Source organism: Monodelphis domestica, chromosome 7 (assembly GCF_027887165.1).
Source record: "Monodelphis domestica isolate mMonDom1 chromosome 7, mMonDom1.pri, whole genome shotgun sequence".
Taxonomy (NCBI): domain Eukaryota; kingdom Metazoa; phylum Chordata; class Mammalia; order Didelphimorphia; family Didelphidae; genus Monodelphis; species Monodelphis domestica.
In genome coordinates, this window is record NC_077233.1 from 168413546 (window position 1) to 168533530 (window position 119985).

General features: G+C 38.1%; 2 protein-coding genes and 1 pseudogene across 3 annotated transcripts; 1 reads left to right on the top strand and 2 right to left on the bottom strand.

Moving 5' to 3' along the window:
- Window positions 1-56829: 56829 nt before the first annotated feature.
- On the bottom strand, window positions 56830-112303 carry LOC103106213 (uncharacterized). 2 transcript variants are annotated; one of them, XM_056805984.1, is made up of 5 exons: window positions 112113-112303; window positions 80952-81101; window positions 65723-65883; window positions 58407-58923; window positions 56830-57088 (listed from the first exon to the last, which is right to left on the bottom strand). In XM_056805984.1, exons 3-5 carry the CDS (start codon window positions 65855-65857, stop codon window positions 56889-56891), a joined length of 852 nt encoding a protein of 283 aa, XP_056661962.1. In that variant the 5' UTR covers window positions 65858-65883; window positions 80952-81101; window positions 112113-112303; the 3' UTR covers window positions 56830-56888. The 2 variants fall into 2 exon arrangements, with proteins under 2 accessions (XP_056661962.1, XP_056661963.1); XM_056805985.1 differs by lacking the exon at window positions 80952-81101.
- Window positions 88926-90452, bottom strand: LOC100029112 (LRP chaperone MESD-like). Its single transcript, XM_056805986.1, has one exon. It carries the CDS (start codon window positions 90065-90067, stop codon window positions 89393-89395), a length of 675 nt encoding a protein of 224 aa, XP_056661964.1. The 5' UTR covers window positions 90068-90452; the 3' UTR covers window positions 88926-89392.
- A 2235-nt stretch (window positions 112304-114538) lies between the features above and the next one.
- LOC100618899 (E3 ubiquitin-protein ligase RNF19A-like) lies at window positions 114539-116461 on the top strand (annotated as a pseudogene).
- Window positions 116462-119985: the final 3524 nt, after the last annotated feature.

Genomic DNA, 119985 nt, shown 5'->3' on the forward strand with positions numbered 1-119985 from the left:
CAGATTTAGAATTGCTAGAGAGACGTTTCAGTGAGGCTCTCTTTTGTCCCAAGGTTGCATATAGACTTAGATTCTTACTGTGCTACTCTAATAGCTTCTCTCATAAGGAAAATTAACTAGGGGTTGCTAGAAAGGAAACTCCCCGTTTTCTGCACCTACATTATCTGAAATATTCCTAGTGGTACAGGGGGATAAAGTTCACATTTTCTGCCTCATGTTACAGCTTTACTATGCACAGCCAGCGTCTGAGGTCACATTTGAACTCAGGAAGGTGAGGCTCACTCCAAACCCTACACTCTCCACAGAGCCACTTAAGCTTAATCTTAATCTTTTTCATGGGTATAATGACCCATTTTTGTAGGCTAGTGAAGCCTCTGAACTCCATAGCAGAATAAAATTTTGAAAGAATTGAAAGAAATATTATATTTCAGTGAGAGGTGAGTAAAAATAAAATTGTAATTTTTTATGACCAAATTCAATGATTTCCTGAAATATAACACAGACAATGATAATAATAATAATATTTACATAGTGCTTTTAGGTTTGCAAAGTACTCACATATGGTGTTGCATCTGATCTCCACAACAATTCAGAAAGTTAGGTGATGTTATCCCCATTTTACAGATGAATAAACTGGGGCACAGAAAAGGTAAATGATTTTCCCAGGGTTACCTGTCCGGCCCACGGGTCCCCTGGTTGGGGGTCACAAGGAATAAGAATGCAGATGGCCTAAGGAGGACTGGGTGGTGACTTAGTTTATTGATTTGAGGTGCGCAATTCAGAGGGGAAATGACATAGGCTAAGAAATTAGGTACGACTTTTGAGGGAAAAATAGTTGGCCATGATTTACAAGATGGAAACAATGGATGTAGATGGCCCTAGTGGCTCTAAGCAGTGCTTTCTATAGGATAATAAATCACAGGTAATGTATGAGCCAGTTCTATATGGGATACTGTATGTTCTTTGCACAGAGCTCCTGGATTATCACTTTCTTGGCTGGACTCCAGTGTTTGGGGAGGGGGAAAGTTTGCTTTTCTCACGCTGAGGAGCTTTGTGATTTCTAGCTGATGGCTCTGACTCTGTTGGGGCCTGCTCCCACTCCTGGGGACCACCTCTGCTCCTTCTCATTTAAACTAAACAAATGAAGGCAAAGTAAGTGACCACTCGAGTTTTACTAGTTCAAAATCCAACAAACAGCCTATGCCATGCCATGCCCAGCCAGCTGCCTAGTAAATCTATCCCTTGGGGATCCATGGATGTCTTTAATATGATATTGTGTAAAGTATTTCTCATGTTTCTTATCTGTAAAAAGATGGATTATTTTAAAGGTTTCTTCTGGTTAAATTTAATTTAAAAATTAACATAATATATGCCATTCTACTACAAATATATAAGATGCACTAAGCATGAATGAAATAATCTTAAATTATCAATATTCAATAAGGATGATTAATAAAAATAAATAAATAAAAAGAAGTCTTGCTTTAGGGGCACTTCAGTAGCATGGTGAATAAAGAACCAGGCTTGAAGTCAGGAGGATCTGGGTTCAAATTTGACCTCAGACATTTTCTAGCTGTGTGACCCTGGGCAAGTCACTTAACCCTAGTTGCCTAGCCTTTGCTGCTCTTTTGTCTTAGACTTGATACTAAGACAGAAGGTAAGGATTTAAACAAAAAAAGAAATTCTGGTTTTAGTCTCTTGAATCCTCAAACTATAGAAAACCAGGATCTCCCCCTTTTCTTACTAGAAAGTTTGATTATAGAGGGAATAAGGGGTTCATTGTCTATTGGGGAAGTCCTTAGATGTCCATGAGGTCTACAGATGGGAGAAGGAAGAAGAAAGGGAAAGAGATGAAATTCACATGGAATGCCAGTGGAGGGACCATTCTTTTTTTTTTAAACCCTTACCTTATGTCTTGGAATCAATTTCCAAGGCAGAAGAGTGGTAAGGGCTAGGCAATGGGGCTCAAGTGACTTGCCCAGGGTCACACAACTAGGAAATGTCTAAGGCCAGATTTGAACCTAGGACCCCTGGCTCTAGACCTGACTCTCAATCCACTGAGCTACCCAGCTACCCAGCTGCCCCTTGGAGGGACCATTCATGAGTGATCATTTATATTTAAGAGATATAGAGGGGCATGTAGGTGGCTTAGTGGACAGAGAACCAGGCCAGGAGATGGGAGATCCTGGGTTCAAATGTGACTTCAGATACTTCCTAGCTGTGTGACCCTGGGCAAGTCATTTGATTCCAATTGCCTAGCCTTTACCACTCTTCTGTCTTGCAACTGACACTTAATATTGATTCTAAGACAAAAGATAAAGGTTTAAAAAAAAAAGACAGAGGGGGCAGCTGGGTAACTCAGTGGATTAAGAGCCATGCCTAGAGACGGGAGGTCCTGGGTTCAAATCTGGCATCAGATACTTCCCAGCTGTGTGACCCTGGGCAAGTCACTTGACCCCCATTGCCTAGCCCTTACCACTCTTCTGCCTTGGAGCCAATACACAGTACTGATTCCAAGATGGAAGGTAAGAGTTTAATGGAAAAAAAAAGACAGAAAGTTAGACTTAATAAAATAAAGTAAATTAGGGGTTGCCTGTATAAACTTTACTGATTCCACCAATAAACTACATGCTTGTAGTTCAGATATCTCCCAGGGCGTCAGCATCAAGAGAGCTCCCATTTCTCCCAGTGGAAGTGTCAGAAAGTAGACTGGCAGAAATAATGCATGGAATGAAAACCTTCTGGGGTGATGATACATCTCAGTTAATCTCAGCTTAGCCACGTGGGCCACTATCAGGTTTTTGATATATGGCAACAGGGGGAGATAGCACCAAAAAAATCCCTGTAATAGGAATCTCAATTCCTGTGACTAAATTTCAAACTATCAGATAATCAGATAAAAAGGAAAGCGAGATGAGAAAGAAAAAAGAGTTCTCATGGGGCCCTTCTTGCTACTTGCCTCAGATTTAATTAAATTCCACACCCATGAACAACATAAACAGATAAGGAACTAGACATTATCTCCTACCACCATGTCATAATAGGCAAAGTGATTTCTTTGGCCTTATTACAAAAATGAAGCAATTTTCTTCCAAACAAACAAAAAAGGAGCACCAAATGTAGCTTAAGGAAATGGGGGATCTCAGTGTGTATTTTACCCTGGACTCAGGCTGTTTGCTACAAGCCAAACATTTTTAATTATTCTTTTGCAGCTTTTACCCGCCTCTCACTCAATACATCTTCAAATAAAGCTTTCTTCCCCAAGGAATCACTTATAACAAAAACCAATCTATTCATATTCAGCACACTGTAGTTCCACTGCAGGAAATCTGACAAAATGTGCACTTAAATAATTCATGGTGAAGAGGCTATGCCTACCACTGGTGGGAAGGCATAAGGAACGGAGAGAAAAACTTTCTAGACTACCAACCCCCCAATTATTTTCTTTTTTAAAAATCTAAATCCATTATTTATTTTTTGTTATTAGTTGTTTAAACGTTGTTATTTACTTCAATAAGATTTATTATTATTTATTTTTAATAACCATTCATCTTTTTTTGAGCTCTAAATTGTCTTTTCCTTCTTCCACCACCCCCAACTCATTGAGAAGGCTAGCAATACAATATCAAGCATACATGTAAAATCTTGCAAACTATTTCCATATCAGTCATTACAAAAAAAAATAGGCAAGAAAAAGAAAGTGAAAACATTATATTTCAATTTGTAATCAGAGTACATTAGTTCTCCCTCTAAAAATGGATAGCATTTTTCTTCCTGAGTCTTTAAGAACTTGATTCCTTTTCTACTAAAGAGTCCTTAAATGGAAGAGGTAGAAGGGAATCTAGTTAGCCATGTTCTTCTTTTTAAATTCTGCCTTAGAATCAATACTATGTTCCAAGGCTGAAGAATTGTAAGGGCTAGATAATGGGGGTTAAGTGATTTGCCTAGGCTCAAGTGTCTAAAGTCAAATTTGAACCCAGGATCTCCCATCTCTAGGCCTGGCTCTCAATCCACTGAGCTACCCAGCTGCCCCCTGGAGGGACCATTCTTGGGTGATCATTTATATTTAAGAGATATAGAGGGACATCCAGCTGCCCCCTCGTCATGTTCTTCTTGAACTCATGTTGCATGAGAACTTGAAAGCCAGCCCATGCTAATGATAGGGATAGGGATAGGGACTAGAGCTCTAATTGTATTGATAAAAGCGAGGATGTGCTGATTAATATTTAACTGGCTCTTTATGGAAAAAATGTACACGCAACACTTTTAAATTTAACCTGCATAATTAATATTTTCTTCTTCACTTTCTCAAGTCTAGAAATTGACAGAATTTGAGCCCAGTTCTTCCTGACTGGCTGTCTAGTGTGTGGTACTGTCCATCAGTAATAACATTTATTTAGTGCTTTAATGTTTGAAGATTGCTCTTCATAAGTTTTCCCATTTTATCCGATGAACCATCCTATGATACAGATGCTCTTGTTATTTCCATAAATGAATGTTCCAACTCTAAATCCAATGTTCTGTCAAGGGATTGGATCTCCTTTTCCACATTGATTAAATGAAGAGTTTGTATCCTATAAAGGCTCTTCTTTTTCTTTTTCTTTTAAATGAAATGATTGGATTTTGTTATTGTGGTTCAGTCATTTCAGTCCTCTGTGACTCTCTGATCCCATCTGGGGTCTTCTTGGCAGAGATAATAAATTGGGTTGCCATGTCCTTCATTTGACAGATGAGGAAAGTGAGGCAACCAGGGTTAAGTGACTTTCCCAGGGTCACACACCTTGTAAGCATCTGAAGCTGGATTTGAACTCATGAAGAGAAATCTATCAAGCTCTATCAACTATGTCACCTAGTGGCTTGCATGTCCCTTCTATTTCTAAGCCTCTGTTCCTATGATGGAGCTCATCATCAGGACCATCTACAGCATAAGGGCTGAGGAGTTAGCAGGCATCTGTGCTTAGAGCTGTTTGAATGAGGAGAGAGAGTGGGGTGGGGAGGGCAAGAGCAATGAATGAATGAACAGTGATTTCCAGAGGTGACGGCATTGTTCAGAATTTTGTTTCTTACAGAATCGTCAGCCAGCTGTTGCCCACTCAAAGCGGCAAATGTGCCAAGAATTCAATTAGCTTCTATAGGGAATCTCACAGAGCTTAGAGTCTTGTTGAGAAAATAAGACTAATATATGAAGCAATTAAAAACCAATAGATCTGGGACTGCTGGGAGGTAAAGTCAGCCTCTGCCTTGGATCTAATATATAGTGAGCACAAAGAAGGGAGCTTTTAAAAAGGCAGCTCAGTGGTGTGGTGGATGGAGTGCTGGGCTTGAAAGTCAGGAATTTCTGAGCTCAAGTCTGGCTTCAGACACTTCCTACCTTTGTGACCCTGGGCAAGTCATTTAACTTCTGTCTGCCTCAGCTTCTTCAGCAATAAAATGGGGATAATAAGAGCACTTCTCTCCTGGGGGGAGGGGGGGGAATCGTGAGAATCAAATGAGAGTGTAAAACACAGCACAAAAGAATTGGAAACTGAAGGGATGCCCAGCGATTGGGAAACAGCTGAACCTGTTGTGGGATATAATTGCAATCAAATACTACAGTTTTATAAGAAATGATGAGCAGGAGGATTTCAGAAAAACGTGGAAAGACTTACACTGACTAATGCACAGTGAAGTATGCAGAACCAGGAGAACAGTGTATATAGTAATGGCAATCGTGTATAACGAACTGTGAAAGACTTCGTTATTCTCAACAATTACAATGATCTAAGATAATCCCAAAGGGTTCATGATGAAAAATGCTATCCCTCTCCAGAGCAAGAATGGATAAAGCCTGAATTCAGATCAGAGCACACCATTTTTACTTTGTTTTCTTCATTTTTTAATATCTATGTTCTCTGCCATATGAAAAAATGAAAATATTTTTTACAATAGCACATGTATAACCAATATCAAATTGTTTATTCTCTCTGAGACAAAATAAATATGAAAGATTGTTTTCACATGCAATTGGGAAAAAATAAAACTGAAGGAAAAAATAACATTTAGCACAGTGTCTGCCACATAGGAAGTGTTAAAAAATATTTGTTCTTTCCCTAAATATTTCTTTGCAATGGATTCACATATTTTGGATACCAGAAAAATCCACTTGCCATGACACACAGTAATTTATTTGGTGGTGATACCATGTGTCGTAGTCAAGGCTAAAAGCCTCAGGTGGACAGCAGTCACATGGGGGGAATATGATTGTCAAGTGTTAGAAGGCACAATTTTCTTACCTTGCCTGAGGGATGCAAACACTTTTATTCCAGCTCTGCCAGGCAGGATATAATAAAAAACAGATTTATATAGTTACCATCGAAGGTGAAAGAAGGGAAAGATTCTGCTCAGATGGTGAGGAGCAATAAAACCTAAAAACTTATCAAACATCTGTAGGAGATGTCGGGCATGACTCAAGTGTAACACATGAATCAGCCAGTCAATTAACTGTATTGGGCACCCACTGTGTACATGGCACTAGAGGAAAAAAGCACGGGATTTATAGCAGTGATTGGAGGTAGGATTAAATGACAAAACAGAAAGCCGGTTGTGAGAAAATCTTTTTTTTCCCCACTAACCCCAAGATCATGAATCTACGGTATGCTCCCAGAATTTCTCCCTAAATGGCACTGCCCTTTAACATAAAATTGTATTCTTAAAGGCAATGTGTATTGGGTCTCGGGTTCAGTGTGGAAAATTGACTGTACCTGATTATTTGGGAACAATGCTGTGGGATAGGAGAAGAGGGATGGAGTATTTGTAAAAGTAAGTAGTCCTTGTTAGCCTACCTTGGGAAAGGAGTTCAACCACAAGAAGACCACCCATTATCATGCGGTAGAAAGTAACTGGATCCCTCAATGAGAACAAAGAAAGGTTTCCAGTTTCTATTGGCCCTTGGGTCTTTTTGGCTGAATTTGGTTCAGCAAGTCACTGGTAACAAAAATGGGACCAAAAGGGCATATAGGTTCAGGATGAGAGGACAAATTATTGTGGGAACTGACACCATGCTATGAACTTCATGAAGTCTAGAGCCTAGGGGAACCATATAGTCCAGAAAATGGCACCCTAGGCATGGATAAGGTATCAGAGGGAAAGTATTTCATTATCAACCATTGAATCCTCTAGTATTTATTAAGCCAACCTCTCTGCTAGAGTAAGGGGCTTGTAATGGTGAAAATTTCACCTTTTAGGATTGTTGTAATATTGAACAATGGCCACCAAGGAATTTACTTATGAAATTCCTAAAATGAAACACTCAAGTCAGAATGGAGTTTATGGGGGTTTAATCACACTGGGAGTAGGGAAAGGAGAGGGAGAGAAGGAGAGAAGAGAAAAGGGAAAGGGGCTACTCAACCTCTGACCAAGGCAGAGGGAGTTCTAGGCCCAAAGGGCCCAGGTGGAAAGAATCAGTCCTTAACTCACGTGACCGCTCTGAAGGAAAGCTGTCTGCGGGTGTCCTCCCTGTCCAAGCTCCTAACACCAACTGGCGTCTAGCTCTCTCCACAGGAAGTGAGCGAATTCCAGAGGCTGTTCCCTACCTCACTTCCTGTGTCTCACAAGTGCCAATGGTTGGCTCTAGCTTGGCTTAGGACAGCCCAGGTGGGCAGTTAGTTATTTCTGATTTGTCATTGACTAGCACATGCCCGTGTAGTGTGGGTGTGCACAATTTTTGGGTGCTATACCAAGATGGAGACTTTTAAAATTCACAGGCTTACCCTTTCAGTATGCCCAGACTGCCTAACATGAAGGCACCCAATTTCCCAAAATTCCCCTACTACAATTATGAAAGGGAATTCTTTATTCTCTTTGTCTATTTTGAATTAATCAACCAAAAACTTAAACACTCCTACTTAACACTAAGTAAGGGAGTTCACAAATCACTTACATAGTAAAGATTAAAATTTAGGGGAGACTGAGGCAGGTAGAAATTAGTTTCTCTCTGCAAGGAGTATTATATTTTTTAGAGGCTTATTGAAGATTAAAGATTAAAGAAAATACAGGATAAGAAGCACGTGGTGCCTAGGCCACAGAGGTCTAGACAAGACCTCACCTACATTATGGAAAGAGCCGCGTCTGCTCCAAAACAGAAGTCCAAAAGAGAGAGAGAGAGAGAGAGAAAGAGAGAGAGAGAGAGAGAGAGAGAGAGAGAGAGAGAGAAGAGAGAGCCCCGCCTACGGGGAAGACCCTTTAAATAAAATTTTGTTCTCGTCCCAGGTGAGAATTCAGTGAGATTAGAGGGCATTCTGGGAGCTAGCAAGGATTCCTGGGGAACGGAGTCTAGAATTCAAATCTCAATTTTACATACCCCCCATTTGATCCTCTGGGAAGAAGTCTTTCCCCAAAGGATCATAAAAGCATAACCAATTTAAAGATTACAATAATTTAAGGATAAGAGAAAAAAAGAACAAAACCAATAATTGCTGGACATATTGACAGAAAGCCAGTTAGGGGGCAGTCCCCTTTGGCATGAAAATATACATACAAATAAATGTTCAATCAACCATACCCAAAGTTCAATTTTTGTGCAGCTGGCTGGTTTGGAGGCTTCTTCATGATATCTTCTCCAACAGTTCAGTTCTGGATTCAGAGAGGTAGCATCTTCTTTACCTAAAATTCTTCTCAAAAGGAATTTAAACTTTGCAATTTAAATAATGATATTTTTTACATTCCCTCCGTTAAGAGGGTGATTGATAAATACAGGATCACTTAAGGATGCATGGCTGAGGTATGAGGTATATGAATCAATTGGCAAGAGATATTAAAAATATATCAGAAAAATCCAAAAGAAAAGAAAAAATTTCTGGATGAAAATAGACTATCAAAGTCTTATGTGTAAAAATTCCAAGTAAAAGAAAAATAAATCTATAACAGGTCCTTGAATCAGGGCCCAATCAAAATGATCGAAGCAGTGATGCATTTACCCAGTCAATAGCTAGGACTACAGAAAGTTACCACACTATGAAAGGCAGAAAAGGGGACCAGATTATAGAAGCCAAGGTTTGGGGATACTCGTCTGTGAGTATCTTCAGAGTGAGTGTGGACACAAGGAAATCCTATGTCTTAACAACATGTTAAACACAGTAACCTCTAGTCTTCACACTAGGTTCAAGACCTTTGTATTGGCCTAGAAGTGCATCAATCCATCCTGGATTGGCTTTTCTTTGGCTCTGTGCAATGGCTCTTGTGTGTATCTTGTCCTGGAATCAGACAGAATCATTAAGCAAAGTCCCATAATTTTAAAATAATTAGTGGCATAGTTTTTATAGTCTCTAGCTTTTTAGGGCATGCATTAGCAAATGTATTTCAAACTTATAGTACTGAAAAGTCAAAAAGTTAAAGAAAATCTTAATGCTGGTGACATGTGCTTGAAATATAAAAAAGAGAGAAAAAAACAAATAGTATATTGCACATGCAAGAAAAATATAATAATAAAAGAGCTTTAAAATTCAAAAATATAGCTTATAATCATTGACACACTGTATCAGCTAAGAAAATAAAGATAACAAGACTTTCTCACCAAAAATGAGATCCATTTCTCTTAATATCTGGCCATAATCACTGTGAGTAGAAGGCAAATGAATTGGACAAGGTTAACAATTTTTCATTTTTAAAAATACAGTAGTACAAATATGTAGATATCCGTATCCCCAAAATTATCAATAGCCCAATTAATTACAATAGCAAACAAACACACTATCATATTTCACATAAGTTGTTGTATGGCATTTTTTTTAAAACCTATGAATTGATGGACATTTGTCACAAGTTTTTACAATCATAGCAAATCTTTCAACCTTGGTATTTAAACATATATTTTTAAACAAAGTAAAACTCATCTTGGGTTAAGAACATAATCAAGAAATCTAGAGATCATTCTGGTGGAAGTTAAGTAGTGAGCTGAAGAGTATAAATAAAAGATGCTCCTTTTTTGGAGGCTTATAGGGATACAAATGCCCTGAGATTAACTGCCCAACTTCCATTCACATATTTAGAAATGCGATAAGGTTGGGGGTTATAAATAAATTTCACTTCAGCTACTGTAATAGGCCTTACCTCGTGGTAGGGCAGGCAAAAATGACCAGAGATTGTTAAAAAAAAATTACAAAAATCATATTTAAAAAACCCTTAAAATCATTTTAGATATTTAGCACATTAAATTTTCCAAAGGTTTTATAGAATTGTAACCAGTTCTAAAGTCCATCTATCCTCTATGTGACAGAGGCAAAAATAGAAAAAAGCTGTTTTGTTTTGTTTTATTTTTCATATGTGGGCTTATTCAATAATATTTGTTCAGCACAGTTATAGGGGAAAAACAACAGAATTTCAAAAACTCAGTACATTCAAAATAAATTCAATCACCCTTAAGTGTAACAGAATATTGAATCCAGTAATATATGAACTTAAAATCACAAAGTTAAACCTTAAACAAAAAATGCAATCGAATACAGAGATTTTTATAAACTATTGGAGTCTGAAATGTCTCAAAATATAGCCTCTAGTCTTTAAAGTTCCTTAGGTGTGTTTATCCATTTAAATGTCTATTGTCCGAAGGCAGAATGGTAAGGGCTAAGCAATGGGGTCTAAGGGGTCTGCTCAGGGCCCCACATCTGGGAAGTATCTGAGGCCAGATTTTAACCCAGGACCGCATGTCTTTAGGCCTGGCTATCAGTTCGCTGAGCCACCCATTTGCTTCCCCAAAGATGAATCTTTGGGCTGAATCTTTCTTCTGGCACACAGGTGAAATCAATGAAATTACCAGAACAGTCAAAAGGTATCCTTTTAAACAGCCCATTGCTTTTTAAGTTTCTGTTTGAAAAGTCTGTTTCTTCTCCTCTCCCTTTTCTCTCTCCCCTGCTCTGATACCTCCTCCTGCCCCAGTCCACATGGAGCCCAGGCCGCCCACATGGAGCCAATACCGCCCCCCCTCCCCTGTTTTGTTACCAGCTGATAGAAATGAGTCCTGAGCGATCTGCTCCAAGGAACTGGGTTTGTTGGGCAGGCAGGTCACCAGATGATTGCAATCTTGGTTGAATCAGGTGGGCTCGGTGAGCAAGAGAAAGACTACGGGGTGGGCAGGGCCGGGAGCCGGAGCCCAGACAAACAGGGTCGGGAGCTCGGGCACCAGGTGAGAGGCCAGGAGCAGAAGCAGGAGCCAGAGAGGGCCACAGGCAGGAGCTGATCAAGATGGTTTTCTAAAAAGCATCTTGGAGAAACTTGGCTTAAAAAAAATCATTATCTAGTCTAAAAAATTTGAGAAGTTCTCATCCAATCTAGTGGTCGCCAACTGTAAAGATTAAAATTTAGGGGAGACTGAGGCAGGTAGAAATTAGTTTCTCTCTGCAAGGAGTATTATATTTTTTAGAGGTTTATTGAAGATTAAAGATTAAAGAAAATACAGGATAAGAAACATGTGGTGCCTAGGCCACAGAGGTCTAGACAAGACCTCACCTACATTATGGAAAGAGCCACATCTGCTCCAAAACGGAAGTCCAAAAGAGAGAGAGAGAGAGAGAGCCCCACCTACGGGGAAGACCCTTTAAATAAAATTTTGTTCTCGTCCCAGGTGAGAATTCAGTGAGATTAGAGGGCATTCTGGGAGCTAGCAAGGACTCCTGGGGAATGGAGTCCAGAGTTCAAATCTCAATTTTACAATAGAGAGCTTCACCCTTTTAACTCAATCAAGAAGAAACTTGTGAATCCTTTGATAAGAGTTTACACCCTCAGAGGATGAGAGGTGGATCCCATTGACACTTACACTCCTACCCCCTTTCCCTTCCCCCCCACCTCCGGCAGTGCTAGGCAATTTGGAAACTGTGATTGGCCATTGTGAAGAGGGGAAGGGACATGAAGATATGTAAAAAAGGACAAAAAAGTGCTGAACTTCCTGTCCAAAGGGTCTTCACTTGAATCTTTGGCTTGAAGCTTTGACTGGTGACTTGCCTCTTGGAGGTGGCTTTGGCTTTTGACCTCAGCTTCAACTTGGGACCTTGGCTTCTTGGACAACTCTTGGATCTTTTCCTTTGGACTTCATCTTGGGTGAATAGCTGGCCTTCCCTTCCTGGCTTCTGGAGAGATTAATTCTGGAGAGTCCTCCTTCTCCTTGCTGGAACCTTTGTATAAGACATCACCAGGTCCTCTGGCTGAGGGTTAACAAGCCCTGCTGGGGCTGAGCCAGACACTGGAGCAACATTTAGTGTGATAGGTTAGACATTTTCTCTACCCGCTTCCTATATTTCTCTATTGTCACACTTTCCTCCTCTTTGTAAGTAAAAGTTATTAAAAGTCATTTTGTCTTGACCTATAATATTTTTAATAGGCAATGACAATATTACTTTAGAATTCTCATATTTTAGTCAAACCACCAAGTTTAATTCCTTACACAAGGGTGTGAATAGCTTCCTTTGGTCAGCTACTTGGCCAGAACAAGCTATATTTTTTAAATTGGGAACCCTAAGAAAGTCCCTCTTTCCTGCTCAAGTGAAGGTGAAGATGAAGATCTAGGGTACAGATGCCATGAACTGGAGTTGGGAATGGGGTGGGGTGAGGAAAGGTACCTTCCCACTCTCTTTGCCTTATTGATTTGAAAAAACGGGCTCAGGGGCATTTGATTTTGTTCTGTTTCATTGTCCTCAGTTTTAAGGGCAAGTGTAATGGGAAAGCCATAGTGATCTTGAATCCAACCAGCCAGTTTGGCAGGGAAGCCCCGAGAAGCCAAGGTCCCTGAGACTGGGGCTTGAAGAGAGTTTTAGACTTGAAAATTTGGTCTGTGCTCTAGAAGAATCGAGCTAAGTAAAGAACCTAAAGCCTTTCCCCTCTCCAGAATATGATGTGGTATGGGAAGGAAGAGTAGGGGGCCTTATGTCTCCCATATGTTGTGGGAGTAAGTTTGCATATTTGTGATCATACCTTTTGAAGTAAATATTTCTTTGTAAAAACAAATCCAACTATAAGGGATAAATAGAATGAGGTACAGGGAACCAGCTCTATAATTGGGGGAGCACCAGTGGTGGAGATATTAGGCACCCCTTCACATCCCTAAAGAGCCCTGGGAGAGAGATAAAATATAACATACTTGGCCTTCCAGGAAGTGAGGGACAGGATGGTCAGTGTGCTAGGAATACAAATACAAAGAATCAGATGAGTACTATTCCCAAGGGTTATTTTTTTTAATGGAGAAGACAATAAATATGTATTTAAATACAAAATGGACAAAAAGACAACAAATATGTATATAAATACAAAATACCTCACAAGGTGGTATGGAAGGGTAGGCACTAGACTTGGAGGAGAAAAGCTTTATGAAGAAGGTGTTTGGTCTATGTTGGAAAAGAACTTCATGGACTGTGGGTAAAGAGGGCAATTAGAAGGCTTGAAGTCAGGAATACCTGAGTTCAAATCCAGCCTCAGACACTTACTAGCTATGTGACCCTAGATAAATTATTTAGCCCTATTGGCCTCAGTTTCCTCATCTATAAAATCAGCTTGAGAAGGAAATAGCAAACTACTCCAATATCTTTGCTAAGTGTGTAATTAAAATTTTGTACCCCAGGACTTCATTTCCCAGAATCCCACTTTGGTCCTCACATTACTTCCTTATGTTTTGTAGATAAAGTTTCTGTAACCTCACCCTCTCATGCTCTTCTCCCTCTAATGTGGTTGGGAAAAACTGCTCTTTACTCAGCTTTACTTTTGTCTTTTTATTTCCTCTACTTCAAGTGATTATTAATAAATCTTATAAAACATAATACTTGGAGTTATTGGATATTAATTTTAATATTACAGAAGAAAACCCCAAACAGGGTCATAAAGAGTCTGAAACAATGTGGATAGAGAACCAGCCCTAGAGATAGAAAGTCCTGGGTTCAAACCTGATCTTAGATACTTCCTAACTGTGTGACTCTGGATAAGTCACTTAATCCTGATTGCTTTACCCCTTACTAATATTCTGCCTTGGAACCAATACTAGTATCAATTCTAAGACTAAAGGTAAGAGTTTAAAAAGAAAAAAGGAAGGAATGCATTCAAGGCAAGTATGACACAAAAATAGATTAAATGTGAGGAGAAAGGCCAATTTAATTTAACTGAAGAATGTGGGAGGGAGGCTAATGGACAGTTAAGCTAGAAAGGTAGCCAAGTTGGGAAGGATTTTAAAAGTTAATTAGCTCCCAGCCCTGCCTGCCTGCCTGCCGCCTCCATCCGCTTCGGACGGCCGCTTCTCCCTGCCTGCAGACCTGTTTGCAGTTTGCGGCTCACCTGCCCACCACTGCTGCCCGTTCTGCTCGGCCCTGCTTGTCGGCGCTCCGGCTCTGGCCCCGGCCCTACCCACCCTGGTGGCCCACTCCAGCTCTGGCTCCTGATCCTGGCCTCTCACCTGGTGCCCGATCTCCCAGCCTTGACTGCCTGTTTCTGCACCCCAGACCCACGAGCCTGACCCCAGCTGGCTCATCATCCAGATCCTTGGAGCAGATCGCTCAGGACTCATTTCTATCAGCTGGTAACTATTGGCCACGTGGGTGGATCATAGCAGGGGAGAGAGAAAAGGGAGAGGAGAAGAAACAGGCTTTTCAAACAGACTTTTAAGCAATGGGCTGTTTAAAAGGATACCTTTTGGCTGTTCTGGTAATTTCACTGATTTCACCTGTGTGCCAGAAGAAAGATTCAGCCCAAAAATTCAACTTTGGGGAGACAAATGGGTGGCTCAGGGAACTGAGAGCCAGGCCTAAAGACATGCGGTCCTGGGTTAAAAATCTGGCCTCAGATACTTCCCAGCTGTGGGGTCCTAAGCGGATCCCTTAACCCCCATTGCCTAGCCCTTACCGCTCTGCCTTTGGACAATAGAAATTTAAATGGATAATTAAAAACAAAGAAACAAAAAAAAAACAAAGAACTTTAAAGACTGGAGGTTATAAATTTTGAGGCATTTCAGACTCCAATGGTTTATACAAATCTCTGTATTTTATTGCATTTTTCCTGATTGTTTTGTTTAAGGTTTAACTTTGTGATTTTAAGTTCATATATTACTGGATTCAATATTATTCTGTTACACTGTTCATTTAATGTACTGAGTTTTAAAAATTCTGTTCTTTTTCCCCTATAACTGTGCTGAAAAAATATTAGTGATTAAGCCCATATATGAAAAAACAGTTTTTCTATTTTGCCTTTGTAAAATTGTCACAGAGGATAGATGGACTTCAGAACTGGTTATAATTGTATAACAACTTTTGGAAAATTTAATATGCTAAATATCTCAAATGATTTTAAGGATTTTTTAAATATGATTTTGTAATTTTTTTTAACAATCTCTGGTTATTTTTGCCTGCCCCTACCACGAGGTAAGGCCCATTCTAGTAGCTGAAGTGAAATACATTTTATAACCCCCAACCTTCCCGCATTTCTAAATGTGTGAATGGAAGTTGGGGCAGTTAATCTCAGGGCATTTGCTCTTCAGCTCACTACTTAAATTCCACCAGAATGATCTCTAGATTTCTTGATTATGTTCTTAACCCAAGATGAGTTTTATTTTGTTTAAAAATATGTTTAAATACCAAGGTTGAAAGATTGCTACGTTTGTAAAAACTTGTGACAAATGTCCATCAATTCATGGGTTTTTAAAAAAAAATGCCATACAGCAACTTATGTGAAATATGATAGTGTGTTTGTTTGCTATTGTAATTAATTGGGCTATTGAGAATTTTGGGGATATTGATATCTACATATTTGTACTACTGTATTTTTAAAAATGAAAAATTGTTAACCTTGTTCAATTCATTTGCCTTTTACTCACAGTGATCATGGCCAGATATTAAGAGGAAATGGATCTCATTTTTGGTGAGAAAGTCTTGTAATCTTTATTTTCTTAGCTGACACAGTGTGTCAATGATTATAAGCTATATTTTTGAATTTTTAAAGCTCTTTTATTATTATATTTTTCTTGCATGTGCAATATACTTTTTCAGTTTTTTTATTTTTTCTCTCTTTTTATATTTGAAGCACATCACAAACATTAAGATTTTCTTTACCTTTTTGACTTTTCAGTACTATAAGTTTAAGATACATTTGCTAATGCATGCCCTAAAAAGCTTGTGAGTATAAAAACGATGCCACTAATTATTTAAATAAATTATGGGACTTTGCTTAATGATTCTGTCTGATTCCAGGACAAGATATACACAATAGAGCCATTGCACAGAGCCAAAGCAAAGCCAATCCAGGATGGATTGATGCACTTCTAGGCCAATACAAAGGTTTTGAACCTAGTGTGAGACTTGGGGTTGCAACACTTGACTTATGTTAAGACATAGGCTTTCCTTGTGTCCACACTCACTCTGAAGATACTCAAAGACATGTATCTCCAAACTTGGCTCCTACTTGGCTTCTATAATCTGGTCCCTTTTCTGCCTCTCATAGTGTGGTACCTTTCTGTAGTCCTGGCTACTGACTGGGTAAATGCATCATTGCTTAGATCATTTTGATTGGGCCTTGATTCAAGGACCTGTTATAGATTTATTTTTCTTTTACTTAGAATTTTTTTCACCTAAGATTTTGATAGTCTATATTTTCATTCAGAGTTTTTTCTTTTTTTATTTGGATTTTTCTGATATCTTTTTAATATCTCTTGCCAATTGATTCATATACCTCAGCCATGCATCCCTAAGTGATCCTGTTTTTTTAATCACCCTCTTAACAGGGGCAATGTAAAAAATATCATTATTTAAATTGCAAAGTTTAAATTCCTTTTGAGAAGAATTTAAGGTAAAAAAGAAGCTACCTCTCTGAATCCAGAACTGAACTGTTGGAGAAGCCACCATGAAGAAGCCTCCAGACCACAAGTGCACAAAAATGAACTTTGGGTGTGGTTGATTGAACATTTATTTGTATGTATACTTTCATGCCAAAGGGGATTGCCCCCTAACTGGCTTTCTGTCAATGCATCCAGTAATTATTTGGTTTTGTTCTTTTTTTTCTTATCCTCAAATTATTGTAATCTTTAAATTGATTATGTTTTCATGATCCTTTGGAAAAAAAATTAATTTTTTTCAAACAATCAAATGGGGGGAATGTAAAAATGGACTGGAATCCAGGACTTCAATCCCCACAAGCCTTTGCTCCACTTCCCCAGAATGCTTTGTAATCTCACCTGGGCCAAGATTGAGAAGGGGTTTAAGCTGATTGCAAAGGCTTTTGGCTCCTCTTTTGGACTTCTGTTTTGGAGCAGACATGTCTCTTCCATGATGTGAGATTATCTTGTCTAGGCCTCTCTGGCCTAGGCACATTTTTCTTATCCTATATTCTCTTTAATCCTTAACTTTTTTTTTTAATATATTTTATTTGATTATTTCCAAGCATTATTCGTTAAAGACATAGATCATTTTCTTTTCCTCCCCTCCACCCCCCATAGCCGACGCGTAAGTCCACTGGGCATTAGATGTTTTCTTTAATCCTTAACTTTTAATAAACCTCTAAAAATATAATACTCCTTACAGAGAGAAACTAATTTCTACCTGCCTCAGTCTCCCCTAAATTTTAATCTTTACAGTAGTGACCATAGGAAGCCACTGGAGTTGATTGAGTATAGGAGTCATATGGTCAGAATCTGCCCTGAAGGAACATTACTCAAAGAAAAACATCAAAAAACAAAACAAAACCAACAGTTAAACTAAACTTTCATCCAGTTAGTAGAATTGATTGCTGGCAGACTAGTTAGAAAGGAAAGGATGGACTGAAAGAGGGAAATATCCAGGGGTCAGAACATCATGATCTCCAGAGAAGTGAGAGGGAGATAAGAGTGTCCAAATGTCAAGGCAAAGAACAACAGTTGGTGGCTCTGTGAGTAGAGAGCCAGGCCAGGAATCTGGAAGGAATTGGGTTCAAATTGGGTCTCAGACACTTCCTAGATAGATGACCCTGGGCAAGTCACTTACCCCTATTTTTCTGAGCCTTTGCCCTTCTGTTTTAGAGTTGTTACTAGGACAGAAAGTAAGGTGGTTTTTGTTTTTGTGTTTGTTTTGTTTAAATCAAGGCAAAAGTAATTTAGGATCCTTTTAAGGGAGGGTTTCTCTCAGTGATTCAGTGAAAAACAAAATTGTAGACCAACATACCTGGTCTTTTTTGACATTTTATTTAATACCTAATTATTTAATGAAAAGATAAGGGGCAGATTTTCTCCAACATCTTCCCTAATACAAATGGGGGCTGAGAGCTGTTAGGGCAAAATGGGAGGATGATAAAGAATCTAGAACCCAGATAGCTCCATATGTAATCAGGAGCTGGAAGCAAGTACCCCAGGCTGCAAAGGGAGTAAACTTCAGGCATTTTTAATTTACTTTGCAATGATGGGGGCTGTTTTACTAGCCAGGCTTCCCAGTAATGGGAAAGGTATTGGCTTACTGGAAAAGAGAAAGTCATACCCTCCCAGGGAAGTAGGCAGTTTAGAAAGGTCACTCCACAGGAAGGGAGGGCAAGTCAGCAAAGCCACTGACTCAGTGGGTAATTAACACCACTTCGATCTGCCTAGCTCCCCGGCGCCACCTGCTGTTTCTTTAGGGACAAAGTTGACAACGAGGCTAGAATTTAAATTTACGCCTCTCCTAAATAGACAGGCAGTGATAATGACTTTGTGCTACAAGAGAGAGGAACTCGCTTTATTCTGCTCCTGTGACCAATTGCTTTCGTTAGGGCCATCACCGACAGGATGGGAAAGAATAGAAGGTTTTAATAGGCTTCTGGCAACAGCAAAAATCTCAGGAGAACCAAGGAGAGAGAAAGAAAAAGAGGATTAACATTTGTCTAGCTCCTACTATGTGCCACACACTGGGCTAAGTCCTAGGAATACAACTTTGAGAAGAAATATGGTCCCTGACCTCAAGGTGCTTACATTCTTTTTTTTTTTTAACCCTTACCTTCCCTCTTGGAATCAGTACTGTGTATTGGTTCCAAGGCAGAAGAGCAGTAAGGGCTAGGCAATGGGGGTCAAGTGACTTGCCCAGGGTCACATAGCTGGGAAGTGCCTGAGGTCAGATTTGAACCTAGGACCTCCCATCTCTAGGCCTGGTTCTCAATCCAATGAGCTACCCAGCTGCCCCCAAGATGCTTACATTCTAATGGGGGGAAAGAAATTAAAAATATATATATATAGAAGCTAATAATAAATAACATCTTTATATATTATTTACATGTAAATAATATATAAATAAAATAATAAAATAAAAGGAAGCTATTAATAAGTAACATAGTTATATATTACTTGTGTGTAAATCATATATAAATAAAATAATATATTAAAGGAAGCTAATATTTATAGATGAACATATAATAATAAAAGGAAGCTAATAATAATATATTTACTTATATATTTATAAATATGTAATACATAATATTATATGCCGGAGGCCATCATACCCCTGATCATTTGACAAGGTCACGGTCCGAGGAAGGAAGGTCAGCAAAGCAGACCCTAGAATGAAGGCCCCCTGATGATCCCTCTTTGTGACTTCTTTCCCCAAATTTTCACCACTAGTGGGCTTGTTTTGATTATTATTCTCTCTGCAATACAGGAAAAATAACCTGAGGGCAAATACTTATAGGATCAATAAATAAATACCCTACTTTAGGCCCCCTAGGTTACTACCCCAAAAAGATTGCAGTTACAGAGTAAAAGCCCAAAGACTACTGCCCATGACCCCTCCTTGCTCAAGCACAAGATATGCTCCAAGGCCCTACAATATAATGAATCTTGTCCTACAGTTACCACACTCAAATGAATTTGTTGGAACAGAAGCCAAGCTGCATTGCTAGACATCTCAAAGTAACACAAGAAAAACAGAACGTGTAAATTGAGGAAAACCCTAAAATTGGTCTGCCTAAAGTCCTTGCATCTAGATACAAATGTTTATTGTTCATCTCCCAAGCAATTATGGTGGACAGTGAAAGCTGACCAAAAGCCCAATGATCCTCTCAGCAGCTCAAGGGGTTCTAACCTACAAATGGCTTTATTCACATTAATCATGTCTATCACAGAGTGTTGTAGAAACCTAGTAAATGACCACAGAATTCTTTGTTGTAGTAACATCACAAGAGGGTTGTTTAGCTGATTTGATAATATCCAATCCAACTGCAGAATGTCACATACGTAGAGAATTGATTATGTGTGTGTACCAAAAACCTATATAATAAACACACCATGATACCATGGCAGAGCACTGCGTGTGATGCCTGTGTATGTGGGCTGAATGCATGGTGTATCTCACCTCATTTATCCAACCATGACGCTATACCTGAGCGGGCAACCCTGGTCCTCAGAGAGGCCGCTGGACAGACCTCTGGAATGATATATTATGCCATAATATATAAATAAAAAGTTATATATTATTTATATATAAATAAATATATAAAATAATATATAAAGGAAGCTAATAAATAATATATTTGCTTATATGGTTATATCTGTATACATTATAAATATATAATATGCAATATTATATACTATGTTAAAATATATAAATTTAAAAGTTATAGATTATTATGTATAAATAAATCTTTAAATTATATATATAAAGGCAACTAATAATAAATAAAAGTTTATATATAAATAATGTATATATAAATTAGACATAATTTATATATAAAATAATAAAAATACATATAAAAGTAATTTTATAATAAATAATACACTTTTATAGATTTATGTATAAATAAAATAATACAAATAATATATAGAAGGGGCCCTCCTGGGAATTCAGTAAAGAGAGTCTGGAGAATCAGAGTTTGAGCCCAGGAAAGAATGAGGACATAGAAGACATGGGACATTTTTCTAACCTCTCATCTTCAGGCCTGGCTCTCAATCCACTAAGGAAAGAAAGCCATCACAAACTGTCCTAATCATAGCCAATTGTGAGAGGATGGGGGTAGGGATTTGGTTCTCCATTGACCCACATTTGAAATAGTCACAGAAAGCCTAAGATCTAATCAAACCAGCTGTCACTTGAAGAACCCCAACAGATGAAATTACTCTGGGTAGGGGTGGTGATATCTAGCCACAAAATTCTTATTGTTAAGTTATGTTCAAATCTTTGTGATTCCCTTTGGGGGTTTATTGGCAATGACACTGGTGGTTTGTCATTTCCTTCTCTAGCTCATTTAAAGATGAGGATATTGAGACAAACAGGGTAAAGTGACTTGACCAGGGTCACATGGTAAGTTTCTGAGACCAGATTTGAATTCAGAAAGGTGAGTCTTCCTGACTCTGGCACTCTATCCACTTAGCCACCTAGTTGCTTCCCCCCCTCCCCACCAATTTTTTTTTTAGGCAAACAGGATCAAGTGACTTGTCCAGGATCACACAGCTAAGAAGGGTCTGAGATCAAATTTGAACCCAGGACCTCCCATCTCTAGGTCTGGCTCTCAATCCACTGAGCCACCTAGTTGCCTAAACCAATTAATCTTTATGACAAGTCAAGTCAAGATGAAGAAGCTAAAACCCAAAGAGATTGAGTGATTTGCCCAAGTCACAGAGAAAGTCAACAGCAGGCCTGGAATTCCACCCCAGATCCTCTGACTCCAAATTTATTCTTCTCTTCACTACAAAAAGCTGCTGTTACTAAAAGGATTAATGTAAAGGTTTTTTTTTTTAAACGTTAATTGGCAATTTAGTAGAAGACAGACTGTGAAAGCAGAGAATTTTGCTAGCATCAAGTAAAATAATTCCTTTAAAACTGAATAAATATTCCCTTTAATTTCATTTTCTCCTTCTACCCATTCACAGAACCTGGTGCTTTGAGCCTTCATATCTGGGTAATTTAATTCTTAAAGAGTATTTGATGCACAAATACACAGAGCAAATGATAGTGTCTAAGGTTTAGATTGCAAGAAACTCTAAACTGGCTTTTCTAAACAAAGAAACTTGACCTGGCACAAAGCTGTGGAAGTTCCTTGATGAATCAACCCACATGGAGTCACCAGTTTGTCAGGGAGTAGAGAAGCAATTAGCAAATTAAGAAGATGATATCATTTGGGAGACAGATTTCCTGTGGAGGCACGAGGTGTCTCCTGCTAAAATGAAGGTAGAAGGGCAGCTAGATTATTCATTGGAAAGAGACCTTGGCAAGTCACTTAACCCCAATTACCTAGCCCTTACCACTCTTCTGCCTTGGAACCAATACTAGTATTGATTCTTTTTTTAAAGTTTTATCTTATTTTATTTTAATGACTAGTATTGATTCTAAGACAGAAGGTAAGGGTTTAAAAAAATAAAAATAAAATGTAAGCCTCCCCAAGGTTATATTCCAATTACATTTGGTATAGTCAAAAATGTCAGGTTGTGTTTCAGGACAAAGATTCCTTCCCCGTGATGCCTCTAGAAAGCAATGCCTTCATGTAGACTCTAAATGTTCACCTTAGGGCAAATATCAATAATATGGAAATGATCAATGACACAAGTAAAACCCAATGGAATTGCAGGTCGGCTGGGGGGGAGGGGAAGGAAAGAACATGAATCATGTAACCATGGAAAAATATTCTAAATTAATTAAATAAAATTTTCAATTAAAAAAAGAAGTAGAAGGAAAAATAAGAAAGCAATACCTTCTTCCCTTTAATCCAATGCAACAAAAATTTCTCAAATGTCTATTCTGTTCAAGGAACCACTAGTTATTGGGGATACAAAGAAAAAGATGAATAAGAAATCGTCTCTCTCTGTTTCCCTTAAGGAAACCGACTAGAAATCCTGGCATTTATTTAGTATTTCAAAGTTTATGATTATATACATAATCTCATTTGTTTCTTCTTTTTTAAACCCTTACCTTCAGTCTTGGAGTCAATACTGTGTTGGCTCCAAGGCAGAAGAGTGGTAAGGGCTAGGCAATGGGGGTCAAGTGACTTGCCCAGGGTCACACAGCTGGGAAGTGTCTGAGGCCAGATTTGAACCTAGGACCTCCTGTCTCTAGGCCTGGCTCTCAATCCACTGAGCTACCCAGCTGCCCCTCATTTGCTTCTTTTAATAGCCCTGTGAGGTAGTTGGCATTACTGGCATTACTATAACCATTTTACAGATTAGGATACTGAGTCCAATGTGGTTAAAAGACCAGATCACCCGAATTCAGAATTTTCTTTGGCTGTTGGAGCTTTCTCCTCTTCAAATGGAATGTTTCCTCTCAGAGGGACAAAAGGGGAAGGAAGGGATTTTTCTGGAGGAGCATCACTGCCATGGTAGGCAAATGTGTCACTATCGGCAACGATGTATACCAGCTCCAAAGAAAAACTACTGGCTTAGCAATACAACAAGCTACCCTCAGATGAAAGGTTTTAGGTTACTCAGACTTGAATTTATATAGAGTTAGACAAAGAATTGATGGGGAGGGGCAACTAGGTGGTTCAGTGGATAGAGAGGCAAGCCTGGAGACAGAAGATCTTGTGTTCAAATTTGGCCTCAGACCTTCCCTAGGTGTATGAGCATGGGTACGTCCTTTAACCACAATAATCTAACCCTTCCTGCCCTTCTACCCTGGAACCAATACTTGATATTGATTCTAAGATGGAAAGATTTTAAAAAATAATAAGAGTCACTTATGGGAGTCCCAAGTCACTTACGGGGCAAGGCAGTGGGGTCGTCTGGACCACTGAATGTAAGGTATTCTTTGAGTTGTCTAATTAGGGTGTGAGAGGCCAGGACCCAGGAAACTTTGATCAAACTGTGCCCCAGCAAGGAAACAGCAGTTGATGGAGGACAATCTCAAAGTCATTTGAGCCTTACTTACTTACTTACCTCCTGGGAGCTGGCGCCATACCATGAATGCATCCTTGGGTGTGGCGCCATACCATTCCAACTGGTTTTCCACCAACTCATCTACTCCTTGGTGAAACCAACTGGACCAAAACATGCCTTTGCTTAATCAACACATCTTCAACATTTTTTTTGTTTGTTTTTTTGCTAGCTAAGCCAGACCAGCACAGCAATGGAGTCTTCAAGGTCTCTTTTACCTTTTTGATCATCTTTCTTCCTCTCAGTAAGAACCTCCCCAGGTCCTTTTAGTATTTAGATTGGGTAAATTCTTTTTTTTTTTAATCTCCCATCATACCCCTGACAGCTAGGGAAGGAAAGGCAGTTAGGAAGAAAGAGAGAGTGTGTATCTGGGGGGATTGTTGGTGGGATGGTGCTTGGGAAGAAGGGAGAGAAGATATGAAAGAAAGGGGAAAACTAATTTAGGCCTGCTATAATTTTTTCTTTCTGCAGACAAATTTTGAAGAGAAAAACCTAGATTAATTTAATATGAGTTGTATTTAGAAAAAGGCAAGTGAGATGATGAATAAACACAGCACCAACTGTCACAGCCCAAGTCTTCTCATGCTCTGAAAAAGCCCCCCAAATGTTGGGCATTAAAAGAGAGAAGAAATGGTGGATACATCTGAAAAATTCAGCCGTCTCCCACTAATTAGAGGGAATAACAATTTGAGGTCAGCTGGAAAGCTCTCAACAGAGAGTCTTAAGTCATCCGAGAATGAAAGGCAAGTCTATTAATAATAATTGGCCCTATTCAGGAAGGGCTGACATGTTGATTCAGAATCAACCCCACTCATGAAAGACTGGAATGTTTTACTCAGAATCAGAACCATCTGACCAAAAGCAAGAGAAATTTGATGCATTTGGATGCACAATTCAAGGATTCATTTCTAAGTGAAATTTATAGTTTCTGGATGAAAATTGGCACAGTTTAGAGCCAACATACACTGGTCAAATTGTGGCTTGCTGAGATCTGAATCTCTTGCCCATTAAGGACCTATTTCCTAGGCAATACAATTCAGCTTAGCAGTGCAGTGGATAGACACTGGGCCTGGGGTCAGGGAGACTTGAATTCAAATTTGACTTCAGATACCTACTAGCTGTGTGACCCTGATTAAGTCTCTAAACCTCTTGCCTGCAGTGGTTTCCCCAATTTGTAAAATAAGAATAATAATAGCACTTCCCTCCTAGGGTTGTTGTGAGAATAAGGTGAGAAAATATTTGTAAGCCACTTTGCACACTTTATAAATTTTTGCTTCTTTCCCCTTCCTCCTAATTCAATAAATATTTATTGAGGACTTTTTTTTTTAATTGAGGCCTTTTGAATCCCCTTTTCACTTGGATTCTGCTTCTATCATAGAGATGGATGCTTGGTGAGTCTATATCTCACTTTGCCTTATTTTTAAGCTCAGAGGATTGACTAAAAAGTTGTGTCTATTATTATAGCTTTTAAGGAATCAAATAGGCCTGGAATGCAAGAGTAACACTATAATCTCTGATCATAAGGAGTTTATGTTATACATTCTTTCTGTGCCAATCACTACCTCACCTCCCCAAATCAACTTGTGGAGGCAGCTAGGTCGAAAGCAGATAGGGCACAAGCCTGGAAACAAAGTTCAAATCCAGCCTCAGATTACTACTAGATGTGTGACTCTGGGCAAGTCACTTAACCCTGTTTACCTTATTTTCCTCATCTGTAAAATGAGCTGGAGAAGAAAATGGCAAATCACTCCAGTATCTTTGCCAAGAAAACACCAAATTGGGTTATGAGGAGTCAGACATGACTAATGACTAAACAAACAACCCAACTTGTTCTCCTCCTCTAATTCTGGGTCCAACTATTAATACTCAGATATGTCTCAGGTCCATGCCCTGAAAAAGTCCCCAAAACCCTGGGACATTTTGGGACCTTAGAGAGGGAAGGAGGGAGAGAATTTGGACCACAAAAGGTCAGTAAACAATGTTAAAAAAATTGTTTCTACATATAATTGAAAAAAAAAAAGGAAAAGATAAGAAAAAAGGAAGTATTTTGTCTACTGTGGAATATTACTTGTGAAAACCTATCCATTCCCTTCTAATATCTAATATTCATTAACAATGTTCTTTATATATGTATAAATGATTCTCATTATTTTACTTTATCCTTTGGATCTGTGATTTCATCTAAATAGGAGCCTTCCAGTGAAGAACATCTTCACTTATTACAAATAGTCACTTTCTCTTTAATGGAGAGTCTTAGAGAGCTGCCTTGGGCATTGAGAGAATGAGTGATTTGTCCAACTTCAGAGTCAGTATGTGATGGAGGATGGACTTGAATCCAGGCCTTCCTGACTCCAAAACCAACTAACTCTACAGGAAAGACCTGACCATCATTGTCCCAAAGTAGATGAGATCAACATTCTTGAGCTCAGATTTATATAATAATTTAAGTTTCAAAAAAGTGTTTTCCTCACATCTTTGAGGTGGTAGGACAAGTATTATTGCCCACATTTTATAGATGAAGAAACTAAGGTTTAAAGTGGGTTAATTGACTTGCCCAAGAAGATCACACTGCTTCTTTGGGTTGGAATTGGATAGTCAAACTCAGATCTCCTGATTCTAAGTTCAGAATTCTTTCCACTCTACTGTATCATCTTAATGCATTTTCCAGTCACTGGGTACCTGCTATGCAACTGACAAAACTGAGAAATTGCAATTCTCAAAATAATTATTTAACTCCTAATATGTGATCAAACTGGTTTTTTAAAAAATCTGTCTGGCATATTTCAAGATACAATTATTACCCTAATATTCTGCTGAAGTACAATTGCTGTAGGTTGGATTAGTTAATTAAATTTATCTCACATGAATCAAATTAGATATAAATTCACATTTAAATTCCAGAACGGTGACATCATTTCCAATAATGGTGGTAGCTTCATTACCATTCATCATCATTATCCAGCCTTTACTGCAGTTGAATAAGCTGCAAAGTATACCATTTGGGGATCATTTGAAGACTGCCTAGAAGCGTCAGCAATTGGGCAGAATGTGGGACTCTGTGTGTTACTGGAACTATGTGCTAGCCACTGTTCTAAACAGAGATGCTGGTGGAAAGTAGAATTACCTGGATCCTTGTGAGCTTCTTATAAAGGAGAGCTTAGGGAAGACTTTAATTCTCTACCCTCTAGCTTTCCAAATAGAAAAGAGAAGCAACTGAGGATGAGTCAAACAGGTGTTGAATATCAAAATCAATCAGCTTGATGAGGAGGTTTTTGGTGATCAGCTTATCTTGGGAAGGGGGAAATGGTTTCCATGTAATCAAAATCAAGCACAGCTGCTGATGGAAAATAGTGTCTGCCCCTCACCGGTGTTTTTGTGGATAATATCAAATCAATTGCCCTAAATTTTTGATGACTGTGAATATAACAATGGATACAAAATCAAGATAGAGAATTTAACCAACAAAATCATCTTTATATGAGGCTTTTTACATTCAACCTTTTATGTATCTGTGTGACAATTGGGATGAGTGAGGCACTCTCTTAACTCTAGTATTGAGAAGTGTCGAGCTAGCTGTCAGAGCAAAGGCAGAAGGACTGGGGGTGCCCGAGAGCCCAGTGTCTGGAGTATAGTCAGGGACCACCCATTGTCATGGATGAGATCAGAAGGGGAAGAAGCCAAAGCTTCAGGGAGGAAAATGAACCATGGCATCTTCTGGAAGCATGAAGGCACAATATGAAAAAACCACCAAGACTTGGGGCAACTAGGTGGTTCAGTGGATTGAGACCCAGGCCTAGAAAAGGGAGATCCTGGTTTCAAATCTGGCCTCAGATATTTCCTAGCTATGTGACCTGGGCAAATTACTTAACTCCTATTGCCTAGCCCTTCCCACAATCCACAATATCAATTCTTAGACAGAAGGTAAGGGTTTCAAAAGAAAAAAAAAGGCAATTACATTTCCCAAATGCCAAGGAGACTGGAACTTTGGAATTGATTGAAGTTTTCTAGTAGTGGTTCCAGAAGAATAATCTGTAGATCAATCAAAGTTAAATAGAGATCAAGAACTGGCTTTCTTGATGGTAATCTCTCCTTTATATGTGAATTGTCTGACATGGCAACACTGACATCAAGAAGTTGGTTTTGACAGTCTGGCCCTCAAAATGTATTTATTTTTCTACCCCTTTGGTGGGTTTGCCCTGAGTTCCAGGCTATAATTTTTTCTGACTTTACAATGTAGTTCTCCTAAATTCTCTTTTTTTTTCAGTCATCACTCCATAAAAGAATATATTTTTACTGTAGTACAGTAGAAATCATAATAACTTTCTATCAGAGATTTTGAGTATTTGCTGTTTGACCTTAGGCAAGTTGTTTAACTTCCCTGATCCTCAGTTTCCTAATCTGTAAAATGTGAGTTGGATCAGATGACCCCTGAAGTGTCTTTCTCTTTACCTTTTGCCTCCTTTTCTTCATCTAAGGATAGATATTGATTGAAACAATCAATCCTCCTACCCTACTAAAAGTAAGTAACTATACCAGTGAGAATTCCTCCTTGAAATCAATCAATCAAGAGTAAATTAAGTGTAAAAAGTTGGTCATACCTTGTAGGGTTTGAGTAAAAACAACAAGTTAGTTTGGAATCAGGCACTCCTGAAGAAAGCAACCTTAGCCATACACCTGAAAGAGCATCACTTGAGGGCTTCCGGTCAAGATGGCAGCTTAGAGGCAGCAAAAATTCAGACCTTGGTAAACCCTTCCTCACCGATCAAAAACACAACACTTCCGGGGAACTGAAAACCAAATCAAACAACAGGACAGAGCTAGGGAACCCTCCTCCTGGATCCGACTTAAAAGGTATGCCTCCCAAAAAACCTGAACTCTAGAACACTCGGGTTTAAGGGATAGGAAGAAGGAAGGCCCCAAGACCCCACCCCCACCTACAGCGCTGAGCCTCCAGTGGTGGCTGGAATCTCTGGGCCAAGGGTGCTAGTCTAGAGGGAGAACCTTACTGGCAAAGCTATGCCAGGCTCAGGGCATAGAACATGGGCAGCATAGAGGCAGCTGGAGGAGAAGCATAGAGCAGGCAGCCCAGTCTCAGCTGAAACACTTCATCTTTCCTGCACCCCCCCTTTTCTGGAGGTTTTGGCCTCAGGGCACAGCCAGCTTTGCAGATCAACTTGTCCACCCTAGCTGAATCTCATCCATAAAGGCTGATAAGAAGCCTTCAGAGGGCAGAGAAGCTCAAGCTCCAATACCCCTCCCCTACAGACTCATCTGAGAGCCTCACTGACTGAGCTCCAAGGGGCAAAAGCAGCAATAAACTACAGGCAACAACTTGACCACAGGTCAAGAAGCCCAGCTCCTTCTCAGTTTCTGCTGTCAGCTGGAGAAGATCAGACTACCTGACCAAACAGCAGAATATCCCAAACTCATAGATTCAGCACAAAATGAGAGGAACAAGACTACAGGCAACTACAGAAGGGAAAAGGAGGGGGGGAGGAATATGAGTAAACAATAGAAAAAAGAACACAAAAATTACAATAGACAGCTTCTATCCAGGCAATGAACAAAGAGCAAATGAAACAGAAAAGGATCAAGGAACACTAAGCAAAAACACAGAAACTCCAGCAAATTGGACACAGGCTTTGGAAGAACTCAAAATACAATTAAAAAAACAATTAAGAGAGGCTGAAGGCAACTGGGAAAAGAACTTAAAAAGCAAAATAGATCATCTGGAAATAGAAAATAATGTCTCAAGAGCCAAAATTAATCAGCTTGAAAGCAAAGGAAATGAAAGATGAGGCAAAGAAAATGAAAGATGACCTCCAAAGAAAATCAGATCAAAAGGAGGATGACCAAAAATCCAGGGATGAAATTCAATCTTTAAAAATTAGAATACAACAACTAGAAGCAAGCAACTTCACAAGACAGAAGGAAATTATAAAACAAGATCAAAAGAATGAAAAAATTGAGGAAAATATGAAACACCCCATTCACAAAATAGAAGATTTAGAAAATGGGTCCAGGAGAGACAACTTAAGAATCATTGGTCTATCTGAAGACCATGACAAAAGAGAATCACTTGAGAGGAGATGAAGGATAGGGAGGACTTCTATCTCCTTCCCCCTCACCTCCTTGACTAGAGAATGGCTTGGTGAACCTCAAAAGGTCAGAAAAATGTGGACTTCTTATGGGTGACTGTTTCTGGGAGAGCAGTGGATGCCAGCAGCATCTGCAGTCAGGAGCCTGAGGACACACTAGACACACCAAGTAAAGGAGGCTTCAGGACTCTGAAAAGAACCTACTAGAAATCTAAATAATACCCAAGAAGCACTTCCTTACAAAGGGAAAAGTGGGACTTCTAGCACTCAAGAGCTGTAAGTTACTTCTTAAATACATGTATTCTCTAAGGTTAAGCTCACTTTCTCTTGGACTCCATATGTACTGGAGAAATAATGCCATAGACTTTTAGGGAAATATTTTGTGTCGATTGTTCTTACCATGCCACTGTAGTAAATATTTCTTACTAAAAGTTAACAGTCTCTCAGGCGGCTAATTTATATCTATTGATAATCAGTGGATGAGTTGGGGTTCATAAGTTATAGCTCTAGAAAACCACCCACTAAGGTTAACTTTATTATCCTGAGGGGCTCTAACAGTCACTCTCTGAGAACCAGTACAAGGGAGGACTGTGACAGTATCTCCAGAGCATTCCATCAGACACGATCCACTTTAATGAGGTACTATCTCATATCCACCAAATTGGCAAAGATAATAAAAAAAGGAAAATGAAAAATGTGGGGTAGAGTGATGGAAAGCAGGTACTCTAATGTACTGTGGGTAGAATGGCAAATTGATCCAGATATTCTGGAAAGCAATTTGAAAGTACACCCCAAAAGTCACTGCATGGATATACTTCTTGGCCCAACAATTCCACAACTAGTCATCTCCCCCAAAGAGTTCAAGGAAAGAAGAATAAGGCCCTTATATATAAAAATATTTGTAGTAACAAAGCCCCCAAACTAAGGTGGTGTCCACCTATCAGGGAGTGGCTTGACACATTATGGCATATGAATGTAATGAAATATTACTATATGACATAAGAAATAGTTATATGGATAACTTCAGAGGAAACTGGGAAGACCTGTATAAAATGATGCAATGTGAAGTGAACAGAACTAGGGGAATAATTTACACAATGACAATAACATTATAAAGAAAAGAAACTTTGAAAGTCTTTAAAACCCTGTTCAATGCAATTGCAAACATGGATTCGAGAGAACCAACAATGACATATAGGTCTTCTACAAGAGAGGTGATAGATTTAAGACGCAAAACGAGACATACATTTTTGGACATAGCCAATGGGGGAATTCATTTTGCTAGACAATATATTCTTTTTTTTTTTAACTCTTGCCTTATGTCTTAGAATTGATACTGAGAATCATTTCCAAGGCAGAAGAGTGGTTAGGCAATTAGGATTAAGTAGCATACCCAGGGCACACAGAAGTGTCTGAGGTCAAATTTGAACCCAGGACCTCCCATCTACAAATCTGGCTCTATCCACTGAGCCACTTCGCTACCTCTAGACAATATGTTCTTATGATTTTTTTCTTTCTTTCTTTTTCAGTTGCTTATTTAGAGAAGGTGGTAATGGGAAGACAAGAAAATAAACAAATGCTTATAAAAAGGAAACTGCTTTGTACCACAGGATCATGGATTTAGTCATGAACATTATCTCATAATATGGATTATTCTGTCTCCTTTCAATTCACATGCTACTCAGAGACTTCTGGGTTCCTAAATTTCCCTTGAAGTCGTCCTCGAATCCCAGAGTTTTCACTACCACCATCTTTCTTGCTAAGCCTTCTAGGGTGATAATGGAAATAAAACATGAAATGGGGAGGGCAGTGGAAAAAGAAAATTACTATGTGATGGGCAGGCAGTTCACAATACGAGGCAATCATAGTGGTCACAGGTCTCTTCCACACAATCCTGGTGATCTTGACGAAATTGGTTAACTTTTACCCCAGTGTATCTAACTCCAGTTGCTTTCCCTATCAAAATGATTTCGTATTATCATGTGTAAATTTGCATTTACTTATCTCTGTACATGTTGCATGCCCCCAGACAGAACATAATCTCTTCGATAGTAATTTTTGGTTTTGTATCTCCTACACCTACCACAATAGCTTGCTCATAATGAATGTTTAGGAAATGCTTGTTAATTGGATTGAATTTAGTAGATTGGAATAATGCTAGTTCCATATTCCAGATATCCACCCTTCCATACCCTTGAACTATCCCAGCCCATCCACATAATGCAACCCTATTGTTGTCTTAGCCCTAGAAAGACTTAGTGGTCTTCTGAAGGAAAATCCTGTGAATGAATAAATGGGGGGGGGGGGATTATTAAACACTTAGAACATATAAAACACTGTGCTAATCCCTGGGGATATAAATAGAAAAAAAGAAAAGCATTAAATTATCCAGAGGAAATGACTCCTGATTTGCTGAGAGAGAAAAACAAATAGGAAGGAGGAATGGGGAAAGAAGAATCAAAATAGACTTTAAATTGTAAACAATAATGACAGACATATAAGGGAAAGCTGGTATCTAAACATGGCCCTAGATTTCCAATGTCTACTTCTAAGAATGGCCTCATTAGGTGAGTCCCCCGTTGACCTGAGATTTCATTTCACTTCTAGGTCAGAGCTCTTTTATATTCTATTCCCTAAACTAATTTGTATGGCTTTCCTGATTACAATCTTTACTTGCATGCTCCACTAAATATGCTTGCTTAATATCTGTAATTATCTTTTGTGTAATAAGTATTCTGTGGGTGGGAAAGCTAAACCAGCCAAGATTAACTTAACCATTATCTCTCCAGGTCTAAAAGAAACTGTTGCTCACCCCACCCCCCGAAAGCAGGCGAAGTTGGAATTTATCCTGAATCCCCAAATTAACATATTCTTAGATTTTAAATATCTGATTGTCATAGATGTAATTCAAAGACCAATATCCCAATACCCCAGTAGGAGAGTGATAAAGTGATTGGCCAGCCATGGCCATCTTTTACTCCCTACAAAGCTAGAACTCCAAAGTCCCCAAGATTTGGGGTAAAGAATTCTAGATTTTTCTTTGTTTCCTAGTCATGTTTCTCATTCAGTTGTTTTCAATGAATAACTATGTATATTTAAAATATAACTTAGATATCACTATTCATGTTTTCATTGTAATGATGTAGAGTGTGATGGTTAGGAATATCACACTCCTGCTAATTACAGCAGTACTAGAGCCCATGGGTTCTGTTCCAGAAAAATTCCTGCCAACCCTAATAAGACCAGATAATGTCCAACCAGATATTCTAGAGAAAGAACCCCAAGGTGTCTTGACATCTTTTAATAGTTGGCAGCTTAAATCCTTGGCACAGATATACAAACAAGTCAACCCTAAAGCATAGACCAGGGCCAGATTCTTGCCTCTGTTGGCCATCCTGATTCTGATAAGAATCCCAAACTGGTCCTATTTAAAAAGAAGTTCTCTATAACCCCAAATCAGCCCCTGTTCATTTAATAAGATCTTGCCTTTACCAAGAATCTTGCAGGACCTTTGGCCTGCCCAAAGGTGACTCAGTTTCTCCTCTTCCCCACTATGCTATCTTAAATAAGCATTTGGAACTTGTAAAAAAATATTTATAGCCACATTCTTTGTGGTGGTGTAACAGTTAAATTTAGTTTCTCTGCTAAAAGTATTTTATTTTTATGAGGTTTATTAAAGATTATGAAATAATGAAAATACAAAATAAGAAAGTACGTGCCTAGGCACAGAGCCCATTCACAACCACTTCTCTACATCTTGCCTGCTAGGTAGAGAGCTGTGTGTGCTTAGAAGCAGAAGCAGAGAGAGCAAGTAGGCGGTACAGTCAGTTTAAATACTCATTTTGTCCAGGTGAGAATTCAAGTGATATTTTAGGGAATTATGGGAACTACCAAGGACTTCTGGGAATTGAAGTCTGGGGTTCAAATCTCCATTTTTACATGCCCTCATTTGATTCTTTGGGAAAAGTTTCCCCTAAAGGATCATGAAAACATAATCAACTTAAAGATTACAATAATTTGAGGATAAGAGGAAAAGAACAAAACCAATAATTGCTAGATGCATTGACAAAAAGCCAGTTAGGGGGCAGTCCCCTTTGGCATGAAAGTATACATACAAATAAATGTTCAATCAACCACACCCAAAGTTCATTCTTGATCTTCTTGTGCAGCTTGTGGTCTGGAGGCATCTTCATGGTGTCTTCTCCAAACAGTTCAGTTTCTGGATTCAGAGAGGTAGATGTTTCTTAACCTAAAAATTCCTCTCAAAAGGAATTTAAACTTTGCAATTTAAAATAATAATATTTTTACATTCCCCCTGTGAAGAGGGCGATTGAAAGACAAAAAAAAAAACAGGGATCATTTAGGGATGTATGGCTGAGTTATGAGGTACATGAATTAATTGGCAAGAGAAATTAAAAGACATCAGAAAAATCCAAATAAAAAGATAATTTCTGGATGAAAATATAGACTATCAAAGTCTTATGTGTAAAAATTCCAAGTAAAGGAAAAATAAATCTATAATAGGTCCTTGAATCAGGGCCCAATTAAAATTATCTAAGCAAGTAAGCATTTACCCAGTCAGTAGCCAGGACTACAGAAAATTGCCACATTATGAAAGATAGAAAAGAGTCTAGATTACAGGAGCCAGGTTAGGAGCCAAGTTTGGGATACTTGTCTGTATGTATTTTCAGAGTGAGTGTGGATACAAGGAAGGCCTACATCCTAAAGTATGTTAAGCATCTCAACCTTGAGTCTTCACACTAGGTTCAAGTCTTTTGTATTGGCTTAGAAGTACATTAATTCTTCCTGGATTGGTTTCTCTTTGGCCCTGTGCAATGGCTCTTATGTATATCTTGTTCTGGAATCAGACAGAATCACTAATCAAAGTCTCATAATTTTTTTAAACAATTAGTGGCATCATTTTTATAGTATCAAGCATTTGGGGCATGCATTGACATTATAGCAAATGTATTTTAAACTTATATTACTGCTAAATCAAAAAGTTAAAGAAAATTCTTAATACTGGTGACATGTGCTTCAAATATAAAAAGGAGAGAAAAAAACTGAAATAGTATATTGCACATGCAAGAAAAATATAATAAAAAAGCTTTAAAATTCAAAAATATAGCTTATAATCATTGACACACTGTGTCAGCTAAGGAAATATAGAATACAAGGCTTTCTCATCAAAAATAAGATCCATTTTCTCTTCATATCTGGCCATGATCCACTGTGAGTACAAGCAAATGAATTTTACAAGGTAACAGGTTTTTTTTAAATAAAGAACAGCAGTACAAATATGTAGGTATTAATATCCCCCAAATTGTCAATAGTTCAGTTAATTACAACAACAAACAAACCACTATCATTTTTACATGAGTCTGCTGTATGACATTTAAAGAAAATGGATACTTGTCACAAGTTTTTACAGACATAGCAAATCTTTCAACCTTGGTAAACATATTTTTAAACAAAGTGAAACTTATTTTGGGTTTTGAACATCATCAAGAAATCTAGATATCATTACAAAATTGTGGTAGAGGAATCTAGGAAAAACTCAAACCTCTGTAAAGTGAGCTGAAGAGTATAAATGAGAGATGCTCCCTTTTTGGGGGGTGGAGGCTTCTAGGGGTACAATGCCCTGGGATTAACTTCCCAGCTTCCATTCACATTTTTATAAATGCGGGAGTTGGGATTATAATTATATTTCACTTCAGCTATTAAAATGGGCCTTACCTCTTGTTAGGGGCAGGTAAAATGACCAGAGATTGTTAAAAAAATTTTTTTTAAATCATGTCTAAAGAACCCTTAAAACCAATTTGAGATATTTAGCTCATTAAATTTTCCAAAGGTTGTTCTACAATTATAGGAATTTTCTGATGGAGTCCATCTATCCTCTATGTGACAATTTACAAAGTCAAAAATAGAAAAGCTGTTTTTATATGGGCGTACTCAATAATGTTTGTTCAGTATAGTTATAGGGGGAAAGCAACAGAATTTAACAGTAGTTAAAACCCAGGACATTAAAATGATTCAGTGTAACAGAATAGTATTGAATACATTAATATATGAACTTAAAATCACAAAGTTAAATTTTAAATAAAACAATCAGCAAAATGCAATAGAATACAGAGATTTTTATAAAACATTGGAGTCTGAAGAGCCTTAAAAATATAACCTCCAGACTCTTTAAAGTTCCTTGTTTTTTTTAATTATCCATTTAGATGCTTATTGTCAGAAGGCAGAAAATTGGTAAGGGGTAGGCAATGGGGGTTAAATGACCTGCCCAGGGACACACCACCAGGAAATGTCTGAGACCAGATTTTAACCCAGGACCTCCCGTCTCTAGGCCTGGCTCTCAATTCACCAAGTCACTGAGCTGCTTCTGTAAACCTTAAAATTTCTTAGACTTATGAATGTTGGAAATTTCCCCATTTCCAACATTAGGTAGGGAGGGTCCTTCTCCTCCCTACCTAAGACTACTTTAGGACAGAAACCTTTTGCTAAACAATGGAAAGGGCTTTGACCTATGCTTAAGCATAGAACAGGAAGTTCTTTGAGTCATGATTGATTTTAGAATTGATACAATAGAGATACTTGGAATGACAGAACCAGGTCTTGGAACTTCCAATCTCCACCCTACTCAGGGTAACAGGATTTAGGAAGGGCTGCAGCAAAGGATCAAGATTTAATTATTTGAGAATATGACCTTCAACAGACATGTGCAAAGCCACAGACCTCTGGGCGGTCCTGGGTTAAGCTAGAGCCACCATTGGCATAGGGAAGACATGGACAGTGATTGGTAGATGTGAGAACTGAGGGGAGGGAACTTGGATGGTTTCCTTAAAGATAGCGGTGTCTGAGGACTAGGGAGGTTGGAGAGGTTTTGCTCTGAGAGGTTGTGCTCTGAGAAGCTTGCTCTGAAGGAAGCTGGAGGTGGAGGCCCCTGAGACTGTTTCTCCATTTTGGTCACGTGAGTGATAGGGACTGATCTCTTTTCTTTGCCTCAGCTATCTAAGGGCTTGGGCCTTTTGGCCCAGCCTAAACAGAGGGGGTATTTAAGCCCTATTCCCTTCTCTCTCTCTCTCTCTCTCTCTCTCTCTCTCTCTCTCTCTCTCTCTCTCTCTCTCTCTCTCTCTCTCTCTCTCACCTTTCTTCCTCCTGTTTGTAATTAAACTCCATAAAAGGTTGACTGCTGACTTGAGTTTTCATTAAGGAATTACATAGCTGAATTCCTTGGCGACCTTAAATTAATATATATCAGTCTTTTAAAGTGATTTCCTTGTCACACTTCCCCATAGTGAGGGTGGGTTTTAGGAATCTCAATTTGGGCCAAAGAATTGCAGGAAGTTGAATTTTTTCCCTGACTCTCAGGGGAAATAAATAAAAGTATCAGTGTACTCAAAAGATATCCTCTTAAAGCCATGCTTATAAGTTCCTATTTGGAAAAGTCTCTTCCTTCTTTTCTCCCCCCCCCCCCATGATCTCCTTCCCCCAATCCACATGGAGGCTAATTGTAGCCTAAAGAAAAAATCACCAGCCGGTGGAAGTGAGTCCTGGGCCTGGGGCGATGAGCAATCTGTTCTGAGGCCAGAGTTGCAGGCGGGTTGGGATCAGCTGGGTCAGGTGAGCGAGAGAGAGACCAGGAGCAGGAGATGGGACCGGGGTGGGCAGGGCCTGGACCAGGTGAGAACAATCTGGGTCCAGATTGCAGGCAGTAGCAAGATGAGTCAAGAGGCTTGCTAAAAAGACTTGGAGAAACGTGGCTTAGAAATCATTATGTAGGCTATCTTTTTTTTTTATTGAGAGTTTTTATCCCTTTTGGTCGCCAAACTGTAACAGTTAAATTTAGTTTCTCTGCTAAAAGTATTATATTTTTATTGGGTTTATTAAAGATTATAAAATAAAGAAAATACAAAAATACAAAATAAGAAAGCATGTGCCTGGGCACAGAGCCCATTCACAACCACTTAATCTATATCTTGCCTGCTAGGTAAAGAGCCAAGTGTGCTTAGAAGCAGAAGCAGAGAGAGCAAGTAGGTAGTATAATCAGTTTAAATACCCATTTTGTTCTCAGCCCAGGTGAGGATTCAAGTGAGATTTTAGGGAATTCGGGAACTACCAAGGACTTCTGGGAATTGAAGTCTGGGGTTCAAATGTCCATTTTTACAGTGGCAAAAAATTAGAAAATGAGGGGGTGTCCATCGATTGGGGAATGGCTGAACAAATTGTGGTATCTGTTGATGATGGAATACTATTGTGCTCAAAGGAATAATGAACTGGAGGAATTCCATGTGAACTGGAACAACCTCCAGGAATTGATGCAGAGTGAAAGGAGCAGAACCACGAGAACCTTATACACAGAGACCGATACACCGTGGTACAATTGAATGTAATGGACTTCTCTACTAGCAGGAATATAATGATCCAGGACAGTTTGGAGGGATTTATAAGAAAGAATGCTATCCACATCCAGAGAAAGAACTATGGGAGTAGAAACACAGAAGAAAAACAACTACTTGATCACATGGGTCGATGGTGATATGATTGGGGATGTAGACTCTAAATGATCATCCTAGTGCAAACATCAACAACATGGAAAAAGGTCTGGATCAATGACACATGTAAAATCCAGTGGAATTGAGCGTTGGCTACGGGAGAGGGATCGGAGAAGGGGAGGGAAAGAACATGAATCATGAAAGAACATTACCGGCCAATGGTCTCTCAAAGCCGAGAGTCATTTTCTGTCTAGGTGTGACAGCTTAGGTGAATAATGAGGAGTGGGAAACAGCCAAGTGAGTACTCAGAACCTGATACTAAGGTGTCATAAAGCTGTTCCATCTGGCACAGAATTTGTGTTTATTATATAGTTCAGTGAGTACATACTTTTCTGGCACACAGTCATTTTTCAAGATACATGATTTCTAGCAGGTAATTGGATGTGTCACACATTAATTTCTAACAGATTGTTTAATTAACATTCTATGATCATCTTGCATACCATTCTGCTACAAAAAAGGAATAGTGATAGAGATGAATGATACAGGCAGGGTCAGTTCCCCCTGACCTGTGGGAAGACCAGCTAAGAGAATCGTCTTTCATAATCAATCAGAATTACTTAGGATATGGGTAACAAAACATTTCACAGCTAGGTATGGGGTTAAAGGGCAAATTAAATATAACCCAGATTCAGGTTTCTTTCTGATTTCTAAGTTGCATTTTTCTTTATGTTTCACTCAGGTACTTAGTGATGTTGCTCTGGTATACAAACAGAATCAGTGAAGTGTGTTGCAGCAACTTGTACTTAGATGAGTGATTGATGTGCCTGTGTGTTTGGCTTGCAATGGGTGTGGGGCATCTGAATGTGCCTCTGCTGAGAGAGAAAGGAGAGGGTAGTGGGTAATGATCTTTGGGTTTTAATTCTATGAATATGATCTTTGGGGTATTATTCTAGGGGGATAAAAGTGAGACATATGTGTGTTAATCCTGTAAATATTTGCTCTTATATTATTTTCCAGGAACTAGGGAGAGATCAATAATTCACTAGCAAGGGATGTTAGTGAAAGAAGTCACACAGAGGGGAGTTGAGTGGGTGTCTCCATCTTTCCAGAAAGTCTAACCATGTCAGACAGTGTAGGTATGATGGCTCTCCACATGTAACCATGGAAAATTTTTCTTAATTAATCAATTAAATAAAATTCTTAAAAAATTAAATAAGCATTTGGATTGCTGCGATATTCCTGGTAAGGATTGTGACTTCAATGTAGTCTTATCTAACTCTTTGTGACTCCACTTGGGGTTTCTTGGCAAAGAATACTGGAGTGTTTTGTCATTTCCTTTAGCAGCTCATTTTATAGATGAGGAAACTGAGGCAAAAATAATTAAGTGATTTGGCCAGGGTGACACAGTAATTGCCTGAGGCCACATTTGAACTTGAGAATATGAGACTTCCTGGTTCTGAGCCCATTTCTCTATACATTGTGCCATCTAGCTGTCCACAGTCATGGTATACTTTTACATTTTAAAAACATATTTTTATATTTTAGCAAATGTTATACTACTCTGTCATCAACCAAAAGCACTGCTCACTTGATTCTGATTTCATTTATCTCTATCCCAATTTGATGTCAACTTCTTAATAGGGGGCTCTTTCTAGAATAGGACGGACTTAGGCAAGTCAACCTCTTTAAGTCTGTTTCTTCATCTGTAAAATGGAGATAATAATAGAACCTACATTACAAGATTGCTGTGGTAATTAAATGAAATAATGCGAACCTTAAAATGCTCTATAAACGTGAAATATTGTTATAGTTCTGAGATTATAGTAGGTGCTGAAAGAACATGGAATGATTCTTATCATTCCTGAACCAGCACTTCCCTCACCAAATTGAAATGAACTACTGACATGACTCAAAATGTTTGGGGGAAACTTTCTGACCCTAAGGTCCTTTCATTGTCATAGACATTCCTTTCAGGCACATACAACACAATTTTTCTCTATCTCTCTAAAGGGAACACTCTACCGGTAGAATAGTGTCAGAAGGAGCAATGTTTGAAACTATTGTTCTTGGGTTTTGCAATACTCAAAAAATTGTTCAGGATAATTTGAACAAGTCCACAAACCTCTTTGAAGCTATCACTTTCTGCTGAACAATCAGAGACAATCTTCTCTTTCTCTGGTTGGGTTTTATTGTTGAAAGACTAAACTAGACCACATATTTCTTGGCTAAATAGGGCAGGGTTCTTTCTGATTTTTTTACAGCCAAAAAGAAAAATCTCCTAAATACAATTCTTTGTTGAAGGAACTACCCAAGATCTGTTGATTCAGCAAGGGATGGATTTAGCACAGTGGGATTGTTTTCGTGTTTTGAAATCAATGCCATTATCCTACCTAAAAGTTAAAGTTTTACAAATACAGACCTGTGAAGAGTTGGATCATTTGGTGCTAATCTCTCTGTTTGGACTCTCCCACTACCTACCCTGTGTAGGTTCAGGTTTTTGTTTATTTGTTAAATGTTTGGGACACTTTTTCTTCAAGGTGCTCCATGGACTCAATAAAAAAGAGAAAGTATAGTGTTAGAAAGGCACTAGAAGAAGGACTAAAGAAAAAAATGGAGAAAGGTAGAAAGAAAGAAGAGGAAAAAAGCACCATTTTCTACCATTAGGGTATCAATAAGTTCAGTGAGAGGCAGCTAGGTGGCACAATGGCTAGAGGACTGGGCTTGGAATCAGGAAAACTTATGGTCAGAGTTCAAATCCAGCTTCAGACACTAGCTATGTGACCCTGGACAAGTCATTTAATCTCTGTTTACCTTAATCCACTAAAGAAGAAAATGGCAAACCACTCCAATACCTTTGCCAAGGAAACCCCATATACAGAAAGGCTCATTGGGTCACAAAGATAGGGCTTGCCCATCCTTAAAGTTGACTGTTAACAAGGAGGATCAGGGATACGAAGAAACCAGAAAGTTAGAGCTGAGAGGATGGACAGAACCCCAAACCACAGGCAAAGACAGGGACTTAGATAGCCAAGTATAAGGGATTAGAATTAGGAAGGCTGTTTCAAATCCCAGCTCAGACAATTTATCAGTTGCAAAGCACAGGCCAAGTCATTCAGCCTCTCTGTATGCCTCCATTTCCTCATCTATAAAATGAGGAAATGGCATTTGAGGGACTTCCCCAGGTTGAGTCTATAATTCTATGACAACAAAAATGAAACTAAATCAGAGTTCAGAACAGAGATGTAGATATAATATGAAGGAGCAGATTAATGTACCCCTGAGCAGATTAATTTTTAGAAAGGAATATTTATAGGGAAGCTAGGTGACTCAGTGGATTGAAAGTCAGGACTGGAAACAATGAGGTCTTGGGTTCAAATGTGGCCTCAGACACTTCCTAGCTGTGTGACCCTGGGCAAGTCACTTGATCCCCATTACCTAGCCCTAACCAATCTTCTGCCTTGAAGCCAATGATTTCTATTGATTCTAAGATAGAAGGTAAGAGTTTGAAGAGAAATAAAAAAGAATATTTGCTTTAAAGGTAGATAGCAAGAACAAATATTCCCTTCTACCCACCTGGGAAGGGGCTTAATCACCATCCCACCCCACCCCCGCATTCCCTTAATCTCTGGGCAGATGAAAAAGATTAGGTTCACCGTTCAGCTCAGACATGAAGAATTAGGCTTCACCCTCTTGTGTTGAGTGGTACTTATAACATCCTGGGATTGATGGTTGACTAAACCCAAGCTAGCAGTGTTCCAACAACCACATCACTATTATAATTGTAATAACTTGAATTCATATAGCATTTATATATTTATATATATATAATTATATAGCATTTTAAAGTTTTGAAGAGCATCTCACTTCTTTTTTCTAACCTTCTATAAGAGTTATATATATTAAGCATATATGCTATATATACTAAGTGTATATAAGGATATTAAGTATCAGCTCCAAGACAGAAGAGTGGTAAGGGCTAGATAACTGGGGCTAAGTGACTTGTCCAGGGTCACACAGTTGAAACTACATTTCCCAAGAGCCCACTGATTTCCTGTCATTATGTACTTCCCTGTAGACAGAAGATAAAGTCTGTGGGAGTTGAGGCTCTGCCTCCTCTTTTGGCATGATGCAGCAGTCAGCAGTGATGGTGGTAAGGTGGAGATTTTGAAATGGCTAATCAGCCATAGGCATGTGGTTTTTATTTTGTATTTTCTCTATTCCTTGATTTCTAATGATCTTAAAAAAACCTCCTAAATCATGACATTTTTACTATTAAGATTAATTTTAAATTTTACACTATATATACTAAGTATTTAAGTATACTAAGTATCAATTCCAAGACAGAAGAGTGGTAAGGGCTAAATAATTGGGACTAAGTGACTTGTCCAGGGTCACACAGTTGAAAGCATCTGGGGTCAAATTTGAATCCAGGACCTCCCATTTCTAGGCCTGGCTCTCGATCCATTGTCCTAAGGCATATTATTTTTATTATTTCAATTGATCCTCAACAACTCTGTGAAGTAGATGCTATTATGCCCATTTTATAGGGCATATGAGGAAACTGACAGAGAGAGAGGTTATTGCTTTCCCAGGTACACTCAGCTTTTTAAAAACATTTATTTAGACTCTTTTTCCATGGTTACATGATTTGTGATTTCCCCTGCCCTTCCCTCCCCCGTTCTGGAGCTGAAAAGTAATTCCACTGGGTTATATATGTATCATTGCTCAAAACCCATTTCCATGTTATCAATATTTTTATAGAGTGATCTTTTAATATCAAAACCCTAATTATATACCCATTGAGCCATGTGATTGATCCTATGTTTTTCTTCTGCATTTCTTCTCCAACAGTTCTTTCTCTGGATGTGGATAGCGTTCTTTCTCCTAAGTTCCTCTAGATTGTCCTGGATCATTGCATTGCTGCTAGTAGAGAAGTCCATTACATTCGATTATACCACAGTGTATTAGTCTCTGTGTACAATGTTCTCCTGGTTCTGCTCCTCTCACTCTGCATCACTTCCTGGAGGTTGTTCCAGTCCCCATGGAATTCCTCCACTTTATTGTTCCTTTGAGCACAACAGTATTACATCACCAACATATACTACAATTTATTCAGCCATTCCCCAATTGAAGGGCAAACCCTCATTTTCCAATTTTTGGCCACCACAAAGAGCGCAGCTATGAATATTCTTGTACAAGTCTTTTTCCTTATTATCTCTTTGGGGTACAAACCCAGCAGTGCTATGGCTGGATCAAAGGGCAGACAGTCTTTTATCGCCCTTTGGGCATAGTTCCAAATTGCCTTCCATAATGGTTGGACCAATTCACAACTCCACCAGCAGTGTATTAGGTTCACTCAGTTTTTAACTGTTTGATAAAGAATTTGAACTCGGGTTATTCTTATTCCAAGGTCAACCTTCTAGCCACTATGCCACCTAGCTGCTTGTGTACGTGTATAAATATGTCCTTCAATACCTTTTGGACCCATTATCTTGCCCATGTGAGTACTGCTGGTGACAATACAGATTGAATCTCTTCTATGTCTTAATCAATAGTTCCACTGGTTCATACAAATGTTTCTATATTATTCATTTTTGCAATAGAGTAAACTTTTAAAACCAAAACCCCAAATCAAAAACCCATATAAGCAAGTAATGAGTGATATGATTTTTTTTCTCAGTTTCTACTCCCACAGTTCTTTCTCTCAATGTGGATCATATTCTTTTTGTTAAAACCTTTATCTTCCATCTTGGAATCAATACTGTGTATAGGTTCCAAGTGTAAAAATGGATATTTGAACCCCAGACTTCAATTCCCAGAAGTCCTTGATAGTTTGCCACATCGTCTCCAGCATTTATTATTTTCCTTGACTGTCATATTGGCCAATCTGCTAGGTATGAGGTGGTATCTCAAAGTGCTTTTGATTTGTATTTCTCGAATAAGGAGGGCATGGTAAGAGTTATTATATTATAGTTGTTTGGAGGGCAGTTTGGGAGAGATCAGTGGATAGAGCACCAGGCCTAGAGTCAGGAGGACCTGGGTTAAATCTAACCTTAGACATGTTCCATCTGTGTATCTCTGAGCAAGTCACTTAACCTTTGCTTTGCCTTGCCCTTGCTGCTCTTATGTGTTAGAATTGGTACTAAGACAGAAAGTAAGGTGTTTTTTTTTTTTAATGTTAGAACAACTCATAACAATCAGTGGTGTACTCATGTGCTTCATTTCCCCAAAACTTTCCAATATTGACTATTTCTCTTTTGTCACTCTTTCTACTATTTCTCTGTTGTTTTTATTTTGTTTTGTTTCACATTCTTATTATTAGTGATTTTGTTTTGGTTTACATTCTTATTATTAGTGATATGAAACATCATTTCAAAGGATTGCTAATATTTTGCCTTTATCTTAAGAACTGTTTATTCACAAATTTTTAGACCACTTAATCCAGTAGGAAATAGGTCTTTTGTATTTGTGTTCATTCACTCTTTATCTTCTATTTAAACCTACATCAGAGCTATTTGACCCAAAGTTTTTTCCCCTTGTTAACCACTTCTCTTATAGTTCTTATGTTATTTTTTCATGAAAATTATATTTAATAATAACACATGTAAAGTCTTACAATTATACTTAAAAAATAAAACTCACACATCCAAGATAAAGACCCAAATTAGGTTAGTGACCATTTAAGTGGAGAGGAGAGACATAACAAATGCTATAGTGGTGTACTATAATGGGAAATATAAATGAATTAAAAACAAGATACATAAGTAATAATAATAGCTAGTATCATTTACATGTGCTTCATAGTTTGCAAAATGCTTTATATATAAAAATTATTTATATACATACTTACATGTAGTCAAAGTTTGAATCATCTCAGATTATTCTCTCCAAAGGAAGGAGCTGTTATCCCTGTGCCTGAGAATATGGATTATTTTTTGCCTTTATTTGTATATCTAGAGCTTCACACAATGCTTGGCATGTACATGTGTAATAAACATTTATTTGACTGAGTAATGTACAAGTTCACTGCTTTCCCTTCTTTTTCCTTCCCTTATCTCTCTGTCTTTGTCTCTCTCCTTGTATGTGCCTCTCTCTGAATCTAGTATATTTTCCCAGAAATGCAAGCTCTTCTTTTTGTTTTCAAATGTCCTGCTGCTGTAGCACTACAAAAAATAACTTTAAGCTACTACCTTTCCATTTAAATGCTCCAGGCATTTCAATTATCTATGTTTTCCAGTTCTGTTTTTCTACTAATTTACATTTATTCCTTTTAAACTTAATTTTCATTTAAGAAAACTTTAAAAGATGAAGTAGCTAACTAGGAAAAAAAACCTTTTTGTCAAATATCTTTGATGTAGGTCTAAATCAAAGACATAGAGAGAACAAACACAAGTATGTAAGACCAAAAGCTATTTTTCAATGGATTAAGTGGCCAAAGAATGTGTGAACAAATAGTTCTCAAAATAAGAACTGCAAAAGACCCAGAAAATTGCAGTGAAGCAAATCTAAGCTGTTTCAAGATGTGAGTTACATTTTTAAAAAAAGGTATCTTTACCATTCTTTCATTTGTTTATTCATTTCTAAAATTAAAAACCATTGCTGGAATATTACTGGTAGATCTGTATACCAAAGAGATCAGAGAAAAGGAATTATATAAACAAATGTATTTATAGCATCTTTTTTTGTGGTGACAAAGAATTGGAAATTGAAGGGATGCTGCTCAATTGGGGAATGGCTCAACAAGTTGTGATATATGATTGATTTAATGGAGTACTCTTGGACTATAAAGAAATAATGAGAGGGATAGTTTCATAAAAAACCAAAGGGACCTATGTGAATTACACAGAACAGGAGAACATTTTACATGGTAATAGCGACAGTGTAATGACAATCAACTTTTGAAAAACTTTCATCAATCAAGACAATGATCCAAGATAATTCCAAAAGACACATGGTGAAAGATGCTAATGATCTCCAAAGAGAGAACTAATGAATTCTGAGTATAAATGAAAGCATAATTTTTTTCACTTTCTTCATTTTTCTTGCTTTTTTTCCCAACATGGCTCATATGGAAATGTTTTGCATGACCTCACATGTATAATTGATATCATATTGCTTGCCTTCTTAATGGGTGGGTGATAGATGGGAGGAAGGGAGAAAATTTGGAGCTCGGATAATTTTTTTTTGTTAAAAATTTTTTTAATTTTTTAATTTAGATTATTTTTCCATAGTTACATGATTCATGATTCCCATTCCGCCACCACCCCCCGCTCTTTCCTGCCCCCTCCTGAAGCTGACAAGCAGTTCCACTGGATTATACATGTATCATTGTTCAAAACTTATTTCCATGTTATTCATATTTACAGTAGAGTAATCTTTTAACATCAGATAATTTTTAAATGAATATTAAAAAGAAAGAAAAGATGAAGCATGGTTAAAGAGAAGCATAAAAACATAAACATGAAAGAACAAATATAAGGATTTCAACAAAGTTAAATTGTTTATATTCCTATATGTGAAGATGATACATGTAACTCTTAAGAACTCTATCATTATTAGGGTAATTAAAAGGAGTTCATATAAACAGAGAGCATGGATGTGAAATAGGTCATGTTGGAATGATCTCCCAAAAAAAGCAAAATGAAGGGACGAGAATGCACTTAATGGACAAGAAAGGAAGAGAAAGAACAGGGAAATTTTTCTACATAAAAGAGGCATGTAAGGAAGAATTTTCACAGTAAAAAGACTTAAACTTTGAAATGCTTCTCATTGGAATTGGTTCAAATATATATACACATATGTATTTAAATATTCAGTGTATATATAATACATAACCATATACTTACATATATTTGTATGTATGCATGTACACAAACATTCTCTTGTACATAGAAATGTAATTTACTCAATAGGGAAATAGGAAGGATAATGAATAAGAGAAAGAGAAGGCAGTGATAAAAGGGAGGCCAGATAAAGGGAGGAAGTGGTTAGAAGCAAAATGTGAGGAGTGGCAGGATAAAAAGAGAGAGGGAAGAAACAAGAAAATGGGTTGGAGGGAAATACACAGTAATCATAACTGTCAATGTGAATGGGATGAGCTCACCCATAAAAAGGAAGTGAATTAAAGAATGGAAGACAATCCAGAATTTAATAATATGTTGTTTACAAGATACATACTTGAAACAGAAATATGCTCACAGCTAAAGGGCTGGAACAGAATTTAATATGCTTCATCTGAACTAAAAAAATCAGAGGTAGCAATCAAGAGCTCAGACAAAACAAAAGCAAAAATAGACCTAATTAAAAGAGATAATCAGGGAAACTGCATTTGGCTGAAAGGTACTATAGAAAATGCAGTGATACCAAAGGTTTTTAGATTCTCTAAAAGCCGTATTTCTCCAATATATGCTGAGTATGGAATGGGGTTAAATTTATAAAAGCCAGTTCCACCCAGTGGTCCTTTGGACCTCTCAGATTCACAAGATGGCCTAGTGAGATGGACAAACCTAGACAGAGTCATCTCAAACCTTGAGTCTGATGCTTACTCACCTATTCAGGAAGGAAACACAAAATGGAAGGTCTATGCTCCATGTGGGAATTACCAACTAGTTGAAAGGAAACAGAGACACCCATCCTCCCCCATGAGAAGTCTAGTGACAGGGAACACTACATGCCACCCAGGAGAATCAAAGGAAGAGAGTGAGTCATAAGCTCTCTTTTATTTTTAAGGGATGCAAAACCCTGCCCACTCCCATCAACACAGTCACTGGGCAGGAGTCAAGGATGAGTGTGCTCTTACAACAATGACCAACATGGAAGTGTGTTTTGCATGATAATAAAAATAAAATTTAAAAATTAGTCTGCTTTGTTTAAGCCCTATTCAACTTCTTTTATATATATATAAATTATATATGTACATATATATACACACACATACATATATATATGTAAAACTCAGGCTAGTTTGGGCATGCCCAGTTCAGATAACAGGAAGAAGCCCCAAAGGCTCTTTTAAGCATGCCCAATTTGCTTAACATGAAGTCTGCTTCTATCCCCATCCATATGCCCACATAGTAAGAGATCTAAAAGGCGCTGTTACCTGTCCTCATGTTATCTTCATATATATATGTATATATATATATATACATATATATGTCTATGTATGCTAACCACTGAACTGGGTGATGGAGGACATATTAAGTTTGTAAAAGACTTTGTAAGGATTTAAAAATTGTAAAATTTGTATAATTCTTGCCCTCGTGGAGCTTACAATCTAAAAGGAAGTAAAACATAAAGATGGAGTATTACAGTGCATTAAGGAGGTACAAAAGAATTTGCTGTGGGAGGCATGAGGGAGAAGGTCACACTGACCAGAGGAATCAAGAAAGGTTTCACAGAGGAAGTCAGGGAAGAAGGATAAGGACTCCCAATACAGGGAACCACATGATCAAAAGCAAGGAGGCAGGAGAGCATGAGGTAAATTCAGAGGTCAGAGAGTTCTCCAGTTTAGGTACATTGTAGAGTGTGGAAGGGAATAATAATATGAGACAAGACTAGAAGAGAGTGGTAGAGACTCTGGAGATCTATGAAAGCAAACAAAAGATCTTGGACTTTCCTTTGTAGATCATAGGATGCCTTAAGACTTGAAAAGAGGAACCACATGATGGGATTTATGAATAAATAAAGCTTTTTCTGACAGTAGTATGAAGGATGGATTAGAGGATAAGAAAGTATAAAAATAGAAGGAGCTACTGAAGAGTATTGAAGGCATGTAGGAAGGTCATTATGAGAGCCTGTGCTAGGGTGGTGTCAGGAGTGATAACGAGGAGAGGATGAGTATAAGAGATGTTTACAAATTGCAATCAACAAGACTTGATCATTAATTATATGCAAAAAATGAATGAGGGAGAAAATTTAAAAAAAAACCCCAACACCATAGGATAAATATTATCAATCAATCTAAAATCAATCCTCTCTAACATCAGGACTGTGACATCATGTAGTATCCTCATACTTGAAACATCTTTCTAAAAAAGTCCTGAAAGTCTTCCCTCCAACCAGGTCTTGCCAAGAGGATCACTGGGAATAATACTGACTCATTTAGAACAGCAGCAATAAAAACTTCCTTTTTCATTAGGGATAGAGGGGATGCAGTGTGGTCTAGTGGAAAGTGTTGACTTGAAAGTCAAAAGCCTGGGGTTCCAATCCAATCCAATTGCTTACTAATTCTATGACATTGATTAAGTCCCTTACCTCCTCCCGTGGCTTGTTTCTTTATCTATAGAAGAAAGGAGTTAGAGTAGATGGCCTCTGGAGTCCTTGTAGCTCTGGACCTATGATTCTATGCCTCTCTTCAATGGAGTATCCCACAGCCTAACTACACAATAAGATTATTATTGGAATTTCACTAGGTTCTATTTTCTTCTTGCTTCATTCACCATGCACTGTAGCCATCTTCCTTTAGTGCCTTCCATCTGCTGATTATCTTCAAATTATCTTGTCTGTTAGCTTGTTTGTACAGTTTTTGCATGCTGATTCCCCACAAAAGACAGTAAGTTCCTTGAGAGGATGCCATATCTTTTGCTCTTGTCTGTGTCTGCAACACTTAGAATCTAGCATTTAGCTGAATAAATATTTATTGAATTAAATTAACTCCCATCTTCCCTTGCTTTGACCCCTTCCAAACCACAAACTTTGGAACATTCAGGATGGGGATGGGGAGGAGAGTGTTCTTCCGTAGGTAAAATTAGAGAGATAGTGGGGAGAGAAAGAAGGTAACCACTTTATGAGGTAGATATTATAGGTATTGTTCTTCCCATTCTACAGATGAGGAAACTGTGACACATGGAGTTTAAGTGGCTTGTCCTTAAGCACATAACTGCTGAGTAATATCTAAAGTAGGATTCAAACCTAGGTGTCTAAATCTAGTGCTTCCCCCACTCCCTTATGTTCTCTCTCTCTCTCTCTCTCTTTCTCTCTCTCTCTCTCTCTCTCTCTCTCTCTCTCTCTCTCTCTCTCTCTCTCTCTCTCTCTCTCTCTCTCTCTGTCTTTCTCTGTCTCTGTCTCTGTCTCTGTCTCTCTCTCTCTTTTTCTCTTTCTCTCTCTGTCTTGCCTTCTGTCTTTGAGTTCTAAGGCAGAAGAATGGTAAGGACTAGATGGTGGAGGTTAAGTGACTTGCCCAGGGTCACACAGGTAGGAAGTGTTTGAAGTCACATTTGAATTCAGGACCTCTCTAGGTCTGGCTCTCTGTCCACTGAACCATCTACCTGTCTCTGTTGCCTCCCTTTCAAGAAATATTCCTTTTAGACAAAAGGACCATAGAATCTGAATGCTCAGGTCTAACTCTGAATCAATAAGTGAATAAAAAAAATTTTAAGTCAAAATAATTTGGAAGTCAGATTTAGACTCATCCAGCTTAAAACCAGTGAAATATCAGGGACTAGCATAAGAGGTTAAGAACCCAAATCCCAAAGAATCCCTCCACTGAAAACACAAAGAGAAAGGTGAAAATTAAAAGAAAACAAAGATAAGTTAAATATAGAACTCTAGAGTAATAAATTCCAAATAAATAAAAATTCCAAATTATAAATCTTAATGAATGAGCACATTACTTATAATGGGAGACAGCTTGATGTAGTAGTTTGAATACTATCCTTGGAGTTCATAATAATAATTATTATTATGTAATACCTTGATATTTGTAAAACACTTTATATGACTATTTCATTAGTTCATCACTATAACTCTCAGATAGTTGCTATTATTCCCATTTTTCAGATGAAGAAATTGGAGCTCATAGAGAGAGCTTAAGTGACTGATACAAGGGCCACAGGTTTTGGGGGGTATATGGGATGTTCAGGGAGGACCCTCTGGGGTGAGGGCTTGCTGAGCTCTTTTCAGCTTATCTACCTTTGGTGTCCACCTGTCACCCAACTATCACCTCATGACTCCAAAAAGCTCCAGTAAACCATTGTTGTTGAGTAATTTTGTGACCTCATTTGGGATTGGCAAAGATCCTGGAGTGGTTTGCCATTTCCTTCTCCACTTCATTTACAGATGAGAAAGCTGAGGCAAATAGAGGTAAGTGACTTGCCCGGAGTCACCCAGCTAGTGTCTGAGACTGGGTTTGAACTCAGATCTTCCTGACTACGGGTCAGCACTCTATCCAATGGACCACCTAGTTGCCCATAGGATTAGACTTATTCTGCTTGATTGTGTAGGACAAAATTAAGACTAGGGCAAAAGATCTTTGCTCATATAGGGAAGAATCTCCTAGAGCTATTAAAAATAGAATATATTATTTTAAGAGCTAATGAGCTTCCTGTCAGTTAGTAGTCTTCTCACTCCTTACCCCCACATACTTTACAATCCAATGATAACTGGCCTTCTTGCTGTACCTGGAACAAGACACAAATCCCCTGCATTTTCACTAGCTGTTCCCTGTGCCTGGAATTCTCTCCCTCCTCATCTCTGTTTCCTTTCTTTCCTTGCTTCCTTTAAATCCCAGCTAAAATACCACCTTCTAGAAGAAACTTTTCCCAATCTTCCTTAATGCCAGTTCCTCTTCTCTCTGTATTTCTTCAGTTTAACCTTCAATATCTTGCTTACACATAGTTATTTGTGTGTTGCTCCCCTTTAGACTGGGAACTCCTTGAGGGCAAGTGTGGCCTTTTAAAGTCTTTCTTTGTATTTCCAGAACTTAGCACAGTGCCCGGAAAACAGTAGGTGCTTAATAAATACTTGCTGACTTGATAGGAGAGAGATGTGGAGGAGTGTAAGTATGTAGTAATAGTGATGCAAAAAAAAAAAAAGAAAAAAGGAAAGAATGCCAATGAAGCAGAGAAAAGTTCAGGAAATACAGACAAATAGATTTGGTAGAATTGTGTAACATTTAATATAACTTATATCCATAAAATTGTCTGAAATAGACATTCAAAGTTTCATGCACAATCCTATTTTTTGGTTCTTTGGATACTGAAAGATTCAGTTGCTGGTGTTAGTTAATTTCATAATTTAAAACAACAACAAAAAAGAAACCATGTGTTTCCCAGTGTGGGTTGGAGATGAATTTCCTGAGATATTAAATGACAACATATTTTTGTCACTCCTATTTGAACTCTATCATAAGTGTTAGACTAAAAATAGCTTTCAAGGGTGTCAGGAGGATAAAGACCTTAATCTAGCAGCTTTCGAAATAAAATTCTGTCACCTTGAAAGGAAAGGAGAATACACAGATTCATCAGTAACTCTGAAAACAAACAACTTCATTTATCTCTGCCTTAGTGGACATGTAAAACTAGCTAAGATTTTGGTTTCTGCCTCTATTCATTATAGACTTGGGAGCCCACAGCCAGGAAAAAAATGTACTAATGAATATATAATACAGTTGTGAAATCAATTTCTCTCTGGCTCTGGCTCTCCTTGTCTCCCTCCCCCATCTTTACCTTTTCTCTGCTCATTTGAGTGATGAACAATGTAATAGTTAACCTTAGAAAAAACGGAATTGGAAACAAAGGAGAAACAGAATACAGAGAAAACTCTTAAGAAATAGAGGTTCCCAGGAGAACATTGTACACAATTATCAGCGATCAACTGTGCATAACTTAGCTATTCTCAGCAATACAATGTTCCGAGACAACTTCAAAGGACTCGTGATGAAAAATGCTATGTATGGCCAGAAAAAGAACTGATGGAGTCTACGTGCACATCGAAACGTACCATTTTTCACCTAATTTTCTTTGTGATAATTTTCTTCCACAGCATTATGGATATGTAAAGATACATTGCATGATAGTACATACATAGCCTGCATCAAATTGCTTACCATCTCAGGGGCAGGGAAAGAGAAGGGGGAAAGGAGAGAATTTGGAACTCAGAATCTAGGGAAGGAAATATTCAAATTGCTTCTACATGTAACTAGGAAAAATATAAAAAGTGGAGGTTTAGGGAGCCAGGAAAAAGGTAGAGGAAGGAGAGAAATCACCAGCCATAGTCTCAGGAATTGGAACAATTTCAGCAGCCCGAGATCTGCTCCCTGTCTCTGGTACATGACTCAATCCCAAAGTCCCCATGCTGTACAAAGCATTCCAGGGGCTGCTGGAGATGTTTCCTCTGGGCACACTCTGTGACTTTTGCCCTTCTCCTCCCTTAGGATAGGGGGGCTAGCTTATCAGTAAAGTTTGACCAAGTCAGAACAGGACCAGGCTGACTCCCTAAGGGTTGCAGGAAAGGATGCTGGGACATTTCCATTCCGCCCCAGGTGTCTATCTCAGTTGTCGTCAATTTCTCCTTGGCGACTTCCCAAGTATTTCCAAACTGTTGAGTGTGCTTTCCTCTGTGTGGTAGGATGGGTAAGACTTCTTGTCCATTTTAGAGTATGCAGTGCCATTCAACCTAGAGTAACCTGTGCCTGCCACATATATGCAATAGAGTTGTTCTGGAAAGATCTGTAATGATGAATGTATTGCAACAAAAGATTTCATCAGACTGATGGTTTCCCTGATTGGTGAACTTGCATGAAAGTTGTTTACTGGGGCAGTTAGGTAGCTCAGTGGATTGAGAGCCAGACTGGAGGTCCTAGGTTCAAATCTAGCCTCAGATGCTTCCTAGCTGTGTGACTCAGGACAAGTCACTGAACCCCCATTGCCTAGTCCTTACAGCCCTTCTGCCTTGGAACCATTGCACAGTGTTGATTCTAAGATAGAAGGTAAGGGTTAAAAAAATGTTGCTTACTCTAAGGTATAAAATATAAAAGCCATCTTTGCTGAATGGGTTACTCCAGAGCACACGGCACTTCCCATTTGTGAAAGTTATTCTCTCCCTGATACACAATAACTTCCCAGTACATTCCTGGAGCTGACTTGGGATGCTGAAAACTGCTTTTACCAAGAGAGGACTTTGCTCAAGTCTCTGGGACCTACAACCACTACTTGAATCTTGTTACTTGTTACTTGGACACTGGTTAATTATTCAACCAATTGTTCAAGACCTGCTGTGTGATTTTTTTTTGATCCCTTCTGTAATTCTTTTTTTTTCCTTTTTAATTTAGAATATTTTTGCATGGTTACGTGACTAATGATCACTCCCTACCCCCTCCTGCATGTGCCTCATAAATTTTAAGCTGTCTTGCCTAAATTTCAAGGTCTTTTGTCATCGGAAATCCCCCTGGCTTTCCAATCTGAACTCTTGCAAATGCTTACCCCCAAGAAATTCCCACTAACTCACATCACTGTTAATCTCACCAGCATGTATTTTCTGTCCTTCCTTGCAATGTCCTTTCTTCCCTCTCCTCTTACTTAAATTCTGTGAATTCAAGGCCTACTTCAGTTCAACAAAGATTTAGTAAGTGCCTTCATTTTTGGAGACCCTTTGCTAATATAGCAATAGTATGGTGCATGGCCACACTGCTTAGAGCCGGAGTAAAGCCATGTCATGCTAGATCTTGGATAAAGGTAGGTAGGACATTAAATTTTATGACAAGTGCAAAGGAGAAGTCCAAGAAATATGCTATGAGAAATTTGATAGAGAAATCACTTACCTCTGAAAGGATCAGGGAAGGCTTTTGAACTTGACACTTAATTTTTATTTTATTATTTTTAATTATAAAGATATTTTATTTTACAATTACATATTTATTACATATTTCTGCTCCAGAAACAAAGACAATAGCCTCATGGAGCTAACAAAAACCACATTTACCACATGATCAGAGATTCAAACAGCACTATTATCCTCCATTAGATTTTAAGTTCCTTGAGGCAAGGTGAGGTCTTTTTTTTTTTTTAATCTTTACCTTCTGCCTTAGACTCAATATTAAGTATTGATTCCAAACCAGAAAATTGATAGGGCCAGGTGATTGGATTAAGTGACTTGCCCAGGGTCACACAGCTAGGGAATGTCCACCTGACTGCCCCTTTATGTCTGATTGATTCATCCAGTGGAACTCATTATTTTGCATTACTCACTTTGTTTACCTTCATCTCTAAGTATATTAGTAAATGATATTTTGACTACTATTTCAAAGTAATTCCATACTTTAAAAAATGAAAACTTTCCTTTCTGTCTCAGAATTGATACCACTCAGTATCAGTTCTAGAGCAGAAGAATGGTAAGGGTTAGACAAAGGGAGGTTAAGTAACTTGCCCAGGGTCACTCAGCTAGGAAGTGTCTGAGGTCAGGTTTGAACCCAGAACATCCCATCTTCAGACCTGGCTCTCTATCCACTGGGCCATCTAGCTGCCTCCAGGGACTGTCTTTGTTTTATATTCCCAGTGCCTGGCACACAGTAAGCACTTAATGCTTATTGATTGACTGGCACTATGGAAAAAGGAAAGGCTGAGGCTGATGTTGCATCAGGTCCTCATAGACCCTGTAGGTAGTTGTCTCTTACAATCAATAGCTGTGTAAATTATTATTAAATTAGGGGATAAAAAACAAATAGAAAAGGAAATTCTTTTAACTTAAGGCTCCTGTGTCAAGGCAAGTTAATGAAGGGAATGAGAATGTGTGTGTATGTGTAACTAATAATAACTAATATGTATAGTTACACATATTTATGTCATACCTATTATGTGCCAGATCCTACTAAATATTTTATAAACATTACCTCAATTCGTCCTCACGACAACCCTGAGAACTAAGAGCTATTATGATCCCTATTTTACAGTTGAGGAAACTGAGGCAAACAGGAGTTAAGTGACTCATCTAGGTTCACACAGCTAGGAAGTGTCTGAGGTCAGAGTTGAACTCAGATCCTACTGGCTCAGGTCTAGCACAACCTCCATAGGGCCATCTCACCACTCTAGATGTAGATAAAGTATGAAGTATGAAATGTCCAAGAAACTCAGCCTCCTTCTTCTGCCAAGTTGTGCATTTATTAGAGCATGAGTTATGAGACATACTCACCCCCATCCCTTCTCTCTCCTCTAGAAAAGTATACATTGGAGAGCAAGCAAGGTGGCTCAGTGGATAGAGAGCTAGACCTAGAGGTCCTGGGTTCAAATTTGACTTCAGAGCCTTCCTAGCTGTGTGTCCCTAGGCAAGTCACTTAACCTCAATTGCCTAACCCTTACCACTCTTCTGCCTTGGAACAGATCCTTAGTACAGATTCCAAGACAGAAAGTAAGGGTGAGGGGGGAAAAAAGTATACTCTGGAGAAAATGAGCAATTTCTTCATACCACCTGTTTCTGCTTGAAGAATATGAGTGGCTGATGCTTCTTTGTGTATTTCCCTCAAAGCTTAGAATTATTGGACACAATAAATACAGATGGACCTCAATAAATACTTGAATAAATGATTGACATCCTGAACTCAGATTCAGAGAAGAATCTGGGAAGGAGTATGAAAGAGTTTCTGTTTTCACTTCAGAGATTGGGTGTTTCCCAATGCACAGAGAAAAATTTATTTCATTATCTATTTAACATCAATTATCTAAAAATCATAACCATGGATGCACAGTTTTATTTAATGGAAGGTTCTACTTAATGCAAACAACCCACTCTTTATGGTGTATCAGTTACAATGATTTTTTCATGCGGGAAAATAAAGGTGGGTTGATAATCTGATGAGATCATTTCTGATACAAATCTTTTTTCAAGAATAGGAGGTATCTCCTTGAATATCAATGGTAATTTTTGATTCCACTTCAAAATACCCTTATAATATTTCCATTGAAGGTCTCTTAGATCCATGAATTGTTTTTCTGAAAATAATCAGATTGTGGGAAAATTAAATTTGTTGATAGCAAATTGGCAGTAACTCCAAGATATACATTTCAGAAAAAAAAAAAAGTCCTAGTATTTGATTTTTAACCTTTAGATAATAAGAGCTACTCTTTCCTTCCCCTTTCTTCTCTTTCAACATGGGGAGTTTAATTCCTTTAATCCTTTCTCCTAAAGTATTCTTTTTTTTTTAATAAAAATCAGTTTTTACCCTAATTTCTTTCTTCTTTAAAGAATGTTTTCCTATCATTATCATTAAATTCATGTCTCTTTAGCCTGTTATGACTTTGTCATTATTTTGTTTATATTAAAAAACTACCCTATATCCCAAAGATGATTCTAGAGAAGAATTTCATCATACTTAGAAGGCATATTTATCCAACCCAACTCTATTTTAGGGGTAGCAAGTGCACTCAAAGAACAATTTTTTTCAGTTATCATATTATAGTACCAGCCAATTGGTGAAAAGGTGACCTTTGTTAAAGAGGATCTAAAAGGAATTATATAGCCAACCAAAAGAAAATCCAGTGGAAGCCTCAATGAAGTTCAAGATATGGTGGCTCTTATTTCCTTCCTTTTTTAGAGATATATATTTGTAGAGGAATTCTGAATTTGTAGAGGAATCCATGGAGGAGAGAATGAGAGAAAATTAAATGGTATACATTTAAAAAAATACCTGGAGGTAGAGCAACAGTACCAATGCAGAATTCGTGACCTTAATAGAGTTGATGTAGATAAGGACAAATAATATTTCTCAAAATTACCATATTCATAAGCCAGTCTACTCAAAGTTCTATAGCATTACCAAATTCATTTTTTTAAATGAACCAAGACTTTAAATATTGCCCCTTTTTGAGCAAGCAGGGACAGTTAAAAGAGCTTGAAAATGCCTTCTTAACCAGCATGATAAGGTACAGGATTTGACCCACTTACCACAGTATGTCCCAAAAGTTAGTGCAGCAAATAGTTGCCCTAAGAATATTGGGACAACTTGAATTACTATGTTCTACTCAGTGCCAAATAATGAAGTCTTCCTTAGTCAGAATGGCCATAAGTGAAAACTAACTAACCAAACCCATCCTTGTACCTTTGTTAACATTTTCCAAACATCGTTATTTTAAAAATCTCACATTTTACAGATCTGGAAATTGAGGCCCAGAAAAGTCAAGTGATTTGCCTATGATCACACAACTAGTAAGGCAAGGAGGCAGGATTCATCTCCAAGATTTCCTGACTCCCAGTCCAGCACTCTCCATTATGCTGTGCTTAGGATGATGATGACAAAAGTGATTTACCCACCTGGCTGGAGCAATTTCCGAGAGAATTTTGGCCTCTTTGTTTGTGGTGCAAAGACTTTTGCTTTGGGAGGGGCAACATTAAAAAGAACTAACCTACATAAAATCTTCTCATTAAGAATATTATCTCTTATCACGAATGGTAGCATAAGAGGGAGACATTTCTGGACCAGAAGCTCATAAGGATAAGTGTGCAATGGCTCAGGGATTCTTGAATACTGGGAAAATACTTTGGAAGGTACAACCAACTTCTCTTTTGATGTTATTGATCTGGAGCGTGTTAATAAGCTCTGGTGGAGGATTTTAATCATTCTTTTGGGGTCCTGAATTTTTCTCCTCTCTAAGACAATAGGCTGAGTATACGCTGCTGCTTGACTACCTAGTGTATCTATTGATATGATGTTTAAGATTCGAAGAAGATAGTTCTTTGCTTCTTTAACAGTAATATCATGTATCCTTAAGTTAGAGGATTTTTCATTTTTCTTTATCAAAGTGTCAGCTGATGAAAACAAGTCTGGGAGCTGTAAAAAAATGATAGAACCCTTGTATTAGAATAGCACATACAGAAACAATCTAGTAGGTAAAATGAAATGATTTCATGAGCAGACATGAGACCTTTGGGAAAACTGTCTTGGAAATGGAGTAGCAAGCACAAAGTAGTACCTAAGGCAAATGGCCATGAAACCAGAAGTATTATTCTTTCAGGAGGATATATTTGCAAAATTAAAGCAAACCAAAGCAAAGGAGAATTGTTGAGTGAAAGAAATCCTGAATAAAGAGAAGAACTGGGTTCTAGTACTTGTTTTTACTACCTGCTCAGCTGTGCGACTTTGGTGTCATAGGGCTTACTCTAGAGTGCAGGAATTCATTGGTTTGTTTCATAGATATGAAAAATGGAGAAAAAAACAAGTGAATGTTTACCTTTTTATTGCACCTTTGTTTTAGAGTTTGAAGATTGACTTTAGATTGGCAAATTCAGAACATTAAGAATTTTATGAGACCCTTGACCTTCATTTTGCCATGAAGATCTTTAAAATCTAATGGTCAATCTCTTATAATTAGAGAAATGCAAATCAAAACAACTCTGAGGTATCACCTCGCGCTAGCACATTGGCCAACATGACAGTAAAGGAAAATAATAAATGTTGGAGAGGATGTGGCAAAATCGGGACACTAATGCATTGCTGGTGGAGTTGTGAATTAACCCAGCCATTCTGGAAAGCAATTTGGAACTATGCCAAAAGGGCTTTAAAAGATTGCTTGGCCTTTGAACCAGTCATACCACTGCTGGGTTTGTACCCCAAAGAGATAATAAGGAAAAATGTGTGCAAAAATATTTATAGCCACGCTTTTTGTGGTGGCAAAAAAAAATGGAAAATGGGGGGGGGGTGTACCTTGATTGAGAAATGGCTAAACAAATTGTGGTATAGGATGGTGATGGAATAGGAATACTATTGTACTATAATGAATGATGATCTGGAGGTTTCCATATGAACTGGGAGAACCTCAGTGAATTGATGCAGAGTGAAATGAGCAGAATCAAGAGAACATTGTAAACAGAAAGTGAAACATTGTGGAACTATCCAATGTAATGGACTTTGCTACTAGTAGCAATGCAACAAGCCAGGACACTCCTGAAGGACTTATGGGAAAGAATGCTCTACGCATTGAGAGAAAGAACTTTGGGAATAGAAATGCAAAAACAAAACATATGATATCACTTATCACATGTACATACGGGTGTGTGATTTGGGATTTAGGCCTTAAAAAAAATCACTCTATAGCAAAAATGAATAATATGGAATTAGGTATCAAGTGACAACATTTGTACAACCCAGTGAAATTATTTGTCGATTCTGGGAGGGGAGAGGGAAGAGAGAAGGGAATGAAAATGAATCAGGGAAACATGGAAAAATATTAAAAACACAACACAAAACTAATGGTCAGAGGCAGCTAGGGGGCACCAAGCCTGGAGTTGAGACCTGGGTTAAAATCTGGACTCAAATTCCTTATTCTGTGACCCTGGGTAAGTCACTTAAACGCCCATTGCCTAGTCTTTGCCCTTCTGTCTTAAGAGTTATTGCCAAGACAGGAAGTAAGGGTTTTAAGAAACAAAAACGCTGTCATTTGTGCAGAGGGGTGAGCCTTTAAGTCTCTGGGAAATTTATTGATTAATATTTCTCAGAATGTAGCTAAAACCATGAGAGCGGCTTCCACATCCACCCAACCTGCCCTTGTTTCTATGTGAACAGATCCAATAAATCTGCAACATCAGGAAAGGGGAGAGTTAGACCTTCTCCCTCCTATATTTCTCCCTTCTTAGCACCTTTGCTCAATTATAATGCTCAAAAATCTTTAAGTATGGGATCCTAGAAGGAAGGTAGCAGATAACCTAGAACCCTGGAAAACTGTCAAAACATAGCTTTTGCTCACATTAGTCGTTGCATCCCCAGGAGATGATCTGATATTCTTGGTGGCTTCCAGTATAAATAGAAGAGAGCCACCTCAGAGCCAAAATTTGATCCTCTCGGGTCTCCAGCCCTTCTGAGGATTCAGTCAGCTACATGTAAAATATATCCCTTAATAAATCTCATTAGGACACCTAATTTCATGCTTGAACTGTTCCTTTCCTAGTGTGGATGCTGATTTAACATAAAAATTACTCATTAAGATAAGTATTTCATACTAAAAACTAAGCATAAAATAAATAGAAAAGATTGATCATCTCTTTATCCTGCTGGAGCCAAATAGCACCAATCCACTTGGGCAAGTCATTTCATTGCTCTGGGCATCATTTTCCTCCGATGTAAAATGAAAAGGTTGGATTAGATGAAACACAGGATGCTAGACATGATTTTCATCGATTAAACATACAACCTTCAAGGCTCTTTCAGCTCTAAAAATTCTGCTGTTCTTTCATGGCATCAGGAGCACCCAGACAAGATAAATTCAAATCTAGACCCAAAAAGGTGAGTTTTAAGGGAGACCTACCAAGCCCCAGGCATCAATAATAGGGAATGCAATTTCAGTACTTAGGCAAGGGGTGGCCCTGCAATATACCAACTGCAAAACCCCAAAGGGAAGGGCAGTAAGGTAGCACAATGGATAAAGATAAAAAATGGATAAACAGAAGGTTTGGGTTCAGATTTGGCCTCAGACACTCCCTAGACACATTCTTGTTGATAAAACCATTGACATAAATGGAGGAAAGTATTGCTTTTCATTTGTGTTTTACCCCAAGGCTTCAAGGATGTGTAAGAATAAAAACAAATGGCAGCAGCTTAAATGGACACTGGATCTTTTTGGGTTTTTTGCTATGGGGAAATCTAAGGTGAAGACATTTCCTCTACTGGTGCAGGTAGTTTCCTTCCCTGCAAATGAGAGTCTGGAAGAGATTCCTGAGGTACTTAGAGATTAAGAAGCTTAGCAGGCACTCCACAATTAGAATGTGCCATCAAAGGGAGGGCAAGAACCCAGGTCTTCCTGCAAAGCTATCTTTAGGGGGCAGCTTGAAGGCAGGCCTAGTGTGAATTGAGGGGAGGGCCTAAATGACCTCTCAATATCCCTGCCTGGGGATGGGAAAATTAACCTTGAAAAAGCTAAACACAATTTGGCAGCAAATACCATTATCTCAAAAAGGAATTATGAGTCAGAAGCTTCAGCTCATTTATTCAATAAACATTTTTAAAGCTTAATAAAGATATTTTATTTTACCAATTACATGTAATAATTTTCTACATAAACTTTCTGAAGTTATATGGTCCAGATTGTCTCCCCAAAGATGGCAAGCAATCTGATCAGGTTATACACGTGCCATCGTGCAAAGGATTTATGAGGAGGCAGCTGGGTAGCTCAGTGGATTGAGAGCCAAGTCTAGAGATGGGAGGTCTTTGGGTTCAAATCTGGTCTCAGACACTTCCCAGCTGTGTGACCCTGGGAAATCACTTAACTCCCATTGCCTAGCCCTTACCACTCTTCTGCCTTGAAACCAAAACACAGTATTGATTCTAAGATGGAAGGGTTTTAATTAAAAAAAAAAAAACATTTATGAAATATCAAATATATGCTGGAAATCAGGCTAGGGGTAGGGAAAAGGATGAGCAAAATATAAAGATGAATAATGTCTTGTCCCTGCCTCCAAGGGGTTTATAGTCTAGTTATGTATGAAACATATAGACATAGAATATATTGTTTAATGCAAATTAGAATTTAACAAGAAGAAAAGATGAAGAGAAAGTACAGTTTTGCCTCACTATATCGCAGTTTACTTATTGTGGCTTCACTGTATCATGGGTTTTTTTTTTAATCTACTTGTGTATTGTGGAGTTTTTTTATATCATGGGATTTTGTTAAAAATCATGTAGTTTTGAAGAAGTGTTCTAAATCTCTTATAATCAGAGAGATGCAAATAAAAACAACTCTGAGGTATCACCTCACACCTAGCAGATTGGCTAACATAACAGCAAAGGAAAGTAATGAATGCTGGAGGGGATGTGGCAAAGTAGGGACATTAATTCATTGCTGGTGGAGTTGTGAACTGATCCAACCATTCTGGAGGGCAATTTGGAACTATAGCCAAAGGGCGACAAAAGAATATCTACCCTTTGATCCAGCCATAGCACTGCTGGGTCTGTACCCCAAAGAGATAATGGACAAAAAGACTTGTACAAAAATATTCATAGCTGCGCTCTTTGTGGTGGCCAAAAACTGGAAAACGAGGGGATGCCCATCAATTGGGGAATGGCTGAACAAACTGTGGTATATGTTGGTGATGGAATACTATTGTGCTAAAAGGAATAATAAAGTAGAAGAATTCCATGGAGACTGGAACAACCTCCAGGAAGTGATGCAGAGCGAGAGGAGCAGAACCAGGAAAATATTGTATACAGAGACTAATACACTGTGGTATAATCGAACGTAATGGACTTCTCCATTAGTGGCGGTGTAATGTCCCTGAACAATTTGCAGGGATCTAGGAGAAAAAAACACTATCCATAAGCAAAGGATAAACTATGGGAGTGGAAACACCGAGGAAAAGCAACTGCCTGAATACAGCGGTTGAGGGGACATGACAGAGGAGAGACTCTAAATGAACACTCTAATGCAAATATTATCAACATAGCAATGGGTTCAAATCAAGAAAACATGTAATGCCCAGTGGATTTACGCGTCAGCTATGGGGGGTGGGGGGGAGGAAAAGAAAATGATCTATGTCTTTAATGAATAATGCTTGGAAATGATAAAATAAAATATAATAAAAAAATCATGAAGTTTTAGTAGAACATTATACACAGACACTGACACACTGTGGCACAATCGAATGTAATAGACTTCTCTACTAGCAGCAATGCAATGATCTGGACAATTCTGAGGGACTTATGAGAAAGAAGCTATCCACATACAGAGGAAGAACTGTGGGAGCAGAAATGCAGAAGAAAAACAACTGCTTGATCACATGGTTTGATGAGGATATGATTGGGGATCCAGACTCTAAACAATCACTCTAATGCAAATATCAATAATATGGAAATAGGTCTTGATCTATGTAAAACCCAGTGGAATTGTGCATCGGCTATTGGAGGGGGTTGGGGGAGGGAAGGGAAAGAACATAAATCTTGTAACCATAGAAAAATGTTATTAATTAATTAATTAATTAATTAATTAATTGAAGATTCTAGATATATATATTTTAAATTATGTAGGTTTAAGAGTGTAGAAAAAAGTGTTTAAGAGCATAAGAAGTGTTTATAAGAGTGTGGGAAAGGTTTAGAGGAGAATTGGAAGGGTTTATAAAGCCTTAAAAATATATATAAATAATACAATAAATATAATGCCACTACTTGGAGGATTTTTAGTTATTGTGGGGGTCTCTGGAACTTAACTCCAAGTATAGGTGAGGGATCACTTCGCTATAATGATTGAAAACACTGGCAAATCAAACCAAAGTCTCAGATTTGAGTACTCTTTCAGCCCCCTTTGCTTCATCTTATCACAACAGTTCCCAAAAGCTTCCATGTTTGATTCCAGGGGGTTACCTTGCAAAAGTAAGCTAGGAGACTATTTTTTGTAACTACCATGTCACGTACACTATGAACTAACTAAACTGCCTTTGATTCTATATGTTCCTCATGTTTCCTCTGTTTCTTTCCTTTGTGCCTTTGCATTGACTATCTCCCATGCCTGGTATGCCCTCAGGTCCACCTATAATACCTAATTTTGTTCAAGACTCATCATAAGTGCCTCCTTCTAGATGAAGCTTTTCCTGATTCCCCCCAACTCTTGGTACCTTCCCTCCCTGTTTCATGCCACCAATTGCTTTATATTGATTTTGCCTATATTTTGCAAATATTTACGTTATCTCCATGTTGTTTCTTTAGACCAGGTTGTAAATTCCTAGAGGGGAGGGACTATTTCATTTTGTCTTTGTATCCTCAGTGCCTAAAACAATGCCTGGCACAAAGTAGGTATTTAATAAATGTGTGTTGACTGATTCAAGTATAATTGAAATTACTGACATATGTAGCAGTCCACCCCTAGCTATGGGCAAGGGAAACAGTATGTACAGAGTGGCTTAGAAGAGAGCATGCTCAGTCTTGCACATGGCTAGGAAAGCCTCTGACCCTTTACCCCAGCTTCCCCGAGGTGAGGCGAGAAAACAGGTTTCTTTGTGCTCACCTGGCTAAGAGAAACCACACCTATACCTTGTCATTAACCAATGATAATCATCCCTATGTATTGTGTATATTTGCATATCAAATACATTAAAAGCAAGGGCCACAGCAATCTCTGCCCTCTTCCTCTCTTGGATCTCAGCTCTCACTGATGCCTGTCCTTTGCTGGAGCTTGGGGCCAAGCTCCATCTTTAATTCCTTTCCTTCTCTATCTCTCTCACCTGGGACCTGGCCTTCGGCCACGCACTTTCTTTTCTCTATCATGTCTCCGACCTGTGTGGTATTAATTTTGGATCACTGGACGGGATTAGCCTTTCGGAAAGACGTCCACTGATTGGGGTTCTGCTGTGGCTCCAATATAATCAATAAGGCCTGGTTTCTGACTCATTTCTGCCACCTCATATCTCTAACTTGGCTCCGCCATGCCCCTCGCGGTATCCAAAATTCTATCCTTCCTCTATCTTTCTACCTTGTGGCTTCTTGCAGGTTCGGGAAGCCTCAACCTATATTATGGATGTTTTCTGTAGGCTTTCTGAACTCCAGGAAGACCTAGTCCATGAGCTTTTTTATAGGCTGCATCATAGAAGCTGGGAGGACTCAAGAGTAGGAAGACCCTTTGACATTATATGTTAGAATTTTAAGTACATACCTGAAGGACGAGTGAATCGTCCCAGATTATCTCTCCAGTATCTGGAGTCTTCTTTATTCTATCTGACTCTTCCATCTTTTCTGTAGCTACTAGTTCAGGAAGATCAGATGAGTTTTCTTTATCGGTGGCACTCATTGTTCTGGGAGATGATTTTCTACTTCCTAGGGGGAGAGAAACGAGTCAGTTACACTTATGGACCCATTCACAGAAAACAAGGAAAAATGAAATGAGAAAAGATTCAAGATTCAAGAGGCTTCTGGATGATTAATTCAGTATTCTGAACTTTGTGACTGAGCCATTATTTTGGATTTTGGACTAGATTTTACTTCTCTTTTTACCTCATGATTCCTAGTCGAGTCCTATCTATTTTATAATATCTCAAGCAATAGTTTTCTAATGCTCTAAATTCTTGTAGATGGCTAATTTGTACAAACTAGTCATAGCTTCAAAGGGCTTCCTATAATCATATCTTGTCTTTTTATCCTACCTAAATTATCTGTTTTCTCTCAGGGCTTAGAAATGATCATTTGTCTCTTTGCTCAAGGAAAAGCAGTAATTTCCCAAAAGAGAATAAAATGTTTTAATCTATCTTATCCTCTGTGCAACCTTTGTTGGGAGAGAATAGCTGAGAAAAACATCTTTGTATGTTACAGTATCTTGAATATTATGAGCTCTAGCGTCCCTACTCAATAAAGTCCAATTGCTCTTCATTGCCTTTAGGGTAAAATATAAACTCTATTCGGCTTTCAAAAACTTTACCCTCTGATCCAATCCATAGTTCCACCAACAATACATTTATGTGTCCATTTTTCCAAAGTTCCTCTATTCCTTTATTATCTTTGTCAATTTGCTGGGTATGAGATAAAACCTCAAAGTCATTTTAATTTAGATTTTCATTATTAGTTATTTATGGTACTTTTTCATATGATTGTTAAGAATTTGAAATTTTTGTGCAGAACTATTTGTTCATATTATTTTTTAGGTCTTTTATGTATCCTGGGCATAGGACTCTTAACATGGATATTTAATACAGTCTCCGCACCCCCACCCCCACCCCCAGTTTTCTTTCCTTCTGTGAGAAAACTTCATTGCATTGCTGCATTGTTTCAACCTTCCTGCCTGGCTGAAAGACATATCTGTTGCTTAGAGACAAGATTTGTATAATGCTTAACTCAGGACTCCAGGTTATACTGACCAAAGCTCTTCCAGAAGATCCAGAGATAGAAGCAAGGAATATAAAGAGCTTCACCACCTATTATACATCTCAAACAATTTATAGGTTTTATGTGGAAACCACCTCTATGCTAGCTAATCAGCTGTTGTTCAGTTGTTTGGACTCCATATAAAATTTACAGAGACTTCAGAGGAGTGGGTCATGCCCTTTTCAGCTCTTCTCCCTGCCAGATGACTTAATAAACTTCATTCTAAAATTTTTCAGTTCTATATTTGTCCTCTGTTTATAGTTCTCATCACAGATGCATTAATTCAATTTCATGTGGTCTAAATGATCTGTTTTAAAATTTGTAATCATTTCTAATCTTTGTTTGGTTAGGAATTCCCCACTTATCCATAGCTGTGAAAGTTGCCTGATCTGATGGTACTCTAATTTTGTAATGGCATGACTTTTAATTAATTAAATCAATTACCCATTTTGTGTTTATTGTGGTACATGGTAAAAGATGTTAGATTGAATGGTGGGAACTAAGATGGCAGAGTAAAGGATTCTCCATTTCTCCAATCCGAGAGAGAGAGAGAGAGAAAATAAATCACCTCAAAACAAAGGAAAACTCTGGAAGAACACATCTCATTGGGGTAAGAAGAGAGAGTAGCCTAGACAATACAGGATCCACAAGAACCTGTATTGTGACTCCACCAGAGGCAACAAAGCTGCAGAACAGGTAGGTGCCTAGTCCAAGCTACTCTACACAGATATAGAAGGCAGAGAAGGGAGGAAGTCAGCATCCCTGCATGGTAGCAGAACCCTAAGGCCACAAGGGAGCAGAAAGGGAGACTGGCTGAACCAGAGAAATCTCAACAATACCATAAGGCAGTGGAGGGCCTGAGGCAGCAGAGCCCAGAGCAAGATACCTGCCCAATTCAAGCTACTTGGCAGGGCAGGGAAGTAGCAGAGCAGGGATCTGCCCAGCCCATGAAACAAAAGGGGAATGGCTAATACAGCTGAACGAAACAACTGCAAACCTCCCCAGAGCAAGCCAGTGAGAACACCTCCTTGACAGACAGGCTGTGTGAAACAAAGGCAGTCAGGCTGACCCCCAAGTACCAGAGAAGAGCACTCTGCAAGTTTGGAGCAGCATGCCCTCTACCCCAGGAGTAGAGAAGTAATTCAAAAGATAGATAAGGTATAGATAGATATAGATATAGATATAGATATAGATATAGATATAGACATAGACATAGACATAGACATAGACATAGATATAGATATAGATATAGACATAGACATAGACATAGACATAGACATAGATATAGACATAGATATAGATATAGATATAGACATAGACATAGACATAGACATAGATATAGATATAGATAGAAAGAGAATGAATGGACTATACATGTGTGTACCTACATAGAGAATGAATGGAGTATATGGCATATAATGGTATATGTGGGTTGGCACAGAATGTCCATCACAGTATGCCCATATTAAAGAAGTTACTATGCTCTATGAGCAATGCAGAACTGCAATAGTTCAAAAGAAATGTGAGATACACAAATTTAGAGACTTTCATCCCAAATGTTCATATAGACTATCTGTCTGACCTGTGGTAGAGCCTTCCAACTTCTTATTGCTCTGATCAATCACAATCAGACACATTGTCCATTGATCCCAATGTAATGATGTCATTTTGGTCCTCTTTGAGCAGGAAAGACAACAACCATGGGGTGCGGTATATGCTAGTGTGTGTGTGCATATACTATAGACATAACATATATATGTATATAATGTGTATAGATATAATTCATTCTTCCTCTATAACTATATTCCAAGACCTCTACCTGAACTACAAAGAAGCAGGTAGCCACACTACATGAAGCAGGGAGTGTGGGTGGTGGTTTTGTCCCCACACCCCACCACATAAAAAAAATGATATGATGGGTAAGGCTATGGGGCAACTCAGTTTTCTTCTTGGCAGTGTTCCTAAACCTAATCCTTCCTGCTCTTAAGTCAGGACAACTGAACAATGGGGCCAGCAAGCACTAGCTATTGGCTATATCCCTTGAAGAGCAATCTAGAAACCGTACTTCTCAGTGTGTGGTCTGTGAATTCCTAAGATTCTCCAAGACCTTATTTTTGTAATAAAATATTATTTGCCTATTAAAATACCTCCTTCCTTTTCCAGCTAATATGTCTGTATAAGACTGGATTTTCTTCATATAGTTCAACCAAAAAAACTTGTAGCAATAGATTGAATGCAGAAGTAGAAGGGAGAATTAAGCTGTTTTCTATTAAGTCAAGCATTAAAGAGATTTGCAAAAAATATACAAAACAATGCCACTCTTCTCACTGTTTTTTGTTGTTCTTTTGGAAAAATAAGTCATGGGTTTATTGTTACTCTAAATGAATAAATTCACTTTTATCAGTTTTAATTTCTAATACAGTTTTATCAATAGCTATAATTCACATAAACAAAAACTACTGGGGTCCTCAATAATTTCCAAGAGGATAAAGAGGTTCTAAGAACAGAAAGTTTGAGGACTGCTCCTCCAGAATCTCCCACCCTGCAACTCCTGGTAGATAGCAAATAAATGCCAAGGGCACGCCCAAGGAGAAGAAGAACTCCTGGGCTCTCAATTGTTAGAACTGTTCTACTGTTGTTATAGATCTTTTCATAAAAGACAAGACAGACAGTCAGCTAGGTGAGAGTTCTTTGTGGCAGAACAGTCCAGCTATAGGGTTTTTGTTCCTGGGTTGCTTTCACTCTGATCCTAGCACTGTGTTCCTTCCCATATAAAGCTTGTGCACTGCTGAACTGCCCAGAGTCTGGGAAACAGACAACTCTTGAAGGATTGATGGTGATGAATATACATCCACAGGGTCAGCAATTCATTCGCCAAAGATTTATTAAGCAGAGTATTCTGCTGGGCAATGGGAACAATACAGAATTTAGATAAGAAGTGATGTCTTAACCCCATGGAAGTTGCAGTCAAGTAGCCAGCTGTGTCTTTGACAACACTTTCTGAGCTCTTCCCTGTTCTTTAGGGCACGGTATGTCTGACACTTGCTTCTCCTAATGTGGTTTGTTGAAGCTGCTTGCAGCTTTGCTTTGCACTTTCCCCTCACCTTCTGATTTATTCTAAACTGATAAGCAGTTGGTTCTTTACTGCTTATTCCCAAACCAGCACATGTACCCCAAATGCCTGGCTTCTCTTTATTACTGTTCCACCCATGAGAAAATGGGACATCACAATCTAACCCACTCTAATGGCTTCACTTATTATCTATAGATGTTTAGATCCCAAATCTCTGTCTCTCTGCTTGACCTCTAGTCCAATAGGCTGTCAGATATTATTTTCTTGAGAGATAATATGCCTCTATCCTGTAGCCCCCAAACCAGATCCTCATGCTAACTTCTCCATTAATGTCAATGATAGCATCATTTTCATAGTCACTCTAGGAACTGTTGCAACTCCTTTCTTCCTCACCCCCTTGATTACTATATTAATCAATCATTAAATTCCACTGATTCTTCCTTCAAAAGGACTCCTATTTGTTCACTCTTTACAGCTCCTCTTCCCACCACCATTTGGTAAATCACTTATTTGGGCTCAGAATGTGGTATGTCCTCTTAGAAACCATGTTATAAATAATTATTTGGTTCCAGAACAGTTAGAAAGGGCTTAAACTATATGGATTTAGAGCCAAGGCTAGAGATGGATGGTCCTGGGTCAAATCTGTCTGCAGGCACTTAGTAACAAGTAACTTAACTCCTACCACTCTTCTGCCTTGGAGCCAACATACAGTATTGAGAAGGTAGGGGCTTAAAAAATTATAATATAAAAGAAGGCAGCCTCTACTTTTTTGCTCTACTGCATTCCTGTAAACTGTATCACTAATTTGATGACTTGAATGTTAAGGCTAGGACTCTTGAGTGATTGGTCATGGGGGAAGAGTCTCAGACAAATGCTACACCAAGGATGCAGCCTTAAACTTGGTCTCAGGAAGGTTATGTAATCATTGACATAGAAACTGAACTTATGATTTAATTGGTTATAAAGAATTCCTAGGGGGCAGTTGATAGCACAGTGGTTAAGAAGCCAGACCTGGAGTTGGAAGGACTTGGGTTCAAATTTGACCTCAGATATTCTCTAGCTATGTGACCCTGGGCAAGTCACTTAACTACAGTTGCCTAGCCCTTATCACTCTTCGGTCTTGAAACTGATACTTTTTGTTGATTCCCAGAGAGATGGTAAGGGCTTAAAAATATAAGGGTTTAAAAATAAAATAAAGAACTCCTGGATGAGGAATCTTCCTCTATCACTGCAGGTGATTACCTTCCCCACAATTTGCAGTCTTAGAGAGTGACTTGCCCAGGGTCATGTAGCTAATATATGTCAGAAGCAGGACATGAACTCAGGTATTCTTGATTTCTAGGAATTAATGCAAGAAGACTGAACCCCAATCAAGGGAGAAGGAAGAGTGTCATAAGATCAAAAATTTAGAGCGAGAAGGGACTTCCAATCTCTAATGTTATAGATGGAGAAACTAAGGCACAGTTAGGTTAAATGACTTGTCTAAGTTCATACAGTTAGAGTCTGTAGGATTTGAAGCCACTGTAAGGCATCTCTAGGAGAAGTCAAGAAGGAATAAAAAAGACAGACGTGCTTAATTTGCTTGGCTCCCTTCCCCGGAGTCAGCATGATGAAATAGCCAGTGAAGTATCCCAGCTACCCCAACTATGCAGACATGCCCTTCCTTAACTCGGGATTCTTACCTAGGACTAAGGAACTACAGCTATTACAAGCCTCCACCGTAGCAGTCAGTAATTCCAAGCTGCTAAATTGGCTCTTTCTTCTCGCTACACTCCCTTTACCTAAACTCAGCTGGGAGTAACGCAGCTCTGTCCTTTGCAGTAGTGCTGACTCAGCTCCCAAGTCCCAGCTGCCCCATTGTCCCTGGCCAGGGTGCTGACTTGAAAAAAATCACATTCCATCCCCACTCCAGAACATTTCTAAGGAGGGAAGAGGGAAAGTGGAAGGGGACGGGTAGGAAATCAAGGCTGAAAGAGAATTGTTTTATGTTGCTGACAAGGATGTAACACTAAATCATGCAGACTATCAACAACGGTATGCTGACAAAACAAACATATGACTATAAATGTTTATAATCATTTAGAGTAATACATGTATGTTAAAACACCATAAAATGGATGTAAATGTTGCATATCCATTAGTTACACAAGGGATTACTAAGTATTTTATTTTATATCTCTTTAAACTCTTTAAAGAGATATAAAAATATCTCTTTAAAATACAATGCATTGGTTCCAAGGCAGAAGAGTGGTAAGGGCTAGGCAATGGGAGTTAAGTGACTCATCCAGGGTCACCCAGCTGGGAAGTCTCTGAGGCCAGATTTGAACCCAGGACCTCCTGTCTCTAGTCCTAGCTCTCAATCTACTAAGCCACCAAGCTGCCCCTCACTACTACGTATTTTAAATTGTGTGTAAGTACAGAAAGCTACTATTCTATTATGTAATAAATTTGACCTAAGACAAACACACTAACTATAATAATTGTTAATTAAGTATATTATTAGTGATATTTTTATTGCCTTGGAATACAGAAAACAGAAATAAGATGATCCAGGCTTCTTAAAAAGACTGTTCATTGGAATCTTGAGCTTATAATTACTAATAATCTTATAATCTTACTTATTTAATAATTATCTTATTAGTAATCTTACTAATCTTATCTCACTAATAATATATTCTCCTGTAGAAAGCAGGGACATTCAGAATTGATCTTGGGTAAGCCTCCAAATATTTTAATAAAGGGACCATAAATGTTTTCCATGTGACAATAGTGCTCTTCCCACTAAAAAATATTGCATATACATCAACTGAGCCATACCATTACAGAAATTATATGCCGAAGAGATTAATGAAAGGACTCTAATACCATGCTGCCATTTTTTCACTGAGGAGGAATATTTAGACTAGGCTACCTTCCTTCAATCATACTTTAAAGATTATGAAATATAGAGGCTATTTTAGTTATCATGCTTTCATAAGAAAAATGTTTAGACCCATCCTAATAAGCACCCACAAACCCAGATTGACAGAATTCACTTTTTTTGGCCACAAGATGGTGGTGTTGGGTAGCCTGTGATTTGCTGTTGCCTTTTACAAGGGTTACATTTTTTAGCTATAATAAATGTCATTTTTTTTATCTGACTAAGCAAGCTTTCTTTGGTAACCTGTATTTTATGCCCAATCAATAGGAATTCCATCTCATTTATTTCCTTCCCATTATGGGACAATTCTCATTAGTCTCACAATTTCCTGTCAGCTACTCACTAAATAAAATGAAAATGTATTGTTCCTAAAGTATTTCTGTACTCTATATATTCCTTAGGAACATGTAAAGTTATTGAATTAATTTTCAAGACATTTTTCTTTGAACTTTGTATATTAATCTCTGTGGCTTAATATGGGTTGATTATTGGCGAGAACATCTGGATTGGTGAGCGATCATACTTAAGTATTTGAGAATTTCTGTGGTATTCACAGAATGGCATAGTGGGAAAAAGCACTGAATTTAAAGTCAGAAGACCTTGGTTCAAGTCCTAAATGTACACTTGCCACTTCTGTGACATTAGGCAAATTGCTTCTCTTGGGATCTTTGTTCCCTTCTCTATAAAATGAGAAGACAGAAAAGCAGTGTGATGGCAGGCCAAATGTTGAATTGGAAGTCAGAAGACCTGGGTTTGAATCCCCCATCTGCTGCTTAGTACCTGTGTGGCTTTAGTACCTCTGTGAGTTGGGACAAATCAATTAATGTCTCTTTGTCTCAGTATTTTTATCTATTAAATGGGGTGGCGGTAGTGGTGGTAATCAGACTAGATTATAGTCTCTATGTTCCTTACCAACACAAAATCTATGATCTTATGATCAAATGATTAATCAAAAGAATTTACTGAATCATTTATTATATATATGCCTGACATACAGAGTACATGCAAGTGCAAAGAAAAAAAAATCCCTGCTCACAAGCTTACGTCATAATGGAGGAAATATATATGTATATATGCATTTCTCCATAGACATACATTTATACACACACATCCTAACTATTAAATTAATAAATACAAATATACACAAAGTAGCTAAATACAAGGTATTTTGTAAGAGAGATCAAGTGAAAGAGATTCTGTAGAGGCAGAAATGACAAGATTTAGCAACGTAATGGCTGTGTGGGGTAAATAAGAGTAAGGAGTCCAGGACAGTGCCCAGAAGAGAGGAAAACCTATGCCGAATCTGAGGACATGCTCACAGTTAGGGAATGTGACATGGATGTTGAACAAGAACAGGTGGGAGGCAAACATCAGGAATGAACAGCACCATAAAAATTCAGAGAGAATAGAATATCCAGGAGGGGCAGGGTGGTCAATGCTGTCAAATGAAGCAGAAAGTTCTGGAAAGATGAGCACAGAGTAAAAACATCAAAAGATTTGGCAATTCGGCATTCACTGGTAAATTTGGAGACTGGAAACCAGATTGCAAAGGGTTGAGGAATGAGAGATGAGGAAGTAGAGGCAAGGAGCATAACTGGTTTCAAGGAATTTTGTTGAGAAAGAGAGAACAAATATAGCAAGACAGCTTAAGGAAATGGTAGAGTGCTGTGAAGGATTTTTAAGAATAAAAGAGACTTGGACTTATTTGAAAGCAAGGTGCATTCCAGTTCTAAACATTTTTATCATATGATTTAGACTCTACTACTAATCATATTTGTAGTTTGGTGCAAGTCACTACCCTTTCTGATCTTCATAGATCATGCCCCATTGGTCCTCTTCAAAATGAAGGATGAACAACAATGTTGGATTTGAAATCAGGAAATACTTGGTTTTAAATCTTGTTTCTGAAAAAGTTACTGGTTTTGTAATCTTGGACAAATCACTTCCCTTCTGTGATTTTCTCTTCTTTAAATTGAACTGGAGATTCTCTGAGGTATCTAGTTCAAATCTTTACTCTGAAACCTAGCAGTTTTCTGTCTGAAAGTCATAAGGTCAAAAATCTAAAATTGGGAGGGATTTTGGAGGACATCTAGTCCAACTCCATCATTTTACAAATGAGGAAACTGAGGCCCAGTAAGGTTAAGGGTCATGCCTAGCTCCTCTGACTTCAGAGTCAAGTTTCTGTACCACAATGCCTCCCATTAAGACTTTAATCAACAAGTATTTACTTTACATTACTGATTTTTTTTCCTCTTCTGTAAAATGGGGACAAGAATACCTAGAAAACCTATTTTGCCAGTGCAGGTCAGTGGCATAGTGCAGAGGGTACTGGACTGAGTTCAAATCTATGTGCTTAACCCTGGGCAAATCATGTAAGCATGTTTGTCTCAGTTTTCTCATCTATAAAAAGAGCTGGAGAAAAAATTGCAAACCACTCTACTACCTTTGACACCAAAAGCCCAAATGGGGTCACATAAATAACTGAAATAACTGAACAATAAAAAACTTTTTTTTCAGAATTGTTTTGAGGTAAAAAATAATGAAATGCAAAAATTCAGAGGCAATGAGGAAGATCTGAATGAACTGATGCAGAGGGAAGTGATCAGAACAAAAATAATTTATGCTGTGATAACCATATTATAGAGAAAAACAACTTTGAAATTTTAGAATTCTGATTAACACAATAATAAGCCACAAGTCTAAAAGAATAAAGATGAAACACATGCCTTACCTCCTAAGCAAGGAGTAATAAACTAAAAAGGCACAAAGAGACATTCAGTTCTGGATATGGCTAATGAGGGAATTTGTTTTGCTGGACTATATGTACTGATTTTTTAAAATTGCTTAATAAGGAGTGGAGAATGCGAATGGCAGATTAATAGGAATGCTTAATATTTTAAAAGAAGGATTTTTATGATAATCTAATGAGATTATATGTGAAATGTGTTTTGTTAACCTAAATTTAATATATAAAGTCAGCTCTCTAAATTCTCCAGTTTGGAGTTGTGGCAGCATTAACAACCCAAGTCTTGGGAGTCTATTGATGAGGTTTTAGAAATAGCCAGCTAGGGCTATTCCTAAATTGGCAGAAGGCAGATCCCAGAAGAAAGGGGAATTGGTGGTGGTAGCAGGAAGAAGGATCTGTTTCTTCAATAACTTGGAAATTTTCTAAGTTAATCCAGGTCTATGAGGTCTCAGAGGGTTACTACCTCTGTTGAAGGTCCAAGACTCTTGGCTTAACTAAACCTCTAGATAAGATTTTGAGTGGATTTAAGAGGCTCTAAAAAGCTGGAGAGCAAATCTGGAGTATTCTTATCCCCAAAAATTAGTGCTCAGGGGCAGCTATGTGATACAGTGGATGGAGAGTCAGGCTTGGAATTAAGAAGACCAGAGTTCAAATGTGATCTCAGATCCTTCTTGGCAAGTCATTTTACTCTGTTTGCCCAGCCCTTGCCCTTCTCTTTTAGAGTTGTTACCAAGATAGAAAGTAAGGTTAAAAAAAAAAGAAGTGGTGCCCAAACTGTGCCTTACTCTCCTACCATTCTCCTAAGACTAGAAATCAGTGAACCTCCTCATGAGATGTACAGTAGTTCCAGAAACTCCACCTTTGTTGGGTCATAAGTTTCTATTCAGTTGATTTTTCTATCCTCATTCTTTTAGCTAATATTTACATAGTAATTACTACACACCAAGCACTGAGCTAAGCACATTGCAATTATTATCTCATTTGATCCTCCTTGAAGGTAGGTGTTATTAAAAATGAGGCAAACAGAGATTAAGTGACTTGCCCAGGATCATATATTTGGTAAGTTTTTGAGGTCAGATTTGAACTCGGGTCTTCCTAACTCCTGACCTTGAGAACAAAGTGCAAGATGCTTTTCTTAGCCATAACTGGGAGACGGGAGACCTGGGTTCCAATTTGTGTCCCATCACTATCTGGTTTTATGATTTCAAGCAAGTCATTTTCCCTTTTTCAGGCTCAGAGCTCAGGGGATCAGAGAATGGTAGAAATGAGAGCTCTTAGGAGTGATCTAGATCATGGAGTTCTTAACCACTTTTATGCTTCCTTGGAAATCTAGTGAAACCTCAAGATCCCTTCTCAGAACGTTTTCAAATGAATGTATAAAATAAAATACATAGAAGCACAAAGAAATAAAGGAATTATAATTTTAAGAAAACAAGTTTATGGACTCCCAGTTAAGAACTCCTGATTTAGATCATCCTTTTCATTTTCCTGGGAAAGAAATTAAATTCTAGCAGGAGGAAGTGACTCTTCTAAGGTCACAGCTAGCAAATGGCTGAGCTGGAATTTGAATACTGGTCTTCTTTCTTCAGATCCAGGGCTCCTTCTACTATGTTTCACTGCAACTTTGATTTGTAAAATGAGGAAGGAGTTTTCATAGCTCTAGGGCTAGAAAGGAGCTTAGAGTTCATTGAATCCAACTCTTTATTTCACAAATGAAAAAACTGAGGCATAGAAAGATGAAGTGATTCGTCCAAAGTCACAAAGTATTAACAGATACAGGCTTTGACTGTAGGTCCTTTGACTTAAGAATGAATACTCTATCCACTGTATGATGCAGCCTAGATGAACTCTAAAATCCAACCAACTGTTAATAAACTGTTCTAATAATCTATTATTCAACCAAGAAAGAAAGAGTCCTAATTGTGGTTACTGTTCAGTTTATTCTGACTCTATATGATCCCATTTGGGGTTTTCTTGGCAAAGAAACTGGAGTGGTTTGCCATTCCCTTCTCCATTTCATTTTACAGAGGAGAAAAATGAGACAAATAAAGTTAAGTGACTTGTCCATGATCACATAGCTAGTAATGTCTCTAAGGCTGGATTTGAACTCAAGTCTTACTAACTTCAGCCCCAGTGCTCTATGTACTGCTCTACCTAGGCGCTCCAAAGGACCTGAAAGAACCCTTTCTTCCTTGCAAATAACCAAGAAATGATTATTAGAGGCAGCACAGTGGATGAAACCTGGTAACAGGAACATTTGAGTTCAAACCTTAAATTCTGACACTTACTAGCTGTGTGATGCTGGGCAAGTCATTTACCCTATCCACTTCAGTTTCTTGATGGATAAGGTAGAGATAATAATAGCATCTGTCTCCCAAGCTGGTTGTAAGGATAAAATGAGGAGCAGCGACATGGCTCAGTAGATAGGCAGACCTGGAGATGGGAGGTTCAGGGTTCAAATCTGGATTTAGATACTTCCTAATGGTGTATAAGGATGATACTAGAAATTAAGTCTTGTTATACTAGTTTAGAGATAAGTAGAAAAGCTGGTTTGAGGAAGAATTGAAGTTTGAAACAAAGTTGAGACAGTGTCAGTTTCAAATGTTAACTGGCTAATGGTTTTTCTGTGGCAGTTAGGTTCTCTGGGTGTGGCTGTTACTCTCTGGTAGGTAGTTAACAGCTACACTCTTTCTCTCGGAGTGGTGGGAGCAGGTGACATCTTTTCTCTCTCCTCACTGTCTGAGGTAAAAGAAAGAAGGGAAAAGCCTGAAAGAGCTAAGTGATTTTCCTTTTCTCTCTATTGTTCCCTCCCTCCATCTGAATTTTTATTAGATGCAAGAATACTCGCCACTTATGGCCCTGAACCTCGGTGCTTTGTGTAATAATAGAGCACATTTATGGAGCACTTTAAGATTTCCAAAGTACTTTTCTTCATAAGAGTCCTGCTAGATAAGTAGCAATTTTATCCAAGTTTTTACAGGAGCCAAAACTGTAGATGAGAAATGTGAAATAACTCTGATGATGTCCACAAAGTGAGCATTCAGATTCAGGACTCTGGGCTCAATTCAGGGGAATGCTGGTGCCCGCTCCAACTGGCTCCAGAGAACTGATTTTTAAATTTTCATTTTGCACCTTAGAAATCAACAACAATCAGGATCTGAATGATGGTTTTATTGATGGCCTAGACTTAAGAAAGTGATGGAGAAAATGTCATGATGCAGATTAAATTTAAGAGTGTATCCTTTGGGGTGGGGGGAAGTGGAGCTGGGTGGCTCAGTGAATGAAGAGCCAGCTCTGGAGATCCTGGGTTTGACCTCAGACACTTCCTAGCTGTGTGACCCTGGGCAAGTCACTTAATTGCCATTGCCTAGCCCTTATCACTCATCTGTCTTGGAATTGATGCTTAATATTGATTCTAAGACAGAAAGTAAGGATTTAAAAACAAATAAGAGTATATCATGACTAAAGCTGGTTTCCCCCTCAAGAGCCAATTATTAGAATTTTACTAGCATATTCCTGCTATATCCAGTTTTCTTCCTCCTATACCACATTGCATAGATGCAAAGATGTGCACTTGGGGAATTATCTCTAGTGTTCAAAAATAAGCTAAGAACAATGTTAGATAAATTGCCTGAGAGCATATGTTCATATCTCTTCCCCTTAAGAAAAAGAACATGTGCTTGGAATGGAATTTCAGGTGTTCATTTTTTTTAATCCTTACCTTCCATCTTAGAATTGATGCTACGTATTGGTTCCAAGGCAGATAAATGGTAAGGGCTAGGCAATGGGGGTTAAGTGACTTGCCCAGGGTCACATAACTAGGAAAGGTCTGAGGCCAGATTTGAACCCAGGACCTCCCATCTCTAGGCCTGGATCTCAATCCACTGAACCAAATGACTGCCCCCATCAAGTTCTCATTCTTACATCCAATAATAATGTTACTAATAATAGATGGGATTTATACAGTGCTTTAAGGTTTGGAAAGTACTTTTTAAATGCATCCTCTCATTTGACCCTTATAGGTTAAATACAATAGATTGTTATCCTCACACATTGTTGGTCAGTTATTTTGGTCTTATTCAACTCTTAATGACCTTATTTAGGGTTTTCTTAGCAAAGACACTAGAGTAGTTGGTCATTTCCTTCTCCAGTTTATTTTACAGATTAGGAAACTGAGGCAAATATAGTTAAGTGACTTGTCCAGAGTCACACAGCTAGTAAATGTCTGAGGCTGGATTTGAATTCAGGTTTTCCTTAAAAATTTTTTTTTATTTTAAAAATATTTGTCCATGTTTACGTGATTCATTTTTTCCCTCCCTTCTTTCATTTCCCCTCCCAGAGCCAACAAGCAATTCCACTGGGTCACACAAATGTTATCACTCGATACCTATTTCTATATTATTCATTTTTGCTATAGAGTGATAGAGACTAACCAAGTTGGGCCTAAGAAATTAGGCAAAGGTCCTAACTTTGGAAATAATATTCTAAGTCTAAGGACAAAGATTGGAATGTTAATATCTCCCCTATCCCAGTAGACTAAATATCTTGGGAAGTGGCACAGATGGCCAGAAAAACTATCTTGAGACAGAATATGTTTTGGTCATTTAACCATGAACTTGCTGAACCTCACATGTACTCTGGCTGCCCCTGCTCCTTCATTCCTGTGGTCTTTTCCTTTATTAATCCTTCCCCTATTCAATAAACTCTGCTGGCAGTAGCTACCAGCTCTGCAGTCCTTCTGATCCCAAAAGATTCTTATCTCTCTGGACTTCAATTTCTCGCTCCTACCTAAGGGACCTTCGGCCCCTGGTCTGAGTCTTTGGGGTTCCTCTTCCCCCCTTGGGTTCTAACAATAGAGTGATCTTTTAAAGCCAAAACCCCAAATCACATACCCATATATACAAGTGATAAGTCATATGTTTTTCTTCAGCATTTCTTCTCCCACAGTTCTTAATGTAGTTAGCATTCTTTCTCAAATCCTTCAGGAGTGTCCTGGCTTTTTGCATTGCTACTAGTAGCAAAGTCCATTACTTTGGATTGTTACACAATGTTTCACTTTCTGTATACAGTGTTCTCCTGGTTCTACTTATTTCATTCTGCATCAGTTCAGTGAGGTTCTTCCATGAACTCAGGTCTTCCTCACTCCACTGTGCCACCTTGCTACCGTTTATCCCCATATATTGATAAGGGAACTCAGGGTCAGAAAAATAAAGTAACTTACTTGATGGTCACATAATTGTCACAAGGAGGATTTGAACCCAGGTCTTCTTGACCACAGCCATACCTACCTCATAGGACTTTTGTAAATAAACTGCTTTGCCAATCTTTGTAAACTGTAAAGAATCCTTGAGAAATGAGAGTCCATTGTGATTATTATTCTTCAGGTACTGTGCTAGGTCTTGCAGGGGCACCAAAAGATAAAGAAGATGGAGTTCAGTCTAACAGAGATGATAAAACATATAAATATATAATTAGAGGACAAGATAACATGAGGTAAGGGACGTAGGGGATGTGGAACAAAATGTTGTGGCCCTTCAGAAGAAAAGACCATTCTAGATATGGGGATCATAGAGCACCTGGATTTTGAATAATGAATTTCAATAGAGAGGAACAAGGGTAGGAAGGAGGAAAGAGAATGGCAGGGAGAAGAGCAGGAAGGATTTCCTAGATAGGAAACAGGAAAAGTCGGAGCCAAGGCAGGGGACAGGAAGACTATAAATGGTAGTCTGACTTGGCAGATCATTCAGATTTTGACTAGATAGCAAAACTTGGAAAATCTTAAAATTTTGAAAAAGGGGAAAAAAATCTTAGAAAAAGAAAGAATAAGCAATGAACCATTCCTCTTTCATTTGAGAATTGAATATTATGGATATGGAATGTTGTATATACTGTCAGACATGATTACTTTACCAGATGACTTTGCTTAACTTTTTCTTTGTCATAAGGAAAGACTCAAAGAGAAGAGAGGGAGGAGAGCGAAGGCATATGCCTGAAAATGGCTTTGTTTATCACTTTCTACACAAATGACCTTTGGCAAGTAACTTCATCTGTCTGGGCTTCAGTTTCTTCATCTGTGAAATGAATGGGTTGGACTAAGTGGCCTCCAAAGTCCTCAAAAGTTTTAAATATTTAATCTTTTGTTAAATACTAAGGCATTATTAATAATTAACAAATTCATGGAAAATTCATGAAGCACTTAAAGGGACCCTTAAGTTAGTAGATTAGGTTCCCTAGGTAAGGCTACTCTGGGTTCAAAGTAGCATGTGTATCAGGAGTTTTTCAAATCCATATTTTACAAGTTCCCACCAAAGTATGTTATTTTATTAGACAAAGAACATGTTTAGTTCAAACGCAAAGATATTTAATAAAATGTCATTATAAAAAAGTATGAATAAAAATTTTCCTTAGAAATCTAGGTCACATTCTCCCCTAAATATGTATACCATCAGGAGAAAAAGTAGATGGATGCCCCTCTATGTGGATACTCTGGTCACTTGAATTGCCATCATAAGTGCTTTTCCAATGTGATTCCTATTTGAATCCTCACTCTGGGGACATTATCAAGTAACTTGGATGCAGTTCCTGCATCTGTAAAATTCAGATATAGTTATTATCCTACGTATCTTGAAGTTATTATGAAGAAAGCACTTCTGAACTCTTTAAAATGGTTTATAAATGCAAATTATTAAATCTAGCACTGAAGTACAGAACTTTAAGTGGGACACCGACACAGAACCCCATGGAAAGGTACACACTGTAGGAAACACAAATGGCCAGGATGCATTTGTGGAAAAACATACCTGTGATGATACAACTCACACCTCCTCCAGTACTGTTAGGGTATGTCATCATACTACTCCTGCCAGACCGACTCCTTATTGGTTTCTGCCCAATACTTAATCTCTGTTGGTCATAACTCCAAGGGAAACATAGTTTTTACTGGCCATTGCCAAGAAAGGAACCACTGGATACTGGTGGGATGACTTCCTGCTTTCAACTTCTGGCTTTAGCCAGTATTTGGCTGTAATGCAAAACTATCTCTTCCACATAAAAACAATGAATTCTTTCAATTTAAAACCTCAAAATTTCTTCTTTTTTAAAGTTTATAGAAATATTATCAGTCAGGGTTACGTGGCTCAGTGAATTGAGAGCCAGGCCTGGAGACAGGAAGTCCTGAGTTCAAATTTGGCATCAGACACTACCTAGCTTTGTGACTCTAGACAAGTTACTTAACCTCAATCCATTAGCCCTTACTGCTCTTCTACCTGGGAATTAATACTCAGTATAAATTTTAAGACAGAGGTAAGGTTTTAATTTTTAAAATATATTGGTCCTTAGTTGTGGAAAAACAAGTCAAACCTTGGTTTAAAATAAAAATCTCCCTGATTTTTTTCCTTTAAGAAGTAGTTTGGGTTTGAAAATATTTCTAGTATATCTCTTTATAGTGGGAAAGAACTGAAAACAATGACGTGTTCATTAATTGGGGGATGATGGAACAACATATGATATAAAAGTATAATTGGATCCTCCTTCCTGACAAAGTGATGGACTCAAGATGCAAAATAAGGTTTTCAGACATGGATGATATTGGGATTTGTTTTGCTTGACTATGCATACTATTTCTTTTTATAAGGATTTTCTTTTCCTTTCAATGGGAGAGTAGAGCAGAGCTAGCAATAAAAAACATCAAGAAGAGAGGGCCATTGAAGCTTTGTTTTTTTAAATACACAGAGGAAACCAGAAGGATCGTTGATGTGAAACAGATAAACAGAACATCTTGACTTTCTTACAAACTAGAAAGCAGAAGCAAGTTGTGCCAGCTACAAGTCTACAGTTGCATGTCCAATCCTCTTTCTCTTCCATTTTGTATATGGAAGTTCTCATCTTATTTGGTGTTTGTTACTGATCGAACTATTCTGGAGGGCAATTTGGGACTATGTCCATAGGGCTATAAAACAATGCATATCCTTTGATTCAGTAATACCACTACTAAGTCTGTAGCCCAAAGAGAGCAAAAAAAGAAAAGGTGAAAGGACATGCTTGTTCAAAATATTTATAGCAGCTTTTTTGTGATGGCAAAAAAATTGGAAATCGAGGGAATGTCCATTAATTGGGGAATGGCTGAATAATATGATGGTGATGGAATACTACTGCACTATAAGAAATGATGAGCAGGATGATTTCAGAAAGAGCTGGAAAGACCTCCATCAACTGATGCAGAGTGAAATAAGCAGAACCAGCAGAACATGGTACATAGTAAAAGCAATATTGTAGAATGATCAACTATGAAAGACTTCGCTACTCTCAGCAATATAGTGATCTAGGACAATTCTGAGGGACTTATAACAAGGAATGCTATCTACCTCCAGAGAAAGAACTATTGGAGTCAGAATGAAGATTAAAGCATATAATTTTTCACTTTAGTTTATTTGGGTTTTTATTTTGGCAATTTGGTTTTATATGAGTATTCTCTTATAAAAATGAACAATGTAGGGGGCAGCTGGGTGACTCAGTAAATTGAGTCCTGGGTTCAAATCTGACCTCAGACACTTCCTAGCTGTGTGTACCTGGTCAAGTCACTTAACCCTCATTGCCTAGCCCTTACCATTCTTCTGCCTTGGAACCAAAACCCAGTATTGATTCTACAATGAAAGATGAGGATTAATTTAAAAAAATGAAAAATGTGGAAATGCTTTGCATGTGTAGTCTATAACCCAGATCCAATTGCTTTACCAGCTCAGGAAAGGGGGAGGGAAGGGAGGAAGGGAGACAATTTGGAACATATGACTTCAGAAAACTTGTGTGGAAAATTGCTATTACATGTAATTGGTAAAATAAAATAAATTATTTGGTGTTCATTAAGTTCAGAATCAAAAAGAAACATTTTAAAAAGGAATAAATGATTTGCCCATTTCTTTCAAAGTCTTAGCTACAACATGGACATTCTTGCCTCAAGCATCAAACTCTTTACCTTCTGACAGAACCAAACAGCTAGTACCTTTAGGCTTAAATTTATTACTTAAACTAAACTTTTTGGTCTCTTTCAGAGTATAGAGTAGGCAGTTCTTAGGCTTCCCTATTTTACTCTCCAATGATTAAGCTTTTCCTAGCCATTATCCATATAGGGCTACCTCAACAAAAGTGCTCAAAGTTCTAGTTCCCCCCCAGCTTCTTAATTCTAAATCACTCTCAGCCTCCTATAGAGATGAGGAATCTAGACAAAGAAAAGTCAAAGAGGAAGGTCATTATAACAATAACAACCTCACAGAAACAATGACTGCTCACATTTTACAGGGGGAAAGAGAAGAGAAAAAAAAGAGTAGAAGGAAAAGGATGTGTCCATTAGGTAGAGTTTTGTAAAATGTAACTTGAAGTTGCTTCAGAGTTACTTATTCCTGGTTGAGATGAGTAGAAAAGTGAATTATCTTTTGGGGGTAAAGATACTAAAACCAATTTTTGGCAAAGATTCTTATAGAAAGCTCTTATAGCCAGGAAGAATTAAAAAGAATTGTTTTCTTGCTTGGGTTGCCTGCTCATTAAGAGTTGAAGGGAACTATGCCCAAAGGGCGACAAAAGAATATCTACCCTTTGATCCAGCCATAGCACTGCTGGGTCTGTACCCCAAAGAGATAATGGACAAAAAGACTTGTACAAAAATATTCATAGCTGCGCTCTTTGTGGTGGCCCAAAACTGGAAAACGAGGGGATGCCCATCAATTGGGGAATGGCTGAACAAACTGTGGTATATGTTGGTGATGGAATACTATTGTGCTAAAAGGAATAATAAAGTGGAGAAGTTCCATGGAGACTGGAACAACCTCCAGGAAGTGATGCAGAGCGAGAGGAGCAGAACCAGGAGAACATTGTACACAGAGACTAATACACTGTGGTATAATCGAACGTAATGGACTTCTCCATTAGTGGCGGTGTAATGTCCCTGAACAACTTGCAGGGATCCAGGAGAAAAAAACACCATTCATAAGTAAAGGATAAACTATGGGAGTGGAAACACCGAGGAAAAGCAACTGTCTGAATACAGCGGTTGAGGGGACATGACAGAGGAGAGACTCTAAATGAACACTCTAATGCAAATATTATCAACAAAGCAATGGGTTCAAATCAAGAAAACATGTAATGCCCAGTGGACTTACGCATCAGCTATGGGGGGTGGGGGGGAGGAAAAGAAAATGATCTATGTCTTTAACGAATAATGCTTGGAAATGATCAAATAAAATATATTTAAAAAAAAAAAAGAGTTGAAGGGAAATTGATACACAGCAGTCCCCGGCCGCCACAGAACTCTGAATAATGTTATATATGGTTCCAAGGGCTGCTCTGAGAGGATGGATTAGATCTGCCCTTTATTCCAAATCACTAATGATAAGAAATTGCAATACAAAACACATTTTCAGGTTTGGCCTCAATTCATACTTAGCTAATTGACAAAGATGACAAATTTTGGAGAAGTTGTAGAAAGACAAGCACTTTAAGGTCTAGAGTTGGGAGCATCTGGGTTCGCATCTGGCCTGAGACATTTCCTAGCTGTGTGACTCAAGGCAAGTCACCTAACTCCATTTGCCTGGTCCTTGCCTTTCTGTCTCCCCCCCCCACCCAAGTTTTTTCATTGCTTTCTGACACTTTGCAATCCATGTTCTCTCCCTCCTTCCCACTCCCTACCCGAGATAACAAGTAATATGATATAGGTTGTACATGTGTTATTATATAATACACATTTCCATGTTTATCATCTTGTGAAAGAAAACTTCTTCCTTATACTAGAGAAAAGTTTATTGCAGTAATTAAGTGAAGAATGGAATGCTTTATTTTTTTAAAACCCTTACCTTCCATCTTAGAATCAATATTCAGTACTGGTTCCAAGGCACACAACTTGCAAGTATTGGTTCCAAGGCAGAAGAGTGATAAGGGTTAGACTATAGGGGTTAAGTGACTTGCCCAGGGTCACACATCTAAGAAGTTTATGAGACCAGATTTGAACCTCTTGTCAGACCTGGCTTGATCCACTGAGCCACCTACATGCCCCCAGTGGCTTGCTTTAATCTGCATTCAATCAGTTCTTCCCCTAGCAGTGGTCATAAGTCCTTTGGAGTTGTCTTGTATCTTTGTATTGCTAAGGATAGTTATTCACAGTTGATCATTGTATTTCATTGCTGTTATTATATATGACTTTCTTCTGGTTCTGCTCATTGCACAGTGCCAAAGAAGCACAAAGCTAAACTGCATAGTGCCAATCAAGCACAAGGTCATTCAAAGAGACCAACTAATCCTGGTGGGATTGATGTCCTTTTGAGTCAAGACAAGAGGATTTGAACTTGTTTGGGGTTCAAGGTTGAGGTTGTTTAACATGTGTTAAAGGCAGATCTTCCTTGTCCCACATTCTATCAGCTATCTCAAATTTGGCTCCTACCTGGCTCCTATAATCTAGTCCCTTTTCTGTCTTTCATGGTGTGGCAAACTTTCTATAGTCCTGGCTACTGATTAGGTAAATGCATAATTGCTTAAATCATTTTAATTGGGCCCTGATTTAAGGAACTGTTAGAGATTTGTTTTTCCTTTACTCAGATTTATTTAGAAATAAGACTTTTACATTTTGTATTTCATCAACAAGTTATTTTTCTCTTTTATTTGGATTTTTTCATTTTTTTAAACTTTCTTTTGCAAAATTGATTCATATACCTCATAACACAGCCATGCGTCCCTGAGTGATCCCTGTGTTTGTTATTATTCACCTCAGAGGGCCCAAGTTATTGTTGTGAACATTGATTTAAATTTGAGCAATTTTAGGAAAAGAAACTTGCTACCTCTCAGAATCCAGAATGCCCCATGAAAATAGATAGATGCCTTACAGAGACCACATGCTGTACCAGAAGATCCAGAGTGAACTTTGGGATGTGAATTGAACTATGGGGGGTTGAAATGCTTTTGTTTTGAATGTATACTCTTATGCCAAAAGGGACTGCTCCCAAATTGACTTTTTGTCAACCTAGTAATCATTGGTTTTGTTCTCTTTTCCTTTTATCCACAAATTATTGCAATCTTTAAGTTAATTATGTTTCCATGATCCTTTTTGGGGAAACTGGTTTCCCAATAGTATCACAGGGTGAATGACATAAATGGAGATTTTGAGCCTTTGGACTTCTCCCAGAAGTCCCTTAGAATTTCCCAAAATTCCATTTTTCCTGCATCTCCACATTTTGCATGATTGTATTTAAGTGGCTGTAACCCCTCCCTCGTCTCTCTTTTGAACCTGCAGCTGGGCTGAAGTCAGGCAGTTCTTTTGCTTTAGTTATTATTAATAAAACTTTATAAAATATAATAGTTATTGATTATTAACTTTAAAACCCACACCATCCTCTTCACTTAATAGTAAAACCAGAAGAAAAACTATTTTGCAGATTTTCCATTAATGTCTAATAACTAATGTGTATGTATCATCTGATGAAAACTGATAATAACCTCAGATCTTCACCAAAAGGTGAATCAATCATGGTAAGGATAAAACCTAAGAACCTGCCACTACCCATCAATTTCCAGGAACAGGATGTTCTATGAAGATAATATTTATTTTTGTATTTTCAAGTAATTTTAATTTTTAAGAACTCTAATTATACCAAAACTCCACAACTTATTCATTAACAGGCAAACAAGAGCAAAGCCATTCAATAACAAATCAAGTACCATGTAAGTACCATGTAGAACAAAACTACAAAAAAGAGAAGTAGTCACTTAAAAAAAAAATCAAACATTTTAGTAACAAATGTAATAATCCAATGCTGTGCTAAATCTTGGAATGGACTTTTTTGTTAAAGAATATTTGCAAGCTTTTTTAAAAAACTGCTCAGTTTTGTAGAAATAAAAGGATTTATTAATTATTATGACAAATCTTTAAAGTTACTTTCTAAATGCTGGGGAAACAAGAGAAGTATATGCATGACCCCTGGCAGTCCTGACAATACTGATCCTACACTATCATCTTTTCAACAAAAAAGACAAAAATAAACAGTAAAATCCTTCCTATACTTCGCCTTGAAACTGCAAGGCTTAATCTTTTTTCCTCCTTTTCTAAAAATCAGTAGCTTTCTACATGCTATTCTCCTGGGCTCTTTTAACGAACATAAACCTTTACTCTCTCCTTCCAGGGAATATAAAACCAATGAATTCCTTCTATAACATTTCTTAATCTCAATATTCTCTAAGCAATATTATGAAAAAAAGGGGGTTTTAGGATTAAGAATTCCACCCAGTTAAATAAATAAAGTTTTAATGGCCCATATGAATATAACCTTCTAACATATCCTTTTTCCTCACCACCAATAAGAATAATTAGTTTGATGGATATTGAGTAGTCCTCTTTTGAACAGGAAAAATACTCTTAACAGAGAGATGGCCTTGCTTAAACTTGTTTATAAGGAAGTACAATCCACACTGGACAATTTTAAACAGGTAAAATATGTGTAAATATGTCACAATTTAAAGTGATTTTATATTATTAACTTTCTTGTGACTAAAAACTATTCAAATAAGTAAATTTCCATCTTTACACTGGAGTCTTTTAAAACATTATAATCCTTGCTGACCCACATCAACTCCAAATTAGGAATTTCACTGGAGTAATCACTGTATTGTTTCTGATTCCTCAATCCTCAAAAACTACAGTAGAAATATTGATGTCTTTCTCATTTCACCTCTCAAAGTTCACTTAACCAATCCATCATAGGTCATCTCTCCGCCTTATTCCTCGACTAACTTCTTTAAAGGACCTAGTTTTCTCATCTGCCTCCTTTTTCTTGACCGATGCTTTCGTTTGGTTTTTACTTCCTCCTTTGCCAGGGTATACCCGCCCTTGTAGAGTCACATCGGCACATCTGTCTTGATTTACCAAAAATTCTTTGATCTCCCAGGCTTTGCTCCCATCAGGAAGCATGAAGATGACAACATCTGTCCCAACAGTAACTCTTTGGAGGTTATAGTTGGCATTGAAAAGGCTCCACTGCCATAAGCCTCCTATTTCTTGCGTCTCCTTTTTTGTGGGATTTCCTGACACTGTTGCAAACATTATAAGGGTTTTTCCCTTTTTCGTCATTTTCAGAACGCTGTCCGGCTTGCCAGGTGCAGCTTGAGAGGTATCTAGTGGTTTTCGTTGTTGGGGAAGCTCCCATTCTTCTAAAACATCATCTTTTTCCCATTGCTTCAGCAGCTGCTCCATGTCCTCATCGTTGTACTGAAGAATGTTTTTTTTCTTCTTCTGAAGCAGAGGTGGCTGGGTCTCCTCCTTCGTGGCCTCTTTAGCCGAGATTAAGTACTGGAGCAGGTCGGAGGCACAGAGAAAAGCCAGTAACAACCACAACTGGCTGGAGGCAGCCATCTTCTGTGCTACAGAGCGCATGCGCGAGCAAAGCCCCGCCCTGATACCTAGGGCCACGCCCCTTTGATCCTTTGCCTCCCACTAAGGATAATATTTGTCAAGAAAAATAAGACTAGGGATGCCGCTAGCTGGCTCCATGGATTGAGAGCCAGGAAGCTGTATTGGGTTCAAAGCTGACCTCAGACACTTCCTAGCTATGTGACCCTGGACTAGTCACTTAACCCCTATTGCCTAGTCCTTATCAATCCTCTGCCTTAGAACCATTCTAAAATCTGATACTAAAACAGAAGGTAAGGGTTTAAAAAAGGTAAAATTCTTTTGGTAGCATTTAAGCCAAGTGTAGCATAACAGCTTTCTTTGCAGTGGGAAATTCACCAGCTGTTCAGTCCACAATATTGCAATACCAGAAGATCTCAGCTTTGTGGATAAAATAGACAAGCCTGACTGATAGAGGTTTTAGTGACAAACTGGCCCATTACAAGGACAGAGATGACTTCATTAGATTGCTACATGCATGCTTCAGCACAAAAAGCATCCATTTTCCTTTGGCAATCTAAAAAGAGTATATTCTAGATCTAACAAGAAAAAGTCATTTTACTTTCTTGGAGTACTGACATCATGAATAGGAAAACTGAACTACGTATTTTGGAGTAGATTAAGCTTACCAAACACCTTGTAATATCTAAGACTACAAATACCATCTTACCATTAGAGTTGCTATTAAGTATTCATTGGAAGGCAGAAGAATGCTAAGGATTAGGCAATCAAGGTTAAGTGATTTTCCGGGGTCACCACAACTAGTATCTGATGTCAAATTTGAATCCAGGACCTCCAGTACCCCAGGCTCTCTATCCACTGAGCCACCTAGCTACATACACACACACACACACACACACACACACACACACACACACACACATGCACATAAATATCTCTAAGGAAAATTCATTCTATACTTCAAGTGTTCAGAGATTAAATAATTTAGGGGGCAAGTCACTGACCCTCTATATCATATACAGTTATCTCCTCCAGTTAATAGCTTCATTACAAACAAACTTAACACATGAACTTTTTCCATTTCTACTTGCCCATCTCAGAAATCTAACATTTATTGTGGGAATTACCATTATTGCTAAGGGTCTTCTTTTGCTTGTATATGGGGTAAGTGAAAGAAGTATATCCTTTAGATTTAAAATAATACATTATTCCTTGTTCTCCTTTCTTAGATGTAGTCTTCTCCCCCCCCCCCCATATAGTATTCATCTCCCTGATGATACCTTGCCTTTCGTCACTAATTTCTATTCTTTCTCCCACATTCAGTTGCCTTACTGACCCCTTTCACTTCCTTTAGCTTGGTTTTGTTTTTCACTGCAGCAGTATCCTGGAGGAACATGATGAACTTGAAATTCTAGGTTCATATCTGCCACTAACTAGGAAAAAGACAGGAAAGACACTTGACTTCTGGAACTCAAATTTCCTCATTTGTTAAAGAGAGAATTTAAACTAGATACTCTCCAAGATTCTTTTCATCTCTGGAGTTCTGTGAATAACCAGAAGTTTAAGTGCATAGGTTTATTAGGCAGCTCACAAAAATTATAATGTCCACTGGCATGTGTAAAATATTTGATACATACACATATATGTGGGGGGATGCATGTATGAAATAACTATAAGATGATAAAACTTTCTAACTTAAACAAGAAAATAAATGAGTTAATAAGTAAATATAAAAATAAATAAAACTTTATGATTAGCATGTAGGCTTTTTGTCATCTTGGTTAATAAAATACATCAGATGGGTATATGATTGGGGATTTTTACTTTAAATGATCATTCTATTGCAAATATTAATAATATGAATATAGATTTTGAACAATAATACATGTAAAACCCAGTGGAATTGTTCATCAGCTCTGGGACAGGGGAAGAAAAGGGAAGGGAAAGAACATGAATCATGTAACCATGGAAAAATATTCTTAATTAATTAAAAATTAAAATAAAATGAAATACACCAGAGAAGATTGATGATTTAGCAAGGAAACCAAAAAGCCAGAAGATATACTTGTTCAGTAGGTATATAGTTACAGGAAAAATTGGAAATACCCAACAAAAGGAAAGCTCTGGAATTAAGAGGAATAGAGAAAGACTTCTTATAGAAAGTGGAATTTTAGATGGAAGCCAAGAGGAAGAACATTCTACACATAGAAGACAGCCAGGAAAAATGCCTAGAGTTGGAAGATGGAGTTTCTTGTTTGAGATATAGTCATTAGATCAAAGAGTAGGGATAAAGATGTGAAACACAAGAAGACCAAAAAGGTCAGGAGGGTGGGCAGATTATAAAGCACTTAAATGCCAAATAGAGGCATGACATTTATATTAGAACAGCAAAGCTCTGGCATTGGGGCATGTGATGGATATAATGCAAAGTATATAATCAATCAATCGATAGCAATGACACAAATCTCAGTGTAATGCAAACTACCTAGTATCACACAACAGTTATATTTACTAACCAAGTACATAGATCTTAAGCAATGGATTATTGTCATAAAATTCTAGATTTATAAAAATTTTTCTTACTTGAGAGTAATTTTAGGATAAGAAACTTACTCCCACCCAAATCAAGAACGTGAACTGTTTGGAGAAGGCATGATGAAGATGCCTGCAGAAACCACAGACTACACCAAAAGATCCAGAATGAACTTTGGAATGTAGTGAAATTGAACTGTGGGGGATTGAATGCATTTATTTTGAATGTAAACTCTTATGCCAAAGGGAACTGCTCCCTTATTGTGTAAACCTTAAAATTTCTTAGACTTGTGAATGTTGGAAAATTCACCATTGGAAGGTTTCATGCTTGTAAGGAATTTCCTAATGATAGTGGGAACTCTATTGGAATGTGAACCCCATTGGCATGGGAGGTTCCTCCTCCTCCCTTCTTAAGATTACTTTAGGACAGAAACCTTTTGCTGAACAATGGAAAGGGCTTTGACCTATGCTTAAGCATAGAACAGGAAGTTCTTTGAGTCATGATTGATTTTAGAATTGATACAATAGAGATACTTGGAATGACAGAACCAGGAACTTCCAATCTCCACCCTGCTCAGGGTAACAGGATTTAGGAAGGGCTGCAGCAAAGGATCAAGATTTAATTATTTGAGAATATGACCTTCAACAGACATGTGCAAAGCCACAGACCTCTGGGCAGTCCTGGGTTAAGCTAGAGCCACCATTGGCACAGGGAAGACATGGACAGTGATTGGTGGATGTGAGAACTGAGGGGAGGGAACTTGGATGGTTTCCTTAAAGATAGTGGGGTCTGAGGACTAGGGAGGTTGGAGAGGTTTTGCTCTGAGAGGTTGTGCTCCGAGAAGCTTGCTCTGAAGGAAGCTGGAGGTGGAGGCCCCTGAGACTGTTTCTCCATTTTGGTCACGTGAGTGATAGGGACTGATCTCTTTTCTTTGCCTCAGCTATCTAAGGGCTTGGGCCTTTTGGCCCAGCCTAAACAGAGGGGGTATTTAAGCCCTATTCCCTTCTCTCTCTCTCTCTCTCTCTAATACCTTTCTTCCTCCTGTTTGTAATTAAACTCCATAAAAGGTTGACTGCTGACTTGAGTTTTCATTAAGGAATTACATAGCTGAATTCCTTGGCGACCTTAAATTAATATATATCAGTCTTTTAAAGTGATTTCCTTGTCACAATTGGCTTTTTGTCAATGCACCTAGCAAACATTGGTTTTGTTCTCTTTCTCTTTTATTTCCTTCTTCTCCCCAAATTATTGTAATTTCCCCTTTAAAAGTGCAATATTGCATGTACCTCTAGTTAAAGATCTTAGAGATATAAGTTGGTTATACGTACTGATTCACTGAGGAAACTAGGCATGTAAATCTGGGAGATTTCTACATGCTCATTTCCCAATGGAATCACAGGGGGGATTATGTAATTAGGATCTGAACCCCAGGACTCTCTGTCCCAGCATTCCACTTTTGTTCTCATGTTATATCTTTATGTTTTAGAGATAAAGTTTGTGTGTGACTCCACTCCTTTCTCTCTTTTCCCCTGATTGTGGCTGGGAAAGTAGGTTTTACTCAGGCTTTTTACTTTTGTCCTTTTATTTCTTCTACTTCAAGTGATTATTAATAAATCTTATAAAATATAATACTTGGAGTTATTGGATATTAATTTTAATCTTACAGCAAAAAGAGACATGCATAACATGTATATGCCATCTCTGTTTAAAATATGTATATAATGTATGATCATGTATAAAAATCATATGTAGTGATGATACTTAACAGCAATACAAGGCAAACACATAAATGAAATGTAACATACAATAACTTATATTGCAAATATATACATTACCAGCCTATAATGGTTGGCACCATTTCTCTCCATAAATCAGTACTTCTTTCATTTTTCCTACATAACCTACTCACTTTGGCCACTGATTAATCGAACCTGGCACTTCTCAGACTGTGGATAACTTGAGTTGTTCATTAACATCCCCATCCATACCAACATGTTTCTATACTAATCTTGGGCTTGTATCTATCTTAGCCTTGCTGTCATTGACTCGAGGCTCAAAGGGTGACCTCTTTTCCAGGCCTTCACATCTGGAGTATATCCAGACAAGTCATGGTGTGGTTTTCTCTTCTTGTCCCTTCAGTTGAAGCATCCTCCTGGTAATCTCAGCTAGTAAGGCATATCTAGCTCTTCTTCTCTAAGAAACAGTATAGGGCTGGCTAGGCAAGCCAGGCCTAGAGACAGGAGGTCCTGATTTCAAATCTGCCCTTAGATACTTCCTAGCTGTGTGACCCTGAGTAAGTCACTTAATCCTCATTGCCTAGTTCTTACTGCTCTTTTGCCTTGGAACTGTTAAGATTAAAATTTAGGGGAGACTGAGGCAGGTAGAAATTAGTTTCTCTCTGCAAGGAGTATTATATTTTTTAGAGCTTTATTAAGGATTAAGGATTAAAGAAAATACAGGATAAGGAAAATGTGCCTAGGCCAGAGGCCTAGACAAGACCTCATCTACATTATGGGAAGAGCTATGTCTGCTCCCAAACGGAAGTCTAAAAGGCCCTCAAAAGCCTTTGTAATCAGCTTAAGTACTTTCTCAATCTCGCCCACCTCAGAATTCCGTGAAATTACAAAGCATTTTGGGGAAGTGGAGCAAGGACTTGTGGGGATTGAAGTCCAGAATTCAAATCTCAATTTTACATTTCCCCCGTTTGATCCTCTGGGAAGAAGTCCTTCCCCAAAGGATCATAAAAACATAACCAATTTAAAGATTACAATAATTTGAGGATAAGAAAAAAACTAAACAAAACCAATAATTGCTGAACGCATTGACAAAAAGCCAGTTAGGGGGCAGTCCCCTTTGGCATGAAAGTATACATACAAATAAATGTTCAATCAACTACACCCAAAGTTCAATTTTGTGCAACTTGTGGTCTGAAGGCATCTTCATTATGTCTTCTCCAACAGTTCAGTTTCTGGGTTCAGAGAGGTAGCATCTTCTTTACCTAAAATTCTTCTCAAAAGGAATTTAAACTTTGCAATTTAAATAATGATATTTTTTTTACATTCCCCCTGTTAAGAGGGTGATTAAAAAAAAAACAGGATCACTTAGGGATGCATGGCTGAGGTATGAGGTATATGAATCAATTGGCAAGAGAAATTAAAAAGATATCAGAAAAATCCAAAAGAAAAGAAAAAATTTCTGGATGAAAATATAGACTATCAAAGTCTTATGTGTAAAAATTCCAAGTAAAAGAAAAATAAATCTATAACAGGTCCTTCAATCAGGGCCTAAATAAAGTGATCGAAGCAATGATGCATTTACCCAGTCAGTAGCCAGGACTACAGAAAGTTGCCACACTATGAGAGGCAGAAAAGGGGACCAGATTATCAGAGCCAAGGTTTCAAGGATACTCGTCTGTGAGTATTTTCAGAGTGAGTGTGGACACAAGGAAAGCCTATGTCTTAACACATGTTAAACACAGTAACCTCGAGTCTTCACACTAGATTCAAGATCTTTGTATTGGCCTAGAAGTGCATCAATCCATCCTGGATTGGCTTTTCTTTGGCTCTGTGCAATGGCTCTTGTGTGTATCTTGTCCTGAATCAGACAGAATCATTAAGCAAAGTCCCATAATTTATTTAAATAATTAGTGGCATCATTTTTATAGTCACAAGCTTTTTAGGGCATGCTCTGACAAATGTATCTTAAACTTGTAGTATTGAAAAATCAAAAGGGTAAAGAAAATCTTAATACTGGTGACGTGCTTCAAATATAAAAGGAGAGAAAAATTTTTTTAAAAAACCTGAAAAAGTATATTGCACATGCAAGAAAAATATAATAATAAAAGAGCTTTAAAAATTCAAAAATATAGCTTATAATCATTGACACACAGTGTCAGCTAAGAAAATATAAAATGCAAGGCTTTCTCACCAAAAATGAGATCCATTTCCTCTTAATATCTGGCTATTATCACTGTGAGTAGAAGGCAAATGAATTGAACAAGGTTAACAATTTTTCATTTTAAAAAATACAGTAGTACAAATATGTAGTTATCAATATCCCCAAAATTCTCAATAGCCCAATTAATTACAATAGCAAACAAACACTATCATATTTCACATAAGTTGCTGTATGGCATTTTAAAACCTATGAATTGATGGACATTTGTCACAAGTTTTTACAAACGTAGCAATCTTTCAACCTTGGTGTATAAACATATTTTTAAACAAAGTAAAACTCATCTAGGTTTAAGAACATAATCAAGAAATCTCTATATCATTCTGGTGCAAGTAAAGTAGTGAGCTGAAGAGTATAAATAAAGGGGTGCTCCTTTTTTTGGAGGCTTTTTAAGGGTACAAATGCCCTGAGATTAACTGCCCAACTTCCATTCACATGTGGGAAGGTTGGGGTTTATAAAATGTATTTCACTTCAGTTACTAGAATGGGCCTTACCTCGTGGTAGGGGCAGGCAAAGATAACCAGAGATTGTTAAAAAAAATTACAAAAATCATATTTAAAAAACCCTTAAAATCATTTGAGATATTTAGCACATTAAATTTTCCAAAGGTTGTTATACAATTATAACCAGTTCTGAAGTCCATCTATCCTCGGCAAAATAGAAAAAAGCTGTTTTTCACATATGGGCTTATTCAATAATAATTTTTTTTGCACAGTTATAGGGGAAAAAACAACAGAATTTTAAAACTCAGTACATTAAAAATAAATTCAATCCACCTTCAGTGTAAGAGAATATTCAATCCAGTAATATATGAATTTAACATCACAAAGTTAAATCTTAAACCAAGCAAATATCAAAATGCAATAGAAATACAGAGATTTGTATAAACCATTGGAGTCTGAAATGCCTTAGAATATAGCCTTTAGTCTTTAAAGTTCCTTAGGTGTGTTTATCCATTTAAATGTCTATTGTCAGAAGGCAGAGTGGTAAGGGCTAAGCAATGGGGTCTAAGGGGTCTGCTCAGGGCCCCACAGCTGGGAAGTATCTGAGGCCAGATTTTAACCCAGGACCGCATGTCCTCAGGTCTGGCTCCCAGTTTGTTGAGCCACCCATTTGCCCCTTCAAAGTTAAAGTTGAATCTTTGGGCTCCATCTTCTCCCTGACAGGCAGGTGAAGTCAATGAAATTACCAGAACAGTCAAAAAGTATCCTTTTAAATAGCCCATTGCTTTTTAGGTTCCTGCTTGAAAAATCTGTTTCTTCTCTCTCTCTTCTGCTATGAAACCCCTGTGGTCAATACCCCCATCCACGTGGAGGCTTAACCTAAGGGAAAATTGCCCATTCTCCTTTCCCCCTCCTCCACCCACGTGGCCAATACTGTTACCAGCTGGTCGCAATGAGTCCTGGGCGATCTGCTCCAAGGATCTGGGTGATGAGCCAGCTGGTGTCACGCTCGTGGGTCTGGGGCTGGGGTGATGAGCCCTCTGGGTTGGAGGCCAGATGGGTGAGAGACAGACCGCCAGGGTGGGTAGGGCGGGGAGCCAGAGCGCAGACAGGTAGGGCCAGGAGCTGGAGGGCAGACAAGCAGGGCCGAGAGCCTCGGGCACCAGGTGAGAGGCCAGGAGCAGAAGCAGAAGCAGGAGCCGGAGAGGGCCGCAGGCAGGAGCTGATCAAGATGGTTTTCTAAAGAGCATCTTGGAGAAACGAGGCTTTAAAAAAATCATTATCTAGGCTAAAAAATGTGAGAAGTTCTCATCCAATCTAGTGGTCGCCATCTGTAACAGTTAAAATTTAGGGGAGACTGGGGAGAGACTATGGCAGGTAGAAATTAGTTTCTCTCTGCAAGGAGTATTATATTTTTTAGAGGTTTATTAAGGATTAAGGATTAAAGAAAATACAGGATAAGGAAAACGTGCCTAGGCCAGAGGCCTAGACAAGACCTCACCTACATTATGGAAAGAGCCACATCTGCTCCCAAACAGAAATCCAAAAGGCCCTCAAAAGCCTTTGTAATCAGCTTAAGTACTTTCTCGATCTCGCCCACCTCAGAATTCCGTGAGATTACAAAGCATTTTGGGGAAGTGGAGCAAGGACTTGTGGGGATTGAAGTCCAGAGTTCAAATCTCAATTTTACAGAACCAAAACACAATATTGATTTTAAGACAGAAGGTAAGGGAGGAAAGAGAGAGAAAAGAAAAGAAGGAAGGAAGGAAGGAAGGAAGGAAGGAAGGAAGGAAGGAAGGAAGGAAGGAAGGAAGGAAGGAAGGAAGGAAGGAAGGAAGGAAGGGAGAAAGGAAGAAAAACTATTTAGAAGAAATACCTTAAGACTGATTAGGGGATGTTTAAGCTACATAGCATTAATGATTTCAAACCTCATTTGTCAGTCACTAGTCATAAAGACCCTGAGGGGATATAAGTTAAATTCACCAAGATCTGTTTTGAGGGAAAGAGTATGCAAACTGGTATAAAGATTAAGGACCAGTTTGTTGATCTGACTATAGCTGTTGTTAATCTGAGCACAACCTGCTGAGTAGGGACCTGGAATGATGAATTTGTAGATTTATGGATCCTGAATGTTTCTTTTTAATAAAATACTGGCTTAAAAAATTATTTGCCTCATTAATCCAATTTCTCGAGATCTTGAGCTGCATTTTGGACCATTCAGTATTTGACCTGGGCAGCTATATACCACAGTGGATAGAATGCCAGGCCTAGAGTCAGGAAGAGTGTTTTCCTGGGTTCAAATCTGGCCTCAGACACTTAGTAGTTGTGTGACTTTGGGCAAGTCACTTAACCCTGTTTGCCTCAGTTTCTTCATCTGTAAAAGTAACTGGAAAAGTAAATGGCAAATGCTCCGGTATCTTTGCTAAGAAAACCCCAAATTCAATTACAGAGAGTTAGACTCAACTGAAAAATGACTGAATAACAACAACATTTGACCTAAGATATCTGGAAATACCTGTTTCTCAGGATCATAGCTTGTGACCTGGACTTAGAGAAGAAATTATAAAGCAGAAAAGGAAGCCAAGGATTTGAGGCCTAATCAATCTTAGGCTCATCTATACATGTTCATGTTCTCGGTGCCATGAACTTATAATAAACATGGCCTCAGGGATAAGGAAGAAACAAAAAATGTCTTTTCCCTTGATCAGAATCCAGGGGAGAGCTACCAAAGTCCCACAAGATACATTTTGAAAAGAAAAAGAATTTTTTTCCCTTTTATAGCCCTTTGAGCAGGAGAATCTTCTTGGCTCTTCTCTTACAGTCCTCTTTAATGTACAATAATCACAAGAACCAATCAGGAGCCACTGCTCATATATATACTTCTTAAGGAAAGACAGAGTATGTAGCTCACTGGGAAAGGCCAGAGAAGAGGCTTAGCTTCATGGGAAATATGTCAGTCCAGCAAAATCAGAAGATCTCCCTTGATCATACAAAGAAGCAAATTTAATATTGATGTCAGAAAAAATTCCTAACAAGTTGAGCTATCTCCAGATAGAATGGGCTGCCTAATGGAGTGGAGAATTCTCTCTCACTGGAGGTCTTTGAGCAAGGCTGGAGTTGGATTAGATGATCTATGAAACTCTGGTTGAGACACTATAAAATGGATGCTTTTGTCATCAGCTAGCATTGTAGAAGCATTGAAGCTAGTCTGCCTTTCCATTTCTCTCAACCATGGAGCTAGAGCCACAAAGAATGGTTACCCCTATCGTCAATGCCATGACCTACATTTTTCCTTTCTCATTTCAATAGAGATTATTTGTGCTACTAAAAATAGTTCTGATTTTGCCAGAATGAACCAGGCTCTATTGTGTTAAATGTATTAGTGCAAGAATACCCATTATCACCATTATTATTTAATATTGTACTGGAAATGCTAGCTTTAGCAATGAGAAAAGAAAAACAAATTGAAGGAATTAAAATAAGCAATGAGGAAACTAAACTATCATTCTTTGCAGAAGATATGATGGAATACTTAGAGAATCAACTAAAAAGCTAGTTGAAATAATTAATAACTTTAGCAGAGTTTCAGGATACAAAATAAACCCAAATAAACTATCAGCATTTCTATGTATTACCCCAAAGTTCAGCAGCAAGCAATAGAAGAAAAATTCCATTTAAAATAACTCTAAATAATATAAAATACCTGAGAATCTACTTGCCAAGACAAATACAAGGAATTATATGAACAGAATTAAAAAAAAAAAACACTTTTCACACAAATAAAGTTGGATTCAAACATTTGGGAAAATATTAATTGTTTATTGCTATATTGAGCCAATATAATAAAAATGACAATTGTACCCAAGCTAATTTATTCAGGGCTGAACCTTCCTCAAACCCGCAAGAAGCCTCAAGATAGGAAGATAGGGGAAGGATAGAAGTTCTGGATGCCGCGAGGGGGATGGCGGAGCCAAATTAGAGATATGAGGTGGCAGGAATGAGTCAGAAATCCAGGTCTTATTAATTACAAAGGAGCCACAGCAGAAACTCCGATCAGTGGACTACTCAGAAGGCTTATACCCATCCAGTGATCCAAATTTAATACCACACAGGTCAGAGACATGATAGAGAAAAGAGAGTGCCTGGCCAAAAGTCAGGTCCCAGGTGGGAGAGGTAGATAAGGAAAGGAATCATCCTTGGCCAGAGGCCAAGCTCCAGCAAGGACAGGCATCAGTGAGAGCTGAGATCCAAGTGAAAGAGAGAAGGAAGAGGGGCAGAGCTTGCTGTGGCCCGGTATTTAATCTCTTTGATATGCAAATATACACAATACATAGGGATGATTATCATTGGTTAATGACAAGGTATAGGTGTGGTTTCTCTTAGCCAGGTGAGCACAAAGAAACCTGTTTTCCCGCCTAACCTGGGGGAAGCTGGGGTCAAGGGTCAGAGGCTTTCCCAGCCAAGTGCAAGACTGAGCATGCTCTCTTCTAGGACAATCTGTACATACTCTGTTTCCCTTGCCCATAGCTAGGGGTGGACTGCTACAAGGGCCATACAAGTCAAACTACCAAAAAAATTATTTCATAGAACTAGAAAAAATAATAGCAAAATTCATCTGGAAGAACAAAAGGTCAAAAAAATCAAGAGAATGAAAAAATACAAAAGTATGTGGCTTAGCTGTAATGGATCCCAAACTATAAAATAAAGCGGCAATCATCAAAACAATCTGGTACTGACTAAGATATAGAGTAGAGGTTCAATGGAATAGGTTAGGCATACTATATGCAAAGGTAAATGACCATAGTGACCCAGGGTTTGACAAATCCAACAATCTAAGCTTTTGGAAATAGAACTCACTATTTTACAAAAACTGCTGGGAAAACTGGGAAACAGTATGGCAGAAATTAGGCATAGACACACTATACCAAGATAAAGGTAAAATAGATAGATGATTTAAAAATAGCTACCATAAATAAATTACCTGTCAGTTCTATGGATAAAGGAAGCATTTAGGTCAAAATAGGACATAGAGAACATTATGAGATATAAAATAGATAACTTTGACTACATTAAATTAAAAGCTTTCTGCAGGAAGAAAATCAATGCAACCCAGATTAAAAGGCAAACAACAAACTGGGGGTGGGGGTGGGGAATCTTCATAGCAAGTATCTGATAAAGACTTCATATCTCAAATATGTAAAGAACTGAGTCAAATTTGTAAGGATTTAAAGCATTCCGCAATTAACAAATGGTCAAAGCATGTGAACAGGCAATTCTCAAATGAAGAAATTAAAACTATTGTCAGTCATATGAAAAAAAATGCTACAAATCACTTTTAATTAGAGAAATACAAATTAAAATAACTCTGAGATATCATCTCACACCCACAAAACTGGCTAACATGGCAAAAAAAAAAAGGAAAATTATAAATGTTTGAGGGAATGTGGAAAAAATGGGGCACTAATACACTGTTGGAGGAACTGTGAACTGATATAGCCATACGGACTGGGACAATATGGAACAAAGGGCCATAAAACTATGTATACCCTTTGCCCTGGCAATATCACTACTAGGTTGTATCCCAAAGAGATTAAAGATAGGGGTAAAGAACCTACTTGTACAATAATATTTATAGCAGCTCTTTTTATGGTACCAAAGGACTGGAAACTGAAAGGATTGGGAAATGGCTGAGCAAGTTGCTGTATATGCTTATAATGGAATACAACTTCAAGGGACTCATGACCAAAAAGTATATCCATTGCCATAGGAGGAACAGATGGAGTCTGAATGCAGATTGAAATATACCCTTCTTTGCTTTATTTCCTCCATGAATTTTTCTCTAGTGTAAGCCTTATGTGTCTTGTTTCACATGACAAACATGGAAATATGTATTATATGTAATACATATATAGCTTATATCATATTACCTGCCTTCTTGGGGAGGGGGGGAAGGAATGGGAGGGAGGAAGATAACATGGATTACAAAATGTCATTCATCAAATATTTAAAATTGTATTGATGTGTAATCTGGAATAATTTTTTAAATTATATATTTTTAATAGTCAATATACTCCTCCCATTCCTAGTCAATTTATACTTTCCAAGTTTCTATACTTGTCTCCAACCTCATAGAGCTACCCTAAGGCTTTGGAATTCCCCTTCAAAAGAAAATAATCTTGAAGTCACTCTTCCCAAGAGGCTGTAGCAGTTCTGGAAAGCCCCACCTGGCTCCCACCAGAAGATTGATTCTTAAATTCTCCAGGAACTTAGAATTGCACAAGAATTCCCCTCTCTTATACTCAAAAGGCTAGGTCCAAGAATTTGGAATTGTCCAGGAAATCCCCTTCTTGTACTAAGGAAGCTAGTCTAAGAGCTCAGCATTGTCCAGAATAACCCCTTCTTTTACAGAGGAGGCTAGGTCCAAGAGCTCAGCAATGACCAAGAGATCTCCCCTCCTTTATCTAGGAGGCAAGGACAAGTAACTTCATCCTTTCCTTGAGCTTTGTGATTAAGAACCCTAAAACTGAAATTATAATGTTCCTCTGCCTCTCCAAAGTTGCCATGAGGAGCTCTCTTAGGATAGGACACAGGCTGGATAAATGAATAAGCATTTCTCTCCCCTGGCATCTAGATTGTCTCTTAACTCTACTCTAGTATTCTCTTTGACTGGTAAAATCTCTAACTCAAAATTCCCTTTTTAAAGCCCAATATAAAGGACTGGCTCCATTACACACTAGTGTGGGCCAAGCAAGCCATAATTAGTTTCTCAATGAAAAATGAATGTGTACCCAAGCCAAGAACATGTCCCCATTCCTCTTAACAGTTTTGACAACTATAGCTGGGGGGAAATTCTTAACCAATTATGGTACAGAGGATATCATAAAAAATAGATAATTTTGAATTATTTGCAATAAATGCATAAAATTTAGAAGCTTTTTCAAAAACAAAATCAATGCAGCTATAAGGGAGAATTTCCATTGGTAAAAAATATTTACTTAAAATATCTCTGATAAAAGTCTGAAAATCAAGATACATAGAGAACTAACACAACTATAGAATGAAAAAACCATTCCCCAACAGAAAAATATTCAAAAGTCATTAACAGTTTTTTTTTCGACAAACATTTATCAAGCCTCAGCAATGTTCTAGTCAAAAGATACAGAGGACAAAATGAAACAATCTCAACATAGCTTGCATTCTCCTGGGGTCAAGGGGAAACATATACAAAGAAGAAATTAGAAAAGTTAATATCTAGAGTGGGGTAAATAGGTAAAATTATTTTCATCTAACAGAGTCCAGAGGAATTGGGTATTATGGTGCCTGATATTCATTTGGTCAATTAGTATATATTCCTTGATCTCTCTTAATTAGGGGTAGATCTTGAGAGAGCAATCATTTGTCAAAACTTTCTTAGAAAAATGGAAGAAGGATGTAAAGGGTCCTGAGAAGTGATAGGGAAACTATAAATTGTATCTTTTTTTTCTCACATGATAAAATGATATCTATCTCTCCACGTTCATAGTCAAGGAAAATGCCCACCTTTAAGTTGATCACACTAATATGGAAGTATTTTCTATGGACTTGGGAATATAGATTATGCTAGGCTATGGCAAATAGAAAGTAGGATTTGTGTTTCTATACAGTCTCAAGCCAAAAGAAGTTTGAAACTCTTTCGATTTTTGACAGAGGTCAATATACCAGGCAGTGTTATCTGGCAACTCCACTTCCCAGTAACATCTCCTTGTAATGAAGGACTGAATACCAAGAACTTGGGCAAAAGCTGTGAATTTCCCATTGTTGTCAGTCACTTCCTCCTGGACACCTCCATATCTTACACTCTTCAGATCCTCAGATATAAGACCCAGATCAGCTGTGCTACAATCCAGAGTAATGTCCACTTTGAAACTGAAAATCTTTTCTATAATTCTAGGGATGGGAAGAATAGTGATGTTTACATGGAAGGTTTCTATTTCCTTCTGCAGCACAGATTCATTCCTGTTGAACATTCCTTTCATATCCTGGAGCAAGTTCACATCTGGTTACTTGGTCTCCTCCTCTAATTCTGTGATTCATTTCCTTAATTCTTGACTGTGGTGGGACAGTTCACTTATTCCCTTGGTTGGCCCTTCCAAATTGGCCCTCCCCTCTGTTTGGATATGTGATAGACATGCATCCCTCTCCTCATTCAGGAATTGTTCTATTTTCTGAAATTCAGACAAAATATGTTTGTTTTGAATTTCCATTTCCTCCTCCATCAATGCAGATTTAATCTTCTCATTAGTCATCTGTTGAACAATATTCAAAGTTTCTCTCCACAAACCAGTCACAGTTTCTTGGGGCTCCCCACTGAAGTTCTCAGCAGCCTTGTCTGTGCCATAGAATTTGTGAGCCTTGTGCTCCTGGCATTGACAACAGGACACACAGATTGGGCTCTGGTCATACTCACAGAACGATTTCTGTATTTTCTAATATTCCTCACACTTGCCACGTCCTTTAGGGTCCGGCAAACGATGATTTCTTTGTTTCTTGGCAATGGTCGCCAGTTTCCCAAGATGCGTGTTGTTTGGAAATCTCTCGGTTGGGATACATTCCAAGGACAGGAGAAAGGGATAGAAGCTTCCTGACAGCTCCTGAAGAGGCAAGCACAGCAAAAATGGTGGCCACATTCAGTGGACATTGGGTTTGTGAAGTATTCCTTGCAGATGTAGTAGATGAGCTCTTCCTGAAAGTCTTCAATCAGATCTGGACAAGATGGCATGTTTCTCTGTTTCTCCTGAGATGTTTTCTTCAGCCTCAGAGCTCTGCCTTTTTCTCTGCAGATAGCACACACAGGTAATGTTTGGGTCTGCCTTATCCCAGCTTTTTTATATCCCTCAGACCCTGAAGACCCTGTTTCCTGTAAGGTGTGAATTCTCCTGGTTTTCACTTCACCCCAAGGTTTGCTCTGACCTTTGTGAATGCTCCTAAGTAGAAGTGAGAACTAAAGCATTCCCAGACCCTGGACCTAGGGGGAAGAATTCACATTTGATATTAGCAGTTTTCAAAAGAATTACAAACTATCAGCAACCATGTGTAAGATCAGTCGAAATCACTAATAATGAAAAAAGTGAAAATTAAAACAAATAAATTAAAATAAAAACTCTAATCTTTCATCTCATATCCAGAAAACTGGCATAAACTGACAAAAGAAAATAATAACCAATGTTGGAGGGGTTATAGGAAGATTGGTACCTGCCCTTTGGGCGCAATTGTGAAGTGGTCCAACTATTCTGAAAGACAAATTAGAATTATGTGACTAAAAAACAGGGACTAAATCACTTTTATACTTTGACTCAGAGATTATTATGCTACCATATACTCCAAAAAGGATAAGTAGCTAAAATAAAGGTTTTATACTGTAACAAAATATTTCCAATCTCATTATCAATACTGTGTATTAGTTCTAAGGCAGAAGAGTGGTAAGAGCTAGAACATGGGGGTTAAGTGACTTGCCCAGGGCCACACAGCTGGGAAGCATCTGAGGTCAGATTTGAACCCAGGACCTCTTGTCTCTAGGCCTGGCTTTCAATCCACTTAACTACCTAACTGCCCCCTAAAAGGTAATGTCTTTATCACAGGGAGTATTTATATGGGGCTCTGGGGCTCTCTACTGAGCCATCCTGTACCTCTAAGGTTATTTTGACTCTTCTTTGAGTCAAACCATCCCCTATATCCAAACAGCAAAGCAAGAGACTTTCATATCGTCTATCTCTTTTTTTAGTTCAAATATATTTTATTTTCCCAATTACATATTATAATAATTTTGAACATTCATTTTCCAAATGTTTTGAACATACCCCTTCCTTTAGTCAATGCACAATTCCACTGGGTTTTACATGTGTCCTTGATGAAAACCTGTTTCCATGTTGTTGATGTTTGCATTAGGATGATCATTTAGAGTCTACATTCCCAATCATATCTCCCTCAACCCATGTAATGAAGCAGTTGTTTTTCTTCTGTGTTTCTATTCCCACAGTTTTTCCTCTGAATGTTTATAGCGTTCTTTCTCATAGATCCCTCCAAATTGTTCAGGATCACTGCAATCCTACTAATGGAGAAGTCCATTACATTTGATTTTACCACAGTATATCAGTCTCTGTGTACAATGTTTTCCTGGTTCTGCTCCTTTCACTCTGCATGAATTCCTGGAGGTCATTCCAGTCTCCATGGAATTCCTTCAGTTTATTATTCCTTTGAGCACAATAATATTCCATCACCAACATATACCACAATTTGTTCAGCCATTCTCCAATTGAAGGGCATCCCCTCATTTTCCAATTTTGGGCCACCACAAAGAGTGCAGCTATGAATATTCTTGTACAAGTCTTTTTCCTTATTATCTCTTTGGGGTACAAACCCAGCAGTGCTATGGCTGGGTCAAAGGGCAGACAGTCTTTTTGGGCATAGTTCCAAATTGCCCTCCAGAATGGTTGGATCAATTCAACTCCACCAGCAATGAATTAATGTCCCAACTTTGCCACATCCCCTCCAGCATTCATTGCTTGATTGTCTTCATTGTCTATAGCACCTTTTAACAAGATATAATTTCCTCTCATCTCTTTTAATCAGATCTATTTTTGTTTTTGCCTTATCTGAGATCACAATTGCTACTCTTGCTTTTCTAAAAACTTCTGATGATGCACAATAAATTCTGCTCCAGTCCCTTACCTTTACTTTGTATGTATGTCTTAAATGTATTGCTTGTAAACAAAATATTGAAGGATCCTGGTTTTTAATCTACTCTGCTTATCTGCTCCCATTTTATGGGTGAGTTCATCCTATTCACATTCATAGTTAGAATTCCCTACTGCATATTCCTTTCTATCTTATTTTCCCCTTTTGATCCTGTTCTCTGCCTCTCACAAGTGTCCTTCCTCACAAGTGCTTTGCTTTTAATCACCACCCTCTATTTCCCCTTCCCTTCTATTACCACCTACCTTTTCTTATTCCCCTCTTACTTCTCCATAGAATATGGTAGAATTCTATAACGGGATGAATATGGTGTTTATTCCCTCTCCGAGCCAATTATGAGAGTATGGTTTAAGCATTGTCCATCTTCACCCTTTCCTCCACTGTAATAGTTTTTCACACTTCTTTAGGGTGAGATAATTTACCCCATTATACCTCTCCCTTCCCTTTTCGTAATACAATACTCTTTTTAATCCCTTGATTTTTTTTTGCCTATCCTAAGCAACCTACTCCCACACTTTCTGTCCCTATATATTGCTTCTAACTACTTTAATACTGTTAAAACTTTTTTGTTAAGAATTACAAGTATTTTTATGTGAAGTAAAGACCCTTCTTTGCATCACTTCCTGTGCCTTCCTCCACTTTATGTGGACCAATTGTAGTTTATAAATTTTCTTAGGACTGCCCAGGGAGGGAGTCAGTCATTTCTGATTTGGGTTTCCAACCTCCCCCCATTTAAATGTAAAGTGGGGGGGTTATACTCTTCTGGTGATTAAATCTAAATTAAGCTGGGAAGAGTTAATCCCATCTTCACATTTACATATAAGAACACATAAGGGAACAGTTGGGTGATTCAGTGGTTTGAGAGCCAGACCTAGACATGGGAGTCATAGGTTCAAATCTGGCCTCAGACACGTCCTAGCTGTGTGACCCTGGGCAAGTCACTTAACCCCCATTGCTTACCCTTACCACTCTTCTGCCTTTCAACCAACACATAGTATTCATTCTCAGATGGCAGGTAAGGGTTAAAAAAAAAAAGAATACATACAATTTGACCTTTTTGAATCCCTTAAATTTTCTCTTTCTTATCTCCCTTTTTAGACTTCTCTTGGGTCTTGTATTTAGACATCAGATTTTATGTTTAGATCTGGCATTTTCATCAGGAAGGCTTGGAAATCTATTTTATTTAAATAACCATTTTTCTCCCTGAAAGAACATACTCAGTTTGGCTCAGTAGGTGATTCTGAGTTGTAAACCTAGATTTTGCCTTCTGGAATATCATATTCCAAGTCTTCTAGTCCTATAAGGTGGAGTCTGCTAAGGCCTGTGTAAACTTGCCTGTAGCTCCATGATATTTGAATTGTTTCTTTCTGGATAATTGCAATATTTTTTTGTTGGCTGGGGCACCTTGAATTTAGCTATATTATTTCTGGGAGTTGCCATTTGGAGATTTATTTCTAGAAGTGATCTGTGGATTCTTTCCATTTCTATTTTACCCTATTATTCAAGAATATCGGGGCAATTTTCTTTGAAAATTTCTTGTAATATGGTGTCCAGACTTTTTTGGGGGGGAGGGGGGAGGGATCAGATCATAGCCTTCAGATAATCAAATATTTCTTAAATTGTCTCTCCTGGATTTATCTCCCAGGTCAGTTGTTTTTTCAATGAAATGTTTCATGTTTTGGGTCTTTTTTCATTCTTTTAATTTTGTTTTATTGTTTCTTGATGTCTAAAGAAGTCACCAGCTTCTAGTTGCCCAATTCTAATTTTTAAGAAATCATTTTCTTCCGTGAGCTTTTAAACTTCTTTTTCTATTTGGCCAATTCTGCTGTTATATTCTTCTTGAATTGATTTCCTTTCTCATCCCCATTTTTCCTCTCCCTCTATTAATTGATTAAAAAAAATTTTTTTAACTCTTCCAGAATCTAAGATCATATTTTTTCTCTGAAGTTTTCATGTGTTTACTTTGCTTCTACTGTCTTCTTCTGTGTCTGCCTTGTTCTTCTTTGTCTCCATAAAAGTTTTTACTGTTCTACTTTTTTTTACTGTTTACCCATTTTCCAAGCCTTTTTCTTAACTTTCACTTATATTTTAAAAATGGGCTCTATTCTCAGGGTAGAGTGAACACTCTTGGAATTCATTCTTTTCTTGCTATTACCCTTGTGTTTATTTCTGTGTTTCTGCCAGTTTCAGTTCTTTCAACATGGTATGATGTCCTATAGACTGAGAGCTCTGAAAGCTACCTCCCACTGCTGATTCAATCACTCTGAGACTGCTGAAGGCTTTCAGAGCTCAGAGTACTGTGAGCTACCCTAGACTCAGGGGGCTTTTCGTCTTATTCTGGGCTTGATCAGATCATGCACACTCTGGATTGCCTTCCCCTGGGGCTTGTAATTTCCCTTAAGTTTGTGTAGGGGCTAGCTCTGATCCTTGATCTGAGTTTACACAGGCCAAGGCCACTGCTGACTGCCTTCAAGTCTTCACTACAAGCTTGGGTTGTGGCTCCCACCCAGATCAGGCTTGCTGCAAAGACTGCCATGCACTAGAATTCGGAACCTCACTGGAGACTTGGCTGGGTCTTGGAATTTTAAGGGCTGTGTGTAGGATTGCACTGCTATTGGCTTGGGCAGGGTCTTAGGACCTCTAATTTGGTTTGGGTCCAGGTTCAGAACCTGGAAGAGTAGATGTGGGCTGTAGCAGGCTTGCTGTTGACTTGTCTCAGTTCTCTTTGAGGCTGCCTCCTGCAGGCTATGCTCCCCTCTCACCCCAGTGAAGTAGACCCTCTCTGCCTACCTTTCCAGTTATTCTCTACATGAAAGTTGCTTTGCTCTGTCTCCTTGTTGGTTCTTTCACTCCAGTATTCATTTTGAAGCTTTATTTTAAGATTGGTTGGAGAGGATTCTATAGTGGTTTGAGCTTTCCCTGCTTCTACTCTGCCATCTTGGCTCTGCCCCTGGAAGTCAAGTCTATCCTTTAAAAAATTATTTTGATTCCTCCTTAGCAGGAACTCCCCAGGCCATCTTTATATTTAGATTAGGGTGAGTAAATGTCTTTCAATTCCAATAATGTCTTTGGGAGAAAGTACCAAGATCTTGAAGATTTACTTTGCCATAATGGGGGTGGGTGGGAAGAGCTAGGTGGCACAGAGAGTGCTAGACTTGGCACCAGGAAGATTCATTTTCCTGAGTTCAAATCTGTCCTCAGACACTTACTAGCTGTGTGGTCCTGGGCAAGTCACTTAACCCTGTCTGCCAACGTTTTTTCATCAGTAAAGTGAGGGAGAGAAGGAGATGGCAAACTACTCCAAGATCTCTGCCAAAAAAAACCCAAATGGAGTCATGAAGAATTGAACCTGCTGAACAACTGGAGGGACAGAAGGCAACGGGAGACTTTGATCTTGCATTCCTATACCTATGCTCAAATTCCTGTATTTATATTAGTAAATCAGCATGTTTTCACCAGATGGTTTTGAAATTCAGAAACTATATGTTAAGTATTTCCTAAACATTAAAGTTATATTAAAAAATAAAGTTATTATTAATGGCAGTTAGGTAGTTTAGTGGATAGAATGCTAGGTCTGGAGCTAGCTGTGTGACCACGGACAAGTCACTACAACTTTCTTCTAATCCACTGGAGAAGGAAATGGCAAACCACTCCAGTACTTTGCCAAGAAAACCCATGGGAAATATTGGTATATTGCACATTGCTATACCCACAGGGTCATGAAGAGTCAGACCTGACTGAACATATGATCAACAACAATCTAGAATTTTAAAAAAAACTTGGAATTAGCAATTGAGCAGTCTTTTTTTAATCTTCCTATTTTATTATTTTAAAAATTATTTACTTATTCATTTTTTGTTATATTTGAGTGCCTCGCTATTTCCTTCCCTCCCTCCCATTCCCATACTAGAGAATACCAACATTTGATACAGATATATCGGTGTATAAAACTGTACAAAGTATAGTTCCATTTATGAGTTCTTTCTTTGGAAATGGATAGCATCTTCCTTCATAGATCCTTTGTAGCTGATTTGAATATTCACATAACTCAGCATAGCTTGGTCATTCACACTTACTCTTCAAACAACATTGCTATTCTCTGTTCTCTTAATTCATCTCGTTTCACTCTTCATTATTTCATACCAGTCTTTCCATGTTTTTCTAAAATCAATCTGCTAATCATTTTTTACAGCATAGTAGTATTCCATCACAATCACATGCCACAGCTATTCAGCCATAATTGATGGGCATCCCTGAACAGTCATTTAAAAGAGTAATTTCCATCACTATTGTAAAATGTCATGGCCTTTGCCTAATGACAATGCAAATGTTTGTTCTAACAGAGGTTATCTTTTGGCCTTTGTTAGCCAAAAGACAACTATGGAATTAAGTAGGAGAAAGACATACCTGAGAAGAGTCACAAGGGAGAGAAAAGTCTGGTAACAACTTCTGGGAGTACCTGAGAACTGAAGAGGGAACAATAGCACTGGAATCAGTGGCAAAGGGTAGTGAGCAATCAACATAAAATAGCCCTCTAAAAATCCTCTACAGGGGAACAGTAGCACCTGCCTCAATGGAGGCTGGAAATAACTGGAATTTACATAGAACTTTGGTAGAGAATTCTTTTGGGGTGGGGGATGGGGATTCTGTTGGATTTATAAGGATTCTATTTTGTTTCCAGGGGCTCTATTGTTTCCCTTTGTGCTGTGAAAGGGAATTTAAAACTCCCTTTGTTTATTTTATCTTAATCAAGAACTTGGAGTGCCCCTCCTTTCACACTTAGTCAGATACTAAAGATCCTTTTACAAGAAAGCTCATACCCTCAGAGAAAGGAAGTTCACACCCTCAAGAGATAGGAAGTGAATCCCACAGGTACTGTCCCCTGAGCAATGCCAGGCAAATTAAGAAACTATGATTGGTTCCTGAGATGTGGTGGGGAGAGCTGATGGGTGGAAAAAAATGCATATAAGCAGGAGCATCTGGGACCACAGGAGTCTTTTGTGGCTAAACCTCCATGTAAGCATGGGAGGTCTTTTGGGCAGCTCACTCTGGTGAGGTTCAGCCTAGTGTGCCTTGGAGACTTGTTTGCAGCTCAGTCTCTTTGGCATCAGTCTTTTAGTTTGGTGATACACTTGTCTGGAGACACACTGGTGGACTGGTGAGACTCTTGCTGAAGAGACTACTGTGACTCCCAGTTGGAGGTCGGAACCTGAGAGAGCCTTTGTCAGAGTTGAGCTAGATTTCTTCAGATGGGCAATTATATAGGGTAATAGCTTGGCATTATTTTATACCTCCTTTCTAAATTCCCCTCTCTTTACTATCTCTACTTTGCTGTAATAAAGCTACAAAACTACTAGTAGCCTCATAATTTTAATTGTAATCATTATAATTGATGACCACACCCTTTTAAACTATTATAGTGTCTATATTCTTAGAAGGGAAATTACAGTTACTGGACAAGTGGTTGTAAGGAAATGACATCAAGACATAAAAGTTAGCATCCAAAGAAGTGAAAATTTTTCCAAATTACAGTGGAGCCATTTATATCCTGAGAGTCTTTGAACCAAGGGTTACACATATATGAAGGTTATTCAAACACCCTAGCAGAGGTTTAAGACACTCGTCCTTATTGCTGTCACTTTTGTTATCACAAATCACATCACAGATTTGTAAATACTAAACACACCTTTACTCCTGATGGTCTGAAGTCATTCCTCTTCAAGCCAATGTCTTCCCAAACATCATTAATTCAGTTATTTGTTACCTTGAGATAATCTTCTTGACAATCTACCCAACTTCTCTTTATTCCTAGGTTGAGCTATTACCATTAGCCTTCGGAGACAGCATGGTATATTAGAATTAATGCTGGAAATGAAGTCAGAGACGTGCTGACTTTTAAGTTACAGATCTGTCGATTACTAGCTTACAAGTCACATTCATTTCTCTCTGAGCCTCAGTTTTCTCATTTGTGAAAATAGGGAGCTGGATCATACATTTCCTAATTTCTCTTCCAGAATTTAGAGTTCATGATTTTCTCTCCCTCTAGAAGCATTGATTCTTCCTTACTTTGATACATAATTTCTGGTAACTATTCTGGATAAGCCACTGAATCTTGTCACTTAAAATAAATATAACTTAAACCAAAAAACAAAACAAGAAACCTTAGCTCCAGAGGAATTTCCAACATATATAGGGCTCTTCCAAAAGAGATTTGGCACTGGGAACCAATTAGAAATCAGCCTCTCACCCTCTAGTGAAAATGTAAGCAGTCTTGATGAACACCTTAAGATATAAAGTGATCTCTTCCATCCCATGCTCACATAGAATGACTGTTCTTGGGAGTTGACCCAAACTGCTCAGTATCTCTCTTTTATTTCATTATGTCTCTACTTAGAGCTTGCTCTGGAAAAATCTATAAATGTGCAAATCAACATGGGAACAAAACTGAAAAGATAAAAGCTAGAGATGTGATTGACTTTCTACCCTGCTTCCTACCAGGAACCATAATTACCATTTTCATTCAGGTTTGCATATTGCCTTAAAGTTTGCAAAGCACAATAACCTAAGAAATGGGAAAGTTAGGAACTATCATCAATTTACTTGACATATTAAGTGCTTTGCAAATTCTTTTTCTAAAAAACATTTTATTTTCCCAATTACATGTAATAATTTTTAACTTATTTTCCAAAATTATAATATCCAAACATGTCCCTTCCTTCCTTCCCTCCCTCTTCCCGGAACTGGTAAACTGCTTTGCAAATTCTAAAACACTATGTAAAAGCTAACTATTATTAATAATAAAATATCCATGCCATTGCCTCTACCATCAGGATATGGGTCTGGTCCCAGTAGGTAGCAATGCCCTGTCCTTGCTGCCACCACTGCCGCCATTGACACATCTGAACTGGTTTTAAGTTGTCATTTCTTTGTTAGCTGAAAGAAGATGGATAAGATCAAAGCAATAAACATGAATAATTATACCAGCATAAGCATGATATTGCTCTGCTAAATGCATTTATCCAGATGGTAGTAGACTTCAACCAAAAAAGAACATCTATGAGAACAATCGCTTGGATATTAAACTGTTGTGAAGGTTCTTCAGCAAAAACTAAAAAGGATTATCTCACATCAAGGCCAAATCAAAATGCAAAGACAAGAACAATGAGTTGCCACTAATAATGATGAGGATCATGTGTGAACACTGAACTCGGTAATAATGAGTATTCTAGACATGAGTTTGCATTGGCAAACAGGGTCAGATGGGAGCCTTCAGTCTTCTGCCTCATCTGTGAGTTTGCCTTCTGTCAAAAAGGCATCCAAAATATTTAGGGAGAAAAAAGGAGAACAAATATAAATCAAAAGATCTCAGTGGCAGGGTGGATGGAAACACAAGTATTGAAAGAATACATTCTGAAATATGTACTGATAAGAACACAGTTTTCTCCACATATTGACAACAGCAAACAAAGTGGAGAGTTTATTGAGTGTGCTTTGTGACTTTTATGGCATTCTAAGGAAAGATTTCCTGATATAATGACTTGTCATCATAGATCTTTTGTGGATTGATTGCTTATGACAATATCTAAAAACTGGAGTCTCTGAAGGTAAATATCAGATGCCCAGAGCACACTCAATATTTTAATCCCCATGATATTCATTTGATAGTAAGTGATCACATATTGAAGGAAAAATAGAAAGAATTTAGACTTAGATGGTGGCTCATTGCAGAGCCTGACTGTAGGTGCTGTCCAGCTCCATACTGTGGATCTGCTCTGACAGCATTTGGCTGTGCCAGCTGTCCAAAACGAACTTAAGGATGGGAAGACTGTGGCACAGAGTTCTGCTACCACTGTAAACAGATTTGGCATCCATCAGACTTGTGATGGAAAAAGCCCCCAAATCATGTCTGAGAACAATACATTCTTCTTCCATTAGTTATAGCCAAGAGTCTGGAGTAGCAGCTGATACTATAAAACCATGTCCACAGTGTGCTGCATGAATAATAAAGACGATAATGGAAGTTGCCATCACCTGACATGTGCTATCTGTGGTTGTGAGTTTTGTTGACTGTTTATGAAAGAGATCTCAGATTTACATTCTTTAAGCCCATCATGATATGCTTTTGGGGGAAAGAAGCCTTGGAGCCAGCAGAAGAAAATACTGTGGCAGCTCGGAACACTCATTGATGCTTCTGTAGGAATTGCTTTAGTAGCTGCCATTGCTATTCTGACAATGATTATTGGAATCCTTGTGTATGTTGGATGTAAGACTCATAATCTATATGAAGGCAAGGACGCTTCAAAAATGGAATTTGGCCATAGCAGGTGGTGTAGTATCACAGTAACAGGTCTGTAATAGTATCTCCAGTTGTAGGGGCAGTAACTGTAGGCACTGGTGTTCCTGTTATGTTGCTTTGTGTTTATGGAATTATTCCAATATTTCTCAGTCAAAGTGGAGACTGTAGAATGTCAGCAAGCAATGGAAAGGGAATCAAGATTGAATTTGATGATGAAAATGATGTAAACATTGATAGAATGAATATAGCAGTAGATGCGACTTCAGTAGCAGAAGCACGTTGTAACCCCAACATCGGAGAGGGAAGTGTTGATGGGCTCATTGGTAGTTTGAGTACAGATGGAAGTGAAAATGGACAACTCAATTTGAGTCAACTCAAATGGAATATCCAGAACTATGATACTAGCTGGAGTTGGTTTAACAGTGAATCTATCAGGAAGTGCAATCTTCAACTATTTTAACTGATTGGAAATACAAGCGAGTGTACAAAAAGAAAGGTACAGTCTAAGTGGAGCATCATCACTCACCTGCACCATCAGTACAGAAACACTGGCAGGATCCATCCTGAATTCCTACATCTAGCCCTACAAAAAAGGCATCAGTATGAAGGGACAAGCTGATGTTGAATCAAAACAAGCCAAATTCTAACACAATAGTGGAAGCAGTAGTGTGGAGTTTGGCGGGGGTATTCCTGACTGTGGTCATGCTAGTGGCATGCCAGAAGGTAAATCCAGTGCCACCAAATGATCCAAAGAAACAACAAGCAAAAAACCTAAAAGTAAACTGAAGAAAAAGAGTAGCATGAAGATAACTGAGACCAGAGAGGACATGAATGCACAGTTATTAGAGCAACAAATCACAAACTCCAGTGAATTTGACTCACCATCTCTCAGTGGCAGCATTCCATCTGAAGCCAACTCCTACTCAAATCATTTCTCCGAATTTAGTTGCTCTGACTTGGAAAGCATGAAAACTTCCTGTAGTCATGGCTCCAGTGATTATCCCATGCACTTTGCCTCTGTTAGCATTCTTCCTGGGGTAGAAAATGACCTCCCTCCCCATCCAAGTGGCATTCCTGTTTGTCCTGTCCAGAACCACTAACGTTCCATCATCGAGTCATATTGCTGAAGAGCATGAGAAGGAACGGTGTGAAACAGCCAATGCAGATATCTGTTTGAAACAAATAACAATGATTCACAACAGATTATGGAATTAAATACTACAATTCAGACTGAAATTTAGATTTGTGAATGCTGCAGGATATTTACCACTGAACAGCCCTATCTGAAGCTGGTTGAACTACATGTGACTACTGTAAGTTTCAAGTTACCAGCAGAAGTCATAAAAAAAAAAATACAATTACTTTTTATATGTAACAAGGCAAAACGCTTAATGTGAATCCTAGTTTCCAAACTCTTGTGAATTGAAGGGGGGAAGTTTTAAATATACTTTACAACAGGACAATAAACCATAAAAATAAAGATAATGTTTTGTGTATTTGCTACAAAACTTTAAAACACATACCTGTATATTCAGAAATTCGGCTCAATTAATAATGGATATATAAAATACTAATGTACTTCTACAACATTCTCATGAAAACTTGAGGCTTTCTGATAAATGGGTATTGGCAATTTATAAAAACCACTAAGGGAAATTGTTTAAAAGAAACACATGTCCCGGGATCCTTACAAGTTCTTCTACGATAGCTGATGTCCTTTATAACATTTCTACTCATAATTCTTGATTTTTTCCCCTTCTGGGATAAATAATATTATAGATATATGAGCTTAATGCAGCCCATTTTCTACTATTTAGACACATGAATACCTGGAGCAATGTTATGTATTTTTTTTCACAACTTTGTAGTTTTTCACAACTTTGAAATAAACATGATATGTTTTATATTTTGTCAATGCTTATAGCATTTTATTAAAAGCTGTAATTAAGTAGACAGACAGCAACAAATAAAAGGTAAAATAAGACTCCACTGGTTTATAAGCATTTTTTTTAAACCCTTACCTTTCGTCTTGGAGAAGAGTGGTAAAGGCTATGCAATGGGGGTTAAGTGACTTGCCCAGGGTCACACAGCTGGGAAGTGTCTGAGACCACATTTGAACCTAGAACCTCCCATCTCTAGGTCTGGCTCTCAATCCACTGAGCTACCCAGCTGCCCCCTGGTTTATAAGCATTTTAAAGTGATAGTTACTTTTTTCATCAACGGGAAGAACGCATCCCACTGATTCTCAATACCTTTGGAATAGACTGGGTTGTAAGTGCGTACTTGTTTGAGGGTTTAATGTATTGTTTTCCAGAACATTCTCTGTGGCCACCTTGGATTAGAAATAAAAACTACAAATCACAAAATGACGGTGGTAGAAAGGGAAACCCATGATTCTTATTGCTGCTGCTTCTGAAAAAGTATCAGCCTACCAAAGACTCACTCGGGCTTTAGTGGACAACTTTTACGTAACAGCAGTTTGCAAAACACATGCCCGTCTCCAGTCATCGAATCAGAGCATAGTGCAGTGCTGGCGAAGGTATAAAGAACAGGTTCCGAATGTGGCCAGTTTTATTCCCTTTAACTTTGACCTACAAAAGAAGTTGGCACTGGGCAAAGCACCTGCACTGTTAACTTGCCTGTCTAATTCACTAAAATGCAAAGCTAATGATTCCAAAAAAAATAGAAGGAAGCATGTTCCGTCTTATACAGTTCTTGTAAGTACTGCCATTATGGGGCTACTAAGAGTTTTGGTTTGGTAAAAAGAAAACTGCTAGAGGCTGCAGTCCTTTTCCATGACTCTATCTTACCAGTTCCATTAATATGCTTATATCACTAGTGACAGCTGTTACTTGATAATTCTTGATATATTTGTGTATTTTTTTCCAATCTAATTTTGCTCAAAAATATGAGTGTAGACTGCATATCTGAAATAAATGGGTAAGTACTAAAAAAAAATAGTAATAGCAAAATGTAGAGAAGAATATTTAATAATAATATCTAATAATTTGTTAGCACCTACTATGTGCCAGGCGCTATACTGAACACTTTATTAATATTTTGTTTGATCCTTATGAGAACCCTGGAAGATTGTCATATTCCCATTTTATAGATGAGGAAACTGAGGCAAATAGAGGTTAAGTGGATTGCCCAGAGTCACACAGTTAGTAAGTTTCTGAGGTCAAATTTGAACTCAGGTCTTCCTGACCCTGGTCTGGGACTCTGTCCTCTAAATATAGACAAATGCTCCTATCACCTAAAATAAAATAATCTTCCACTTCAAAATCCAAAATACTCTCTTTCATCACAATTCTAGTGGCTACCTAGACCAGCCACAAACTGGCCCTCTATACTATCCCAATAAGTGATTGTCCAACTTTTGCTCCAAAACACAAGTGATGGTGGAATCATTGTCTACTATCTCCTAAGAAACATTATTGTTATTTACATTATATTGAGTTGGAAATTGCCTCTGCCACTTCTAGCCATCAATGTCATTTATGCTCTCTGGGGTCTAATCTTTTTTCCACTGGATGTTATCATTTTAGGAAACTCCTTGAATATGAAATTCCATTCATCAATATAGGTCAGTGCAGAAACAGTCTTAGACCCTAAGACCGTGATGGCGAACCTATGACACACGTGTCAGCACTGACATGCGTAGCCATTTCCAATGACACATGGCCACATGTGGGCAGAGCTTCTATGCACCCCCAGCCGTGGCCCTTGGCCCTGGCCAAGACTGCTCCACTCGATGGCCGTGGGAGGAGGGGTGCCCACCAAGTGGCTGGGGCATGCGGAGGAGCGTGGGAGGAAGGAGCACAGGCAGGCAGTTAAATAATATCAAAATCAACACAAGAAACTGATTGACAGATGAAGTTAGTAGCACTTGCTTGGGCTTGAAGTGTACAAAGTACCAACCTTCAATTGAAGATTTAGCCAATGAAATTCAGCAACAAAAAAGTCACTAATAGGCAGGTTAGT

Bases quoted from the DNA above. Each gene is read 5' to 3' on its own strand.
- LOC103106213 (XM_056805985.1), bottom strand. From the start codon at position 65,857: ATGAGTGCCACCGATAAAGAAAACTCATCTGATCTTCCTGAACTAGTA. The intron at 58,924-65,722 runs GTATGTACTTAA...ATTTTTTTACAG, and splicing joins ACGATTCACTCGTCCTTCAG to CTCCCAGACTTGTTTTCATC. The intron at 57,089-58,406 runs GTGGGTAAATCA...GATTATTTTCAG, and splicing joins TCGGAAATTGCTCCAGCCAG to AAAAACAATTCATGGATCTA.
- LOC100029112 (XM_056805986.1), bottom strand. From the start codon at position 90,067: ATGCGCTCTGTAGCACAGAAGATGGCTGCCTCCAGCCAGTTGTGGTTG.